General features: G+C 46.2%; 2 long non-coding RNA genes across 2 annotated transcripts; both read left to right on the top strand.

Annotated features, from left to right (window-relative positions):
- The first annotated feature begins 11,427 nt into the window (after nt 1-11,427).
- LOC138297207 (uncharacterized) lies at nt 11,428-32,974 on the top strand. Its single transcript, XR_011203933.1, has 3 exons — nt 11,428-11,568; nt 31,961-32,077; nt 32,904-32,974. It is a non-coding gene; the product is annotated as an uncharacterized lncRNA (long non-coding RNA).
- Nucleotides 32,975-63,337: 30,363 nt separating this feature from the next.
- On the top strand, nt 63,338-141,055 carry LOC138297206 (uncharacterized). The gene is made up of 2 exons (XR_011203932.1): nt 63,338-63,480; nt 140,529-141,055. It is a non-coding gene; the product is annotated as an uncharacterized lncRNA (long non-coding RNA).
- The last annotated feature ends 3,124 nt before the right edge of the window (nt 141,056-144,179 follow it).

Raw genomic sequence — 144,179 nt, 5'->3', positions numbered from 1 at the left:
AGTAAATTATTAACAATAAGAAAAAGGGAAACACACAAATCAAGTTACTGAGGTCATATTTACAAGATCAGAAAGACAATATAAAGCAGCATGAGCAGCTGTCTGAATCATATGCACTAAATAACACATGAACATGTTACGAGGTGGGCAAAACGCTCCCATCTCAAATAGAAATGCAGACTCTTCTTGGCAATCCAAAGACAGTATTCACTATCTGTTGCGACAGGGAGAAGATCACTACAGACTGCACCTCAGCACCCTCAAGCTACCTAAGCAGTTTATCTCAAATGCCTGTTCCTGCAGGCATACCTTTTTATACAATTCAATACAAGGCTTTATTCCACATAGTAAATAATAAGTAATTTGTAAGTGACAAATTCAAGGCAGAAAACACTTAAAGACATGTGACTGTATAACCCTGAATTCCTGAACTAAACCATTACACATTTCATTAACCATTTAACAATGCTTTTTGACAGGGCATGTTTTTTGTCTAAGAACACATGGGTGTTTCATAGTAGATGTGTACTCCTTAGATTGTGTGCTGGCAGCAGTGTGTGCCTGAGGGCTCCGTGTGCTCAGAATTTAGGCCCATATAAATAAAGAATAGCACACAACTGCGCTAATGCAGTTGTGTGTCATTTTTCTCAACACTGGCTAACACCATTCCTGAAAGCCATCCGTGTGTCATATTTATGGAATGACGCACAGTGGCGCTAAGGAATGGCTATCAGAAAAAAAAAAGACGATAGTCGGAGGTGGCTTTAGGGGGAATGGTGCTAGTGGGTCAGATATGATGTTAGGCTGGTTAGCGGGAAAACTTTTGCTGCTAGTCAGCCTAGCGAAAGTTACTGATGCACAAGAAGCCAAAAAATGACTCCTGCCTAGCGGGCTTAGCGCCATTATATAGGTCTGCTTCCCACCCACATGTCGTTTCTGCGCCGCGAGGTAAATATGGCTCTGGGGGGGGCTAGCATCATGTTTAGAATGGGAACGCCTACCTTGCATCTCAGTGACGAAAGATGGGTTTGCGCATCCTAAACTTAGTGCTAACTCCAACATTTTGACTCTTGATGGGCATAGATTCGAAATATAGAGTTAGGTTAGCACCATTTTAGTGCCAAAATAAGTGCAAAGGTGACGCTAACCATCCATAAATATGTCCCTTAGGGGCAGATTTAAGGAAAGTGGTGCTGCACCGAGTGCAGCGCCACTTTCCCTGCGCCCCTTAGTACCCCCCTACCGCCACCATGTGTGCGTCGTATTTATAATACGGTGCACCATGGCGCAGGGTAGGGGGATATAGTCTCATTTTTCTTGACGCTTTTCATGTACCCTGCAGGAGCAGCTCCAAAATGTTGGCGCTACTCCTTCAGAGTACATAGGGTCCCATTCTAAATAATGGAAGCCCCCTTTTAATGCCTGCTCTGAGCACCTTTCACCAATTTTCCAGCCCCACCTAACAGGGGAACGCCCACTTTGCATACAGTATGCCTGGCGCAGGTATAATGTAGCACAAAGGGTTACAGAGTGGCACAATGCATGCATTGCGCTACTCTGTAAATACGGTGCAGGGATTTCAGCCCTGTTGGGCCTCATTAATGTCAAAAATAATGGTGCTAGTGTGGTACAAGGTGGCACCAGGGGACTATAAATATGCCCTTTAGTTTCTTACCTGCATCCATTGTTTAATCAAACACCAATGTGTTCTAAGCTTCTTCAATTATGGACTTATTGTCTAATCAGGCCACAATCTGTTTGAAGGCATGGAGTGTGTGCCGGGTGATTTGTTTGCTGATGTTGTAAATGCTTTTAGATCAGTTAGGTATTAGTTAGCCTTTAAATAAAAACCCTTTCAAGTTTCCTATTTGACTCCATCCTTAAGAGAACTTTTCACCTTATTCCGCTAAGTGTGGGAGTTGGGCCTAAACCCTTTCTTAACTATAAACAGCTATGTGGTTTTGGCTTGGGCCTGATGTTGTGTGATATTTCTGTGTTTCGTATTTTTTACATCATGTTACTTGTTTATATACCATACAACATTTCCCTCTCTATTTGATATTTCATCTACTTCATTCAGACCTACCCTTGGCAGCAGGTAATACATGCTGTCCTACTAATCTACTACCTGTGTTGGAATTCTAACTGAAAACGTCCCTGCCACCTTAGCGGTTATTCTCCAAATGCATGCTAAAATTACTTGCATCATACAATCTATCACTTACAAGATCACAGTAATTGGTAACTAAGGGCCAGATGTAGGAAACACCAATTTTGCGACTTGCAAATTGGATGCAGAAAGGTGTCTCTGACACCTTCTGCGACTCGCTATGGGGTCGCAAAGACCCACCTCATCAATATTCATGAGGTGGGTCACAGTTTCCGACCCCATAGCGAGTCCGTGCACTCACAGGGATGGTGGCCTGCTGTAGTCAGCAGACCTCCATATCTGTGACTGCTTTGTAAATAAATTTATTTGGAAAACGAGCTGCAAAATGAAAACTTAACCGAAACCATTTGGTTTCGTTTTTTTCAGAGCAGGCAGTGGTCCATAGGACCACTGCCTGCTCTGAAAAAATATTTTTTTCGGCATTCACAAAGGGGAAGGGGTCCCATGGGGACCACTTCCCTTTTGCGAATGAGTTACCACCAGTGTGACACTGGTGGTAACTGCGAGTTGGTTTGCGACCGCATTCGCGGTCACAAAACAACTCTGAATTGCGATGCGGTCGCAAATAGGAAGGGAACACCCCTTCCTATTTGCGAGTCGCATTCCCAAATTGTGAGTCGGTACCGACTCGCAATTTGGGAATGAGCATCGTGTTCGGCCGTTTGCATGCCGCAAACTGCGATTTTTGCAGTTTGCGACATGCAAACGGCTTCGTACATCTGGCCCAAAGTCCCCAACATCCATGATGGTAGTGGTGCAAACCAACCACTGAACCACTATCTGGTGCACCTCCTTCCTCTATCATTTTAGTATCAAAATTATGCAGTGTCTGTATTGCTTCTGACGAAGTTCGATTTTCTCTATCATTTGCTGGGATGAACATGCAGAATGCAGATCTTATCTTGCTGCACCCCACCTTGCATGACTGTCATAAGGTCCAGAACGTAACGGTGTTGCAGCATCATCATTCTTAGGGTACACACTCCCTCTTCTATGGCTGAAGCCATCATTGGTGGTGTTGATGAATTTGAGGAGCTACCATCTTGTGATTTGGATTTAACGAGCTGTTGCTTTAGCTTGGACAAATGGCAGGATGCTCCCAAAGAAAAGTTCAGCATCGTTGAACAGCCTTTATTCTGGGGCAACTTCGTTCCAGGTAATTGTACCATAATATTCTGCAGTTCTTGTTCTTCTGTTGAGATGTAGCAAAGTCATTCGAAGGCTCATGGGGTGTTTATGTAAATCAGATATGTTTATTCCAGGGATCAACAAAACTTGAGCATGCAAAGTTACTGTGCATCAGATCCCACCCCAGTTGTGTGGTAACTGTGCATACACCAGTTCTCCACACTGCCAGAAGAAATCCATGACGGCTGAGGTGCCCCCCTGCATGTTAGTGTGGAAAACTGTGACCTTGCAACCAATATTTTGACCTACGTAAATGGTGCCATTTCCTCCCTGCACCCGTTCTCTGCCTACCTTTAAATGGCTGGCAGAGAACGAGGTCATAATTGTGCTTGCAGGGCTTTCCCTGGCAGATTATGACCGCCGCAACTACCAGACCTCCGAGATCTCTGATCCTGGCAGTGCTGGTGGTCCCATCATGGCACGACTGCCAGAGTTAAAATATGGCACTGGGACTACTGCATTGGCGTAGGTCCAACCACCATCCGCAAGGGGGGCCTAAGTGTGATAGCTGGCACAGCACAGGCCACTTCACACAGTGACAGATGGGACTCGCTAATGGAACAAAATCATGATACGAGTAGTAAGGAAAATATATCAGATGTTCATGCATTCCCCAGGTTGTTCAGGTCCCCTGGGTATACATGGATAAAAGAATCCTCTGTAGCTATTAAGAGGATCAATAAAAATATTACTGAGACATAATGTAGAGGGAAATACCCATGTGGCACTTTGAGTGCTCAGATTCACTTATTTGCCAATTTGTAATCTTTGCTGAATACCTACCCACATCCACAAACTCAAACATGGGTTGCAGCAGGGTGGTTTGCTTTTTCATGGAAACTGAGGCTGATCCACATAGCAGTGCGTTGTGTCACTGTGTCAGTGTATAACATAATGATACCTGGGAACGTGCCAGCAAATCTAGTATGTAACTCCATGAGCCAAGTAAAATAAATTATTTAAGTCTAAAATGCAATAGTTTGGTATATTAAAGTGCTATCTTTGAAAGTTTAAGGTGCATAGGAAAATGTATATCAGAGCTATGAAAGCTAATTCTCATCCATTTGGCGAAACTGGTTATGGCATTGCAGAAATTACTTCTGGTGGTGGTCTTTGCTGAGTAAGAGGATGAGTTGTCTGTTGCCTGAATAGGATATGATGTTGAATTTTTGGGATCTGACATGTTAGTGAGGGGAGTCATGTAGGTGTTGATGCTTGGGGTACGCTGCAGATGATGCTCTTAGGTTTGGAGGGGAAGGGTGGTAGGTGGGTTCTCTGCATTCATCCTGTATAGAATGAGGCAACCCATTTGAGGGCATTTTCCTGCACACCAATGCTGTTCGGTCTATTGAGGAGGGTGTTGTGGAATACAGTATTGAATGCTGTTGATAAGAAGAGGAGGGTCAGGGCTGCTCTGTGGTCAAGGAGAGATCTGATGTCACCTGTGGCTGTGATAAGGGCAGTTTCTGTGCTGTGGTTGGTGCAGAAGCTGGATTGGTAGGCCTCAAGGAAGTTGTTTTTCTCCAGGTGTTCTGTGAGCTGGTGGTTGATGGCCTTCTTGAGGACTTTTGTGGTGTATAGGAGCAGGAGGTGGCGCAGTAATTTTTCAGTTCACTGGGATCCGCAGAGATTTTCTTGAGAAGCGGTTTTACCTCTGCATGCTTCCATCTGTTAGCGAAGGCTACCATTGTAATGGCGGCATTGAGGATGTTGGTGAGTTCTGTACAGAATTCCTTAGTTCCTAGGTTGAATAAGTGGTGGGGACTGGGATTGGTGTGTGCTCCAGAGTGGATGGTGGACATGATGGCTACAGTGTCGTACGTGGTGATCTGGTTTCATGTGGTGATTACTTGGTTGGTGTGAGTGGTTGGGTTAAGGTTGTTGAAGTTAATATCGGTGAGTTGAGGCTAGATGTTGTTGTAGATGTTGGCTATCTTGCTGTGCAAATAGTCTGATAGAGTGTGGCAGAGTTCTTGGTAGGGGAATTGTTAGAAATGGGGTCTCTGGTTGGCAGTCAGTTTGCACTCTGTCTAATCAGGGACCCTCACTCTAGTCAGGGCATTGGAGGTACACACTTAAGGTAACCGTTGCTCACCCCCTTGGTAGCATGGCACACGCATTCAGGCTTATCTCAAAGGCAAAGTGTAAAGTATTTGTACCAAAACACACAGTAATACAGTGAAAACACTACCAAAATGGACGCCACACCAGTTCAGAAAAATAGCCAATATTTATCTAAATCAAAGAAGACCAAAATTACAAAAATCCAACATACACAAGTGAAGTTATGAATTATTAAAATATAGAATCTTAGTCCATAAAAAACAATGGATACATTGTTGTTACATAAAGTACCTGGTTTGCGTCAAAAATAAAGCTGCACGGGCGAACGTGCATCAGAAAAGTCAGAAATATGTCAATTCCATATTCTCAAGTGAGGCCGTGAATCGTTTCTTCTATGGTCGGGTAGGCAATGTACCGGTTTTCTCTCCCACAAGAAAGCAATGTGTCAATTTCTGGATGCGGTACCTCTGATCCGTGCAGGTTCACGTTGATTTTGATGCCTAGCGATGATGCGTGCAAAATCCAGCTGCACAGTGATGGAAAACTGTGCTGCGTGGGGTTTGCGCCATTTTCAGCAGCTGCAAGTGGATTTTGTGTCATTTCTTCAGCTACAATGCAGGTGATGCATCGATTTCTCAACCACAATGCAGGTGGGACATCAATTTTCAGCTGCGATGCAGGTGGCGCATCATTTTTAAAGTCGGGTTGCAGGTGGTGTGTCGATATTTTCCCCGCACAGCTCCTGTGCGTGGATTTCCAAGTGGGTTCCACCAGCTTCACCTTTCAAGGGACCAGGGACTGGGTAGGGCACCACTTGGCAGAGTAAGAGTTTCAGCAGAGAGTCCAGGTGCTGGCAGAGGAAATATTTGATGGCCCTGAGACTTCAAAACAAGAGGCAAACTAGTCCAAGCCCTTGGAGACACTTCACTAGCAGGAATATACCACAAAGTCCAGCCTTTGTCCTCTTTTAGGCAGAAGCAGCAACTGCAGACCAACGCAGCAAAGCACATTCACAGGCAAATGCGCAATACTCCTCCTCTAGCTCTTGAGCTTGTATCCTTTGGAGGGTTTCCTCTTGTATCCAGAAGCAATCTAAAAATCTGGGGTTTTGGGTCCAATACTTATACGCCTTTCTGCCTTTGAAGTAGGCAAACTTAAAAGTAACGTCTCTGTTGTTCACAAGATCCTGCCTTGCCCAGACTCACCCAGGGGGTTGGAGACTGCATTGTGTGAAGGCAGGCACAGCCCTTTCAGGTGTAAGTGACCACTCCTCCTTCTACGCTAGCCCAGATGGCCCATCAGGATATGCAGGCTACACCCTAGCTCTCTTTCTGTGACTGTCTAGTGTAGATTCACAAACAGCCTACTGCCAGTCTGACCCAGTGAGGGAATACACAAGCAGGCAGAGTCACAGAATGATTCAAGCAAGAAAATGCCCACTTTCTAAAACTGACAATCTGAAAAACAACTTTTCCAAAAGATGTATTTTTAAATTGTGAGTTTAGAGACCCCACATTATATATCTCGATCTACTTACAAAGGGAAACTGCACTTAAAAGTTATGTAAAGGGAACCCCAATGTCAACCTACGAGAGAGATAGGTCTTGCAACATTGAAAAACTAATTTGGCAGTATTTAACTGTTAGGAGATAAAAACACACTAGTACATGTCCTACCTTTAACATGCACTGTACCCTGCCCATGGGGCTACCTAGGGCCTACCTTAGGGGTGCCTTACATGTATAACAAGCATTTTCAATGCAATGGATCTCACATTTTTTTGAGTTAGAGCGACTAGCATTGTACATTCATAACTGGACTTTTCTTGCTACACAGATTGGTCAACCCTGCCACATAATTTCATCTTTTCCTGCCATGTCATTCCAGTGGTCCAGGACTGAACTAAAGCACCTCCATCTACCTTATTCCTCTATCTTAAAAAAATATACATTTATCATATAAACCTTTATCAGAAATAAACTTTTGGCATGAGAGTGTAATGCTCAAAGCACCATAACAAAAATATATTTTGGGATGGATTGGAGGGTGAAAGGAAATAGGGAGTCAGGAGTAAATATGGAGAGGACAAGTGGCGTAGTTACATTGTCATGGGCTCCGGAGTAAGAAGTGAAAATGGTTGACTGCAATTTCAGTAGGAAAATAGAGCAGTAATTAGAGTTGAGTGAAGCCCATAGGTTCCTGGGCCCGGTGCCAATGCATCTGTTGCTCTTTTGATAACTAGACCTCAGGAGAGAAAGTGGATGGGGCAGGAAAAGAGAAGCAAAATGAATACAACAAACAAAAGGAAGAAAGATGAATGGGTCACAAAGAAATGAAAGAAGTAAGGGAAATAAAGAACCCGAAAATGAAAACAAAACTAAGAGAATAGAGCAAACATGATACAAAGGAAAAAAAGGAAGGAAGCTACTGAATGAAAGATAAAGAGGAGAACAATAATGAAAAAAGTGTGAAAATTGTTTTACATCAGAGAAAAAAGAGAGATGGTGAGAGAAACACGCAATAAAAGAACCAGGGCATGTATGTATTATCACATTTCCCACAGACACAGAATTGGAAAACAACTTTGACACTTAGGGTCCCGACTAGTAACTTGTGGCTTCCACATAAAGAAAGGAAAAAGAGGGATTTATAGTAAAACATGAATTGACAGATAAAGATAAGAAAAACAGCAGAGGAAGGAAGGAAGAAAGATCCCAAAAAAAGTGAAAGGATGTTTACTGAGTCTAAGTAAAGAGCAAATAAAAAAGACAAAGAAAGAATGAAGGGACGAGAAAATAAAGTGTAAGAATGAACACCTGAAGAAAAAAGGAGGAATGAAACAAGGAAAGAAATATATAAGTTTTTATAAGTTTAAATGAGGAAGTAGCAAGAGGAAGAGGGAAATAAAAAAAAGGAGAGGAGTAGAAATAAACAGTTGAAAGAAAGAGGAAAACTGTTAATATGTGGATTTTAAGAGCTGGAAAGAGAAAAGTGAGGAAGAAAGAAAATATTGAGAGTAAAGGGAGTTAAGGAAAGAAAGGAGTGAGCTAAGTGAAACAGACCCTCCCAAATAAAGATGGCATCTAAGAATAGATGTAATTTGCTCCACTATATCCTCAAACAGAAGTCAGAGTGTGGAACAGCAGGAGGCACCGCAGAACAGCAGGAGGTTCATTAGGTGTATGTGAACCCTGATACAGCATTATTGGGGCACTTCAGATCAGGATTAGGGGTATAGACAGAGCTAAATCCTGGCCCTGTGCAGGAATAACAGAAAGGCAGTGGGTGAGGATTGAGAAACGGAGTGCTGTGTAACTTCTTGTATTGGAATAATGGGGCCCTGCAGGTTAGGGAGGATTGGAAGATTGCAGCAATTATTGGATAATTTTAACACATATTGTGAAAACAAGGGACTGGAGATTAATGCTACTAAGACCACATTTTGGCGGATCAGACCCCACAAGTCATTCAGAGGGGATTTATTTCTGCAGCAGAAGATGCTTGAACGTGTAGCAAAACTTTAGTGTCTGGCTATTATGCTTGATAGTAAATTATCCTGTACATCGCACATTCAAAGCAAAGGGCAGTACTTCAGCATAGAGCTATGGCAATCTTTAAAAATCATCATGCAACATTGCCCAGACCAGTCTTCCCGCTATTGACCTCTATAACTTAAATGCACAAGTAGTGGCCCTATATGGTGCCAAAATTTGGGGGACATTCAAATGTGAAAAGGCTGACCCAGAGTGAGAATACGTGTCCCAAAAGCACTCCCCTTATCCCCATGTTCTATGATGTTGTACTCAAGAGAGAAGAGCATGTAGCAGTGTTAAGGACTCTTCTCTTCTGGGTGACGATTTGGACAGTACAGGAGCTTGCGCCATATCAGAAGGGTATGAGAGAACTTTTGGAACTAGATGAGAACACCACTTTTCCCTGGTTCAGGTATATTGAATCTTGGCTCACCAAACTGTGGCTTTGGACTTTCTGAACTGACCCTTCCTTCCTAACATTGTCTTCCAAAACCTAATTAAAATTCATATTTTGGGATAATATTATCACTAGCTTACATCACAGCTCTCGTTTAGGTAGATTATCAACTCAATTTTTGAAATTTAAACCCTGACCCTATTTCGAGAGTGTCTGGATACCCCCCAATCCCAATTGGCCTAGACCCTGTACATAAAGTTCTATTATGACATATTATAAATATAGGGGCATATTTACAAGCTCCATGCGCCGACAGTGAGTCACCTTTGTGGTGCTCTGGCACTGCAGAGTGCACACCCTTATCTACAAAGCTATGCACAGCTTTTTATAGCCTCATAGATAAGGTGTAAGGCAATGCAGCACAAGTCACTGTGTATCCTTACACCACAATAGGGGGGAGCTCCATGGGCATTGTGGTGGGTTTTCCCATGCAAAATCCATGGATTTTGGCACATTCTGAGTTTTACAAAGATGTGTAAACTTGAGAAGGCATCAAAATCATACACCTTCTCAAGGGAGGAGGTTCGAGGAGAAATATATTTATTTCTCAATGTTTTTTCTCTTACTGCATGTGTTGCATTTTGCAGCACACATACAAAGAGGAAAAAAACCTCCATGGATTGTTTCTGTGCAGGTGCCTCTTCTTACATAAAACTGCCCTGCCAACAAGGCAGGCACCCTTGCACCATGGTACAGGGGTGCCTGCGTTGGTGCTAGTGGTATAGAAAAGAAAAGTAGAGAACAGTATGGGAGGCAGGAGTGTTATAGAGAAAAGCAGTAGAGTCAGGAGCTGTATAGAGAAGAGCAGTAGAGTCAGGAGTGGGATAGAGAAGAGCAGTAGAGTCAGGAGTAGTATAGAGCAGAGCAGGGGAGTCAGGAGTGATAAAGAGAGGAGCAGTAGAGTCAGGAGTGGTATAAATATGAGCAGTGGAATCGGGAGTGGTGTAGGGAAGAGCAGAAGAGTCAGGAGTGGTATAGGGAAGAACAGTAGAGTCAGGAGTGTGATAGAGAAGAGCAGTAGAGTCAGGAGTAGTATAGAGAAGAGCAGTAGAGTCAGGAGTGGTAAAGAGAGGAGCAGTAGAGTCAGGAGTGGTATAAATATGAGCAGTGGAATCAGGAGTGGAATAGGGAAGAGCAGTAGAGTCAGGAGTGGTATTGATAAGAGCAGTGGAGTCAGGAGTGGTATAGAAAAGAGACGTAGAGTGAAGCATGTGAAAGAGGAGCAGTTGAGAGAAGAATAAGAGAGCAAGGAGTAGAAGAAAGAACAGAAGAGGAAAGAACTGTAGAGAGAATAACAGTGGGCTGATGAACTGAACAGAGAAGATTGATGCTAGGAAACATGGTGAAAGAAGGAGAGATGGAGAAAAGAGCTGCAGAAAAAATTCTGGACAGCGAGGAGCACCAGAAAAGAGTGGTACAGAGAGGTCCAGTGGAGTCAGGAGTGGTACGGTGAAGTGCGGGGGTGAGGAGTGATAGAAAAAAGAGTGGCAAGAAATAAGAGATTAAGGGCCAGATGTAGCAAAGGGTTTTTCCCATTCTGTGTCAATGGGAAAATGTGTTCGTACATATGGCCTAAGGCACATTAGAGAGAACAGCAATAGAAAGAATAGGGTAGAGTGGAGATCAGTAGAGCTATCAGCAGTATGGAGATGAGTGTACGTAGGACAGAAGTAAAATGAGGAGTGCTAGAGAAGAGCTGTAGACTGAGGAGTCACAGAGAAATAGTGCGGAGAAGACAAATAGGAGCAGTAGAAGAGGGAGGAGGAGGATGATATGAGAGGGAGGAAAGGGGTTCTATATGAGGCACCTTAATGTAACCTACAAGAGATGGTAGTTTCAGCTGTGTGCAGTTTCTCTGAAGATATTGGAAGCTTTTTCCCCTTAGTTCCAAAGGAGTCAAACCATCTATAAGGATAATTCAGTGTGAGGATCTGTGAACAGCCTGTGGCAGTTGTGCTGTTAGCGCAGGATGGCTGTGTTTTTAGTTCAATCCTGTTGGTGTTTTACAGATGCACCACATCCGGGGACCTGCCCCAAAGAAATAGATGCGTGCAATCTGCACCTGCCTCCCCCAAAGTGCCAAAGCGACACAGACTGTCCGAAGACTCTGAAGTGCAGCAACCTCTGCGGGAAAAGATGTGTGCCTGCTGTGAGAGGTAAAGTATCTTCAAACAATCTACCATCTTGGGGGTTTGGAGTCAGTTACTAAGCTCTACTGCTTCCTTTCCACATACAGCACCCAAAAACCTTTGAGTGAGTTGTTGGGATTTAGAAGACCAACATTACAGAATACTACATGAGATAGCATAACACGACATGACATAGCATAACATAACATTGCATAAGATAAGATAAAATGACATGATATACCACAGCATAAAATTACATTAAATAGCATAACATGGCATGACATAGCATAATACAACATTACATAAGATAGCATGACATGACATGACATAGCATTACATAACACTACATAAGATAAATTACATGGCATAACATAACTTTATAATTCTATTGGCCTCACATAATATGATTTCTTTCTCCTGCTGTTCTCATCTTTTTCTTGCTTTGCACAATTTAAGGAGTATATAATTGAGTGCACTTGAATATGAATTAAAAACACAATTCAAAATTCTCGAGTATGAAGAACAAAAACGTTCTATTCTATATTATCTTCCATTATTACACAGTGACAGTCGCTACTGTGTAGTTATGATTCACACTACACTTTCCACAGATTTTGTTTTTTTTTATTTGCCCATCAATGTGGCCTTTTTGGATGAGCATGCGCCAAATTTGGCCCTTGCCTACTGTAGCGAGGTGAGGTCCAGGTAGTTAAACTTCATGCAAATCTGTGCACATTAAAAAGTTTAAGGTGATAGGGAGTCAAAAAATCAGCTTTCCCATTTTAGATCCCATTCTACATTTTGCTCTCAGTTACAACAACTGAACCTATTCACACTTTGAAATTGGACATTTTCTGGGAAAGCATGCTTCTGTAAATCCTTTGAGTAGTTTTTGAGAGATTGACATTTAAAAAACATGCCAGTGAAAGGGTTTGAAATTGTTTTGTATATATTAGCCGTTTGAAGTCACAATTTTGAAAAATAATTTCTGTCAACTAGATTGCCTGATAAAGGGAATAATTTTTCCCTGAAAGGTGATAATCACAATTGTGTTAAAAAAAACACAAAAAAACGAAGCTGTGGAAAAATAATTTCTACAGAAATGGGAGGGCACTGAGAGACGTGCCACACTCCATGTGGGTGCCCATGGCTCTCTGAACCAAGAAAAACGAGGACACATTCAGGAAAAACTAATGCCCAAATTTAGAGAAGGCCTAGCGCCACCTAGTTTCATGTTAGCATCATTTTTTTATGGTGTGTGGAGGTAGGTTAACAAAAACGCAGTGCCCAATTTACAAGGTGTTGCAATGCACGCATTGCACCACTTTGTAACTCTTTGCACCACATTATGCCTCTGCCAGGCATAATGAATGCAAGGGGAGCGTTCCTCCATTAGGAGGCCCAGAAAAGTAGGATTCCCCTGCGCCATTTTTCTCGTCATTTTTAAATTGAGGCACACAATTGTTTATAATGGGCCTCTATGAACTTTAGAGGATTAGTGCCATCATTTTTGGCGCTCATCCTGCAAAGTACCACAATAGCATCAGAAATTATGATGCAATTGATCCTAACGTGCACAATATCATTAATATGGTGCACACATGGTGGCATTAGTGGGAGCGCAATGTGGCACAAGAAAAGTGGCCCTTCATTTAATGAAGCAGCACTTTTCCTAAATCTGGGCCTAGGTGAACTAGTGTAAAAGTTTGATTTTCATACCCGGGCAGGTGCTGCAGGTCAGGCCAAAGATCATACCTTCTGGGCACCCCGTATTGTGCTCATCAAAACACAGTGATGAAGGGTTGGTGGCAGGTTAATGACATAAATAAAATGTTTTAAAAAAAATAGCAATTCACAGAAAGACACACAGTTAAAGGTTGCTTATGTTTCAGTGAACCATGAAACCACTGAAATTTGCTATTTATGCTAAGCGCTGCAGACACGCCATACCTCACACCATATTCCTTGCTGTGTTTTTGGAAAAAAGCTTTAAATCAAACTCCCTCAGCAAACGGGTACACTGGGTGTGGCACATGTTACGATGTGCATTGCCCACATTGCATGCAAAACTGGGAAATGTCAGGCATTCTAAAGGACTCTATATGGGAAGCCGTTCATGTCGAAATTACAGCTCCCCATATAAGACACCTCCTGAAATACACAGCGTGTTGCAAAATGAATATGACGCACGCCAGAATGAACACACTAAGGGGGTTATTCCAACTTTGGAGGAAGTGGTAATCCGTCCCAAAAGTGACGGTAAAGTGACGGATATACCACCAGCCGTATTACGAGTCCATTATATCCTATGGAACTCGTAATACGGCTGGTGGTAAATCCGTCACATTTGGGACGGATTACCACCTCCTCCAAAGTTGGAATAACCCCCTAAGTGTCAATATAAATATGATACCTGGCACAGTGAATCTGACTTGAACCAAAACAAATATGAAACCTGGCAGAGTGAATATGTTACTTAGTAATTAATATGAATAACTCACACTCCGAATTGATTAAGAGATATACTGAAATATATATCATTCATACTGAAATAAATATGGCCCACGCTGTAAACAATAAAGTGATCATTGAAATAAACAGAATATTCATTAAAAAGAATGGGACATTTCTTGACATGACTGACATATGCCAAGAGGAATATGACATACATTGGAATGAATATGACAAATTGAAATGAATATAAGGTACTGCAATGAAAATGTATTATTTTGAAAAGAATATATTGTGCAATGAACATTCCATTTATCAAAGTGAATACGGTTTGCATTGAAAGAAACATGATACACATTGACATGATTATGATATGTGTTGTAATGGATATGATTCATGTTAAAATTAATATGATGTGTTAATATGAATGAGACATCCATTGAAAGGAATATCACACATTCTAAGATGAATAGGACACACATTTAAATGAATATGAGCCCCTTCAAAATTAACTCAACATGCCCGAAACTGAATATGACCAATGCTGAAATTGAAATGAAACTTGTCAAAATGAATATGTTATGCTTTGAAATTAATATGATACACATCAAAATGGATATTACATATATTGAAATGTATAGGACCTATGTTGAAATGGATATGACTTGTGTTAAAATTATTATGACAGGTGTTAAGGTGAATATGACATCCACTGAAATGAATGGCATTAATTGAAAGGAATATGACACATGTTAAGATGAATATGAACCACTTTGACATGAATATGACATCTGGCGAAGTTAATATGACCCATATCAAAATGAATATGACATTCATTAAAATGAATTTGACATTTTTTCAAATGAATATTAAACTATTTGAGATAAATGTAGCATACTTTGAAATGAATAAAGTACATATCAAAGTGAACACATGCCATGTTTAAATTAATATTACCCTGTTTAAATAAATATGGCTTGTATTGAACTGATGTGGATTTGCTTTAAAATTAACATTACATATTGAAATTACATATTCTGAAAGGATATGATATGAACAAAAATGAATTAATTAAAATTAATATTTGTTTTTGACTATGTGCTGCATTTAGTTTTTGCCAGCTTTAGGACTCTGAGCACTTTACCACTTCTGACCAGTGCTAAAGTGCAAGTGCTCTCTGTCTAAATTGAATTGATGATTGGTTTATCCATGATTGGCATATTTTTTTTACCGGTCCCTACTATAGTGCAAGATGTGTGCCCAGGGCCTGTAATTCAAATGCTACTAGTGGGCCTGCAGCACTGATTGTGCCACCCATATGAGTAGACCTGTAAACATGTCCAGACATGCTACTGCGGTGTCTGTGTGGGCAGTTTTAAACTGCCATTTCAATCTGGCAAGTGCACCCACTTGCCAGGCCCAAACCTTCCCTTTTACTGCATGTAAGTCACCCCTAAGGTTGGCTCAAGGCAGTCCCATGGGCAAGGTGCAGTATATTTAAAAGGTAGGACATGTCCTGATAGTAAAATGCTGCTAAATTCAGTTTTCACTATTGCAAGGCATGTCTCACTCACAGGGTAACATGGGGATTGCCTTGAAATATCTTTTAAGTGTAATTTCCCATTAGTAGCAGATAGAGATAGGGGTTTGGGGTCACTGAACTCACAACTTAAAAATACATCTTTTGGTGAAGTTGGTTTTTAAACTGCCACTTTTATAAAGTGGGTATTTTATTGCTTCAACATTCTGTGTCTCTGCCTAGCTGTGACACATCTGGGTCAGGATGACAGTGGGGATGTTTGTGAGTTCACTCTAAACAGCCACCTAAAGGGATCTGAGGTGTGCCATGCATAGCCTGATGGGTCTTCCTGAGCTAGAGTGGTGGGCGGAGCTGACACTTGCACCTAAATAGTCTGTGCTTGTCCTTATACAAAGCAGCCTCCAACCCCCTGGAGTGTGTCTGGGGCCAGGCCAGGAATAGCAGAGTCTTGTGCACTAGAAAGACGTATCTTTTAGGTTTTCCTTCTTCCAAGGCAGAAATGGGTATAAGTACTAGATCTTTGACCCCACAAATGTATGCTGCTTGCTGCTTCTGTCCAGGGAGTGAAAGAACTGGACTTTGCTTTCTACATCCTGCTTCTATAGGTTCCCTAAGGGCTTGGACTGAACTTGCCGCCTGTTAAGAAGTCTCAGGTACATCAAAGACTTCATCTGCCAGCACCTGGGCTCTCTTGCTAAGAGTCCTGACTTGCCAGGTGGTGCCAAATCCAGTTCCTGTGCCCTTGGGAGTGAGTTCTGGTACAACCAAGAAGAAACCATGTACATCGACTCCAGAGCGACTTCGGAATAGGTGCCTCGGTCTGACTCCGTGCAGCTGTAAAGACCTGAGCCGTGGTCTCCACTGAGTACAAAAATCGAGACCAATGTTGCAGGTGCAACACCGCTAAAGCACCTGTGAAGTCCCACCACAGCTTGAGTCCCAAGTGCAGTGTCACTGACGCTCGTGACACCCAACTCTTACTTCACCACAGCACCTGTGACACGCCTTGTGTCTTGACCTGCTGGATTCATCGACCCCACCTTGTCAAAAGAAACTGATGCCTCGCCACTGATGCCCCATCACCTCCTCTGCAACTGTAAGGAACCGATGCCTCACCTCTCCCGCCTAGCAGGAAGGAACCAACACCTCTCCTGCCTAGCAGTAATGAACCAATGCCTCCCTTCCCCAGTAGCAGTAAGGAACCAACACCACACCGACTCCAGTGACGCCTCACTTCCCTGACTCCATGTAGTTTTTGTTTCCTCATTTTCCAGGGTACTGTACCTGGGGTCTGTGCGACTCCGTGACCAGCCCACACTCCCACCCGAGTGGCGTCGCACTATTGGGAATGACTCTGTCAAGACGTCGTGATAGCCTCAGTTGGAGCTATTGTGTTTCTAAGTGCTATACTAATATTTAGGGCCTGATTACGAGTTTGGTGGTCAGGCCGCCAGACTGCCATGTTGGCGGTCCCCAAACAAATGCCGCGCTGGCCGTCCCCAGAACACCATTTTATGATTCATACAGGAAGGACCATCATCCACCAAGCAAAAAAGGCAAACTGGCAAGCAAAAAAGGCAGACCGCCAGTGGCACAGGGGCTTCGATTTAGGGCGGTCTGACCTCCAGTGCCATCAGCACCTGGACCAAACACCAAGCCTACTTCAAACACACAGTTGCCGTGGCAGTCAACCACCTTGGTCCTCGTTCAGCAAAGTAACAGACAAGTGCACACTGGATGAATTCAAAACAACACAGCTGACACACATTGGCCAAGTGGACACACCTACAAAGGACACTATAAAACACACCCCTTCACAAACCACAATCCTTTGTATTGCCACTGTAGCACAGCAAGACAGACCACACATAATTTTGTCCATTTTTTGTGATAAGTCAGCGCTTTTTTCCCCCATCCCATTTTACACCTTTCACACACATCATCTATTTTTTCCCCATATTCACCTGTCTTGTTTAATTAGTCACTTTCATCCCCCTTTGATTTCTAGGCATGTCACGGCCCGAAACCCATAATTTTTAGAGGATGAGTTGAGAGTCATGGTGTATGAAATCATTAGAGTAGAGCCACAATTGTTTGGAGCCTAAGTCCATTACAATCCTCTCAGTAGGGAAATTAAAATGTGGGACAGGATAGCCGATAGAGTGATTGCTGTAGACACCATCCTGCGCACAAAGGAGGACATTAGGAAGAGGTGGAACAACCTCAGGGACAAGGTCATTTCCCTGATCACCAGGAAGCAGCTGGAGGCCAAGGAGACTGGCAGTGGCCCTCACAGTGCCCTGTTAAGACTCTTTTCCTGGGAGGAGAAGGTCTTGGCCATCCTGCATCCTCAGGGCTTGACAGGAATAACTGGGGGAGTAGAGTCTGGCAAGTCACAACACAATGTCACAAAACTGCAATGTCATGCATGCTCACAGCTTAGCTGTTGCCACTGTCTTGTTCATGTACCTCAACAAAATTCAATACCCAGAGTATCTGAGTTGTAACACTGTCAATCTGTATAACATTTCGAGGGCCTTCTATAAGTACTTGCAAATCCCTGGGCCTCTACATCATACAAAGGATTAATGGCATCTGCTGATGCAATCAGACTTTGTCATAGTAAGGGGTGCCATATAGCAGTGGAGATTTCTCTGGGGCCATTGTGTTGTGGATTTTAGAGACATATCTCACAGACAATTTGCACATTTTGTTTACAGTATACATTTCCATGCCAAATATGGAGTATATCTGAGCAACATTAGTACTACCTCCATGACTCCATTGGTACAATTTACACATGGTGAAGTGTGCATTGTTGATATGTTTCCAGTGTGACATGAGTATTTCCATGTCACCTTCTTCAGGATACTGTACTGTTGTCAGGAACATGGCAGGATTTTGGAACATCATTTCTTGTTGTGTTATTGTGTATGTGATGAATAGATGTCTGCATGACCTTGTGTGGGATCTGTTGGAATGAACTTGACATTGGCATACTATTGTATGACAACAGGTAACAGGTATGCTCCACAAGGCAAAACATTGAATGTGATATGGTCTCCTACTTGTTCAATGGTTACTGTGATTGCACAACTTCACCCATGCAATTGGAGTTGTCTGAGATCCTGTTTTTCCTGTGGGCAACTGTTGACAGTTCATGTGGCATGCATGCATATGGTATGGTACATGTAGGAGGCACCTGGATGTAGTTTGTTGCTATGGACTACTTGACATCATGGTAATGTTTGCTAATCACAGCTGATGCATTTGCAGCATCATCCCAGGCAAGTGAATGAGACAGGGTGCAACCAACTGGGGAAGCATCTGGCCACAGTGCCTCCAGTCATGACACCACCAACACGGAGGGATCCAGTAGCCCGGAGGGTGAGGGGAGTGCCACAGAGGACACAGGATTGACCTTCTCATCTTCATATTCTACCTCCAGTGCCACTCCCTAGTGGTGGGGGACCCATCAGGACCTGCTCCTGTACCATCCTTGTCCGCCACCCTCAGTTCTATCACCATCCTCCCTGTTGCTTCCCACCCAGTTGGCCATGCCCACTCACCCAAGAGGGTTGGTGTCTCCTTTGCCCCAGCCACCGCAGCACAAGTCCCTGTTACCCCTGCTGCCCTGAGTGAGAAGACGATTAACCTCCTGAGAAATATCTCTGTGGAGGAGATTGCCATTGTGAATGCCATCCATGGGTTAGCAAGCCAACCTCATCAGACAAATGCTTTCCTAGAAGGCTTTCTATTCTGGCCTAAAGAGATCTTTTCAGGCTCTGGCCTCCTCACTGATGACAGTAATCCACCCCCAATCCTCTCTCCCACCACCTCTCTCTTCCCAATCAAAACTCCCTATTGCCCTACCGGTCCTAAGCACACAGACACATCCGCATGAACCTACCTCAACACACACAAGCAGCAAACATCGACACAAACACCACAAGACACACCAGCATGCATGCACTCGGCATTTACCCACAGACACCACATCAGCCACCATTTCAACAGACACCCCCACCTACCCACACACCACATCCACATACCCACAGACACCACCACAACACCCAGTGACACATCCTCCACACCCACCATACACCCAGACAACAGCTCACAACCCACGGACCCTCACTCCTCAGGAACCATACCCCCAGAGACCACCACAACACCCACAGAGACATCCACCACATCCAGCATACCCACAGACACCACCCGAACAGACACACACACATCCACCATCCCTCATCACCCAGTACCTCCACCTGCCAGCCCCCCTAAAATGCACAAATGCCCACACCCACACACATAATAGACAGCACCCAAACACAGACATACCTCGCAGATGTACACACCCAAGGCATCTACACCCACAGACAAGCCCACCACTCCATCAACCTCCAACTCCCCAATCCCTTCTGATGACCCTACCTGTTTTCCCAAGGAGAATATTCTTTTCGACCTTGCCCTTTCCCCTGTTACCTCCAAACTCCCTCCCAAACTCAAAAGGCCCCCACCTACAGCCCAACCCATCCCTTTGACATCCAGGTCCTCCCCTGTCACGCCTTTTCCCCTGCAAGCACCCACACCCATCCCCCCACAAGGAGATGCCCACCCCTCTGAAGAAAAAGCCCCCCCTCCCAAATCCATCCATCCAAAATATGACCATACCACACATAAGGATGGACTCTGAGGTGCCTGTCTGCCACTTGATACCCCTTCCTGTAGAGGGTCCCTGGCAGTGACTGGAGTCTAGGTTGGGCACAGTAATGTGCATGGACTCACATAGAGTGGCCAATGGCCTTTGCTTTTCAGCATTTGAATTGAATAAACCCAAGCTGTTATTTTGTTGGGAGCACATTTGCCCTACCATTACTTTTCTACCTTTATGTTGTTCCTGAATCACTTGTGTATGTCTACAGTTGTGTGTGTTTCACCCGGATTGCTGATCCAGTTGCTGTTTTTTGCAATATCTGATTTAGTGGGCAGTGCTGGTCACCTAAGACAAGGGCAGGTGTTCAGTGTATGGATATATTGGTATTGATCCAATCGGGGTGTCATTGCATTGTGTTATGTTTGCTAGGGTAAGTATTTCATCTAGTGTTGGCCAATGTCAGCATGTATGGTGTTAGATTTGTCCCCCTGATATGGATTGTACTTTCATCTCATGTGTGGGAGGTAGAGTTTTGTTTGTCCACACATGTAGGGTGTTCAATAGTGGTAGCTTCCTTTGCATTTGATTGACCCTGTGTCCATTTTGATGTTTGTACCTTACAGCGACTTCATCTAGAAGTATGGCCTATGCTGTTGCTGTTGTGTGTGCTTTCTTGACTTGCACTTACACATTTGGCAGATAGGCATGTCACCCTGCTCAAATATTGTTTGTCCCTGAGATATATGAAGGGCCGGTTCCTGTGCAAAGGCAGTTTTAGGGGCATGTGCACCGTGAAATGTGTCCCAGAGCAGCCTCTTCCCATGAATGCTGATGCTGCCATTCCTATTCTGCAGGTATTGTTTGCATTGTGAGATTTGGATATTTGTTTCACAACCTATTGTGCATCCCATTGACCTTCCATTGTGTTCCAATGTGGGTGCTGTATTGGTCCATCAATGAGCAGCACCTGCTGCAGGACGTGTGTGATGGGCTCCATGGTGGCACAGGATGTCTAATACGGCCTGTAGGTGAGTTGCTTCCTTTATTCTCTCCATTTCCAACTCCTGGGTTGTGGTGGTTGGACTGCCACAGTCATGTTGGCAGTATGCAATATCATAACGTTCCCAACGGAAGCACTGGCTCCCTCGGCTTGTTTGGCCGGCCTCGCCACCGCGGTGGTCTGCACTGCCTGGTGGTGCCAGTGGGACATTGGTGGACTTTCCCCTATGGGACTGCCAGAATTGTAATACAGTGGTCCAACAGCCAAGCAGATGGTGGTTGAACCGCCAAACTCGTAATGAGGCCCTTAATCTTTGAAAATGTGTATCTTTGCTTGTGTATGTTGGATTTATTGTTGTTTCGGTCTTGTTTTATTCAGATAAATATTGGCTATTTTTCTAAACTGGTGTGGAGGACTTTTGTGGTGTTTTCACTGTGTTACTGTGTGTGCGTGTAAAAATACTTTGCACATTGTCTGTGAGATAAGCCTGACTGCTCATGCCAAGCTACCAAGGCTTTGAGCAGGGGTTATCCTAGCTGTGTGACTCCCTTGCCCTGACTAGAGTGAGGGTCCCTACTTGTACAGGGTGCAAACCACTGCCAACTAGAGACCGCATTTCTAACACCTCCCTTTACCTCTACCCGCAAAGTGTGTTATTTAGAAAAATACTTACCTGTGTGATAAAGTACTGTGTGCCAAATGTGGAAATACTTACCTGCGTTATAAATTGATGCATGTAATGGATTCGTTGTAAAGGCTGGTTCCTTGTTTTATATTCTGTTAAATGTGTGGTATATTAATTTCAGCTAATTCATTTTAGTACATATCAAACCCTTTGAGAATATGTAATATTACATTTAATATGTAATGTTAATTTTAAAGCAAATCAACATCAGTTCAATGCAAGCATATTCATTTAAACAGGGTAATATTCATTTAAACACGGCATGTGTTCACTTTGATATGTACTTTATTCATTTCAAAGTATGCTACATTTATCTCACATAGTTCAATATTCATGTCAAAAAGTGTCAAATTCATTTTAATGAATGTCATATTCATTTTGATATGGGTCATATTAACTTCACCAGATGTCATATTCATGTCAAAGTGGCTCATATTCATCTTAACATGTGTCATATTCCTTTCAATGAATGCCATTCATTTCAATGGATGTCATATTCACTTTAACACCTGTCATAATACTTTTAACACTAGTCATATCCATTTAATTATTTCATTTCAATACATGAAATATGTGTTTTGCTGTGTATCATATCACTTTCAAAGCATAACATATTCATTTTGACAAGTTTCATTTTAATTTCAGCATTAAACATATTCATTTTAAGACATGTTGACTTCATTTCAGTGAGCTCATATTCATTTCAATGCATGTCATATTCATCTTAGCATGTGTCATATTCCTTTCAATGGATGCTTTATTCATATTAACACATCTTAATTTTAACTTGAATCATATCCATTGCAACATATATCATAATCATATTCATTTGAGTATGACTGACATATATCTCAGTAGATTTCTTATTCAATTCGGTGTGTGTTATTCATATTAATCACTAAGTATCATATTCACTCTACCAGGTTTCATATTTGTTTTGGTTCAATTCAAATTCACTCTGCCAGGTATCATAATTATTTTGACACATAGTACATTCATTCTGGTGTGTGTCATTTTTATTTTGCAGCACGCTATGCATTTCAGAAGGTGTCCTATATGGGGAGCTGTAATTTTGACATGAACGGCTTCCCATAACTCTAATCACTGAAATGCAACTGACCTGTAACTGTGTTTTCTTCAGTGAGTAACTAATGGAAGCCTCCTTTTAACACCTGTTAAACAATCTCACTCACATGTATGCATGCCAAGTGCATAATGGGCACATCACACCACACACGTATTCATTACACTGCCAACAAAACAGTAATAGCACAAAACAGTGTTAAAAATTAAGGAATTCCATACATACAATGTTTTATTCTACTATCTTCCATACAACAGGGGTGTGTCTAACTGGGACTGTGATGAATGTCTGCTGTGATGTACACATATCTTGAGTTACGATGTTAGTAATTTCAACCAGGGCATAACACTGATAAGTCTTTCTCATTTTCTAAGCAATTCTGAGACTTATAGGATGCTTTTCCTACTGAAAAGCTGTGGGTGGGGGCATTGTGTAGTTCGCATGTGAAATCCACAGTTGATTACTTTGCATCATAAAGTCATGAACTATTTCTGCAAATGTTGTTTTATTAACAGAGAAGTCTGGTGTGTGCCCTACAGTTAAATATACCTGCACGATCATTCCTCTTCGCAGAACATGCAACAGTGACAGCAACTGTTTTGGGGTCAAAAAGTGCTGCCAGCATGGCTGTGGCTTTGGATGTATAGACCCTGTGACAGGTACAGTACTAGTACAAGCCTGTCTATGAACAGGGCACAGATTCACTGCTCTGATCCTATTACAGCTTGTTAGATAATGTGATGTTCACACCATAGAGATCTCTTTGGAAACTCCAAGCTGAATACCAGTGGTTCATAACCTAACCTTAAATTTACAAAAGTTATAACAAATGTACTAAGTGTATGCCTCATTAGAGCCTCATTTTGGAGATCGTATGGGCATCGTACATGCTGCATTGCTCATTCTTAAACAGTACTCTTTACCATCCCAAAACAGTTATCAGTAGAAGCCCTGCATTGTATGTGGGGCTCTTGTTAGATGGAATCACAAATGTTTCTTTATTTAACTACACGACTTGCATCTGGTGTAGGATCCTTCTACAGCAATGAAAAGATCTGAACCACAGCAAAGAGTTGTACTATGCAAGGCAGGGAGAAGGAAGAAACTGCCAAATTAAGCGACAGTGCCCAATTCTATATTACAGAATGAATCACATGGCAATCTACCCCACTCATAAAGCAGTGATTCCTTCTCATAAACATGCAACTACCGGCAGAACTCACCTGAGATAAGAGAAACTGCTGAGCAAAAAAGTGACAGCCTCAATCCAGCCCCAATCCAGCCAGCAACGCAGGGCCATTGCACTCAGTCAGCAGTAGAGTTGAATAGGCATCGATCATGTGATGCCCAACAGATAGAGCCATATTGACCTTTGAAGAAGAATCATCACTGATCCGTGCAACCTCATAAACTGGCAAGTGCCCATGCAATAAAAAGAACAAAATATCTTGGAGGGAAATAAGAGAGAATTTTGGTCCAGCACACGTCTTCCCAGTCAATACTGTGCTTTACAAAGAAGGAGGGCTGTTCTGTAAAGAAGCCAGATTAGCCAAACTATGGTAAAAAGGTCCCTTCAGTATCACAGGAGTAGCCTTTATAGGATGCACAGTACCTCACCCACCAAAGCTGTATGCTTCAGTATCAGTTCATCAACATTGTGGGGTCTATGGATCCCCAGACTACTCCTGGTCACAGGTTTATCCTCTTTGTCGGAGGGGAGCTCCAATAAGCAACACAGCCGCCAGGGGGCTCTTCTACAGAGATCTTTTCCTGTCTGTTTGTCTGATGGTGTTCAGTCTGAAAACAATCATTCTTTCGTGCTGTGAGTGCAGATCAGGGTGGTGCCAATAAATAAAATTAACATCCAAATCAATGTTATTCCGGGTGGATGTCCTTGTTAAGGTAAAAATAAGTCTAACATCTGCGATGTGGACTGTCCCAGTGTTCAGTATGTAGCCAAAATGTGTCCTAGAGGGTCAATGGCAATTCATCAGGACCATAGTCAAAAACATCTAATCTACTATGGGGGACAACCCAAGGGGCAGAAATGGTGCCCTCTGTAAGTAACTTAAATACAATGGTTTACTTATATATATATGACATAATCCCCCATTTTGAGGGGTTACGTTGTTTTATGCATTGTACCTGAAAGCTAAACATTACAACAAATAAACAATACATATTAAAAACCTGCAATATTGTTTTGTGCTTTAAAATGTGTACCGTGTCACCAAATTGCACGCACATGTGTGCATGCTGAGGTGGATATTTACAAGAAAGTGGTGCATCAGTCCTGATGTGCCACTCTTCTTGCTTCACCCTTGCCCCACCTAACGACACCATGGTTGTGCCATATTTAGAATGCGGCGCACCCTGGCGGTCGTTAGCACAACATCATCACAATTCTTGACACTGTAGCAGCGCTTTCCTGTACTAGCGTCAATAGCGACAATAGTGCAGCAAAGCAAAGGCAGACCCATGGGTGGGTCATTTGAATGCGTGCCTTGAGCAGGTATTAAAAATGACAGAAAAAATGGTGCAGTGAAATGATGTAAATTTCACTGCACCATTTTTCTGGGCCTTCCTGCACAGAAACACCCCCTTGCATACATTATGTCTGGCGCAGGCATAATGTGGCGCAAGGGGTTACAAAGTGGCGCAATGCGTGCATTTCACTACTTTGTAAATATGGCGCGGGGCAAAGGCAATGATGCTATGGCGGTGCTAAGGTAGCACAATGTGCCCCTTAGTGTCATAGTGGGCACAGAACAGCACACTTAACACAATGACGAATGTGAACTCCTAATGGTTCAGAGTCATGATACAAGTGGTAAGGAAAATATCAGTTGCGTACCCATTTCCCACGTTTTTTTTAGAGCCCCTGGGTACACATGGATGTAAACTCCCCTGTCGCTATAAGCGGATCAATACAAGGATTACTGAAGGGTAATATAGAGGGAAATACTCTTTTGGCAGTTTGAGTTCTCTGATTCACTTATTTGCTAATTTTTAAATCTTTGCTGAGTACCTGCCCACATCCACAAACATAAACATGGGTTGCAGCAGGGTGGTTGGCTTTTTTATGGAGACTGAGGCCAATGCAGATAGCAGTGCATTGAGTCACTGCATGAGTGTGTAACTTATTGATGCCTTTGAATGTTCCAGCGCATCTAGGGGCAGATTTATGGAAAGTGGTACTGCTCCTTAGCCCCTCCCTAACACTACCATGTGTGCACCATATTTAAAATACGTGGCACCATGGCACAGAGTAGGGGGCAATAGCGTAATTTTTTATGACGCTATTGATGTACTCTGCAGGAGTAGCACCAAAATATTGGCCCTACACCTGCAGAGTACATAGGGGACCATTATAAATAATAGAATCCCCCTTTTACCGCCTGCTTTGAGCAGGCGTTAAAAGTGCCGTACAAAATAATGCAAGGAAATCTCTTTGATTCTTAGGCCATTTTTCCGCCCCATCCTAACAGGGGAAGGACCCCTTTGCATACATTATGCCTGGCACAGGCATAATGGAGCACAAAGAGTTACAAATTGGCGCAATGCATGCATTGCACCACTTTGTATACAAGGAGCTAGGATTTTGACCTTGTTGGTCCACATTAGTGTAAACAGAAATTACGCTAATGTGGCACATGGTGGCGCTAGGGGATTATAAATATGACCCCAACTATGTAACTCCATGCACTGAGTTATAAAAACTTGTTCAGGTCTAAAAGGCAACAGGTTGGTATTTTTGAGTGCCATCTTTGAAATGACAAGGGCCGCATGAAAATGCATTTTGGCATATTTATGCTGCTGTGATGTGACTAGAGTGCATTACTTTTTGAAAGTCGGAGGGTATGTGAGTTTCAAGTGCGATTGGAGTAACATAACAAAAAAAAACTGCCCTCAGTATTATACATAAACATCAGTACATGTTGACGCCGTTTCAGCCTTGACCTGTAGCCACTCCATCACCACCCACAACCAAAAGCAATGCATGGCAAGGGGTTGGCTGCCACATGTGGTTGGGTGCAGGGCCTGCCCACAGACCAGGCTCTATGGCCAACCTCTGCCATGCATAGTCTTACACTGTGGTTGGCCATCTGTGTGGAGGGTTGGGTGCTAGACCTGGCCCAGGCCAAAAGGTAGAGATGGGTCATACATGACAAAGGTAGTTAGATTTTAACTTAACATTTAAAAAAACATAGAAATGCAGTGAAAAAACACTACCATTTATAAACAAAAAAACTATAAAATACACCAGATATACGTAACTGACATAAGTAAGACTTGCACCTCTGTGATGCGCTTCTTATGACCTCACAAATTACATCAATAATGGAATCTGAAATCTATGGCAGCAAAAGTTATATATATATATATATATATATATATATATATATATATATATATATATATATATATGTGTCAGTTACGTATAACAGGCCCATTTCAGTTTTTTAGTTTTCAAATTGAACTATCTCCCTCATTTGTTACTCCACATCGTGAAGTTCTCATGTGAAATAGAATTGGTGATATTTGTCTGCTGATAAATTTGCATCATCATCTCATTTGATTTGCCTGCAAATGTTTTACTTACTAATAAGCCTGCCTTATGTCCTGCAGTAGGACTCATGTGTGACATATTTCCTCTGCCCAAATTTGCAACAGTGACACTGGAGGAAAGTACCATCTTGCCTGGCATGTTACCCCCATATTTCACTGTATATATGTTGTTTTAGTGTATGTGTCACTGGGACCCTGCCAGCCAGGGCCCCAGTGCTCATAAGTGTACCCTGTATGTGTTCCCTGTGTGATGACTAACTGTCTCACTGAGGCTCTGCTAACCAGAACCTCAGTGGTTATGCTCTCTCTGTTTTCCAAATTGTCACTAACAGGCTAGTGACCAATTTCACCAATTCACATTGGCATACTGGAACACCCTTATAATTCTCTAGTATATGGTACTGAGGTACCCAGGGTAGTGGGGTTCCAGGAGATCCTTATGGGCTGCAGCATTTTTTTTGCCACCCATAGGGAGATCTGACAATTCTTACACAGGCCTGCCACTGCAGCCTGAGTGAAATAACGTCCAAGTTATTTCACAGCCATTTACCACTGTACTTAAGTAACTTATAAGTCACCTATATGTCTAACCTTCACCTGGTGAAGGTTGGGTGCAAAGTTACTTAGTGTGTGGACACCCTGGCACTAGCCAAGGTGCCCCAACATCGTTCAGGGCAAATTCCCTAAACTTTGTGAGTTAGGGGAAACCATTTCACGCGTGCACTATACATAGGTCACTACCTATGTATAGCGTCACAATGGTAACTCCGAACATGGCCATGTAACATGTCTAAGATCATGGAATTGTCACCCCAATGCCATTCTGGCATTGGGGAGACAATTCCATGATCCCACGAGTCTCTAGCACAGACCCGGGTACTGCCAAACTGCCTTTCCCAGGGTTTCACTGCAGCTGCTGCTGCTACCAACCCCTCAGACAGGTTTCTGCCCTCCTGGGGTCCAACCAGGCCTGGCCCAGGAAGGCAGAAAAAAGGACTTCCTCAGAGAGATGGTGTTACACCCTCTCCCTTTGGAAAAAAATGTCAGGGCTGGGGAGGAGTAGCCTCCCCCAGCCTTTGGACATGCTTTAATGGCACAGATGGTGCCCATCTCTGAATAAGCCAGTCTACACCGGTTCAGGGATCCCCCAGCCCTGCTCTGGCGCAAAACTGGACAAAGGAAAGGGGAGTGACCCCTCCCCTGACCTGCACCTCCCATGGGAGGTGCCCAGAGCTCCTCCAGCGTGCCCCAGACCTCTGCCATCTTGGATTCAGAGGTGTGCTGGCACACTGGACTGCTCTGAGTGGCCAGGGCCAGCATGTGACGTCAGAAACTCCTTCTGATAGGCTCATACCTGTGTTACTATGCTATCCTCCTTCCTAGAAAGCCAAACCTCCTTTTCTGGCTATTCAGGGTCTCTGCTTTGGGGAATTCTTCAGATACCGAATGCAAGAGCTCACCAGAGTTCCTCTGCACTTCTCTCTTCACCTTCTGCCAAAGGATCGACCGCTGACTGCTCAGGACGCCTGCAAAACCGCAACAAAGTAGAAAGACGACTACTGCAATCTTGTATCGCTTCATCCTGCCGGCCTTCTCAACTGTTTCCTGGTGGTGCATGCTCTGGGGGTAGCCTGCCTCCTTCTTGCACCAGGAGCTCTGAAGAAATCTCCCGTGGGTCGACGGAATCTTCCCCCTGCAACCGCAGGCAACAAACAACTGCATCACCGGTCCTCTGGGTCCCCTCTCAGCATGACGAGCGTGGTCACTGGAACTCAGCAACTCTGTCCAAGTGACTCTCACAGTCCAGTGACTCTTCAGTCCAAGTTTGGTGGAGGTAAGTCCTTGCCTCCCCACGCTAGACTGCATTGCTGGGTACCACGTGATTTGCAGCTGCTCCGGCTCCTGTGCACTCTTCCAGGATTTCCTTTGTGCACAGCCAAGCCTGGGTCGCCGACACTCTAACCTGCAGTGCACAACCTTCTGAGTTGTCCTCCGGTGTTGTGGGACTCCCTTTTCTGACTTCGGGTGGACACCGGTTCACTCCTCTTCTAAGTGCCTGATATGGTACTTCTGTGGGTGCTGCTTGCTTCTGTGAGGGCTCCCTGACTTGCTGGGTGCCCCCTCTGTCTCCTCATCCAAGTGGCGACATCCTGGTCTCTCCTGGGCCACAGCAGCATCCAAAAACCCTAACCGCGACCCTTGCAGGTAGCAAGGCTTGTTTGCGGTCTTTCTGCGTAGGAACACCTCTGCAAGCTTTTTCACAACGTGGGACATTTATCCTCCAAAGGGGAAGTTCCTAGTCCTCTTCGTTCTTGCAGAAACCAAAGCTTCTTCCATCCGGTGGCAGCTTCTTTGCACCCTCAGCTGGCATTTCCTGGGCATCTGCCCACTCTCAACATTGTCGCGACTCTTGGACTTGGTCCCCTTGTTTCACAGGTACTCAGGTCTGGAAATCCACTGTTGTTGCTTTGCTGGTGTTTGGTCTTCCTTGCAGAAACCCCCTATCACGACTTCTGTGCTCTCTGGATGTTATAGGTGCACTTTACACCTACTTTTCAGGGTCTTGGGGTGGGCTATTTTTCTAACCCTCACTGTTTTCTTACAGCCCCAGCGACCCTCTACAAGCTCACATAAGTTTGGGGTCTATTCGTGGTTCGCATTCCACTTTTGGAGTATATGGTTTGTGTTTCCCCTATACCTATGTGCCCCTATTGCAATCTTCTCTAACTTTACATTGCTTGCACTACTTCCTTTTGCTATTACTGCATATTTTTGGTATTGTGTACATATATCTTGTGTATATTTGGCATCCTCATACTGAGGGTACTCACTGAGATACTTTTGGCATATTGTCATAAAAATAAAGTACCTTTATTTTTAGTATATCTGTGTATTGTGTTTTCTTATGATATTGTGCATATGAAACCAGTGGTATAGTAGGAGCTTTGCATGTCTCATAGTTCAGCCTAAGCTGCTTTGCTATAGCTACCTTCTATCAGCCTAAGCTGCTAGAAACACCTCTTCTATACTAATATGGGATAACTGGACCTGGTACAGAGTGTAAGTACCCCTTGGTACCCACTACAAGCCAGGCCAGCCTCCTACATTGGCTGTGCAGCGGTGGGATAAGTACTTGTAACTACTTACCACTTTGTCATATTGTACTTTTCATAAGAGAATAATATACAAAACAAGTTCAGTGTATCTACACCTAACCAAAAACTTTTGCTTTTCTTCTCTTACACTATCTGCTAAGTGCTGAAAAGTACCTCTAAAACTTTCTAAAAGTTTCAAAAAGTTGAAAAAGGTTTTTTTTCTGTTCTTTAAAAAGTCCTGAAAGTATTTCTCTCTTTTATCTGTCTCTAAACTTTCTTCTATCATGTCTGGTGTAGGAACTCCTCTTAATTTAGTCAATACAACTTATTAGCACCTTAACTTTAAGAGCCTAAGGAGTCTCTGCATTGAGAGAGGTTTAGTGGTAGGAAAGAACCCTTCTAGAGAATTGCTGTCTAATATGCTTGTTGAGAATGATAAGGCCCCGGGTGGCACCTCATCGGAAAAGTTAGTAGACAGCTCACACTCTGACTCAGGGGAGCCCCTTGAGGTAGTGGTACAGGGTTCTCTTCCTAATCTGCCCCTTAGCAGAACACCTAGCATAGCTGGTAGTAATAGAAGCTCCCATCACAGTAGGGATGTTTTTGTTCCTGGAGGCCAGGTTGTTAGGGTGCCAACTGTTAGGGACAGGTCTCCCTCTGCTCATTCAAAATATTCTTCTGTGTCAAAACATTCCCAACCCACCCACCCTGATGACAAAATGTTAGAAAGGGAACTCAATAAGTTGAGAGTGGAAGAGACCAGGCTGAAGCTTAAACAGCAACAGCTGGCTCTAGACAGGGAATCCCTAGACTTAGAAAAAGAGAGACAGAGGTTGGGGTTTGGACCCCATGGTGGCAGCAGCAGTATTCCTGATAGCAATCCTGTGAGAGATCATGATTCTAGGAATCTGCATACGATAGTTCCCCCTTACAAGGAGGGAGATGACATTAACAAGTGGTTTGCTGCACTTGAGAGGGCCTGTATGGTATAGGGGGTCCCTCAAAGGCAGTGGGCTGCTATCCTATGGCTATCTTTCAGTGGAAAGGGTAGGGATAGGCTCCTTACTGTTAAAGAAAGTGATGCCAATAATTTTACAGTTTTGAAGAATGCACTCTTAGATGGATTTGGCTTAACCACTGAACAATACAGGATTAAGTTCAGAGAAACCAGAAAGGAGTCCTCACAAGACTGGGTAGACTTTGTTGACTATTCAGTGAAGGCCTTGGAGGGGTGGTTACATGGCAGTAAAGTTTCTGACTATGAAAGCCTGTACAATCTAATCCTGAGAGAGCATATTCTGAATAACTGTGTGTCTGATTTGTTACACCAATATCTAGTGGACTCAGATCTGACCTTTTCTGAAGAATTGGGAAACAAGGCAGACAAATGGGTCAGAACAAGAGTGAACAGAAAAGTTCATACAGGGGGTGACAAGGATTGCAAGAAGAAAGATGGTAAGTCTTCAGACAAGGGGGGGGACAAATCTAAAAATGAGTCTTCATCAGGCCCACAAAAACACTCTGGTGGGGATGGTGGGTCCAAACCCTCTTCTAATCAATTAAAAAAACCATGGTGCTATTTATGTAAAGTTAAAGGTCATTGGACAACTGATGCCAATTGTCCAAAGAAAAGCACCAAGCCTCCCACTACCACAATCCCTACTGCAACCTCTAGTGCCCCTAGTAATAGCAGTGGTGGTGGGAGCAAACCTACTAATAGCCGATCCAAGGGAGTAGCTGGGCTCACTTTTGGTAATTTAGTTGGGGTTTGTCTTGTTAGGGAGACCACAGAGGCTGTGTTAGTCTCTGAAGGTGCCATTGATTTGGCCACCTTGGTTGCTTGTCCCCTTAATATGGATAAGTACAAGCAACTGCCCGTAATCAATGGTGTTGAGGTTCAGGCCTACAGGGACACAGGTGCCAGTGTTACCATGGTAATAGAGAAACTGGTACACCCTGAAAAACAACTACTTGGTCACCAGTACCAACTGGCAGACGCTCATAAAAACACTCTTAGCCACCCCATGGCTGTTGTGAATCTCAACTGGGGGGGGGGGGGTTACTGGTCTGTGGGGGATTGGGGTTGTGATCTGGGATACAGAGAACACAGATGCAGATTTTTAACCCTTAACAGGGGTTTTTCTTTCTTTATTTTAAGTTCTAGGAGAGGTGGAACACAGTGATAGGATGGTAGCCTTTTTTTCCTCTCATTTGTTGCTCTTCCTCCAATCTGTAGGACTTTGCAGGTCTTTAATGGTTTCCTTAAATTTTTATTTTCCAGGTGGCGAGTTTCAGGTGTCCTCCCCTGGGTCCACGATTTCCCTCGGAAGAACAAAAGATGATACAGCAGGTAAGTGGGACGGTATTTTCTTGGTCTACTGATTTCTGTGATTAGTGAGGGGAGGGGTGGAGCTGTGAGGGAAGTAGTGAGGGACTAACTAAACAAACACTAATAGGTCTTGTGGAATTTTTACTTTAGTGGGATGGTTAGGATTTTGTGAGGAGGAGGGGGTTTTTGCTCTCTCTATTAGTCGAGTGGCAGGGTGCCCTGGGAGTTTCCCCCGTCTTTCACCTCCTGTCTTTTCCCACCCTCTCTCTCTCTCTCTCTCTCCCCCTCCCCTTCTTTCCCCTTATTGTTGCTGCCCTTAAAAAGGGTCCGTACCTTGTGCAGCCACGACCCTCCTGGGCCGTGGCAGGCTGCTTCGTGTCCTCTTTGTCTTTCTGCTCCGGCCGTCTTTTCTGTGTCGGGATCTGCTCTCCGCTCCTGGTCTCCTCGTTCGGGTGCTCGATGGAAATCCTTCGGCTCCGGTTTCTCCTCTCTCCTCTCGTTCGCGGCGTCTTCATTATTTAAAGTTCCGGCAACCCGGAAGTCTGGGGCCGATTGCCATCTCCACCTCCACGCGTCTCCATGACGACGTGGGCGGAAGTCGGGGAAGGCGTCGGGCGAACGCCAATTCTGGATGTTCGTAGGTGAGGCGAGCGACGCCCGCCTACATGGTCCAAAGAAAGTTATGGTTGCCTCAGATTTACCTGTAGACTGTCTACTAGGGAATGATTTAGAGACATCAGCTTGGGCAGAAGTGGAGTAGGAGGCTCACGCAGCAATGCTGGGCATTCCTGGGCATATTTATTTTTGCTTTGACAAGGACTCAGGCCAAAAAGCAAAAAGGACAGGGTGACTTGGATCCTGGAACAATGGACCAAGTGCTCCCTAAAGCTAGGGTTAGTAAGGGTAAATCCCTACCCACTATCCCTCCCTCTACAGAGGATTCTACTTCTGAGGAAGAAGAATTTCCCCCCTGTGCAGAACCTTCACCAGAGGAGCTGGAAGCAGACACTGCTGAGCTTTTGGGTGGAGGGGGACCTGCCAGGGAGGAGCTGAGTGTGGCACAGCAATCCTGTCCCACATTAGAGGGTCTCAGACAGCAAGCTGCAAACAACAAAATGGGGATGTCAGTGACTCACATAGAGTTTACTGAGAGGACAACCTCTTGTACACAGAGGCAAGAGATCCAAAACCTGGAGCAGCCAGGAGATTGGTCATTCCCCTACAGTACAGAGAGTTCCTCCTAACTCTGGCACACAACATTACCTTGGCTGGACATTTGGGTCAGATTAAAACATGGGAAAGGCTTGTCCCCCTGTTTCACTGGCCTAGGATGTCAGAGGACACAAAAGATTTTTGTAAGTCTTGCGTGATCTGCCAAGCCAGTGACAAGACTGGTGGCGCTCCAAAGGCTCCCCTTATTCCACTGCCTGTGGTTGGGGTTCCCTTTGAACCTTTGGCCCTCCTACTGCTTCAGGTAATAGGTTTATCTTGGTGGTAGTGGACCATGCCACAAGATATCCTGAAGCTATTCCTCTAAGGACCACTACAGCTCCTGCAGTGGCAAAAACCCTCCTGGGAATCTTTTCCAGGGTGGGTTTCCCAAAAGAGGTTGTATCAGACAGGGGTAGCAACTTTATGTCTGCATACTTGAATGCCATGTGGAAGGAATGTGGTGTAACATACAAATTCACCACAGCTTATCATCCACAAACAAATGGACTGGTAAAGAGGTTTAATAAAACTCCCAAAGGAATGATAATGGGACTCCCTGAAAAACTCAGGAGGAGATGGGATGTCCTGTTACCTTGCCTCCTTTTTGCTTACAGGGAGGTATCCCAGAAAGGAGTGGGCTTCAGCCCCTTTGAACTCCTATTTGGGCACCCTGTAAGAGGTCCTCTAACACTTGTGAAGGAGGTTTGGGAACAACCTTCAAAAGCTCCTAAGCAAGATATAGTGGACTATGTACTTGGCCTAAGATCCAGAATGGCAGAGAACATGAAAAAGGCCAGTAAAACCTTCAGGCCAGCCAAGAGCTCCAAAAGCAATGGCATGACCAGAAGGCTGTTCTGATTCAGTACCAACCAGGACAGAAGGTGTGGGTACTGGAGCCTGTGGCCCCAAGAGCACTCCAAGACAAATGGAGTGGACGCCATCTCATTGTTGAAAAGAAGGGCGAGGTCACCTACTTGGTTGACCTGGGCACTGCCAGGAGTCCCCTTAGGGTGCTCCATGTCAATCGCCTAAAACCCTACTATGACAGGGCTGATCTCACCCTGATTATGGAAACAGATGAAGGACAGGAAGAAGAGAGTGACCCTCTCCCTGATCTCTTCTCTTCCACAGAACAGGATGCTCTAGTGGAAGTTGTAGTTTTGGCAGACTGTCTCACTGCTGAGCAGAAAGACAACTGCATAAATCTCCTAGGTCAGTTTTCTGAACTCTTTTCTACTGTGCCAGGCACCACTTCTTGGTGTGAGCACACTATAGATACTGGAGACAGCATGCCTGTCAAAAGTAAGATCTATAGGCAGCCTGACCATGTCAGGGACTGCATAAAACAAGAAGTTCAGAAAATGTTTGAACTAGGAGTGGTTGAACATTCTGAAAGCCCATGGGCCTCCCCTGTGGTGCTTGTACCGAAGCCTCACTCAAAAGATGGGAAAAGGGAGATGAGGTTTTGTGTAGATTACAGAGGTCTCAACCAGGTAACAAAAAATGATGCTCACCCTATACCCAAGGCAGTTGAGCTCATAGATACGCTGGCATCTGCCAAGTATCTAAGCACCTTTGATTTGACTGCAGGGTATTGGCAGATCAAGTTATCAGAGGATGCTAAAGCAAAAACAGCATTTTCAACTATTGGAGGGCACTACCAATTCACAGTAATGCCCTTTGGTTTGAAAAATGCACTTGCCATGTTTCAGAGGTTGGTGAACACAGTCCTGCAAGGGTTGGAGGCTTTTAGTGCAGCATATTTGGACGATATAGCTGTCTTTAGCTCCACCTGGGATGATCACCTGGTCCACCTGTGGAAAGTTTTAGAGGCCTTGCAAAAGGCAGGCCTCACTATCAAGGCTTCAAAGTGCCAGATAGGGCAGGGGAAAGTGGTTTATCTGGGACACCTGGTAGTTGGAGAACAGATTGCACCACTTCAGGGGAAAATCCAGACAATCATGGATTGGGTTCCCCCTACAACTCAGACCCAGGTAAGAGCCTTCCTAGGCCTCACTGGGTATTACAGGAGATTCATTAAAAACTATGGCTCCATTGCAGCCCCATTTAATGATCTCACTTCCAAGAAAATGCCTAAAAAGGTATTGTGGACAGCTAGCTGTCAGAAAGCTTTTGAGGAGCTCAAACAGGCCATGTGCACTGCACCTGTCCTAAAAAGCCCATGTTACTCCAAGAAATTAATTGTTCAAACTGATGCATCTGAATTAGGGTGAGGGGCAGTCTTATCACAATTCAATTCTGAGGGCCAGGATCAACCCATTGCTTTTATCAGCAGGAGGTCGACTCCTAGAGAAAAGCGTTGGTCTGCTATAGAGAGGGAGGCCTTTGCTGTGGTATGGGCACTGAAGAAGTTGAGGCCATACCTATTTGGCACTCACTTCATTGTTCAGACAGACCACAAACCTGTACTTTGGCTAAAACAAATGAAAGGTGAACACCCTAAATTGTTGAGGTGGTCCATATCTCTACAGGGATTGGACTATACAGTGGAACATAGACCTGGGAGTACCCACTCCAATGCAGATGGACTCTCCAGATATTTCCACTTAGACAATGAAGACTCATCCGGTCATGGCTAGTCTTATTGTCCTTCGTTTGGGGGGGGGGTTGTGTAGGAAAGTACCATCTTGCCTGGCATGTTACCCCCATATTTCACTGTATATATGTTGTTTTAGTGTATGTGTCACTGGGACCCTGCCAGCCAGGGCCCCAGTGCTCATAGGTGTGCCCTGTATGTGTTCCCTGTGTGATGACTAACTCTCACTGAGGCTCTGCTAACCAGAACCTCAGGGGTTATGCTCTCTCTGCTTTCCAAATTGTCACTAACAGGCTAGTGACCAATTTCACCAATTCACATTGGTATACTGGAACACCATTATAATTCCCTAGTATATGGTACTGAGGTACCCAGGGTATTGGTGTTCCAGGAGATCCATATGGGCTGCAGTATTTCTTTTGCCACCCATAGGGAGCTCTGACAATTCTTACACAGGCCTGCCACAGCAGCCTGAGTGAAATAACGTCCACGTTATTTCACAGCCATTTACCACTGTACTTAAGTAACTTATAAGTCACCTATATGTCTAACTTTCACCTGGTGAAGGTTGGGTGCAAAATTACTTAGTGTGTGGGCACCCTGGCACTACCCAAGGTGCCCCACATCGTTCAGGGCAAATTCCCCGGACTTTGTGAATGCGGGGACAGCATTTCACGCGTGCCCTATACATAGGTCACTACTATGTATAGCCTCACAAAGGTAACTCCGAACATGGCCATGTAACATGTCTAAGATCATGGAATTGTCACCCCAATGCCATTCTGGCATTGGGGAGACAATTCCATGATCCCCCGAGTCTCTAGCACAGACCCGGGTACTGCCAAACTGCCTTTCCCGGGGTTTAACTGTAGCTGCTGCCAACCCCTCAGACAGGTTTCTGCCCTCCTGGGGTCCAGCCAGGCCTGGCCCAGGAAGGTAGAACAAAAGACTTCCTCAGAGAGAGGGTGTTACACCCTCTCCCTTTGGAAAAAAGTGTCAGGGCTGGGGAGGAGTAGCCTCCCCCAGCCTCTGGAAATGCTTTGATGGGCACAGATGGTGCCCATCTCTGCATAAGCCAGTCTGCACCGGTTCAGGGATCCCCCAGCCCTGCTCTGGCGGGAAACCGGACAAAGGAAAGGGGAGTGACCACTCCACTGACCTGCACCTCCCAGGGGAGGTGCCCAGAGCTCCTCCAGCGTGCCCCTGACCTCTGCCATGTTGGATTCAGAGGTGTGCTGGCACACTGGACTGCTCTGAGTGGCCAGGGCCAGCAGGTGATGTCAGAGACTCCTTCTGATAGGCTCTTACCTGTGTTACTAGCCTATCCTCCTTCCTAGGTAGCAAAACCTCCTTTTCTGGCTATTTAGGGTCTCTGCTTTGGGGAATTCTTCAGATACCGAATGCAAGAGCTCACCAGAGTTCCTCTGTACTTCTCTCTTCACCTTCTGCCAAAGGATTGACCGCTGACTGCTCAGGACGCCTGCAAAACCGCAACAAAGTAGCAAAGACGACTACTGCAACCTTGTATCGCTTCATCCTGCCGGCCTTCTCTGCTGTTTCCTGGTGGTGCATGCTCTGGGGGTAGCCTGCCTCCTTCTTGCACCAGGAGCTCTGAAGAAATCTCCTGTGGGTCAACGGAATCTTCCCCCTGCAACCGCAGGCAACAAACGACTGCATCACCGGTCCTCTGGGTCCCCTCTCAGCATGACGAGCGTGGTCCCTGGAACTCAGCAACTCTGTCCAAGTGACTCCCACAGTCCAGTGACTCTTCAGTCCAAGTTTGGCGGAGGTAAGTCTTTGCCTCTCCATGCTAGACTGCATTGCTGGGTACCAAGTGATTTGCAGCTGCTCCGGCTCCTGTGCACTCTTCCAGGATTTCCTTTGTGCACATCCAAGCCTGGGTCCCCGACACTCTAACCTGCAGTGCACAACCTTCTGAGTTGTCCTCCGGCGTCGTGGGACTCACTTTTCTGACTTCGGGTGGACTCCGGTTCACTCCTCTTCTAAGTGCCTGATCCAGTACTTCTGTGGGTGCTGCCTACTTCTGTGAGGGCTCCCTGACTTGCTGGGCACCCCCTCTGTCTCCTCATCCAAGTGGCAACATCCTGGTCCGTCCTGGGCCATAGCAGCATCCAAAAACCCTCACCGCAAACCTTGAAGCTAGCAAGGCTTGTTTGTGGTCTTTCTGCATGGGAACACCTCTGCAAGCTTCTTCACGGCGTGGGACATCCATCTGCCAAAGGGGTAGTTCCTAGTCCTTTTCGTTCTTGCAGAAACCAAAGCTTCTTCTATCCAGTGGCAGCTTCTTTGCACCCTCAACTGGCATTTCCTGGGCATCTGCCCACTTTCGAAATTGTCGCGACTCTTGGACTTGGTCCTCTTGTTTCACAGGTACTCAGGTCCGGAAATCCACTGTTGTTGCTTTGCTGGTGTTGGTCTTCCTTGTAGAAACCCCCTATCACGACTTCTGTACTCTCTGGGGGTTATAGGTGCACTTTACACCTACTTTTCAGGGTCTCTGGGTGGGCTATTTTTCTAACCCTCACTGTTTTCTTACAGCCCCAGCGACCCTCTACAAGCTCACATAGGTTTGGGGTCCATTCGTGGATCGCATTCCACTTTTGGAGTATATGGTTTGTGTTGCCCCTATACCTATGTGCTCCTATTGCAATCTACTGTAACTTTACATTGCTTGCATTGCTTCCTTTTGCTATTACTGCATATTTTTGGTATTGTGTACATATATCTTGTGTATATTTGGCATCCTCATACTGAGGGTACTCACTGAGATACTTTTGGCATATTGTCATAGAAATAAAGTACCTTTATTTTTAGTATATCTGTGTATTGTGTTTTCTTATGATATTGTGCATATGACACCAGTGGTATAGTAGGAGCTTTGCATGTCTCCTAGTTCAGCCTAAGCTGCTCTGCTATAGCTACCTTCTATCAGCCTAAGCTTCTAGAAACACCTTGTCTACACTAATAAGTGATAACTGGACCTGGTACAGAGTGTAAGTACCCCTTGGTACCCACCACAAGCCAGGCCAGCCTCCTACAGACACCTACTGCAAAGGGATACAGAAGTGCTGCCAGCAATCACGTGGGTATGGGTGTACAAACCCTGTGAGCAAAGGTACAGTACCAATCCAACCCTGTCTATAAATAAGGGCATGGATTAAGGCACATATTTATACTTGTTTTGCGCTGAATTTGGGTCTTTTTTTAATACAAATTTGGTGCAAAACTGACTCGACATTTATACGTTGGCGCTAGACCCATCTAGCACCAAGGTTATGGAGTTAAAGTCATTTTTTGGACCTGGAAACCTACCTTGCGTCAATGAGATGCAAGGTAGGCATTCCCGCGCAAAAAATGACTCTATGGCCTTAGCGCCATGTTTATTCCCTGTATTAAAATCACGCATGGGGGGAGGAGGGGTCAAATAATGGTGCAAAGCTTGCTTTGCACCATTATTTAATGCCTGGGTCAGGGCAGGGGTTAGGGGCCCTGTGGGCTTATTTTCATGGTAGAACACCAGGAAATAAGCCCACAGGTGCCCTCCCCAGGCTCCAGGGACACCCCCACCCACACCAAAGGGACAGCAGAGGATGAGGATCCCATCCCAGGTAAGTATAGGTAAGTACAGGTAAGTTTTCTTTTTTAAAGTGCCATTGGTGGCCCTGAAATGGGCCCCCTACATGGCATTGGGTGCCATGGCCATGACCAGTGGACCCTGGCCCACTGTGCTCGCCATTGGGGTGGTGGGCATGACTCCTGTCTTTTCTAAGACAGGAGTCATGTGGTATGGATGGTTCTGTGTCAAAAAATGATGCTAGGCTGGTTAGAGTCATTTTTTTTTTAAACTCTAACCTGCCTAATGTCAATATTTGGTGCCAAACCCCCTTCTCCCATACCACCACCCCAACACCATTTTTTTGATGTTAGCCTACCCTTTGCACCATTCCATAAATATGGTGCCCTGCTAGCGCACAAGAATGGTGCAAGCCGGTGCAAAACTTTTTGATGCTAAACTGCCTTAGTGCAGTTTTGCACCATAAAGTATAAATATGCCCCTAAGTGATCAGACACTATTATGGTTTCTTAGATAATGTAATGTGTTGATGTGCACTTGTCTGCAAGATGCAGATCATGTTAGAATCCCAATGGTCCCTAATCCGGCCATTAAACTTACAAAGTTGTGACAGAATTACCATGTGTATTCCTAATTGTACCCCTGCTGCAAAATTTGGAAAAAACCTAGACATTATAGAGTATTTCTCATTATTAAAATGCACACTTGATCATTCCAAATGAGTTATAAGTAGATACCTGGCTTCATCAGGTGTTGGGCTGTTGTTAGATCAAAACATGTAGCTTTTTGTACCATATTTCCTGTCACTGGAAGTCTTGCTTTTGGTGTGGGACCAGTCCAATAGCTATGAAAATATCTGTATTGCAGCAAAGTGCACCAGTATACATAGCAGGAGTGTAGGTGATGGGATCTCCCTCTTTAATCCCCTTGGATTATTTTGCTTTTAGACTACGACCTTTACTGTGTGTGAGTCTCACTACACAAGTTTCACTTACTGTAAATTCTGTTTAAACAGACAAAGAGTATTAACCACCAGTGTTTAAGATAAATCTGCTGCACAGCTAGGGCAAGAGACTCCGGGCTAGTCACATGTGAAAAAAAGGGCACATGAATATGTGCACTTGTGTGGACTATGTGAGTGGCATTTGAACCATGTAAAGCCCCATCTCTGCGCAAAGGTAGACTGAGGGAAGATGGGGTGACCTTCTATTGGCCAAGAGTCCTGGCTTCTAGAACGTTCCACCCCCAACTTGAAAACTCCTACACAAGGGAGAGACTGATGAACAGACATTAGACCTGGGGGTTACAACAGTAGAAGAATGTCCAGCTGGAAGAAGCCACCTGATGAAACTGCAAGGATGGTATGAAGGACTAGAGTGGTTTTCTCCAGGACCAGTGGTGCTGGCCCATTTATGACCTCTAAGGAACAATAAGAGGAATGGACCTACTATGGGACTCGGAAGGGTTTGCCTGAGAATTCTGTGGATTAGTTCTGCAGCTGGCTGATCCCTATCAGGCCAATTGCTACTGACTCCACAGACATCTAGGTGCCTTGCAAAATGGCTAAAGCAAGGTTGCCTGTAGAGTGTGGCAGAGGGTATTCAATTTGTTGGTTTCTGAGGAGGCTATGCAAGATGCTCACACAAGCAGGAAAAAGCACCAGGAGTCAGGCAGTGGACAGGTCTTATGCAGGGAGCTAGGAAATACAGTTCTTAACCAAAAGTGTCCGTTGCATGCTGGAAGGCTTGAAAAACATGCTAGTGGTGATCATAGCTGGCTACCAGGAACACACGGAGCCAAAATAAATAGAAATTGACTGTATGGGTGGGACATATCTGCAATTAAAGCTCAGTTTCTGGTAGACACTCAGCATGAAATGGAGCATTCACACTCTACTGCAAAACCTTGAAAACCCAATGCCCTAAAGGTCACTGCAACTTTCCTCTTCCAGTAAGTGAATGGGGAGGTAGCCTGTGTAGAGCTTTATCCCCTGAGCATAATTATGCCTCCCTTCCTATGTCTCCACCCCTAAAGACATCATCTGCTGCATCCCCCAGGGCTTCTCCATCAGCCCTATCCTCTTCAACATCTACACGACCTCCTTAGCCAACATTGCATGTACCCACTGACTCAACATAATCTTCTATGCTGGTGGCACCAAGCACGTTCTCTCCCTCACTGACAATGCAACCTCCACATACACCAACTTCTAAAGCACCATGACCAACATTGCCACCTAGATGAAGACCAACTGCCTCAAGCTGAACTCAGGCGAAACATGGATCCTCACATTCAGAAACAAGCCATCCCCCTGGGATGACTTGTGGTGGTCCACCAACCTCGGCCCCTCTCCCACACTCTCCAACCACGCATGCAACCTCAGAATGATCCTGGTTACCCGACTCTCCTTGAAAAAACAAATCAACGCTGTCTCCTCCGCCTGCTTCCACACATTCCGGATGCTCCGCAAGATGTTCCACTGGATTCCCCTCTTCACTGACAAAACAGTCATCCAGGATCTCAAATACATCCGCCTCGACAATGGTAACACACTCCATGCCAGCTCACTACCCACCTCCAGACCATCCAAAGCACTGCAGCAAGTTCTCAACCTCATCAGAAGAACCAGCATCTCTCCACACCTCAGTGCCCTCAATTGGCTCCCCGAACAGCACAGATGTCTTCAAGCTCCTCACCCACGCCTACAAGGCCCTCTTCAACGCCAAACCCACCTATCTCAACAACCGCCTCACCTTTCACCAACCTAACAGAGCATTCAATCATCAATCTGTGCCCAGGCCCATGTACCCAAATCCATAGTGAACTACTCTGAAAGGTGATCTTTTTTCCTCGCCCCCAGACTGGAACAACCTCCCCCTTCACCTATGCACATCCCCCTTACTGGAGAACTTCAGAAAGCAGCTCAAGACCTGGATTTTTGACTGCCATGTCCCACTGGGCCTGACCCACAGCACCACCACAGTGCCTGGAGACTCCCCCTGGGTGATAATCCTGCGCTCAAAAGGAACCACCTGATTGATTGATGCCCCAGGGACAACCGTCTCCACTCAGATCTATGCATAAACAAACCATCTGGGGACCCTTATCCAGAGGCAAAACCACTGGGGAGGGCACATTGTCCGCCCCCATGCCTATCTGGGGAGGTTGGGTGCCATAGCTTTTTTATGTATGCCAGTAGCCAGTGAAGGCAGGGGACTTATTGCTTCTGTCTGTGGGCTAGAGCCAAGGAACAGTTGTGGCTCCCACTACAGGAAGGGTGCTCTTAACTGCCCCAATTGGAAAAAGAGGTTGTGGGTGTCAAAACCCTACTGAACAAGTCCATAATATTAAAAGAAATACAAGTAACGTGGAAGCCACTTATTAAATATTCATCACCTGGTGGCAGAAGTGCCACAAAAGCATTAGTGATGACACTTTCAATGGAAAACCTGCTTCCTTGTAGACATCAGCAGAATGCAGAAACACCACCAACATTTTGGAAATGTGTTGTGGGTGGGGAACTGCATGGATTGCAGCCTCCCTCCAGAAGAGGCCCCAACAAAAGTCACCTTAACTCTCCCATATAGTTTTAATTATGCCACTGGTAAGAGGTTTTGCTACTTTTCAAAGCTTTCGAGCAGCTTTGGCCCATAGGCTCTAGAATGTGAAGACCTCTATTGAGGGGTCCTATAGCTGCAGAAGCACTTTAATAAAAGTAAAACAAACTCCATGTCATATTTTTTTTTAATGTAATGTTTTGTTGACAATATTAATAATTAACAATGCACAGCTGTATATTGCTATGAAAAGTACTTAATATTGGCACTGTTCCAAATTGATTTCAACGGTGTTGCAGTGGTGAACTATAACATGTTAACATGTTTTCTGCATTTGCTAGTAGGATGATAATATGACACAGCCGAAAGGCATGTCTTCTTGATACTGATAGTCAGAGAAAGCTAATAGGTCTGCCTTACTGAAACTGACACCCTCTTGTATGACATTTTGTGTAGTATAGGCAAAGAAAATTATAATTATATGATTTAGGACTTGCTAGGCCTGTACAGTATTATGAGGGTAAGGCTAAAGGTATTTCCATCTACCTTACTGCACTTTTTTCTGTAATTCATTATACTAGGTATAACCTCCACCATCAGTGATGGAATAAGTGTGGTCATAGCACCATAGCAGTGTACATTTTACTTAGGACAGCTATGTATAACTGGTGAATTTCAGTGTTTTTTCTGTTTTTAAGTTGTTTGTTTTTTCTATTTAGAAGACCTGTGTATAAGACCACTTTAACCTAGGTTGCTTACAGTGAATTCCAAGATTTTGTACTGAAAGTTAAAATAATACTACCTTACTTACATATAACTTCACTTTAAAATCAGTTTCTTTTCAGTGAATTTCTGCTTTTTTAAAGTAGTCACCCCCTTGCGCAGCCTTAGGCTGTACCCAGCAGGAGGTAGACTGTATGGTCTGGCAGAGCACCACCACACGTTGGTGCCAAACTCCCCACACATGTAACTTTCAATCATGTATGTCATGGGTTGGATGCAGGGGCTGGCATGTGGTCATGCTGTGTGCCAACCCCCATGGGTGGGAAAATCCCTGTCACACATAACCTTTACACCTGTGTGTTAGAAATTGTTTTTTTTGGTTGGCAGTCAGGTTACCCCCTGTCCAAGAAATGACCCTCACTCTAGTCAGGGTAAAAGAGAATCACCCTCAGTTAACCCCTGCTCACCCCCTTGGTAGCTTGCACGAGCAGGCAGGCTTAACTTTAAAAGCAATGTGTAAAGTATTTGTACCAACACACACAGTAATACAATGAAAACACTACAAAATAACACAACACAGATTTAGAAAAATAGTTAATATTTATCTGAACAAAACAAGACCAAATAGGATAAAATCCACAACATACAATTAAAAAATATGAATTTAACACTTAAAAGCATGAAAACAGTGCATTGAGGCACAAATACTGCAAGTTGGTATTATGCGATGTCGTGATGGAGCTGTTTCCTACAATGCACCGCCAATGGCGTTGTTTACGGAGTTGTTCGAACTCCAAGTACAGTACCTTAAGAAACAAATAGAAAACAGGCTGATGCACGGAGTTGGGGAGAGCGGTGTTGCTGGGTCCAATGCTACATCAGTTATGGTGCCACGGGACAGAAGGACAGAGGCGTCACGCAGCGGGGTCGGGCCCTCACTACAGGTCAGTTTAGGTGAAGCGGTATCAGATGCAAAGTCGGTCCCTTCGTTCTGACAGATGCAAAGTCCGGCGGAGTCACGATGTTGCAGGGCAACCTCACCGGGTTGTGATGATGTCACAGGGCTGCAGGCGCTGCAATGCCATGGGGCCGTCATGGATGTTGGACTTACGACACGCCAGTGTCAGCGAAGTCGGGAGGGATCAGCAGCTGCAGCGATGTGAGGCCTACAGGGTTGTCAGACTTCTACAAGGTCAATAGCCTTGGGGCAGGTGGCGTTGTAGTTCCGGGGTAGTGCCGTCAGCTTACTGGGTCATCAGCATCGCACTCAGTGAGGTCCACGGCCTCGGAGCAAGCAGCGTCATGGTTCCAGTCAGCAGCATCTTTTGCGAAGTCGCACAGCATCGTCCAACGTCGTTAGACTGGTTTCTGTCCAGGAATTCACTTCCAGGGGTCCAGGAACTGGAATGGCACCCTCTTGCAAGCTAGAGTCCACAGCAAGTAGACTCAGGTCTGGCTGGTGAAGCCTTTGCTGTCCCTGAGGTTTCAAAACAGGAGGCAATCTCTAATCCAAGCCATTAGAGTTACTTCTCAAGCAGGAATATACCACAAGGTCCAGTCTCCGTCCCCTTACACAGGCAGAAGCAGCAACTGCAGGATAGCCGAACACAGCATAGTCACAGGCCAGGGCAGTACTTCTCCTCAGCTCTTCTCCAGGCAGAGGTTCCTCTTGAATCCTTGAAGTAATCTAATTTTCAGGGGTTTTGGGTCCACTACTTATACTCCTTTCTGCCTTTGAAGTAGGTACATTTCTAAGAAAAGTCTCTCTTGTTTGAAAGCTCCTGCCTTGCCCAGGCTAGGCCCCAGACACACACTAGGGGGTTGGAGACTCCATTGTGTGAGGGCAGGCACAGCTCTTTCAGGTGTAAGTGACCACTCCTCCCCTGAGCACAGATGGCCCATCAGGATATGCAGGCTACACCCCAGCTCCCTTTGTGTCACTGTCTAGAGAGAAGTGCCAACAGTTCAACTGTCAAACTGACCCAGACAGGGAATCCACAAACAAGCAGAGTCACAGAACGGTTTAAACAAGAAAATGCCTACTTTCTAAAAGTGGCATTTTCAAACACACAATCTAAAAACCAACTTTACTAAAATATGTATTTTTAAATTGTGAGTTCAGAGACCCCAAACTCCACATTTCTATCTGCTCCTAAAGGGAATTTGAGCTTTAATAACATTTAAAGCTAGCCCCTATGTTAACCTATGAGAGAGATAGGCCTTGCAACAGTGAAAAACGAATTTGACAGTATTTCACTGTCAGGACATGTAAAACACATAAGTACATTCCCACCTTTAACATACACTGCACCCTGCCCATGGGGCTACCTAGAGCCTACCTTAGGGGTGCCTTGCATATATAAATAGGGATGGTTTAGGCTTGGCAAGTGGGTACACTTGCCAAATCGAATTGGCAGTTGAAAACTGCAAAGTCGCTGCAGTGCAGGTCTGAGCCATGTTTATAGGGCTACTAATGTGGGTGGCACAACCAGTGCTACATGCCCACTAGTAGCATTTAATTTACAGGCCCTGGACACCTCTAGTGCACTGTACTAGGGACTTACTAGTAAATCAAATATGCCAATCATGGAAAGCCAATTACACATACATTTCACATAGGAGCACTTGCACTTTAGCACTGGATAGCAGTGGTAAAGTGCCCAGAGTATCAAAGATAGCAAAAACAGAGTCCAGCACACATCAACAACTTGGGGAACAGAGACAAAAAGTTAGGGGGGACCACACCAAGGATGCCAAGTCTAACAATGTGCAACATGGATTTGGCCACAGGGCCCAGCCTGATGTAAACCTCATGGCCAGCCCCTATTGTTAAACAACCCTACCTGAATGCTCAACCTCCCACAGACTCTAAAACCACACTTTACTTTTTTAATGTTTTTTATTAGTACTGTTGCACTCCCATTGTAGCTCAGAGTCGTCTGGGCTGTCTGCTGCAGGCGTCCCACATGACCACAAGGGGTTCTTGTGGACTTCTGCAGGAGCTTTTGACTGCTCCTTCAAAGCTCTTCAGTGCATCAGGACCACTGACTCCATAATACCAAGTAGGCTAATGAGGAAAAAAGCCTTCACAGATTTCTATGTTTTGGTCCCACCGGACTCCTATGGGACCAACCATACTGATATCTTTATATTTTGAACTTTCATGTCTCAAAAACATCGCAGCACATTTTCTCAAAATCATGAAAATATCATACTTTCTGGGTTAAGATCTTTATATAGTCGCCACTAGGTAGTTATAGTTAGGACCATGTCTCCATAGAACTAGAGCTATTTAAGGAAACAAAAACTATAGATATCTAGGGATGCAGCTCCTCCACAAATCTACTGCAGGTCAATCCACAGATCCACCCACCACAGGAAGAATCTAAATGGCTGGCCACAATCTGGTAGGGAGATTGTGGCCACCATTTTGCTTTATTGGGAAATGGTCCCCGGGGTTGAAATGAGGGGGACAATGTACAAGATGGGGTCAAGGAAGAGGTCCCTGACCCCAGGGGGATCATATAAAGGTGCCTTAGATATACATAACTTTTAAAAAATGCATAAATAATATTTTTTAAGTTTTCTGAGATCTGATGATCCCCAGCAGGTCTTAGAGTGGATTTCGGTGTAAATCCACTGGTGTATCTACAGATCTTGTAAAACTTCAACAAATATGTACAAATGCTTATACAGACTTTTGGCATCCCTCTACACACTCTCACACTCAGTCAGAGACACTGTCACACCCAGTGTCTCAGCCAGACACTCACTCTCACATGCAGCTTCACAGCCAGACACACTATTTCATACCCAGCCTCACATCCAGACATAACCCTTTCACACCCAGTCTGACATTCTAATACACCCTCTCACAACCAGACAGACACTATCACAACTGCTCTCATAACAATACAGACACTCTCACACCCACTCTCACACCCAGATGGGCACTCTCTGTAGGAAAGTACCCTCTTTCTCTGCATTGTTACCCTCTTTTCTGCCTGATGCCAGCGTGTTTAATTGTGTTCACTGGGATCCTGCTAACCAGGACCCCAGTGATTATGCTCTCACTCCCAAAACTCTGTATTTAATCCCACAATTGGCATACTGGCCTTCCATCCATCCTAGTTTATGGTACCTAGGTACTCAGGGCATTGGAGTTGCAGGGGATCCCTATAGGCTGCAGCAATTATTCTGTCACCTATAGAGAGCCCATGCAAAGGGTTCTGCAGGCCTGCCATTGCAGTCTGCGTGAACAGGGTGCATGCACCCTTTTTCACTATAGATCAATGCACCAGGTCACTATAAGTCACCCCTATGGTAGGCCCTCTCAGCCCAGGGAACAGGATGCATCTACCTGTGTATGAAGGCACCCCTGCACTAGCAGAGGTGCCCTCACAAACTTCAGAAAACTTTCCTGGACTTTGTGAGTGCAGGAACGCCATTTTACGTGTGTACTGGACATAGGTCACTACCTATGTCCAGCTACATAATGGTAACTCTGGATCTAGGCATGTTTTGTATCAAACATGTTGGACTCATCCCCCAATATTTTTGTAAGTATTGGTTGCATGATTCCAGGCACTCTGGGAGTTTCTTAGAGGACCCCTAGCATTGCTTCCACATCCTTCTGAGGTTTTCTAGGCAGCCTGAGCTGCTGCCACCCCTCAGACAGGTTTCTGCCCTCCTGTTGCTTGACCAGATCAAGGCCAGGAAGGCAGAGCAAAGGATTTCCTTTGGGACAGGGGTGCTACACCCTATCCCTTAGGAAATAGGTGCTAAATGGCTTAAGAGGGGTAGCTTCCCCAAGCCAGTGGTATGCTTTCGAGGGCAACTTTTGGTGCCCTTCATGAATAAACCAGCCTACACCAGTTCAGGGACCTCCAGTCCCTGCTCAGGCACAAAACAGGACAATGGAAAGGGGAGTGACCACTCCCCTGTCCATCAGCACCCCAGCGGTGGTACCCAGAGCTCCTCCAGAGGGTCCCTGGGTTTTGCCATCTTGAATCCAAGGTTGACAGGGAACTCTGGGAGCATCTGAGTGGCCAGGCCAGGCAGGTGACATCAGAGCCCCCTCCTGATAGGTGGTCCCCCAGCTAGGTGACCAATCCCCCTTTCAGGTCTCTCTTTTGGGTGATTCCTCAGATTCGACTTGCAAGATTCCAGCAAGATCCCTCTGCATCACTTACTTCTACCTCTGACCAAAGAAACTGCTCCTGGACTCTCTAGGACCCGACAATCTGCAACAAAGACAAAGACTTTGCCTACAACATTGTTTCTCTGGCCCCTTCCAGCTTTTGCAACATTTCCCCGGTTGTGCATCCTCTGCAGAGAGCCCGTCTTCAGTCTGCACAGGAAAGAAGAAGGAATCTCCCTTGAAGTGAAGGAGTCACTCCCCAACATCTGCAGGCAGCAACAGCAACAACAACTGGCTGCTTGAATCCCCTCTCCTGCTGAGCTGCGTGGATCCTGCAACAAAGGAAGTGGTCAGAAGTGGGTCAGACAGTCCTCTCTACCAGCTGTCCAGCTTGGGTGGAGGTAAGCCCTTGCCTTCCCACGAAGGACAGTACCCCTGTGCACTGCAGCCTTTGCAGCTGCCAAGGCTTGTTGACACTTCTTCCAAGGGGTCTTCAGTCTTCCTGTAGCTCTAGCTACTAGCACTCCTTCCTGTGATGCACAGCAACCTGAGTGGCTCTCCTGCATCTTGGGACTTCTTTTTGTAGTGCTGCATGGGCTCCATTTGCACCTTCTGTGTTCCCATCCTGTGGGACGTCTGTGCATGTTGCCTATGCTTCTCTGGGCTCCCTGCGATGCTGAGGCCCCCTCTGACTCCACCTCCCAGGTTGAGTCCTCCTGGACCTTGCTGGTCCCCGGCAGCTCCACTTTCCACGAACCGCGAGTCTTGCCTGTGCCAAGGCTTGTTGGTGGAATCCAGACAAGCAAACCTGACTGCAATCTTCCTTCCGGCCTGGAATATCACCTGCATCCTCTAAGAACTCAACTCTATCTCCAACTCCAGGGCTGCAGTGCTGACTTTTCTTCCTCACCGTCGACCAACTCCTGCTAACTTCAGATTGGTGGGTAGGGGCTCCTGCCCCCACTGGACTCTGCTGTGTCTTCTGGGCTCAGTCCCCTCTTTCCACAGGTCTTCCTCCTCAGGAATCCACCGTTGGTTTCTTGCAGTCATCTCTGGGTTTTGCAAGTCTCTTCTTTTCTTCTAAGTTGGTGTTCTGGGGAAATTCTAGTAATTTACTTCTGCTCTCCTGGCTGTTGTGGTACTTACCTTTGTGAGTTCCTGGTACCCCTATCAACCCTCTACACACTCCATTTACCTGGGTGGGGGTGACACTCTTGCATTCCATCTTTTTAGAGTATGGTTTGTGCTCCCCTTAGGTCCCCTATTCTCTATTATGTTTTATACTATTTTGACTGTTTTCTAAATATTCTTATGCCTATTTCTGATAACTAGTGTATATAACTTGTGTATTACTTCACCCCAAGGGAGTATTGCCTCTATAGTGATTTTGGTGTTGTATTACCATAATAAAGTACCTTTATTTTTGTAACACTGAGGGTATTCTTTCATGTGTATAAGTGAGGTGTGACTACAGTGGTATTGCATGAGCTTTGCATGTCTCCTAGATAAGCCTTGACTGATCACCCACAGCTACCTCCAGCAAACCTGGCTTCTAGACACTACCTACGTATTACTAATAGGGGATACCTGGACCTGGTATAAGTGTAAATACCTTAGGTACCCACCACACACCAAGCCAGATTTTTACACTCTCACACCCACTGGTGCACCCGGACAGACACTCTCACACCCACTGTCACACCAAAACAGACACTCTCACACCCAGATAGGCATTCTGACACCCACTCTCACACCCACTGTTATACCAACGCAGACACTCTCACAACCATTGTCACACCCAAACTGTCTGCTACTGCGGCGATTTGGCAGTAATAGTGCCAAGATCTAAATCAGGCCCCATGTGGCAAATGTAATGTTGAGTCACCTATATTCATTACATCGTCAACAAACGTGATAACACAAAACACTGTTGAAAGATAAGGCATTCTATTCATACAATACTTTATTATACTATCTTCCATACAACAGGGGTGTGTCTAACTGAGACTGTGATGAATGGTGGCTGATGTGATGGATACATATCTTTAGTTACTATCTTTATAATTTCAACCAAGGCTTCACACTGATAAGTCCTTCTTCTTTTCTAAGAAATTCTGAGACTTATAGGATGCTCTTCCTACTGAAAATCCATGGGTGAGGGCATCACGCAATTCTCGTTGGTGATATTTTTCCCCTGGTGATATTTTTGCATCATAAAGTCATGTAATATTTCTGCAAATGTTGTTTTATTTATAGAGAAGTCTGGTGTGTGCCCTACAGTAAACTTTACCTGCATGATGAGTCCTCTGCCCAGAACATGCGACCATGATACTGACTGTGTTGGGGTCCAGAAGTGCTGCCAGCATGGCTGTGGCTTTGCGTGTACAGACCCTGTGACAGCCACAGTACTAATGCAAGCCTGTCTATGAACAGGGCACAGATTCACTGCTCTGATCCTATTACAGCTTGTTAGATAATGTGATGTGTTGATGTGCACACCATAGAGCTCTCCTTGGAAACTGCAAGCTGAATCCCAGTGGTCCGTAATCTAACTTTAAATTTACAAAATTACCAAGTGTATGCCTAATTATAGCCTCATTGCAAGTTTTGGGAAGCTCATAGACATTCCATATGGAGTATTGCTCATTATTCAAATGTACTCGTTACCATTCCAAAATAGTTATCAGTAGAAGCCCTGCTTTAAATGTGGGGCTCTTGTTAGATGGAATCAAAATTGTTTCTTAATTGATGTGGTAGTCTTGCATCTGGTGTGGGATCTTTCTACTAGCTGTGAAAAGATTTGAACTGGAGCAAAGCACTGAAAGTACACAAAGTGGAAAGAAGGAATAAACTGCCATCTGAAGATACAATGCCCAATCCTATCACAATAGCATACAATAATGTCTCAACTGTATCAACCAAAATAGCTTTGCAAAGTAAATTATTAACAATAAGAAAAAGGGAAACACACAAATCAAGTTACTGAGGTCATATTTACAAGATCAGAAAGACAATATAAAGCAGCATAAGCAGCTGTCTGAATCATATGCAGTAAATAACACATGAACACGTTACGAGGTGGGCAAAACGCTCCCAACTCAAATAGAAATGCAGACTCTTCTTGGCAATCCAAAGACAGTATGTACTAACTGTTGTGACAGGGAGAAGATCACTACAGACTGCACCTCAGCACCCTCAAGCTACCTAAGCAGTTTATCTCAAATGCCTGTTCCCGCAGGCAGACCTTTTTATACAATTCAATACAAGGCTTTATTCCACATAGTAAATAATAGTAATTTGTAAGTTACAAATTCAAGGCAGAAAACACTTAAAGACATGTGACTGTATAACCCTGAATTCCTGAACTAAACCATTAGACATTTCATTAACCATTTAACAATGCTTTTTGACAGGGCATGTTTTTTGTCTAAGAACGCATGGGTGTTTCATAGTAGATGTGCACTCCTTAGATTGTGTGCTGGCAGCACTGTGTGCCTGAGGGCTCCGTGTGCTCAGAATGTAGGCCTATATAAATGAAGATTAGCGCACAATTGCGCTAATGCAGTTGTGTCATTTTTCTCAACGCTGGCTAACACCATTCCTTAAAGCCATCCGTGTGTCATATTTATGGAATGACGCACAGTGGCACTAAGGAATGGCTAGCAAAAAAAAAAAGACGCTAGTCGGGGTGGCTTCAGGGGGAATGGCGCTAGTGGGTCAGAAATTATGTTAGGCTGGTTAGCGGGAAAACTTTTGCTGCTAGTCAGCCGAGCAACAGTTACTGATGCACAAGCAGCCAAAAAATGGCTCCTGCCTAGCGGGCTTAGTGCCATTATATAGGTCCTCTTCCCACCCGCATGTAGTTTCTGCACCGGGAGGTAAATATGGCCCTGGGGGGGGCTAGCATCATGTTTAGAATGGGAACGCCTACCTTGCATCTCAGTGACGAAAGATGGGTTTGCGCATCCTAAACTTAGTGCTAACTCCAACATTTTGACTCTTGATGGGCATAGAATTGAAATAAAAGTATAGAGTTAGGTTAGCACCATTTTAGTGCCAAAATAAGTGCTAAGTTGACGCTAACCATCCATAAATATGGCCCTTAGGGGCAGATTTAAGGAAAGTGGTGCTGCACCGAGTGCAGCGCCACTTTCCCTGCGCCCCTTAATACCCCCTACCGCCACCATGTGTGCGTCGTATTTATAATACGGTGCACCATGGTGCAGGGTAGGGGGCTATAGTGTCATTTTTCTTGACGCTATTCATGTACTCTGCAGGAGCAGCTCCAAAATGTTGGCGCTACTCTTGCAGAGTACATAGGGGCCCATTCTAAATAATGGAAGCCCCCTTTTAATGCCTGCTCTGAGCACCTTGCACCAATTTTCCAGCCCCCCCTAACAGGGGAACGCCCACTTTGCATACAGTATGCCTGGCGCAGGTATAATGTAGCACAAAGGGTTACAGAGTGGCACAATGCATGCATTGCGCTACTCAGTAAATATAGCGCAGGGATTTCAGCCCTGTTGGGCCTCATTAATGTAAAAAATAATGGTGCTAGTGTGGTGCAAGGTGGCACCAGGGGACTATAAATATGCCCTTTAGTGTTTCTTACCTGCATCCATTGTTTAATCAAGCACCAGTGTGTTCTAAGCTTCTTCAATTATGGACTTATTGTCTAATCAGGCCACAATCTGTTTGAAGGCATGGAGTGTGTGCCGGGTGAGTTGTGTGCTGATGTTGTAAATGCTTTTAGATCAGTTAGGCATTAGTTGGCCTTTAAATAAAAACCCTTTCAAGTTTCCTATTTGACTCCATTCTTAGGAGAACTTTTCACCTTATTCCGGTAAGTGTGGGAGTTGGGCCTAAACCTTTTCTTAACTTAAAACAGCTATGTGGTTTTGGCTTGGTCCTGATGTTGTGTGATATTTTTGTGTTTCGTATTTTTTACATCATGTTACTTGTTTATATACCATACATACAACATTCCCCTCTCTATTTGATATTTCATCTACTTCATTCAGACCTGCCTTTGGCAGCAGGTAATACATGTTGTCCTACTAATCTACTACCTGTGTTGGAATTCTAACTGAAAACGCCCCTGCCAGCTTAGCAGTTATTCTCCAAATGCATGCTAAAATTACTTGTATCATACAATCTATCAGTAACAAGATCACAGTATGCTAAAATTACTTGTATCATACAATCTATCAGTAACAAGATCACAGTAATTGGTAACAAAGTCCCCAACAGTCCCGACATCCATGATGGTAGTGGTGCAAACCAACCACTGAACCACTATCTGGTGCATCTCCTTCCTCTATCATTTTAGTATCAAAATTATGCAGTGTCTGTATTGCTTCTGATGAAGTTCGATTTTCTCTATCATTTGCTGAGATGAATGTGAAGCATGCAGATCTTATCTTGCTGCACTCCACCTTGCATGACTGTCATAAGGTCCAGTACGTAACGGTGTTGCAGCATCATCATTCTTAGGGTATACATTTCCTCTTCTATGGCTGAAGCCATCATTGGTGGTGTTGATGAGTTTGAGGAGCTACCACCTTGAGATTTGGATTCAACGAGCTGTTGCTTTAGCTTGGACAAATGGCAGGATGCTCCCAAAGAAAAGTTCAGCATCGTTGAACAGCCTCTATTCTTGGGCAACTTCGTTCCAGGTAATTGTACCATAATATTCTGCAGTTCTTGTTCTTCTGTTGAGATGTAGCAAAGTCATTCGAAGGCTCATGGGGTGTTTATGTAAAGCAGATATGTTTATTCCAGGGATCAACAAAACTGGAGCATGCAAAGTTACTGTGCATCAGATCCCACCCCAGTTGTGTGGTAACTGTGCATACACCAGTTCTCCACACTGTCAGAAGAAATCCATGACGCCTGAGGTGCCTCCCTGCATGTTAGTGTGGAAAACTGTGACCTTGCAACCAATATTTTGACCTACGTAAATGGTGCCATTTCCTCCCTGCACCCGTTCTCTGCCTGCCTTTTTATGACAGAGCTACCGCCATTAAATGGCAGGCAGAGAACAAGGTCATAATTGTGCTTGCAGGGCTTTCCCTGGCAGATTATGACCGCCGCAACTACCAGACCTCCGAGATCTCTGATCCTGGCAGTGCTGGTGGTCCCATCATGGCACGACTGCCAGAGTTAAAATAATGCACTCGAACTACTGCATTGGCGTAGGTCCAACCGCCATCCACAAGGGGGCCTAAGTGTCATAGCTGGCACAGCACAGGCCACTTCACACAGTGACAGATGGGACTCGCTAATGGAACAAAATCATGATACGAGTAGTAAGGAAAATATATCAGATGTTCATGCATTCCCCAGGTTGTTCAGGTCCCCTGGGTATACATGGATAAAAGAATCCTCTGTAGCTATTAGGAGGATCAATAAAAATATTACTGAGATATAATGTAGAGGGAAATACCCATGTGGCACTTTGAGGGCTCTGATTCACTTATTTGCCAATTTGTAATCTTTGCTGAATACCTACCCACATCCACAAACTCAAACATGGGTTGCAGCAGGGTGGTTTGCTTTTTCATGGAAACTGAGGCTGATCCCCTAACAGTGCGTTGCATCACTGTGTCAGTGTATAACATAATGATACCTGGGAACGTGCCAGCAAATCTAGTATGTAACTCCATGAGACAAGTAAAATAAATTATTTAAGTCTAAAATGCAATAGGTTGGTATATTAAAGTGCTATCTTTGAAAGTTCAAGGTGCATAGGAAAATGCATATCAGAGCTATGTAAGCTAGTTCTCATCCGTTTGGCGAAACTGGTTATGGCATTGCAGAAATTACTTCTGGTGGTGGTCTTTGCTGAGTAAGAGGATGAGTTGTCTGTTGCCTGAATAGGATATGATGTTGAATTTTTGGGATCTGACATGTTAGTGAGGGGAGCCATGTAGGTGTTGGTGCTTGGGGTACGCTGCAGATGATGCTCTTAGGTTTGGAGGGGAAGGGTGGTAGGTGGATTCTCTGCAGTCATCCTGTGAAGAATGAGGCAACCCATTTGAGGGCATTTTCCTGCACACCAATGCTGTTCGGTCTATTGAATTGAATGCCGTTGATAAGATGAGGAGGGTCAGGGCTGCTCTGTGGTCAAGGAGAGATCTGATGTCACCTGTGGCTGTGATATGGGCAGTTTCTGTGCTGTGGTTGGTGCAGAAGCTGGATTGGTAGGCCTTGAGGAAGTTGTTTTTCTCCAGGTGTTCTGTGAGCTGGTGGTTGATGGCCTTCTTGAGTACTTTTGTGGTGTATAGGAGCAGTGAGGTGGTGCAGTAATTTTTCAGTTCACTGGGATCCGCAGAGATTTTCTTGAGAAGCGGTTTTACCTCTGCATGCTTCCATCTGTTAGCGAAGGCTACCATTGTAATGGCTGCATTGAGGATGTTGGTGAGTTCTGTACAGAATTCCTTAGTTCCTAGGTTGAATAAGTGATGGGGACTGGGATTGGTGTGTGCTCCAGAGTGGATGGTGGACATGATGGCTACAGTGTTGTACGTTGCGATCTGGTTTCATGTGGTGATTACTTGGTTGGTGTGAGTGGTTGGGTTGAGGTTGTTGAAGTTAATATCTGTGAGTTGGGGCTAGATGTTGTTGTAGATGTTGGCTATCTTGCTGTGCAAATAGTCTGATAGAGTGTGGCAGAGTTCTTGGAAGGGGAATTGTTAGAAATGGGGTTTCTGGTTGGCAGTCAGTTTGCACTCTGTCTAATCAGGGACCCTCACTCTAGTCAGGGCATTGGAGGTACACGCTTAAGGTAACCGTTGCTCACCCCCTTGGTAGCATGGCACACGCATTCAGGCTTATCTCAAAGGCAAAGTGTAAAGTATTTGCACCAAAACACACAGTAATACAGTGAAAACACTACCAAAATGGACACCACACCAGTTCAGAGAAATAGCCAATATTTATCTAAATCAAACAAGACCAAAATTACAAAAATCCAACATACACAAGTGAAGCTATGAATTATTAAAATGTAGAATCTTAGTCCATAAAAAACTATGGATACATTGTTGTTAGATAAAGTACCTGGTTTGCGTCAAAAATAAAGCTGCACAGGCGAACTTGCGGCAGAAAAGTTAGAAATATGTCAATTCCATATTCTCAAGTCAGGCTGTGCATCGTTTCTTCTATGGTCGGGTAGGCAATGCACCGGTATTCTCTCCCACAAGAGAGCGATGTGTCAATTTCTGGATGCAGTACCTCCGATCCGTGCAGGTTCACAATGATTTTGACACCTAGCGATGATGCGTGCAAAATCCAGCTGCACAGTGATGAAAAACTGTGCTGCGTGGGGATTGCGCCATTTTCAGCAGCCGCAAGTGGATATTGTGTCATTTCTTTAGCTGCAATGCAGGTGATGCATCGATTTCTCAACCACAATGCAGGTGGTACATCCATTTTCAGCTGTGATGCAGGTGGCCCATCATTTTTAAAGTCGGGTTGCAGGTGGTGTGTCGATATTTTCCCCGCACAGCTCCTGTGCGTGGATTTCCACGTGGGTTCCACCAGCTTCACCTTTCAAGGGACCAGGGACTGGGGAGGGCACTACTTGGCAGTGTAAGAGTTTCAGCAGAGAGTCCAGGTGCTGGTAGAGGAAATCTTTGATGGCCCTGAGACTTCAAAACTAGAGGCAAACTCAATCCAAGCCCTTGGAGACACTTCACTAGCAGGAATATACCACAAAGTCCAGCCTTTGTCCTCTTTTAGGCAGAAGCAGCAACTGCAGACCAACGCAGCAAAGCACAGTCACTGGCAAATGGGCAATACTCCTCCTCTAGCTCTTGAGCTTGTCTCCTTTGGAGAGGTTCCTCTTGTATCCAGAAGCAATCTAAAAATCTGGGGTTTTGGGTCCAATACTTATACCCCTTTCTGCCTTTGAAGTAGGCAAACTTAAAAGGAACGTCTCTGTTGTTCACAAGATCCTGCCTTGCCCAGACTCACCCCAGGAGATTGGAGACTGCATTGTGTGAAGGCAGACACAGCCCTTTCAGGTGTAAGTGACCACTCCTCCTTCTACCCTAGCCCAGATGGCCCATCAGGATATGCAGGCTACACCCTAGCTCTCTTTCTGTGACTGTCTAGTGTAGATTCACAAACAGCCTACTGTCAGTCTGACCCAGTGAGGGAATACACAAGCAGGCAGAGTCACAGAATGATTCAAGCAAGAAAATGCCTACTTTCTAAAAGTGGCATTTTCAAACTGATAATCTAAAAAACAACTTTTCCAAAAGATGTATTTTTAAATTGTGAGTTTAGAGACCCCACACTATACATCTCGATCTGCCTCCAAAGGGAAACTGCACTTAAAAGTTATTTAAATGCAGCCCCAATGTTAACCTATGAGAGAGATAGGCCTTGCAACATTGAAAAACTAATTTGGCAGTATTTCACTGTTAGGAGATAAAAACACACTAGTAAATGTCCTACCTTTAACATGCACTGTTCCCTGCCCATGGGGCTACCTAGGGCCTACCTTAGGGGTGCCTTATATGTATAACAAGCATTTTCAATGCAATGGATCTCCCATTTTTTTGAGTTATAGCGACTGGCATTGTACATTCATAACTGGACTTTTCTTGCTACACAGATTGGTCAACCCTGCCACATAATTTCATCTTTTCCTGCCATGTCATTCCAGTGGTCCAGGATTTAACTAAAGCACCTCCATTTACCTTATTCCTCTATCTTAGAAAAATATACATTTCTCATATAAACCTTTATCAGAAATAAACTTTTGGCATGAGAGTGTAATGCTCAAAGCACCATAAGAAAAATATATTTTGGGATGGATTGGAGGGTGAAAGGAAAGAGGGAGTCAGGAGTAAATATGGAGAGGACAAGTGGCGTAGTTACATTGTCATGGGCTCTGGAGTAAGAAAGGAAAATGGTTGACTGCAATTTCAGTAGGAAAATAGAGCAGTAATTAGAGTTGAGTGAAGCCCATAGGTTCCTGGGCCCGGTGCCACTGCACCTGTTGCTCTTTTGATAACTAGACCTCAGGAGAGAAAGCGAATGGGGCAGAAAAAGAGAAGCAAAATGAATACAACAAACAAAAGGAAGAAAGAGAAAGGGGTCACAAAGAAATAAAAGAAGTAAGGGAAATAAAGAAACAGAAAATTAAACCAAAACTAAGAGAATAGAGCAAACATGATACAAAGGAAAAAAAGAAAGGAAGCTACTGAATGAAAGATAAAGAGGAAAAAAATAATGAAAGAAGTGTGAAAAAAAATTAACATCAGAGAAAAAAGAGAGATGGTGAGAGAAACACGCAATAAAAGAACCAGGGCATGTATGTACTAACATATTTCCCACAGACACAGAATTGGAAAACAACTTTAACACTTAGGGTCCCGACTAGTAACTTGTGGCTTCCACATACAGATAGGAAAAAGAGGGATTTATAGTAATACATGAATTGACAGATAAAGATAAGAAAAACAGCAGAGGAAGGAAGAAAGATCAAAAAAAAAGTGAAAGGATGTTTACTGAGTCAAAGGAAAGAGCAAATAAAAAAGACAAAGAAAGAATGAAGGGAAGAGAAAATAGAGTGAAAGAATGAACAACTAATGAAAAAAGAGAGGAATGAAACAAGGAAAGAAATATAAAAGTTTTTATAAGTTTGAATAAGGAAGTAGCAAGAGGAAGAGGGAAATTTAAAAAAAGGAGAGGAGTAGAAATAAACAGTTGAAAGAAAGAGCAAAACTGTTAATATGTGGATTTTAAGAGCTGGAAAGAGAAAAGTGAGGAAGAAAGAAAATATTGAGAGTAAAGGGAGTTAAGGAAAGAAAGGAGTGAGCTAAGTGAAACAAGCCCTCCCAAATAAAGATTGTATCTAAGAATAGATTTAATTTGTACCACTACATCCTCAAACAGAAGTCAGAGTGTGGAACAGCAGTAGGCACCGCAGAACAGCAGGAGGTTCATTAGGTGTATGTGAACCCTGATACAGCATTATTGGGGCACTTCAGATCAGGATTAGGGGTATAGACAGAGCGTAATCCTGGCCCTGTGCTGGAATAACAGAAAGGCAGTGGGTGAGGATTGAGAAACGGAGTGCTGTGTAACTTCTTGTATTGGAATAATGGGGCCCTGAGGATTGGAAGATTGCAGCAATTATTGGATAATTTTAACACATATTGTGAAAACAAGGGACTGGAGATTAATGCTACTAAGACCAAATTTAGGGGGATCAGACCCCACAAGTCATTCAGAGGGGATTTATTTCTGTAGCAGAAGATGCTTAAACGTGTACCAAAACTTTAGTGTGTGGCTATTATGTTTGATAGTAAATTATCCTGTACATCGCACATTCAAAACAAAGGGCAGTACTTCTGCATAGAGCTATGGCAATCTTCAAAAATCATCAGGCAACATTGCCCAGACCAGTCTTCCCGCTATTGACCTCTATAGCTTAAAAGCACAAGTAGTGGCCCTATATGGTGCCAAAATTTGGGGGACATTCAAATGTGAAAAGGCTGACCAAGAGTGAGAATACGTGTCCCACAAGCACTCCCCTTATCCCCATGTTCTATGATGTTGCACTCAAGAGAGAAGAGCATGTAGCAGTGTTAAGGCCTCTTCTCTTCTGGGTGAGGATTTGGACAGTACAGGAGCTTGCGCCATATCAGAATGGTATGAGAGAACTTTTGGAACTAGATGAGAACACCACTTTTCCCTGGATTAGGTATATTGAATGTTGGCTCACCAAACTGTGGCTTTGGACTTTCTGAACTGACCCTTCCTTCCTAACATTGTCTTCCAAAACCCAATTAAAATTCATATTTTGGGATAATATTATCACTAGCTTACATCACAGCTCTCGTTTAGGTAGATTATCAACTCAATTTTTGAAATGTAAACTCTGACTCTATTTCGAGAGTGTCTGGATACCCCCCAATCCCAAATGGCCTAGACCCTGTACATAAAGGTCTGTTATGACATATTATAAATATAGGGGCATATTTACAAGCTCCATGCGCCAACAGTGAGTCACCTTTGTGGTGCTCTGGCACTGCAGAGTGCAGACCCTTATCTACGAAGCCATGCACAGCTTTTCATAGCCTCATAGATAAGGTGTAAGGAAATGCATCACAAGTCACTGTGTTTCCTTACACCACAATAGGGGAGAGTTCCATGGGCATTGTGGTGGGATTTCCCATGAAACATCCATGGGTTTTGGCACATTCTGAGTTTTACAAAGATGTGTAAACTTGAGAAAATCATACACCTCCTCAAGGGAGAAGGTTCGAGGAGAAATACATTTATTTCTCCATGTTTTTTCTCCTACTGCATGTGCTGCATTCTGGAAAAAAACCTTCATGGATTGTTTCTGTGCAGGTGCCTCTTCCTACATAAAACAGCCCTGCCAACAAGGCAGACACCCTTGCATCATGGTACAAGGGTGCCTGCGTTGGTGCTAGTGGTATAGAAAAGAAAAGTAGAGAACAGTATGGGAGGCAGGAGTGTTATAGAGAAAAGCAGTAGAGTCAGGAGTTGAGTGGAGCAGAGCAATAGAGTCAGGAGTAGTATAGAGAAGAACAGTAGAGTCAGGAGTGGGATAGAGAAGAGCAGTAGAGTCAGGAGTAGTATAGAGCAGAGCAGTGGAGTCAGGAGTGGTAAAGAGAGGAGCAGTAGAGTCAGGAGTGGTATAAATATGAGAAGTGGAATCAGGAGTGGTATAGGGAAGAGCAGTAGAGTCTGGAGTAGTATTGAGAAGAGCAGTGGAGTCAGGAGTGGTATAGAAAAGAGACGTGGAGTGAAGCATGTGAAAGAGGAGCAGTTGAGAGAAGAATAAGAGAGCAAGGAGTAGAAGAAAGAACAGAAGAGGAAAGAACAGTAGAGAGAATAACAGTGGGCTGATGAACTGTACAGAGAAGATTGATGCTAGGAAACATGGTGAAAGAAGGAGAGATGGAGAAAAGAGCTGCAGAAAAAATTGTGGACAGCGAGGAGCGCTAGAAAAGAGTGGTAAAGAGAGGTCCAGTGGAGTCAGGAGTGGTACGGTGAAGTGCGGGGGTGAGGAGTGATAGAAAAAAGAGTGGCAATAAATAAGACATTAAGGGCCAGATGTAGCAAAGGGTTTTTCCCATTCTGTGTCAATGGGGAAATGTATTCGTACATATGGCCTAAGGCACATTAGAGAGAACAGCAATAGAAAGAATAGGGTAGAGTGTAGATCAGTAGAGCTATCAGCAGTATGGAGATGAGTGTACGTAGGACAGAAGTAAAAGGAGGAGTGCTAGAGAAGAGCTGTAGACTGAGGAGTCACAGAGAAAATAGTGCGGGGGAAGACAAATAGGAGAGTAGAAGAGGGAGAAGGAGGATGATATGAGAGGGAGGAAAGGGGTTCTATATGAGGCACCTTAATGTAACCTACAAGAGATGGTAGTTTCAGCTGTGTGCAGTTTCTCTGAAGATATTGGAAGCTTTTTCCCTTTAGTTCCAAAGGAGTCAACCCATCAATAAGGATAATTCAGTGTGAGGATCTGTGAACAGCCTGTGGCAGTTGTGCTGTTAGCTCAGGATGGCTGTGTTTTTAGTTCAAATCTGTTGGTGTTTTACAGATGCACCACATCCGGGGACCTGCCCCAAAGAAATAGATGCGTGCAATCTGCCCGTGCCTTCCCCACAGTGCCAAAGCGACACAGACTGTCCGAAGACTCAGAAGTGCTGCAACCTCTGTGGGTTACAATGTGTGTCTGTTGTGAGAGGTAAAGTATCTTCAAACAATCTACCATCTTGGGGGTTTGGAGTCAGTTACTAAGCTCTACTGCTTCCTCTCCACATACAGCACCCAAAAACCTTTGAGAGAGTTGTTGGGATTTAGAAGACCAACATTACAGAATACTACATGAGATAGCATAACACGACATGACATAGCATAACATAACATTGCATAAGATAAGATAAAATGACATGATATACCATAGAATAAAATTACATTAAATAGAATAACATGGCATGACATAGCATAATACAACATTACATAAGATAGCATGACATGACATGACATAGCATTACATAACATTACATAAGATAAATTACATGGCATAACATAACTTTATAATTCTATTGGCCTCACATAATATTATTTCTTTCTCCTGCTGTTCTCATCTTTTTCTTGCTTTGCACAATTTAAGGAGAATATAATTGAGTGCACTTGAATATGAATTGAAAACACAATTCAAAATTCTAAAGTAGAAAGAACAAAAACGTTCTATTCCATATTATCTTCCATTATCACACAGTGACAGTCACTACTGTGGCGTTATGATTCACACTACACTTTCCACAGAAAAAATATTTTTTTATTTGCCCATCAATGTGGCCTTTTTGGATGAGCGTGCGCCAAATTTGGCCTTTGTCTACTGCAGCGAGGTGAGGTCCAGGTTGTTACACTTCATGCAAACCTGTGCACATTAAAAAGGTTAAGGTGATAGGGAGTCAAAAAAATAGCTTTCCCATTTTAGATCCCATTATACATTTTGCTCTCAGTTACAACAACTGAACCTATTCACACTTTGAAACTGGACATTTTCTGGGAAAGCCTGCTTCTGTAAATTTTTTCAGTAGTTTTTGAGAGATTGACATTTAAAAAACATGCCAGTGAAAGGGTTTGAAATTGTTTTGTATACATTAGCCATGTGAAGTCACAATTTTGAAAAATGAATTCTGTCAACTAGATTGCCTGATAAAGGGTATCATTTTTCCCTGAAAGCATGATAATCACAATTTTGTTAAAAAAAAAAAAAAAAAGGAAGCTGAGGAAAAATAATTTCTACAGAAATGGGAGGGCACTGTGAGACGTGCCACACTATACTCCAGGTGGGTGCTCAGGGCTCTATGAAACAAGCATTTGCAATGCAACAGGGTCTCGCATTCCTCCGAGTGAGAGTTATTAGCAGTTGTTAACTCCTAACCGGATTTTTCTTGCCGCACTAAATGGAAAAAAAACGCACAATCAAGTTGCTTACAGTTCACTCGTAGTGAAACCTATCGGCAAAAGTGCAATTATCTACGTAACCATCAAAAGTGTAATTAACTATGTAACAGGGTCGTTGTCATGCAAAGTGCTCGACTCCTGCCAAGAGAGATCGCGCTGCGAAAAAAAGATAAAAACTAGTCCATAAACCTGACGGGAAACAGCGAAACTCGCACGTTTTCAGTACTTGGTCGCTGCGCTCTAGGAGGGCTAGCCACCAGAAAAGGCATGACGTATGCGTGCCTTCCACTAATGAAAGCAAGCAGATTTTAATAGGCAAGCCCACGAACCAATGAAAGACACTGATGTGACATGGACGGGGCTCCAAGTCCTTTTCTAACTCCTAAATCGTCTCACAAGCGAAACGCATGAGCAAGCGCATGCGATGCAGGCTCGACCCTAACAAGAAAAACGAGGACACATTCAGGAAAAACTAATGGCCAAATTTAGGAAGGGCTTAGCGCCACCTAATGTCACATTAGCATCATTTTTTATGGTATGTGGAGGTAGATTGGCAAAAACGCTGTGCCCAATTTACAAGGTGGTGCAATGCATGTATTGCACCACTTTGTAAATCTTTGCGCCACATTATGCCTCTGTCAGGCATAATGAATGCGTGGGGGGGGTTCCTCCATTAGGAGGCCCAGAAAAGTGGGATTCCACTGCGCCATTTTTCTCGTAATTTTAATGACTGCTCAGTGAAGGCATTAAATTGAGGCACACAATTGTTTTATAATGGGCCTCTATGAACTTTAGAGGATTAGTGCCAATCAGAAATTATGATGCTATTGATCCTAACGTGCGCTCTATCATTAATATGGCGCACACATGGTGGCATTAGGGGGGGCGTAATTGGCACAAGATAAGTGGCCCTTCATTTAATGAAGCACCACTTTTCCTAAATCTGGGCCTAGGTGCACTAGTGTAACATTTTGATTTTCATACCCGGGCAGGTGCTGCAGGTCCAGAAGTGCTGCCAGCATAGCTGTGGCTTTGGGTGTACAGACCCTGTGACAGCCACAGTACTAATGCAAGCCTGTCTATGAACAGGGCACAGATTCACTGCTCTGATCCTATTACAGCTTGTTAGATAATGTGATGTTCACACCATAGAGATCTCTTTGGAAACTCCAAGCTGAATACCAGTGGTCCATCTAACCTTAAATTTACAAAAGTTATAACAAATGTACTAAGTGTATGCCTCATTATAGCCCCATTTTGGAGATCGTATGGACATCGTACATGCTGCATTGCTCTTTCTTAAACAGTACTCGTTACTATTCCAAAACAGTTATCAGTAGAAGCCCTGCATTGTATGTGGGGCTCTTGTTAGATGGAATCACAAATGTTTCTTTATTTAACTACACGACTTGCATCTGGTGTAGGATCCTTCTACAGCAATGAAAAGATCTGAACCACAGCAAAGAGTTGTACTAAGCAAGGCAGGGAGAAGGAAGAAACTGCCAAATTAAGCGACAGTGCCCAATCCTATATTACAGAATGAATCACATGGCAATCTACCCCACTCATAAAGCAGTGATTCCTTCTCAGAAACACACAACTACCAGCAGAACTCACCTGAGATAAGAGAAACTGCTGAGCAAAAAAGTGACAGCCTCAATCCAGCCCCAATCTAGCCCGCAACGCAGGGCCATTGCACTCAGTCAGCAGTAGAGTTGAACAGGCATCGATCATGTGATGCCCAACAGATAGAGCCATATGTACCTGTAAAGAAGCATCATCACTGATCCGTGCAACCTCATAAACTGGCAAGTGCCCATGCAATAAAAAGAACAAAATATCTTGGAGGGAAATAAGAGAGAATTTCGGTCCAGCACCCGTCTTCCAAGTCAATACTGTGCTTAGCAAACAAGGAGGGCTGTTCTGTAAAGAAGCCAGATTAGCCAAACTATGGTAAAAAGTTCCCTTCAGTTTCACAGGAGTAGCCTTTATAGGATGCACAGTACGTCACCCACCAAAGCTGTATGCTTCAGTATCAGGTCATCAGCATTGTGGGGTCTATGGATCCCCAGACTACTCCTGGTCACAGGTTTATCCTCTTTGTCGGAGGGGAGCTCCAATAATCAACACAGCCGCCAGGGGGCTCTTCTACAGAGATCTTTTCCTGTCTGTTTGTCTGATGGTGTTCAGTCTGAAAACAATCGTTCTTTCGTGCTGTGAGTGCAGATCAGGGTGGTGGCAATAAATAAAATTAACACCCAAATCAATGTTATTCCGGGTGGATGTCCTTGTTAAGGCAAAAGAAAGTCTAACATCTGGGATGAGGACTGTCCCAGTGTTCAGTATGTAGACAAAATGTGTCCTAGAGGGTCAATGGCAATTCATCAGGACCATAGTCAAAAACATCTAATCTACTATGGGGGACAACCCAAGGGGCAGAAATGGTGCCCTCTGTAAGTAACTTAAATACAATTGTTTACTTATATATATATGACATAATCCCCCATTTTGAGGGGTTACGGTGTTTTATGCATTTTACCTGAAAGCTAAACATTACAACAAATAAACAACACACATTAAAAACCTGCAATATTGTTTTGTGCTTTACAATGTGTACTGTGTCACCAAATTGCATGCACATGTGTGCATGCGAAGGTGGATATTTACAAGAAAGTGGAGCTTCAGTCCTGATGTGCCACTCTTCTTGCTTCACCCTTGCCCCACCTAACGACACCATGGTTGTGCCATATTTAGAATGCGGTGCACCCTGGCGGTCGTTAGCACAACATCGTCACAATTCTTGACACTGTAGCGGCGCTTTCCTGCACTAGCGTCAATAGCGACAATAGTGCAGCAAAGCAAAGGCAGACCCATGGGTGGATCATTTGAATGCGTGCCTTGAGCAGGCATTAATAATGACAGAAAAAATGGTGCAGTGAAATGATGTAAATTTCACTGCACCATTTTTTTGGGCCTTCCTGCACAGAAACACCCCCTTGCATACATTATGTCTGGCGCAGGCATAATGTGGCGCAAGGGGTTACAAAGTGGCGCAATGCGTGCATTTCACTACTTTGTAAATATGGCGCGGGGCAAAGGCAATCATGCTATGGCGGTGCTAAGGTAGCACAATGTGCCCCTTAGTGTCATAGTGGGCACAGAACAGCACACTTAACACAATGACGAATGTGAACTCCTAATGGTACAGAGTCATGATACAAGTGGTAAGGAAAATATATCAGTTGCGTACCCATTTCCCAAGTTTTTTTAGAGCCCCTGGGTACACATGGATGTAAACTCCCCTGTCGCTATAAGCGGATCGATACAAGGATTACTGAAGGGTAATATAGAGGGAAATACTCTTTTGGCAGTTTGAGTTCTCTGATTCACTTATTTGCTAATTGTTAAGTCTTTGCTGAGTACCTGCCCACATCCACAAACATAAACATGGGTTGCAGCAGGGTGGTTGGCTTTTTTATGGAGACTGAGGCCAATCCACGTAGCAGTGCATTGAGTCACCGCATGAGTGTGTAACTTATTAATGCCTGGGAATATTCCAGCGCATCTAGGGGCAGATTTATGGAAAGTGGTGCTGCTCCTTAGCATCCCCCCTACCGCTACCATGTGTGCACCATATTTAAAATACGTGGCACCATGGCGCAGAGTAGGGGGCAATAGCGTACTTTTTCATGACGCTATTGATGTACTCTGCAGGAGTAGCGCCAAAATATTGGCCCTACACCTGCAGAGTACATAGGGGACCATTATAAATAATAGAAGCCCCCTTTTACCGCCTGCTTTGAGCAGGCATTAAAAGTGCCGTACAAAATAACGCAAGGAAATCTCTTCGATTCTTAGGCCATTTTTCTGCCCCCTCCTAACAGGGGAAGGACCCTGTTGCGTACATTATGCCTGGCACTGGCATAATGTAGCACAAAGAGTTACATATTGGTGCAATTCATGCATTGCAACACTTTGTAAACAAGGAGCTAGGATTTTGACCTTGTTGGGCCACATTAGTGTAAATTAAAATTACGCTACTGTGGTGCATGGTGGCGCTAGGGGATTATAAATATGCCCCCTACTATGTAACTCCATGCACTGAGTTATAAAAACCTGTTCAGGTCTAAAAGGCAACAGGTTGGTATTTTTGAGTGCCATCTTCGAAATGACAAGGGCTGTATGAAAATGCATTTTGGCATATTTATGCTGCTGTGATGTGACTAGAGTGCATTACTTTTCGAAAGTCGGAGGGTATGTGGGTTTCAAGTGCGATTGGAGTAACATAACAAATAAAAACTGCCCTCAGTATTATACATAAACATCAGTACATGTTGATGGCGTTTCATCCTTGACCTGTAGCCACTCCACCATCACCCACAGCCAAAGGCCATCCATGGCAAGGGGTTGGCTGCCACATGTGGTTGGGTGCAGGGCCTGCCCACAGGCCAGGCCCTATGGCCAACCTCTGCCATGCATAGTCTAATACTGTGGTTGGCCATCTGTGGGGAGGGTTGGGTGCTAGACCTGGCCCAGGCCAAAAGGTAGAGCTGGGTCATACAAGACAAAGGTAGTTAGATTTTAACTTAACATTTAAAAAAAACATAGAAATGCAGTGAAAAAACACTACCATTTATAAACAATAAAACTCAAAAATACACCAGATATACGTAACTGACATAAGTAAGACTTGCACCTCTGTGATGCGCTTCTTATGACCTCACAAATTACATCAATAATGGAATCTGAAATCTATGGCAGCAAAAGTTATATATATATATATATATATATATATATATATATATATATTTATGTCAGTTACGTATAACAGGCATATTTCAGTTTCTTTAGTTTTTAAATTGAACTATCTCCCTCATTTGTTACTCCACATCGTGAAGTTCGCATGTGAAATAGAATTGGTGATATTTGTCTGCTGATAAATTTGCATCACCATCTCATTTCATTTGCCTGCAAATGTTTTACTTACTAATAAGCCTGCCATATGTCCTGCAGTAGGACTCATGTGTGACATATTTCCTCTACCCAAATTTGCAACTGAGACACCTACTGCAAAGGGATACAGAAGTGCTGCCAGCAATCATGTGGTTATGGGTGTACAAACCCTGTGAGCAAAGGTACAGTACCAATCCAACCCTGTCTATAAACAAGGGCATGGATTAAGGGACATATTTATACTTGTTTTGTGCCGAATTTGGGTCATTTGTTTAATGCAAATTTGGTGCAAAACTGACTCAATATTTATACGTTGGCGCTAGACGCATCTAGCACCAAGGTTATGGAGTTAAAGTCATTTTTTGGACATGGAAACCTACCTTGCATCAATGAGATGCAAAATGGCGTTCCTGTGCAAAAAATGACTCTATGGCCTTAGTGCCATATTTATCCCCTGTATTAAAATCATGCATGGGGGGAGGAGGGTTCAAATAATGTTGCAAAGATTGCTTTGCACCATTATTTAATGCCTGGGTCAGGGCAGGGGTTAGGGGCCCTGTGGGCCTATTTCCATGGTGGAACACCAGGAAATAAGCCCACAGGTGCCCTCCCCAGGCTCCAGGGACACCCCCACCCACACCAAAGGGACAGCAGAGGATGAGGACCCCATCCCAGGTAAGTATAGGTAAGTACAGGTAAGTTTCCTTTTTTAAAGTGCCATTGGTGGCCCTGAAATGGGCTACCCTACATGGCACTGGGTGCCATGGCCATGACTGGGGGACCCTGGCCCACTGTGCTCGCCATTGGGGTGGTGGGCATGACTCCTGTCTTTTCTAAGACATTACCGCAAACATTTAGACACCCACACAAGTCCGCCACACCAAAGGTCAGTGATAAACTGATGAAAACAAAACTGACACCGTCACGCCAACAGAAATACGCCCACACTATCACGACCCACGAATCCACGCGGCGGTCTTCCAGACGCGGTATTCCATTGGCGGTACACATCGCCGCGCTCAAAATACACACACATCTACAAAACACAGCCAGATTGGACAATTCAAAATACACACACCTGATACACATACATACACCACTCCCATACACCCAATACAATATAAAACACACACCCACATCCCCCACAAACCCCTAAGCCCAAAATTTCTGAAAGAAGGCCAGAGAGAGACACTACAAACTACAACCAAGCATCCACAGGCACACAATACCATCACCCACATTACTTCCGCGCACCTCACACAACACACCACTAAATATCACCCCACACATCACAACACACACCACCACACACATTACCCACACCACCCCATGGCACCGCAAAGACACCCAGGTTCTCTGAGAAGGAGCTCAGGGTCATGGTGGAGGAAATCGTCCGGGTAGAGCCAGAGCTATTCGGATCACAGGTGCAGCACACCTCCATTGTTAGGAAGATGGAGCTATGGCACAGAAGAGTGGACACGGTCAATGCAGTGGGACAGCACCCAAGAACAAGGGATGACATCAGGAAGAGGTGGAACGACCTACGGGGGAAGGTGCGTTCCGTCGTATCAAGACACCACCTGGCGGTTCAGAGGACTGGCGGCGGACCCTCACCTCCTCCCCCACAACTAACAACATGGGAGGAGCAAGTCTTGGCTAATCTGCATCCTGAGGGCCTCGCAGGAGTAGATGGAGGAATGGACCCTTGTAAGGCAATTCTTCACTACTATATCCCCCACCCTACCTGCATGCCATCACATACCCCCACCTTCGCCCTCACCCCCATCATTCCAACTCCTCACAAATGTCCCAATATCACAAACCACACATCCCAACACCAAGCCTTGCATGCAACAACAAAGCATGGACACCCATCACCAAAGCATGGCCACTGCATTTACCCATACACACCCCTAAACCATCATCACACAAGCTCCCACACAGGAATGCAAGCACTGCGGTACACAGGCACCCACCCATTGCACACCATGCCACACACAGATGCAATAATCATGCTTTTATACCCCTGCAGGACCCCTACCCAACGTCACCGCTCAGGAGGGTCCAGACATGTCCACACCACCAACAGAAGAGGACCACAGTGATGACAGCAGCTCTGTACAACTGGATATAGATGACCAGCCCGGCCCATCTGGGACCTCGGGACAGTCGGCTCCCCTCACACTGGCACAGGCCACCACAGAGCTTCCCCCCTCTGGAAACACCAGCACAGCACCCACCCAGCAGGCCCATACCTCTGTCCCAAGGACACGTCAAGCAGCAGTGTGTCCACCACTACAGGGAACCCAGGCTAACCCACCACCCCAACAACAACAGGGCCCTGGGGGCAGTGGCATTGGGCACACGGTCCAGGGGACAGAGGCCCAGGGAAACAGGGGAAATGGGAGGGCTGCTGTGCGACAGGGGGAAGACAGGCCCAGGGAACCGACTCTCCGCAAGGCCCTCTCCAACATCCTGGGAGCCAATGGCAACGGTACTGGCCAAGTTCCAGGAGACCCAGCGGCTGCAGGAGGAACAGTATTTGGGCTGCAGGGAGGAACTCAGATCCATCAATTCCACCCTGGGCACCATCGTAGGGGTGCTGAGGGAAGTCCTCAACACCAGGAGGGACACTGTGGCACAACAAGGGGCCCATGACACTAGCCAGGACGATGAACTGCCCACCACCTCGGCCGGCGCTAGTGGACAGGAGGCACCGACACAGGACCACCACACCAGCACCCCACCCCCTGCAGAGGAAGAACCACCCCGCAAACCGTCCCTAAGATCCAGGACAAAGACAGAGAACGATTCCAAGACCCCCACCAAGAAATGAGACCACCCTGAATGTCATCCCCCTGTCCCACTTGTAACCCTGTCCATCCATCAACTGCCCCAGCTCCACTTCCTATGCCCCTTTGGACAATGCACCTGTGAGACCAATAGACTAGACTCTGCCATGGACATTCCTCCACCATCACCCCTCACCATTTTACAACACCCTCCAATATTTAGCACTTAAATAAACACCCTTTAAGCACAAAACAATCTGGAGTCTGTCTGTGATTTCAAAATGTTGTATTAGCAATTACAGTGACAAAATGCTCTTTCAATAGTAATGTCAACATGTCACACAACTCTAGTCCATGAGGAAACAAAGCAGATGTCACACAGTGGGACCCACATCTCTGAAATCGTAAGGGAAAGTGACAACTCAGTGAGCATACACTGGGTGAAAAGGAATAGACAGTAGAGAGGTAGTAGTGATAAAGTATATGTAGTAGGCAGGTTTGTATTCTTACCTGTGTCTCACTGGAAGTATTGCAGGATCACAGAGTCCCTGTTGTTGACGTCATCTCTTCTGCTTCTTCATCTTCGCTGTCCACAGGCTCCACAGCTGCCACAACACCTCCATCTGGACCATCCTCCTGCAGAAAAGGCACCTGTCGTCGCAAAGCTAAGTTGTGAAGCATACAGCAGGCCACGATGATCTGGCACACCTTCTTTGGTGAGTAGAATAGGGAAACACCTGTCATATGGAGGCAGCGGAACCTGGCCTTCAGGAGGCCAAAAGTCATCTCTATAACCCTCCTAGTTCACCCATGTGCCTCATTGTAGCGTTCCTCTGCCCTTGTCCTGGGATTCCTCACTGGGGTCAGTAGCCATGACAGGTTGGGGTGGCCAGAGTCACCTGCAAATGTCGAGGGACAACTGTTAGACACACACTAACCTGTAGGGATATCCCCAGACCCAGACAAATATTCCCAACAATTTTGTTCCAGGTGCTCACCTAATAGCCACACACGGTGCCTCTGGAATTGCCCCATCACATAAGGGATGCTGCTATTCCGCAGGATGTAAGCGTCATGCACTGAGCCAGGGAATTTGGCATTAACATGGGAGATGTACTGGTCGCCCAGCGGATGGTGCCTATGAAGAACAACATCGAGCACAGAGTCAACCAACTTAGAGGTACGTAAACACAGCTTACTCAGAAAACCATTCATAACCCGATTTATGCCTGTATGAGTGTTGAGCCAAGGCCTAGGTATGTGTGACGCAGTTATAATTCAAGCCATTTGGGCCCCTGAAATGGCGGCTGCCTGACCTGTAAAGTGGGACAATGGGATGTGATGTAACTGCGCTGGCGTTGTACACCGTCGCGGTAGGCGGTCGAAGACCGCAGCACAATTCTGCATTGGTTAACATTGGACCCTATGGGTCCCAGGAGCCAATGATGATGTACGCCAGCGGTGACGGTACGCACCGCCACAGACGTGACCACTATTTTCTATCTGTTCAATCACTCGATACTTGATCTTTGACAGGAGAGGACCTACACTGCAAGTGCTGCTGTGACCTCAGTCTGGAAGAGACAATGGCTAGTGCGTCTGGGGAAAGGGCCCCTGCCTTCACCACAGAGGAGTTGGAGAAACTCGTGGATGGGGTCCTCCCCCAGTACACGCTACTCTACGGTCCTCCAGACAAAAAGGTAAGTAAACTGGGAGCATGCTGTATGGGTAATGCCTGTATGGAGTGTGGTGGATGAAAGAGAGGGGGGTGAGAATGAGGCATGCATGAAACGACGGTGAGTGCATGTGCCACAAGGCAAGGGTAGGGATGCGGGCCAATGACTGTGATGGTGCAGTTGGTAATAACATCTCTTTTTCCCCTGTACAATTCCTGTAGGTCAGCGCCCACCAGAAGAAGGACATTTGGCGTGCCATCGCCAAGGATGTCCGGACCCTGGGGGTCTATCACAGACGGAGCACCCACTGCCGTAAAAGATGGAAGGACATTCGCCACTGGAGCAAGAAGCTGGGGATGGCCTCCCAACGTGGGAGAGGTGCCCGTCGCACCATGACCCCCCTGATGTTTAGGATCCTGGCGGTGGCGGACCCAGAGTTGGATGGGCGCTTGAGGGCATCACAGCAGCAACAAGCAAGGGGGTGAGTACACTCTCATTCTGCTGATTCAGTGCGCAGTGGAGATGTCTGGGTGGGGGAGGTGGGCTGTGTGTTTAGGCCAGGGCGAGTGTGCTAGTAAGTCCCCTTTTTCATGCAGACCCTGTGGCACCTTCCCACCTGGGTACAGTGCCAACTACACCTAGTCCGGCTCCTGTGACATCCATGTGTGCAGATATCGGCCATAGCCTTGTAGTCCATTTACCAGGTATTGAATAGTGGACCCCAAATGCGCGGTGTAGTGAAGGGGGCTTCTGTGTCTGTCGTGTCCGCCAGCGTTAGCGGTAATGCATGCACTCAACTTGTCTTTCTTCTGTCTTCCCCCCCCTTTTTGTGGTCTCCCTGTACATGTGTGCATTAGCATCATCAGGCGGAGGAGCAGTGGCATTGGAGCAGGAGGGAGCTGCATCCCCCATGGCCCTGCAGGGTGACACTACGAACTCTCGAGTTCACCAGTGGGACGGAGGGCGAAGGGAGCTCCACGGCGGGGACAGGAGCTGACACCAGCGAAACGGACTCGTCCTCTGATGGGAGTTCCCTTGTGGTGGCGGCCCCATCTGTGCCCCCCGCATCTACATGTACAGCCGCCATCCCACCTCCAGCACCGCCCTCCCAGCAGCCCCTCAGCCTTTGCCCCGTGGCCGCTCTCCCAGGAGGGTGGGCATCTCCTTCGCCCCATCCACCTCAGCCCCTGCCCCAGTCACCCCTGCTGCCCTCAGTGAGGAGGCCATTGACCTCCTCAGGTCCCTCACTGTTGGGCAGTCTACCATTTTGAATGCCATCCAGGGTGTAGAGAGACAGTTGCAACAAAGCAATGCATTCCTGGAGGGCATTCATTCTGGTCAGGCAGCCCTTCAGCAAGCTTTTCAGACTCTGGCCACAGCACTGATGGCAGCCATTGTCCCCGTCTCTAGCCTCCCCCCTCCAACTTCCTCCACCCAGACCCAATCCCCTGTACCTCAGCCTACTCCAAGCACACCATCAGACCCGCATGCGCACAAATCAACACACAAGGGAAGCTCTGGCAAACATAAGCACCACACATCCCACAGGCTCTCACGCAAGCATCACACACATGCAGAAATACCAACATCCACTGCCTCCACTGTGTCCCCCTCCTCCACGTCTCCCTCCTCCCTCCCAGTCTCGTCTCTACTCACACCTGCATGCACTACATCTACATCCACTACGTCCATCACCAGCACACCCACCACCACACCCCACTCATGTGCAGTCACCACCCCCACCATTCACACATCCCCTGTGTCCTCTCCCAGTGTGTCTGTGACGCCACCTCCTGAGGTACACAAACTCAGGCACACACCCACCCAACAGCCATCTACCTCACGACAGCCTCCAGAGCATGCACCTTCACCCAAAGTCACCAAACATACACCTCCTACAACCACAACCTCTTCCTCCACTCCCAAACCCCCTCCAGCTACCCGTCCCAGTGTTCCTTAGAAACTTTTCATGTCCACCCTTGACCTCTTTCCCTCACCTCCCCCACCCCGTCAGTCTCCTAGGGCCTCACTCTCCAGGTCCCAACCCAGCACCTCAGCCGCAACATCTCCCGGACCAGTGGTGCCAGTAGTCACCGGATTCTGGTGTGCACCGGACAGCAGGGCACCCAGTGTGGCAAGGAGCCACAGCACGGACAGTCCACCACCTGTCAAGCATCAAAAGGTGGCCAGTGCCCGGCGGGAGAGGGGGAACAAAACAGCCAGCAAAGCCGCTCCCAGGGGCACAGGTGGGAGTGCGGAGTCAGCAACGACACCTTCCAAGGTGGGGAAGGGGCCCAAGAAAGCCGGAAGGTCTGGGAGGATCACCACGGTGGAGAAGACCGCCAGCAGCCCCGCTGGGACAGACAGAACCGCCAGCAGCCCCGCTGGGCCAGAGAGGACCGCCAGAAGCAACCCCGCTGGGCCAGAGAGGACTGCCAGCAGCAGCCCTGCTGGGCCAGAGAGGACTGCCAGCAGCAGCCCCGCTGGGCCAGACAGAACCGCCAGCAGCTGAACCACGGGGCCAGACAGAACCGCCAGCAGCTCAACCGCTGGGCAAGACAGAACCGCCAGCAGCTGAACCGCTGCCCAAGACAGGACCGCCACATATACCGCTGCCAAAGACAGGACCGTCACAAGCACTGCTGCCAAAGACAGGACCGCCACATGCACCGCTGCCAAAGACAGGACCGCCACAAGCACTGCTGCCAAAGACAGGACCGCCACATGCACCACTGCCAAAGACAGGACTGCCACATGCAGGATGAAGCACTCTGGGCACCAAGCCCCCTCCAGAACCAGTGGAGTATCACATCCACTACCTCTGTCCTTGGCAGGATGAAGCACTGTGGACACCAAGACCCCTCCAGAACCAGTGGAGAAAGGCATCCACTACCTCTGTCCTTGGCAGGATGAAGCACTCTGGGCACCAAGCCCCCTCCAGAACCAGTGGAGAAAGGCATCCACTACCATTGTCCTTGGCAGGATGAAGCACTCTGTGCACCAAGCTCCCTCCATAACCAATGGAGAAAGGCATCCACTACCTCTGTCCTTGGCAGGATGAAGCACTCTGGGCACCAAGCCCCCTCCAGAACCAGTAGAGACTGTTATCCACTTGAGAGACTGTGGCTTTGCAATCCCCAGGATATAGCAGTGTGCACTCACCCACTGTAGTGACTTGAGAGACTGTGGCTTTGCACTCCCCAGGATGTAGCAGTGGGCAAACCACCCACTGTAGAGACTTGAGAGACTCTGGCTTTGCACTCCCCAGGATGTAGCAGTGGGCAACCCACCCACTGTAGAGACTTGAGAGACTGTGGCTTTGCACTCCCCAGGATATAACAGTGGGCAACCCACCCACTGTAGAGACTTGAGAGACTGTGGCTTTGCACTCCCCAGGATTGCACACTGGGCAAACCACCCACTGTAGAGACTTGAGAGACTGTGGCTTTGCAATCCCCAGGATATAGCAGTGTGCACCCACCCACTGTAGTGACCTGAGAGACTGTGGCTTTGCACTCCCCAGGATGTAGCAGTGGGCAAACCACCCACTGTAGAGACTTGAGAGACTCTGGCTTTGCACTCCCCAGGATATAACAGTGGGCAACCCACCCACTGTAGAGACTTGAGAGACTGTGGCTTTGTACTCCCCAGGATATAACAGTGGGCAACCCACCCACTGTAGAGACTTGAGCGACTGTGGCTTTGCACTCCCCAGGATTGCACAGTGGGCAAACCACCCACTGTAGAGACTTGAGAGACTGTGGCTTTGCACTCCCCAGGATATAACAGTGGGCAAACCACCCACTATAGAGACTTGAGAGACCGTGGCGTTGCACTCCCCAGGATATAGCAGTGGGCAACCCACCCACTGTAGAGACTTGAGAGACTGTGGCTTTGCACTCTCCAGGATTGAACAGTGGGCATGGGGCCCCCTCGTGGATTTGGCGTCGTGCACTCAACCAGCTGAGGTACCCCCCTTTCCCTTCCCCCTGAGGTGCCTGTTTTATTTCAATCTGATGCCCCTGCAGTGTTCTCTCTGTCACGTTTGGATATCTTATGTGGGCCTTGCCCATGCAGTGTGGGCCCAGTGGTCCACAGACTTTAATGGTGGAATACCCTGGACAAATATTCTTGGTGTACATATTTGTAAATAGTGTATGTATATTATTTGACTACAAAATGTTAATATATTGCAATCGTTCATCTCATTTCCTTTTGTCTTTGCATTCTTCCGGGGGATTGGGGGGTGTAACTGTAATGTATCATGATGTATTTGTGTGTGTGTTGTAGTGGGCGAAAGTGGGGGTGTTGCATGTTGCGTGTGTGTGTTCTGTTTTTTCCCTCCCCCCTCCCCTGTGTCGGACGTGCAGTACTCACTGTGGTCTTCTGCGCTGGCGTTCGTGCTCCTGGTAGAGGAGCAAGAAGATAAAGGCCGGGAATATGTGAAGGTCTGGTTCCATGGCGTCCTGGTTCCTCGTGGGGTGTGCAGAGGTGAGCGTTTTCCCTTCGGAGTCCTGTTTCCGCCGTGTTTTTGTTCACTGTGAATCCACCCCGGAAAAGGTGGCGGATTGGCCTGATGTAATACTGTGGGCGGTACATTGTCTCCCGCCTGTCTGTTGGCGGTGACCGTCGTGCTGTTTGTTTGTACCACCATGGCGGTCGGATTATTAAAGTGGCTGTCTTTGTTGGCAGTTTCCGCCACGGTCGTAATTCCATTTTTTTATAACGCCGGCCTTTTGGCGGTCTTACCGCCTCTTTAACACCAACCGCCAGGGTTGTAATGACCACCATAACCTTTCCACATGTGTGTTAGAAATTGTTTTTTTTGGTTGGCAGTCAGGTTACCTCCTGTCCAAGAAATGACCCTCACTCTAGTCAGGGTAAAAGAGAATCACCCTCAGTTAACCCCTGCTCACCCCCTTGGTAGCTTGCACAAGCAGGCAGGCTTAACTTCCTAAGCAATGTGTAAAGTATTTGTACCAACACACACAGTAATACAATGAAAACACTACAAAATAACACAACACAGGTTTAGAAAAATAGTTAATATTTATCTGTACAAAACAAGACCAAATAGGATAAAATCCACAACATACAGTTAAAAAATATGAATTTAACACTTAAAAGCATGAAAACAGTGCATTGAGGCACAAATACTGCAAGTTGGTATTATGCGATGTCATGATGGAGTCGTTTCCTACAATGCAACGCCAATAGTGTCATTTACGGAGTCGTTCGACCTCCAAGTACAGTACCTTAAGAAACAAGTAGAAAACAGGCTGATGCATGGCGTTAGGGAGAGCAGCGTCGCTGGGTCCGATGCTGCATCAGTTATGGTGCCACGGGACAGAAGGACAGAGGCGTCACGCAGAGGCGTCGGACCCTCACTACAGGGCAGTTTATGTGAAGCGGTATCAGATGCGAAGTCGGTCCCTTCGTTCTGACGGATGCAAAGTCCGGCGGAGTCACGATGCTGCGGGGCAACCTCACCGGGTTGTGATGATGTCACAGGGCTGCAGGCGCTGCGATGGCATCGGGCCGTCATGGATGTTGGACTTACGACACCTCAGTGTCAGCGAAGTCGGGGGGGATCAGCAGCTGCAGCGGTGTGAGGCCTACAGGGTTGTCGGACTTCTACAAGGTCAATAGCCTTGGGGCAGGTGGCGTTGTAGTTCCGGGGTAGTGGCGTCAGCTTACTGGGTCATCAGCATCGCACTCAGTGAGGTCCACGGCCTCGGACAAGCAGCGTCATGGTTCCAGGCAGCAGCATCCTTTGCAAAGTCGCACAGCATCGTCCAACGTCGTTAGACTGGTTTCTGTCCAGGAATTCACTTCCAGGGGTCCAGGAACTGGAATGGCACCCTCTTGCAAGCTAGAGTCCACAGCAAGTAGACTCAGGTCTGGCTGGTGAAGCCTTTGCTGTCCCTGAGGCTTCAAAACAGGAGACAAGCTCTAATCCAAACCATTAGAGTTACTTCTCAAGCGGGAATATACCACAAGGTCCAGTCTCCGTCCCCTTGCACAGGCAGGAGAAGCAACTGCAGGATAGCCCAACACAGCATAGTCACAGTCCAGGGCAGCACTTCTCCTCATCTCTTCAGCTCTTCTCCAGGCAGAGGTTCCTCTTGAATCCTTGAAGTAATCTAATTTTCAGGGTTTTTGGGTCCACTACTTATACTCCTTTCTGCCTTTAAAGTAGGTAAACTTCAAAGAAAAGTCTCTTTTGTTTGAAAGCTCCTGCCTTGCCCAGGCTAGGCCCCAGACACACACTAGGGGGCTGGAGACTGCATTGTGTGAGGGCAGGCACAGCCTTTTCAGGTGTAAGTGACCACTCCTCCCCTCCCCTGAACAACAGATGGCCCATCAGGATATGCAGGCTACACCCCAGCTCTCTTTGTGTCACTGTCTAGAGAGAAGTGCCAACAGCCCAACTGTCAAACTGACCCAGACAGGGAATCCACAAACAAGCAGAGTCACAGAACGGTTTAAATAAGAAAATGCCTACTTTCTAAAAGTGGCATTTTCAAACACACAATCTAAAAACCAACTTTACTAAAATATGTATTTTTAAGTTGTGAGTTCAGAGACCCCAAACTCCACATTTCTATCTGTTCCTAAAGGGAATTTGAGCTTTAATAACTTTTAAAGCTAGCCCCTATGTTAACCTATGAGAGAGATAGACCTTGCAACAGTGAAAACCGAATTTGGCAGTATTTCACAATCAGGACATGTAAAACACATAAGTACATTCCCACCTTTAACATATACTGCACCCTGCCCATGGGGCTACCTAGAGCCTCCCTTAGAGGTGCCTTGCATATATAAATAGGGACGGTTTAGACTTGGCAAGTGGGTACACTTGCCAAATCAAATTTGCAGTTGAAAACTGCAAACAAAAACACTGCAGTGCAGGTCTGAGCCATGTTTACACGGCTTCTAATGTGGGTGGCACAACCAGTGCTACATGCCCACTAGTAACATTTGATTAACAGGCCCTGGGCACCTCTATTGCACTGTACTAGGGACTTACTAGTAAATCAAATATGCCAATCATGGAAAGCCAATTACACATACATTTCACATAGGAGCACTTGTACTTTAGCACTGGATAGCAGTGATAAAGTGCCCAGAGTATCAAAGACAGCAAAAACAGAGTCCAGTACACAGCAACAACTTGGGAAACAGAGGCAAAAAGTTAGGGGGACCACACCAAGGATGCCAAGTCTAACAATGTGCAATATGGAGTTGTCCCCAGTGCCCAGCCTGATGTAGACCTCATGGCCAGCCCCTCATTGTTAAACAACCCTATCTGAATGCTCAACCTCCCACAGACTCTAAAACCACACTTTACTTTTTTTTACGTTTTTTTATTAGTACTGTTGCACTCCCATTGTAGCTCAGAGTCGTCTGGGCTGTCTGCTGCAGGAGTCCCACATGACCACAAGGGGTTCTTGTGGACTTCTGCAGGAGCTTTTGACTGCTCCTTCAAAGCTCTTCAGTGCATCAGGACCACTGAGTCCATAGTACCAAGTAGGCTAATGAGGAAAAAGGCCTTCACAGATTTCTATGTTGTGGTCCCACCGGACTCCTATGGGACCAACCGTACTGATATCTTTATATTTTGAACTTTCATGTCTTAAAAACATCTGAGCAAATTTTCTGAAAATCATGAAAATATCATACTTTCTGGGTTAAGATCTTTTTATAGTCGCCACTAGGTAGTTATAGTTAGGACCATGTTTCCATAGAACTAGAGCTATTTAAGGAAAACAAAAAATATAGCTATCTAGGGATGCAGCTCCTCCACAAATCTACTGCAGGTCAGTCCACAGATCCACCCACCACAGGAAGAATCTGATTGGCTGGCCACAATCTGGCAGGGAGATTGTGGCCACCATTTTGCTTTATTGGGAAATGGTCCCCGGGGCTGAAATGAGGGGGACAATGTACAAGATGGGGTCAGGGAAGAGGTCCCTGACCCCAGGGGATCATATAAAGGTGCCTTAGATATACATAACTTGTAAAAAATGCATAAATAATATTTTGTATGTTTTCTGAGATCTGATGATCCCCAGCAGTGCTCAGAGCGGATCTCGGTGTAAATCCACTGGTGTATCTACAAATCTTGTAAAACTTCAAAAAATATGTACAAATGCTTGTACACACTTTTGGCATCCCTCTACACACTCTCACACTCAGTCACAGACACTGTCACACCCAGTGTCTCGGCCAGACACTCACTCGCACATGCAGCCTCATAGCCAGACACACTATTTCATACCCAGTCTCACATCCAGACATAACCCTTTCACACCCAGTCTGACGTTCTAATACACCCTCTCACAACCAGACAGACACTATCACAACTGCTCTCATAACAATACAGACACTCTCACACCCACTCTCACACACAGATAGGCAATCTCTGTAGGAAAGTACCCTCTTTCTTGGCATTGTTACCCTCTTTTCTTCCTGATGCCAGCGTGTTTAATTGTGTTCAGTGGGATCCTGCTAACCAGGGCCCCAGTGATTATGCTCTCACTCCCAAAACTCTGTATTTCATCCCACAATTAGCATACTGGCCTTCCATGTAAGCCCCTAGTTTATGGTACCTAGGAACCCAGGGCATTGGAGTTGCAGGGGATCCCTATAGGCTGCAGCAATTATTCTGTCACCTATAGGGAGCCCATGCAAAGGGTTCTGCAGGCCTGCCATTGCAGTCTGTGTGAACCGGGTGTATGCACCCATTTTCACTCTAGATCAATGCACCAGGTCACTATAAGACACCCCTATGGTAGGCCCTCTCAGCCCAGGGAACAGGATGCATGTACCTGTGTGTGAGGGCACCCCTGCACTAGCAGAGGTGCCCTCACAAACTTCAGACCTACTTTCCTGGAATTTGTGAGCGCAGGAATGCCATTTTGCGTGTGTACTGGACATAGGTCAGTACCTATGTCCAGCTACATAATGGCAACTCTAGATCTAGGCATGTTTTGTATCAAACATGTTGGAATCATCCCCCAATATTTTTGCAAGTATTGGTTGCATGATTCCATGCACTCTGTGGGCTTCTTAGAGGACCCCCAGCATTGCTTCCACATCCTTCTGAGGTTTTCCAGGCAGCCTCAGCTTCTGCCACTCCTCAGACAGGTTTCTGCCCTCCTGTTGCTTGACCAGATCAAGGCCAGGAAGACAGAGCAAAGGATTTCCTTTGGGAGAGGGGTGTTACACCGTATCCCTTAGGAAATAGGTGCTAAATGGCTTGAGAGGGGTAGCTTCCCCAAACCAGTGGTATGCTTTGAAGGGCACATTTGGTGCCCTTCATGAATAAACCAGCCTACACTAGTTCAGAGACCTCCAGTCCCTGCTCAGACACACAACAGGACAATGGAAAGGGGAGTGACCACTCCCCTGTCCATCACCACCCCAGGGTTGGTACCCAGAGCTCCTCCAGAGGGTCCCTGGGTTTTGCCATCTTGAATCCAAGGTTGACAGGGAGCTCTGGGACCATAGGAGTAGCCAGGCCAGGCAGGTGACATCAGAGCCCCCTCCTGATAGGTGGTCCCATAGCTAGGTGACCAATCCCCCTTTCAGGTCTCTCTTTTGGGTGATTCCTCAGATTCGGCTTGCAAGATTCCAGCAAGATCCCTCTGCATCACTTACTTTTACCTCTGACCAAAGAAACTGCTCCTGGACTCTCTAGGACCCGAAGATAAAGACTTTGCCTGCAACATTGTTTCTCTGGCCCCTTCCAGCTTTTGCAACATTTCCCCGGTTGTGCATCCTCTGTGGACAGCCCATCTTCAGTCTGCACAGGAAAGAAGAAGGAATCTCCCTTGAAGTGAAGGAGTCACTCCCCTGCATCTGCAGGCACCAACAGCAACGGCAACTGGCTGCTTGAATCCCCTCTCCTGCTGAGCTGCGTGGATCCTGCAACAAAGGAAGTGGTCAGAAGTGGGTCAGACAGTCCTCTCTACCAGCTGTCCAACTTGGGTGGAGGTAAGCATTTGCTTTCCCACGAAGGACAGTACCCCTGTGCACTGCATCCTTTGCAGCTGCCAAGGCTTGTTGACACTTCTTCCAAGGGGTCTTCACTCTTCCTGTAGCTCTAGCTACTAGCACTCCTTCCTTTGATGCACAGCAACCTGAGTGGCTCTCCTGCAGCGTGGGACTTCTTTTTGTAGTGCTGCATGGGCTCCATTTGCACCTTCTGTGTTCCCATCCTGTGGGACGTCTGTGCATGTTGCCTGTGCTTCTCTGGGCTCTCTGCGATGCTGAGGCCCCCTCTGACTCCACCTCCCAGGTTTAGTCCTCCTGGACCTCGCTGGTCCCCGGCAGCTCCACTTTCCACCAACCGTGAGTCTTGCCTGTGCCAAGGCTTGTTGGTGGAATCCAGACAAGCAAACCTGACTGCAGTCCTCTCTGGGTTTTGCAATTCTCTTCTTTTCTTCTAAGTTGGTGTTCTGGGGAAATTCTAGTAATTTACTTCTGCTCTCCTCGTTGCTGGGGGGTGTTGTGGTGCTTACCTGTGTGTTTCTGGTACCCCTATCAACCCTCTACACACTCCACTTACCTGGGTGGGGTGACACTCTTTCATGGGAACTGGGAGGGCTGCTGTGCGACAGGGGGAGGACAGGCCCAGTGAACCAACTCTCCACGAGGCCCTCTCCAACATCCTGGGAGCCTACTATCACTCCCAGGAGACAATGGCAACGGTACTGGCCAAGTTCTAGGAGACCCTGCGGCTGCAGGAGGAACAGTATTTGGGCTTCAGGGAGGAACTGAGATCTATCAATTCCACCATGGGCACCATCGTAGGGGTGCTGAGGGAAGTCCTCAACACCAGGAGGGACACTGTGGCACAACAAGGGGCCCCTGACACTAGCCAGGACGATGAACTGCCCACCACCTCCGCCGGTGCTAGTGGACAGGAGGCACCGACCCAGAACTACCACACCAGCACCCCACTCCCTGCAGAGGAAGAACCACCCCGCAAACGGTCCCTGAGATCCAGGACAAAGACAGAGAACGATGCCAAGACCCCCGCCAAGAAATGAGACCACCCTGAATGTCATCCCCCTGTCCCACTTTGTAACCCTGTCCATCCATCAAATGCCTCTTTGGACAATGCACCTGCGAGACCAATAGACTAGACTCTGCCATGGATATTCCTCCACCATCACCCCTCACCATTTTACAACACCCTCCAATTTTAGCACTCAAATAAACACCCTTAAAGCACAAAACAATCTGGAGTCTGTCTGTGATTTCGAAATCTTGTTTTAGCAATTACAGTGACAAAATGCTCTTTCAATAGTAATGTCAACATACCTATGTCACACAGCTCTAGTCCATGAGGAAACAAAGCAGATGTCACACAGTGGGACCCACATCTCTGAAATTGTAAGGGAAAGTGACAACTCAGTGACCATACACTGAGTGAAAAGGACAGACAGTAGAGAGGTAGTAGTGTTAAAGTACATGTCGTAGGCAGGTTTGTATTCTTACCTGTGTCTCACTGGAAGTATTGCAGGATCACAGAGTCCCTTTTGTCGAAGTCCTCTTCTTCTGCCTCCTCGTCTTCGCTGTCCACAGACTCCACAGCTGCCACAACACCTCCATCTGGACCATCCTCCTGCAGAAAAGGCACCTGTCGTCGCATAGCTAAGTTGTGAAGCATACATCAGGCCACGATGATCTGGCACACCTTCTTTGGTGAGTAGAATAGGGAACCACCTGTCATATGGAGGCAGCGGAACCTGGCCTTCAGGAGGCCAAAGGTCCTCTCTATAACCCTCCTAGTTCGCCCATGTGCCTCATTGCAGCGTTCCTCTGCCCTTGTCCTGGGATTCCTCACTGGGATCAGTAGCCATGACAGGTTGGGGTAGCCAGTCACCTGCAAATGTCGAGGGACAACTGATAGACACACACTAACTTGTAGGGATATCCCCAGACCCAGACAACCACTCCCAACAATTTTGTTCCAGGTGCTCCCCTAATATCCACAAACGGTGCCTCTGGAGTTGCACCATCACATAAGGGATGTTGCTATTCTGCAGGATGTAAACGTCATGCACTGAGCCAGGGAATTTGGCATTAACATGGGATAAAGGACTGGTCGGCCAAACACACCATCTACACATTCATCGAATGGTAACTCTTCCGGTTTCTGTACACCTGTTCACTCCTGTGGGGGCGGACCAAGGCCACATGTGTCCCATCAATGGCACCTTGGGGATATGTCTCACGGCATAGAAATCAGCTTTCACTGTAGGCAAATCCTCCACCTGAGGGAAAACGATGTAGCTCCGCATGTGTTTCAGCAGGGCAACACTCTGGACAACACGTTGGAAAACATAGGCTGGGACAGCCCTGATGCTAAGGCCACTGTTGATTGAAATGACCCACTTGCAAGGAAATGGAGTACTGACAGCACCTGCACTTGAGAGGGGATTCCTGTAGGATGGCGGATAGCTGACATCAGGTCTGGCTCCAACTGGGCACACAATACCAGGATTGTGGCACGATCAAGCCTGTAGGTGATGATTACATGTCTTTCCTCCATTGTCGACAGGTCCACCAGTGGTCTGTACACCGGAGGATGCCGCCATCTCCTCACATGTCCAAGTGAACGGTGCCTATGAAGAACAGCAGCGAGCACAGAGTCAACCAGCTGAGAGGTACGTAAACACAGCTTACTCAGAAAACCATTCATAACCCGCTTTATGCCTCTATGAGTGTTGAGCCAAGGCCTAGATATGTGTGACGCAGTTATAATTCAAGCCATGTGGGCCCCTGAAATGGCGGCTGCCTGACCTGTAAAGTGGGACAATGGGATGTGAGGTAACTGCGCTGGCGTTGTACACTGTCGTGGTAGGCGGTTGAAGACCGCGGCACAATTCTGCATTGGTTAACATTGGACCCTATGGGTCCCAGGAGCCAATGACAATGTACGCCGGCGGTGACGGTACGCACCGCCGCGGACGTGACCACCATTTTCTATCTGTTCAATCACTCGATACCTGATCTTCGACAGGAGAGGACCTACACTGCAAGTGCTGCTGTGACCTCAGTGTGGAAGAGACAATGGCTCGTGCATCTGGGGAAAGGGCCCCTGCCTTCACCACGGAAGAGTTGGAGAAACTCGTGGATGGGGTCCTCCCCCAGTATACTCTACTCTACGGTCCTCCAGACAAACAGGTAAGTAAACCTGGAGAATGCTATATGGGGAATGCCTGTGTGGAGTGTGGTGGATGAAAGAAGAGGGGGTGAGAATGAGGCGTGCATGAAACGACGGTGAGTGCATGTGCCACATGGCAAGGGTAGGGATGCGGGCCAATGACTGTGACAGTGCAGTTGTTAATAACTTCTCTTTTTCCCCTGTACAATTCCTGTAGGTGAGCGTCCACCAGAAGAAGGATATTTAGCGTGCCATCGCCAAGGACGTACGGACCCTGGGGGTCTATCACAGACGGAGCACCCACTGCCGTAAAAGATGGGAGGACATTCGCCGCTGGAGCAAGAAGACGGCGGAGGCCCAGCTGGGGATGGCCTCCCAACGTGGGAGGGGTGCCCGTCACACAATGAGCCCCCTGATGTTCAGGTTCCTGGCAGTGGCATACACAGAGTTGGATGGGCAATTGAGGACATCACAGCAGCAACAAGGGGGTGAGTACACTCTCATTCTGCTGATTCAGCACGTAGTGGAGATGTCTGGGTGGGGGAGGTGGGCTGTGGGTTTCCCTAGGCCAGGGCGAGTGTGCTAGTAAGTCCCCTTTTTCATGCAGACCCTGTGGCACCTTCCCCACCTAGGTTCAGTGCCAACTGCACCTAGTCCGGCTCCTGTGACATCCATGTGTGCAGATATCAGCCATAGCCTTGTAGGCCATTTACCAGGCATTGAATAGTGGACCCCAAATGTGCGGCGTAGTGAAGGGGGCTTCTGTGTCTGTCGTGTCCGCCAACGGAAGCGGTAATGCATGGACTCACCTTGTCTTTCTTCTGTCCCCCCCCCCCTTTTTTGGTCTCCCTGTACATGTGTGCATTAGCATCATCAGGCGGAGGAGCAGTGGAACCAGAGCAGGAGGGAGCTGCATCCCACATGGCCCTGCAGGGTGACACTACGGACTCTGAGTTCACCAGTGGGACGGAGGGCGAGGGGAGCTCCACAGCGGGGACAGGAGCTGACACCAGCAAAATGGACACGTCCTCTGATGGGAGCTCCCTTGTGGTGGCAGCCCCATCTGTGCCCCCCTGCATCTACAGGTACAGCCGCAACCCCCCTCCAGTACTGCCTTTCCAGCAGCCCCTCAGCCTTTGCCCCGTGGCCGCTCACCCAGGAGGGTGGGCCTCTCCTTTGCCCCAGGTACCTCAGCCCCTGCCCCAGTCACCCCTGCTGCCCTCAGTGAGGAGGCCATTGACCTCCTCAGGTCCCTCACTGTTGGGCAGTCTACCATTTTGAATGCCATCCAGGGTGTAGAGAGGCAGTTGCAACAAACCAATGCATTCCTGGAGGGCATTCATTCTGGTCAGGCAGCCCTTCAGCGAGCTTTTCAGACTCTGGCCTCAGCACTGATGGCAGCCATTGTCGCTGTCTCTAGCCTCCCCCCCAAACTTCCTCCACCCAGACCCAATCCCCTGTACCTGAGCCTACCCCAAGCACACCATCAGACCAGCATGCACACACCTAAACACACAAGGGAAGCTCTGGCAAACATAAGCACCACACATCCCACACACTCACGCAAGCATCACACACATGCAGACATACCAACATCCACTGCCTCCACTGTGTCCCCCTCCTCCTCGTTTCCCTCCTCCCTCCCTGTCTTGTCTCTTCTCACATCTGCATGCACTACATCTACAGCCACTACGTCCATCACCAGCACACCCACCACCACAACCTGCTCATGTGCAGTCACCACCCCCACTACGATTCACACATCCCCTGTGTCCTCTCCCAGTGTGTCTGTGACGCCACCTCCTGAGGTACACAAACGCAGACACACACCCACCCAACAGCCATCCACCTCACGACAGCCTCCAGCGCATGCACCTTCACCCAAAGTCCCCAAACATACACCTCCTACAACCACAACCTCTTCCTCCACTCCCAAACCCCCTCCAGCTACCCGTCCCAGTGTTCCTAAGAAACTTTTCATGTCCACCCTTGACCTCTTTCCCTCACCTCCCGCACTCCGTCAGTCTCCCAGGGCCCAACTCTCCAGGTCCCAACCTAGCACCTCAGCCACAACATCTCCGGGACCAGTGGTGCCAGTAGTCACCGGATTCTGGAGTGCACCAGACAGCAGGGCACCCAGTGTGTCAAGGAGCCACAGCACGGACAGTCCCCCACCTGTCAAGCATCAAAAGGTGGCCAGTGCCCAGCGGGAGACGGAGAACACAACAGCCAGTAAAGCCGCTCCCAGGGGCACAGGTGGGAGTGTGGAGTCAGCAGCGACACCTTCCAAGGTGGGGAAGGGGCCCAAGAAAGCCGGAAATTCTGGGAGGATCACAACGGCGGAGAAGACCGCCAGCAGCCCCGCTGGGCCAGAGAGGACCGCCAGCAGCAACCCCGCTGGGCCAGAGAGGACCCCCAGCAGCAGCCCCGTTGGGCCAGAGATGACCGCCAGCAGCCCCGCTGGGCCAGAGAGGACCGCCAGCAGCTGCCCCGCTGGGCCAGAGAGAACCGCCAGCAGGAGCCCCGCTAGGCCAGACAGAACCGCCAGTAGCTGAACCGCTGGGCCAGACAGGACCGCCACATGCACCGTTGCCAAAGACAGGACCGCCACATGCACCGCTGTCAAAGACAGGACCGCCACAAGCACCGCTGCCAAAGACAGGACCGCCACAAGCACCGCTGCTAAAGACAGGACCGCCACATGCACCGCTGCACCACTACCAAAGACAGGACCACCACAAGCACCGCACCGCTGGCAAAGACAGGACCGCCACATGCACCGCTGCCAAAAACAGGACCACCACAAGCACCGCTGCCAAAGACAGGACCGCCACATGCACCGTTGCCAAAGACAGGACCTCCACATGCAGGATGAAGCACTCTGGGAACCAAGCCCCCTCCAGAACCAGTGGAGACTGTTATCCACTTGAGAGACTGTGGCTTTGCACTCCCCAGGATATAGCAGTGTGCAACCCACCCACTGTAGTGACTTGAGAGACTGTGGCTTTGCACTCCCCAGGATGTAGCAGTGGGCAAATCACCCACTGTAGAGACTTGAGAGACTGTGGCTTTGTACTCCCCAGGATATAGCAGTGTGCAACCCACCCACTGTAGAGACTTGAGAGACTGTGGCTTTGCACTCCCCAGGATAGAGCAGTGGGCAGCTCACCCACTGTAGACACTTGAGAGACTGTGGCTTTGCACTCCCCAGGATTGCACAGTGGGCAACCCACCCACTGTAGAGACTTGAGAGACTGTGGCTTTGCACTCCCCAGGATTGAACAGTGGGCATGGGGCCCCCTCGTGGATTTGGCATTGTGCACTCAACCGGCTGAGGTGCCCCCCCTTTCCCTTCCCCCTGAGGTGCCTGTTTTATTTCAATCTGATGCCCCTGCAGTGTTCTGTCCGTCACGTTCGGATATCTTGTGTGGGCCTCCCCCATGCAGTGTTGAACCAGTGGTCCACGGACTTTAATGGTGTAATACCCTGGACTAATATTCTTGATGTATATATTTGTAAATAGTGTATGTATATTATTTGACTACTGAATTTTAATATATTGCAATCGTTCATCTCATTTCCTTTTGTCTTTGCATTCTTCCGGGGGATTAGGGGGTGTAACTGTAATGTATCATGATGTTTCTGATGGATACAACTACCTGTGGATTCCTCACCTAATGAATACTCCCATGGCGCCAGCATTCGACGGAAATCTTCTTCCTAGTCTCTGCACGTCGAAGAGGACGTCACTCCAGCCCACGCAACGCCGTCTGACGTCATACAGGCAATAAGAGGTCCTCGACGACGTGCTGACGTCAGTTCCCTTTTTTCAGTGCATTCGAAACGGTTTTCTTCGAGGGAGCAACTGTTACTTTTGTGGTTACAGTGTATTTTTTGCTGCGTAGTCCTTCTCTGCAGTAATAATGTCGCAGAGAAAGTCAGGTTTTAAGCCTTGTCGTGAGTGTGGGGGCAAGATGTCAGTTACGGATCCTCACTCCGACTGCCTTTGGTGTTTGAGCTCCGACCACGACGTCTCGACTTGCGATTCATGCCAGCACATGAATCCAAAGGCCCTCAAGGAACGTGAGGCTAAGTTTTTTATGGCGAAGTCGAAGAAAGAAAAACATCACAAGAAGTCTTCTTCGCCAAGGCATCGGCGTCATCGAGACTCCCGGCGCCGTAGAGATTCATGGCGCCATTCAAGCAAGGAGACTCGTTCCAGGTCTTCGGATCGGCGCCGGAGTACTTGGGAGGTCAGTCCCACGGTCACGCCGCATCCATCGACGCCGTTGCCCTCTCCGGGGTCACCGACTTCACCTGGACAGGCGTCGGTGATTGAAGTGGTGCAGCCTCTGGTGTTGTCTCCGACGTCGCAGACCTCGAGGCCGGCGTCGGGGTCGCCTTCGATACAGGCACCCCAGTATCCGGCTTTTCCCACCCCTGGAGCCGATAGTACCGCATTCCTAAATGCGATGTATACCATCTTCCAACAGATGGCTCCAGGGGGTGCTCTGGCTAGCCCTTTGGCCTTTTCATTGGGTGATCCTGCGCCTCTACGGCCGGCACCCTTTATGCCCTTTCTCCCTTTTGGGAACGTGGGCTCGGCGCTGGTGTCGGTGCCGGTGGCCGCTCCGGTGGCTTCAGAGGGATTGGCCCCGGAGATTTCCATCCCGTCGACGTCGGGATTTCGTCCTGTGACTCCGGTGGGTCCATCCACTCCGAGTTCTCTACGCCCTGCTCTTTCATCGGCGCCGAAGTTACCTGTGGCGCCGGATGCGGCGTCGGTTGCTTCTGGGGATCGGCGCCGATCTTCGACTTCGGCGGAGGCCATGTCGACTCTGCGTATCGAGCAGAGGCTTCATTCGAGGAGACGTGCTCTCCGTTTATTAGAGGAGCAGGAGTACCAACGAGTCCTGGAGGAAGGAGAACTAGAGGACTCGGGTGATGGACTGCATGGTCTGGATACAGCCAGTGGGCTGGACACTTCCCCTGAGTGGGATCTTTCGTCTCCAGAGGAATATACGGAGGAGGCTGCTTCCTTTCACGCTGTGGTACGGAAGGCAGCTAACTTTCTGGACCTACCTTTGCCGGTGGCAGAGGCAAAGCAGAATCTTCTGACAGAGGTGCTACATCCGGCCTCAGCTGCGGCGGAGCCTCTCTTGCCGTTTAATGACGCTTTGCTGGATCCGGTGCTAGAGGTGTGGAAGAGACCAGTATCTTCCCCAGCGGTTCATAGGGCCGTGGCCAGGAGGTATCGAGCTACACCATCTGACCCTGGCTTTCTTTCTAGACACCCTACACCGGAGAGCTTGGTGGTGCAGGCCTCCTGTTCATCTAAATCAGTGCCTGGTTCTTTCCCGACGGTGCCTGGGGACAGGGACTCGAAGAAACTGGATGCGCAGTCCAAGAAAATGTTTTCGTCCTGCAGTCTGGCGTTGAAGGCCACCAACGCAACTTGTATTCTGGGGAGATATATCCATGCTCTTATGGATGACATTTCCTCATCATTTACGGAGCTTCCCCAGGGTCTTTTGGATGTTGTTTTGGACGCCCAGGCTGCCGCGACCCAGATTATTCAGTCTGGTCTGGACACGACCGACTCGGTGGCCAGAGCAATGGGCACGGCTGTGGTGGCAAGGAGACAGGCCTGGCTCCGTAATTCGGGGTTTTCTGCGGATGTGCAGTGAACCCTATTGGATCTCCCTTTTGATGGGGACAAACTGTTTGGGGCCAAGGCTGATTCGGCCTTGGAGCGATTTAAGGAGAGCAGGGCCACAGCCAAATCGTTAGGACTCCAAGCTCCTTCTTCCTCTGCCTCTTACAGATTTTTCAGGAGGTTTCGTGGATTTGGGCGTGGCTCTTCCTCCTCCTCCTTTCGGGGGAAATTCCAGCAACCTGCCTCTTCCCATCCCTATAGATCTTTTAGAGGGAGAGGTAGGGCCCACACCAGAGGAGCCTCTCAGCAGCACTCTGCCGCTTCCTCGTCCTCTGGAGGGGTGCAGCAGGGAAAGCAGCCTTAGGCTTCCACCATTTCCCACTCACTCCTCTCCTGTAGGGGGAAGATTACAGCATTTTCTCCGCAAGTGGAAGACTATTACAACGGACACTTGGGTTCTCAGTATTGTGGGAAAAGGCTACACCCTTCCCTTTCGGGAGTTCCCGCCCCCCATCCCGCCTCGCCCATCTTATTGTTCAGAAGAACACCTCCTGTTGCTAGAACAGGAGGTACAAGTCCTCCTTTCAAAGGGCGCGGTGGAGTTGGTCCCAGAGTAGGAAAGGGGTCGAGGTTGTTACTCAAGGTATTTCCTGATTCCCAAGAAGGATGGTCGGTTGAGACCAATCCTGGACCTGAGGATCTTGAATTGGTTCCTCAAACAGGAAAAGTTCAAGATGCTGACCCTAGCTCAGGTGCTTTTGGCGTTGAACAAGGAAGATTGGATGGTGTCTGTCGACTTGCAGGATGCTTACTTTCATATCCCGATACTCAAGTCACACAGGAAGTATCTCCGGCTTGTGGTAGGATCACAGCACTATCAGTTTGCGGTCCTTCCGTTTGGTCTTACTTCAGCACCTCGAGTCTTCACTAAGGTGATGTCGGTGGTTGCGGCAGAGCTCAGAAGGAAGGGGATAGCAGTATTCCCTTACTTGGACGACTGGTTGATCACAGCCAAGTCTCCGGAGCTTGTGTCGCATCATCTGCAGTCAACGACTCAGTTGTTGTTCGACCTGGGTTTTTCGGTGAACGAGCCCAAATCTCACCTGGAGCCCTCTCAGCGCCTCCTGTTCATAGGGGCAGTACTGGATACTACATTGGGTCGAGCCTTTCCTCCGCCTCAGCGGATTCAAGATATTCAGGAATTGGTTCCAATGTTTCGAAATGGAGCGGTAGTTCCAGTCCTCAAGGTCCTTCGTCTGCTCGGTCTGTTTGCCTCCTGCATTCTGTTGGTCACGCATGCTCGCTGGCACATGAGGGCTCTTCAGTGGTGCCTCCGAAGGCAGTGGTCTCAACACAAAGGGGATCTAGAAGGTGCTGTCAAGATCTCCAGAGATGCTGCTGTGGACTTGAAGTGGTGGATTGCGAGCAACAATCTTTCACAAGGAAAGCCGTTCGAGCAGTCGCCACCAGTGGCCACGGTCATAACGGATGCTTCCACTCTAGGGTGGGGAGCTCATCTGGGGGATCTGGAGATCAAAGGCCTTTGGTCTCCAGAGGAACAGATGTTTCATATCAATCTGTTAGAGTTACGGGCTGTACGTCTGGCTCTCAAGGCCTTCCTCCCTTCCCTTCGTGGTCAGTCGGTACAGGTCCTAACGGACAATACTACCACGATGTGGTACATAAACAAACAGGGAGGAGTAGGGTCGTACCTTCTCTGCAAAGAAGCTCTTCGACTATGGTCCTGGGCAAAGGACCATCAGATTTGCTTGGTAGCAAATCATCTGGCCGGGGTCTTGAATGTACGTGCGGACAGTCTCAGTCGCCAATTCTCGGCAGACCACGAGTGGCGTCTCCATCCAGATCAAGTCCGTTTAATCTTCCAAAGGTGGGGGTTTCCTCGGGTAGATCTGTTTGCCACTCTGGAGAACGCGCATTGTCCGTTATTCTGCAGCCTCCAGTATCCGATGCAGGGAGCGTTGGGGGGCGCGTTTCAAATAACCTGGTGCGGCCAGTTGCTTTACGCGTTTCCTCCCATACCCTTGATTCCTCGAGTATTGAGGAAGATTCACCAAGACCGGGCTCTAGTCATCTTAATAGCTCCGGATTGGCCAAGGAGGGTGTGGTACTCCGACCTTCTCCAACTCTCAATGTGCCCTCCGCTCCGTCTCCCTATCAGGGCAGACCTCCTCTCGCAGTCGCAGGGGCAGGTTTTACACCCCAACCTCCAGAGTCTGCACCTACATGCCTGGAGATTGAACGGGGCAACCTGAGTTCCTTCTCTCTCCCGCCTGATGTAGTGGATGTTATATTAGTGGCCAGGCGACACTCCACTAAATCTATCTACGCTAATAGGTGGTCTAAATTTGTGGCGTGGTGTGGAGAGAGGCAGATTAATCCCTTACAAGCTCATCTATCGGACGTTTTGTCTTTTGCTCTGTATCTAGCGCAGAAAGGTTGTGCAGTGGCTACTATTAAGGGTTATTTATCGGCCTTGTCAGCCTTCATATGTCTTCCAGATCAACCATCGTTATTTAAATCCCCTATTGTTGTCAGATTCTTGAAAGGTCTTCTAAATAAATATCCTCCAAAACCTTTCGTTATGCCGCAATGGGATTTGTCCCTGGTCCTGACTTTCCTTATGGGGTCCCCTTTTGAACCTATGCATTCTTGCCCCTTAAGGTATTTGGTTATAAAAACAGTCTTCCTGGTAGCTATAACATCTGCAAGGAGAGTGAGTGAGTTGCAGGCCTTATCGGTAAAGCCCCCTTATACAACTTTTTATGGGGATAAGGTGGTGTTGAGGACCAAGGCTGCTTTCCTCCCGAAGGTTGTTTCACCTTTCCATTTGGCTCAGACAATTACTTTGTCCACGTTCTATCCTCCGCCTCATCCTTCTAAAGAGGAAGAAAGATTGCACCGGCTGGACCCAAAGAGGGCGTTAAGCTTCTTTATTGATAGAACAAAGAATTTCAGGCTGGAGGATCAGCTGTTCATTGGATACGTGGTCAAGAGGAGAGGAAAGGCAGTCCACAAGAGAACACTATCCAGGTGGGTTGTTCTTTGCATTAAAATCTGTTACTCTTTGGCAAAGAAGGATCCTCCTGAGGGCATTAGAGCTCATTCCACCAGAGCTAAGTCGGCCACTTCGGCCTTGGCCAGAGGTGTTCCTGTGGTCGACATCTGCAAGGCCGCAACTTGGTCGTCCCTTCACACTTTTGCGAAACATTACTGTTTGGATTCTGAGGTTAGAAGGGACGGCCATTTTGCACGGTCAGTGCTGCAGGATTTTTTGGTTTGACCATTTAGGCACCCGCCACCGGGCGTGGTACTGCTTTGGGACTCTATTCATTAGGTGAGGAATCCACAGGTAGTTGTATCCATCAGAAGAACGAGTTACTTACCTTCGGTAACGACTTTTCTGGTGGATACATTAGCTACCTGTGGATTCCTCACGGTCCCACCCGCTTCCCCGTTGCCTTTCTGGTCTTACCAAGTAATCCTTGAGTGCGCTCCTCTGGGTCTTCAAGGTTGCAATAGATGTTGTATATATGGATATTTGTGTATATTTATCTGTATATATATATATGTATATATCTTTGTGTATATACATGATTTGCATATATTTGTTGGTTTAAAAAAAAAAAAAAAAAAAAAAGAGAGAGTTATATTAAATTTACAACTATTCATTGCAATGTTGGGTATTTTACAATGTTATGGGATGTTACCTTGCTCTTTCATTGCATTGGGTTGTTGTTCTCATGCACGTAAAAAATGTTGGTACTGACGTCGGCACGTCGTCGAGGACCTCTTATTGCCTGTATGACATCAGACGGCGTCGCGTGGGCTGGAGTGACGTCCTCGTCGACGTGCAGAGACTAGGAAGAAGATTTCCGTCGAATGCTGGCGCCATGGGAGTATTCATTAGGTGAGGAATCCACAGGTAGCTAATGTATCCACCAGAAAAGTTGTTACCGAAGGTAAGTAACTCGTTCATTTGTGTGTGTTGTAGTGGGTGAGGGTGGGGGTGTTTCGTGTTGCGTGTGTGTGTTCTGTTTCTTCCCTCCCCTCCCCTGTGTCGTAGGTGCAGTACTCACTGTGGTCTTCTGCGCCTGCATTCGTGCTCCTGGTAGAGGAGCAAGAAGATGAAGGCTGGGAATATGTAAAGGTCTGGTTCCATGGCGTCCTGGTTCCTCGTGGAGTGTGCAGAGGTGAGCTTTTTCTCTTCGGAGTCCTGTTTCCTCAGTGTTTTTGTTCACGGTGAATCCGCCCCGGGAAAAGTGACGGATTAGCCTGATGTAATACTCTGGGTGGTACATTGCCTTCCGCCTGTCTGTTGGCGGTGTCCGCCGTGCTGTTTGTTTGTACCGCCGTGGTGGTCGGAGTGTTAAAGTGGCTGTCTTTGTTGGCGGTTTCCGCCACGGTTGTAATTCCATTTTTTTATAACGCCGGCCTGTTGGCGGTCTTAACGCCGCTTTAACACCGACCGCCAGGGTTGTAATGACCACCATAACCTTTCCACATGTGTTAGAAATTGTTTTTTTTGGCTGGCAGTCAGGTTATCCCCTGTCCAAGAAATTATCCTCATTCTAGTCAGGGTAAAAGAGAATCACCCTCAGTTAACCCCTGCTCACCCCCTTGGTAGCTTTCACGAGCAGGCAGGCTTAACTTCAGAAGCAATGTGTAATTATTTGTACCAACACACACAGTAATACAATGAAAACACTACAAAATACCACAACACAGGTTTAGAAAAATAGTTAATATTTATCTGAACAAAACAAGACCAAATAGGATAAAATCCACAACATACAGTTAAAAAATATGAATTTACCACTTAATGGTATAAAAACAGTGCCTTGAGGCACAAATACTGCAAGTTGGTATTATGCGATGTCATGATGGAGTCGTTTCCTAGAATGCAACGCCAATGGCGTCGTTTACGGAGTTGTTCGACCTCCAAGTACAGTACCTTAAGAAACAAGTAGAAAACAGGCTGATGCACGGAGTTGGGGAGAGCGGCGTCGCTGGGTCCGATGCTGCATCAGTTATGGTGCCACAGGACAGAAGGACAGAGGCGTCACGCAGTGGAGTTGGCCCTCACTTCAGGGCAGTTTAGGTGAAGCGGTATCCGATGCGAAGTCGGTCCCTTTGTTCTGACAGAAGCAAAGTCCGGCAGAGTCACGATGCTACGGGGCAACCTCACCGGGTTGTGATGATGTCACAGGGCTGCAGGTGCTGCAATGGCATCGGGCCGTCATGGATGTTGGACTTACGACACACCAGTGTCAGCGAAGTCGGGAAGGATCAGCAGCTGCAGCGATGTGAAGCCTACAGTGTTGTCAGACTTCTACAAGGTCAATAGCCTTGGGGTAGGTGGCGTTGTAGTTCCGGGGTAGTGGCGTTAGCTAACTGGGTCATCAGCATCGCACTCAGTGAGGTCCACGGCCTCGGGGCAAGCAGCACCATGGTTCCAGGCAGCAGCATCCTTTGCGAAGTCGCATAGCATCGTCCAACGTCGTTAGACTGGTTTCTGTCCAGGAATTCACTTCCAGGGGTCCAGGAACTGGAATGGCACCCTCTTGCAAGCTAGAGTCCACAGCAAGTAGACTCAGGTCTGGCTGGTGAAGCCTTTGCTGTCCCTGAGGCTTCAAAACAGGAGGCAAGCTCTAATCCAAGCCATTAGAGTTACTTCTCAAGCAGGAATATACCAGAAGATCCAGTCTCCGTACCCTTGCACAGGCAGAAGCAGCAACTGCAGGATAGCCCAACACAGCATAGTCACAGGCCAGGGCAGCACTTCTCCTCAGCTCTTCAGCTCTTCTCCAGGCAGAGGTTCCTCTTGAATCCTTGAAGTAATCTAAATAAGAAAATGCCTACTTTCTAAAAGTGGCATTTTCAAACACACAATCTAAAAACCAACTTTACTAAAATATGTATTTTTAAATTGTGAGTTCAGAGACCGCAAACTACACATTTCTGTCTGCTCCTAAAGGGAATTTGAGCTTTAATAACATTTAAAGCTAGCCCCTATGTTAACCTATGAGAGAGATAGGCCTTGCAATAGTGAAAACCGAATTTGGCAGTATTTCACTGTCAAGACATGTAAAACACATAAGTACATTCCCACCTATAATATACACTGCACCCTGCCCATGGGGTTACCTAGAGCCTCCCTTAGGGGTGTCTCGCATATATAAATAGGGACGGTTTAGGCTTGGCAAGTGGGTACATTTGCCAAATCGAATTGGCAGTTGAAAACTGCAAACAAAGACACTGCAGTGCAGGTCTGAGCCATGTTTACAGGGCTACTAATGTGGGTGGCACAACCAGTGCTACATGCCCACTAGTAGCATTTGATTTAAAGGCCCTGGACACCTCTAGTGCACTGTACTAGGGACTTACTAGTAAATCAAATATGCCAATCATGGAAAGCCAATTACACATACATTTCACATAGGAGCACTTGTACTTTAGCACTGGATAGCAGTGGTAAAGTGCCCAGAGTATCAAAGACAGCAACAACAGAGTCCAGCACACATCAACAACTTGGGAAACAGAGGCAAAAAGATAGGGGGGACCACACCAAGGATGCCAAGTCTAACAATGTGCAACATGGAGTTGGCCACAGGGCCCAGCCTGATGTAGACCTCATGGCCAGCCCCTCATTGTTAAACAACCCTACCTGAATGCTCAACCTCCCACAGACTCTAAAACCACACTTTACTTTTTTAAACGTTTTTTTATTAGTACTGTTGCACTCCCATTGTAGCTCAGAGTCGTCTGGGCTGTCTGCTGCAGGCGTCCCACATGACCACAAGGGGTTCTTGTGGACTTCTGCAGGAGCTTTTGACTGCTTCTTCAAAGCTCTTCAGTGCACCAGGACCACTGAGTCCATAGTACCAAGTAGGCTAATGAGGAAAAAGGCCTTCACAGATTTCTATGTTGTGGTCCCACCGGACTCCTATGGGACCAACCGTACTGATATCTTTATATTTTGAACTTTCATGTCTCAAAAACATCTGAGCAGATTTTCTGAAAATCATGAAAATATCATACTTTCTGGGTTAAGATCTTTATATAGAGCCACTAGGTAGTTATAGTTAGGACCATGTTTCCATAGAACTAGAGCTATTTAAGGAAAAAAAAACTATAGATATCTAGGGATGCAGTCCCTCCACAAATCTACTGCAGGTCAATCCACAGATCCACCCACCACAGGAAGAATCTGATTGGCTGGCCACAATCTGGCAGGGAGATTGTGGCTACCATTTAGCTTTATTGGGAAATGGTCCCCGGGGCTAAAATGAGGGGGACAATGTACAAGATGGGGTCAGGGAAGAGGTCCCTGACCCCAGGGGGATCATATAAAGGTGCCTTAGATATACATAACTTGAAAAAATGCAAAAATATTTTGTATGTTTTCTGTGATGATCCCCAGCAGTGCTCAGAGCGGATCTCGGTGTAAATCCACTGGTGTATCTACAGATCTTGTAAAACTTCAAAAAATATGTACAAATGCTTGTACACACTTTTGGCATCCCTCTACACACTCTCACACTCAGTCACAGACACTGTCACACCCAGTGTCTCAGCCAGACACTCACTCTCACAGCCAGACACACTATTTCATACCCAGTCTCACATCCAGACATAACCCTTTCACACCCAGTCTGACATTCTAATACACCCTTTCACAACCAGACAGACACTATCACAACTGCTCTCATAACAATACAGACACTCTCACACCCACTCTCACACCCAGATAGGCACACTCTTAGGAAAATACCCTCTTTCTTAGTATTGTTACCCTCTTTTCTGCCTGATGCTAGCGTGTTTAATTGTGTTCACTGGGATCCTGCTAATCAGGGCCCCAGTGATTATGCTCTCACTCCCAAAACTCTATATTTCATCCCACAATTGGCATACTGGCCTTCCATGTAAGCCCCTAGTTTATGGTACCTAGGTACCCAGGGCATTGGAGTTGCAGGGGATCCCTAAAGGCTGCAGCAATTATTCTGTCACCTATAGGGAGCCCATGCAAAGGGTTCTGCAGGCCTGCCATTGCAGTCTGTGTGAACCGGGTGCATGCACCCATCTTCACTATAGATCAATGCACCAGGTCACTATAAGACACCCCTATGGTAGGCCCTCTCAGCCCAGGGAACAGGATGCATGTACCTGTGTGTGAGGGCACCCCTGCACTAGCAGAGGTGCCCTCACAAACTTCAGACCCACTTTCCTGGACTTTGTGAGTGCAGGAACGCCATTTTACGTGTGTACTGGACATAGGTCAGTACCTATGTCCAGCTACATAATGGTAAGTCTGGATCTAGGCATGTTTTGTATCAAACATGTTGGAATCATCCCCAAATATTTTTGCAAGTATTGGTTGCATGATTCCATGCACTCTGGGGGCTTCTTAGAGGACCCCCAGCTTTGCTTCCACATCCTTCTGAGGTTTTCCAGGCAGCCTCAGCTTCTGCCACCCCTCAGATAGGTTTCTGCCCTCCTGTTGCTTGACCAGATCAAGGCCAGGAAGGCAGAGCAAAGGATTTCCTTTGGGAGAGGGGTGTTACAGTCTATCCCTTAGGAAATAGCTGCTAAATGGCTTTGGAGGGGTAGCTTCCCCAAGCCACTGGTATGCTTTGAAGGGCACATTTGGTGCCCTTCATTAATAAACCAGCCTACACCAGTTCAGGGACCTCCAGTCCCAGCTCAGGCACAAAACAGGACAATGGAAAGGGGAGTGACCACTCCCCTGTCCATCACCACCCCAGGGTTGGTACCCAGAACTCCTCCAGAGGGTCCCTGGGTTTTGCCATCTTGAATCTAAGGTTGACAGAGAGCTCAACTCTGGGAGCATCTGAGTGGCCAGGCCAGGCAGGTGACATCAGAGCCCCCTCCTGATAGGTGGTCCCCCAGCTAGGTGACCAATCCCCCTTTCGGGTCTCTCTTTTGGGTGATTCCTCAGATTCGGCTTGCAAGATTCCAGCAAGATCCCACTGCATCACTTACTTCTACCTCTGACCAAAGAAACTGCTCCTGGACTCTCTAGGACCTGACAATCTGCAATAAGATTTTGCGTGCAACATTGTTTCTCTGGCCCCTTCCAGCTTTTGCAACATTTCCCCGGTTGTGAATCCTCTGCGGACAGCCCGTCTTCAGTCTGCACAGGAAAGAAGAAGGAATATCCCTTGAAGTGAAGGAGTCACTCCCCTGCATCTGCAGGCACCAACAGCAATGACAACTGGCTGCTTGAATCCCCTCTCCTGCTGAGCTGCGTGGATCCTGCAACAAAGGAAGTGGTCAGAAGTGGGTCAGACAGTCCTTTCTACCAGTTGTCCAACTTGGGTGGCGGTAAGCCCTTGCCTTCCCACGAAGGACAGTACCCCTGTGCACTGCATCCTTTGCAGTTGTCAAGGCTTGTTGACACTTCTTCCAAGGAGTCTTCAGTCTTCCTGTAGCTCTAGCTACTAGCACTCCTTCCTGTGATGCACAGCAACCTGAGTGGCTCTCCTGCATCGTGGGACTTCTTTTTGTAGTGCTGCATGGGCTCCATTTGCACCATCTGTGTTCCCGTTCCTGTGGGAGGTCTGTGCATGTTGCCTGTGCTTCTCTGGGCTCTCTGCGATGCTGAGGCCCCTTCTGACTCCACCTCCCAGGTTTAGCCCTCCTGGAGCCTAATTATAGCCTCATTGCAAGTTTTGGGAAGCTCATAGACATTCCATATGGAGTATTGCTCATTATTCAAATGTACTCTTTACCTTTCCAAAATAGTTATCAGTAGAAGCCCTGCTTCATATGTGGGGCTCTTGTTAGATGGAATCAAAATTGTTTCTTAATTGATGTGGTAGTCTTGCATCTGGTGTGGGATCTTTCTACTAGCTGTGAAAAGATTTGAACTGGAGCAAAGCACTGAAAGTACACAAAGTGAAAAGAAGGAATAAACTGCCATCTGAAGATACAGTGCCCAATCCTATATCACAATAGCATACAATAATGTCTCAACTGTATCAATCAAAATAGCTTTGCAAAGTAAATTATTAATAATAAGAAAAAGGGAAACACACAAATCAAGTTACTGAGGTAATATTTACAAGATCAGAAAGACAATATAAAGCAGCATAAGCAGTTGTCTGAATCATATACACTAAATAACACATGAACATGTTACGAGGTGGGCAAAACGCTCCCAACTCAAATAAAAATGCAGACTCTTCTTGGCATTTCAAAGACAGTATGTACTAACTGTTGTGACAGGGAGAAGATCACTACAGACTGCACCTCAGCACCCTCAAGCTACCTAAGCAGTTTATCTCAAATGCCTGTTCCCGCAGGCGGACCTTTTTATACAATTCAATACAAGGCTTTATTCCACATAGTAAATAATAAGTAATTTGTAAGTTACAAATTCAAGGCAGAAAACACTTAAAGACATGTGATCGTATAACCATAAATTCCTGAACTAAACCATTACACGTTTCATTAACCATTTAACAATGCTTTTTGACAGGGCATGTTTTTTGTCTAAGAATGCATGGGTGTTTCATAGTAGATGTGTACTCCTTAGATTGTGTGCTGGCAGCACTGAGTGCCTGAGGGATCCTTGTGCTCAGAATTTAGGCCCATATAAATGAAGAATAGCGCACAACTGCGCTAATGAAGTTGTGTGTCATTTTTCTCAATGCTCGCTAACACCATTCCTTAAAGCCATCCGTGTGTCATATTTATGGAATGACGCACAGTGGCGCTAAGGAATGGCTAGCAAAAAAAAAAAGATGCTAGCGGGGGTGGCTTTAGGGGGAATGGCGCAAGTGGGTCAGAAATGATGTTAGGCTGATTAGCGGGAAAACTTTTGCTGCTAGTCAGCCTAGCGCCAGTTACTGATGCACAAGCAGCCAAAAAATGACTCCTGCCTAGCGGGCTTAGCGCCATGTTATAGGTCTGCTTCCCACCCGCATGTCGTTTCTGCGCCAGGAGGTAAATATGGCTCTGGGGGGGCTAGCATCATGTTTAGAATGGGAACGCCTACCTTGCATCTCAGTGACGAAAGATTGGTTTGCGCATCCTAAACTTAGTGCTAACTCCAATATATTGACTCTTGATGGGCATAGCATCAAAATAAAAATATAGAGTTAGGTTAGCACCAATTTAGTGCCAAAAGAAGTGCTAAGGTGACGCTAACCATCCATAAATATGGCTCTTAGGGGCAGATTTAAGGAAAGTGGTTCTGCACCGAGTGCAGCGCCACTTTCCCTGCGCCCCTTAGTACCCCCCTACCGCCACCATGTGTGCGTTGTATTTATAATACGGTGCACCATAGCGCAGGGTAGGGGGCTATAGTGTCATTTTTCATGACGCTATTCATGTACTCTGCAGGAGCAGCTCCAAAATGTTGGCGCTACTCCTGCAGAGTACATAGGGGCCCATTCTAAATAATGGAAGCCCCCTTTTAATGCCTGCTCTGAAGACCTTGCACCAATTTTCCAGCCCCCCCTAACAGGGGAACGCCCCCTTTGCATACAGTATGCCTGGCACAGGTATAATGTAGCACAAAGGGTTACAGAGAGGCACAATGCATGCATTGTGCCACTCTGTAAATACGGCACAGGTATTTCAGCCCTGTTGGGCCTCAATAATGTAAAAAATAATGGTGCTAGTGTGGTGCAAGGTGGCACCAGGGGACTATAAATATGCCCTTTAGTTTCTTACCTACATCCATTGTTTAATCAAGCACCAATGTTTTCTAAGCTTCTTCAATTATGAACTTATTGTCTAATCAGGCCACAATCTGAACCACTGAACCACTATCTGGTGCACCTCCTTCGCCTATCATTTTAGTATCAAAATTATGCGGTGTCTGTATTGCTTCTGACAAAGTTTGATTTTCTCTATCATTTGCTGGGATCAACGTGCAGCATGCAGATCTTATCTTGCTGCACCCACCTTGCATGACTGTCATAAGGTCCAGTACGTAACGGTGTTGCAGCATCATCATTCTTAGGATACACACTTCTATGGCTGAAGCCATTATTGGTGGTGTTGATGAGTTTGAGGAGCTACCACTTTGTGAAGGCATGGAGTGTGTGCCGGGTGAGTTGTGTGCTGATGTTGTAAATGCTTTTAGATCAGTTAGGCATTAGATTAAATAGAAACCCTTTCAAGTTTCCTATTTGACTCCATCCTTAAGTGAACTTTTCACCTAAGTGTGGGAGTTGGGCCTAAACCTTTTCTTAACTATAAACAGCTATGTGGTTTTGGCTTGGGCCTGTTGTTGTGTGATATTTTTGTGTTTCGTATTTTTTACATCATGTTACTTGTTTATATACCATGCAACATTTCCCTCTCTATTTGATATTTCATATACTTCATTCAGACCTGCCCTTGGCAGCAGGTAATACATGTTGTCCTACTAATCTACTACCTGTGTTGGCATTCTAAATGAAAACGTCCCTGCCACCTTAGCGGTTATTCTTCAAATGCATGCTAAAATTACTTGTATCATACAATCTATCAGTAACAAGATCACAGTTATTGGTAATAAAGTCCCCAACAGTCCCGACATCCATGATGGTAGTGGTGCAAACCAACCACTGAACCACTATCTGGTGCACCTCCTTCGCCTATCATTTTAGTATCAAAATTATGCAGTGTCTGTATTGCTTCTGACAAAGTTTGATTTTCTCTATCATTTGCTGGGATCAACGTGCAGCATGCAGATCTTATCTTGCTGCACCCACCTTGCATGACTGTCATAAGGTCCAGTACGTAACGGTGTTGCAGCATCATCATTCTTAGGATACACACTTCTATGGCTGAAGCCATTATTGGTGGTGTTGATGAGTTTGAGGAGCTACCACTTTGTGATTTGGATCCAACAAGCTGTTGCTTTAGCTTGGATAAATGGCAGGATGCTCCCAAAGAAAAGTTCAGCATCGTTGAACAGCCTCTACTCTTGGGCAACTTCGTTCTGCAGGAGCAGCTCCAAAATGTTGGCGCTACTCCTTCAGAGTACATAGGGGCCCATTCTAAATAATGGAAGCCCCCTTTTAAGGCCTGCTCTGAGCACCTTGCACCAATTTTCCAGCCCCCGCTAACAGGGGAATGCCCACTTTGCATACAGTATGCCTGGCGCAGGTATAATGTAGCACAAAGGGTTACAGAGTGGCACAATGCATGCATTGCGCTACTCTGTAAATACGGCACAGGGATTTCAGCCCTGTTGGGCCTCATTAATGTAAAAAATAATGGTGCTAGTGTGGTGCAAGGTGGCACCAGGGGACTATAAATATGCCCTTTAGTTTCTTACCTGCATCCATTGTTTAATCAAGCACCAATGTTTTCTAAGCTTCTTCAATTATGGACTTATTGTCTAATCAGGCCACAATATGTTTGAAGGCATGGAGTGTGTGCCGGGTGAGTTGTGTGCTGATGTTGTAAATGCTTTTAGATCAGTTAGGCATTAGATGGCCTTTAAATAAAAACCCTTTCAAGTTTCCTATTTGACTCCATCCTTAAGTGAACTTTTCACCTTATTCCAGTAAGTGTGGGAGTTGGGCCTAAACCTTTTCTTAACTATAAAGAGCTATGTGATTTTGGCTTGGGCCTGATGTTGTGTGATATTTTTGTGTTTCGTATTTTTTACATCATGTTACTTGTTTATATACCATACAACATTTACCTCTCTTTTTGATATTTCATCTACTTCATTCGGACCTGCCCTTGGCAGCAGGTAATACATGTTGTCCTACTAATCTACTACCTGTGTTGGCATTCTAAATGAAAACGTCCCTCTCACCTTAGCGGTTATTCTTCAAATGCATGGTAAAATTACTTGTATCATACAATCTATCAGTAACAAGATCACAGTTATTGGTAACAAAGTCCCCAACAGTCCCGACATCCATGATGGTAGTGGTGCAAACCAACCACTATCTGGTGCACCTCCTTCGTCTATCATTTTAGTATCAAAATTATGCAGTGTCTGTATTGCTTCTGACGAAGTTCGATTTTCTCTATCATTTGCTGGGATGAACGTGCAGCATGCAGATCTTATCTTGCTGCACCCCACCTTGCATGACTGTCATAAGGTCCAGTACGTAACGGTGTTGCAGCATCATCATTCTTAGGGTACACACTTCTATGGCTGAAGCCATCATTGGTGGTGTAGATGAGTTTGAGGAGCTACCACCTTGTGATTTGGATTTAACAAGCTGTTGCTTTTGCTTGGACAAATGGCAGGATGCTCCCAACATAAAGTTCAGCATCGTTGAACAGCCTCTACTCTTGGGCAACTTCGTTCCAGGTAATTGTACCATAATATTCTGCAGTTCTCGTTCTTCTGTTGAGATGTAGCAAAGTCATTCGAAGGCTCATGGGGTGTTTATGTAAAGCAGATCCGTTTATTCCAGGGATCAACAAAACTGGAGCATGCAAAGTTACTGTGCATCAGATCCCACCCCAGTTGTGTGGTAAATGTGCATACACCAGTTCTCCACACTGCCAGAAGAAATCCATGACGCTGGAGGTGCCCCCCTGCATGTTAGTGTGAAAAACTGTGACCTTGCAACCAATATTTTGACCTACGTAAATGGTGCCATTTCCCCCCTCACCCGTTCTCTGCCTGCCTTTTTATGGCAGAGCTACTGCCATTAAATGGTTGGCAGAGAACGAGGTCATAATTGTGCTTGCAGGGTTTTCCCTGGCAGATTATGACCGCCGCAACTACCAGACCTCCGAGATCTCTGATCCTGGCAGTGCTGGTGGTCCCATCATGGCACGACTGCCAGAGTTAAAATATGTCACTCGGACCACTGCATTGGCGTAGGTCCAACCACCATCCGCAAGGGGGCCTAAGTGTCATAGCCGGCATAGCACAGGCCACTTCACACAGTGACAAATGTGACTCGCTAATGGAACAAAGTCATGATATGAGTAGTAAGGAAAATATATCAGGTGTTCATGCATTCCCCAGGTTGTTCAGGTCCCCTGGGTATACATGGATAATAGAATCCCCTATAGCTATTAGGAGGATCAATAAAAATATTACTGAGATATAATGTAGAGGGAAATACCCATGTGGCACTTTGAGTGCTCTGGTTCACTTATTTGCCAATTTGTAATCTTTGCTGAATACCTACCCACATCCACAAACTCAAACATGGGTTGCAGCAGGGTGGTTTGCTTTTTCATGGAAACTGAGGCTGATCCACATAGCAGTGCGTTGCGTCAATGTGTCAGTGTATAACATAATGATACCTGGGAACCTGGGGCCTGGGAACGTGCCAGCAAATCTAGTATGTAACTCCATGAGCCAAGTAAAATAAATTATTTAAGTCTAAAACGCAATAGTTTGGTATATTAAAGTGCTATCTTTTAAAGTTCAAGGTGCATAGGAAATGCATATCAGAGCTATGTAAGCTAGTTCTCATCCATTCGGCGAAACTGGTTATGGCATTGCAGAAATTACTTCTGGTGGTGGTCTTGGCTTAGTAAGAGGATGAGTTGTCTGTTGCTCGAATAGGATATGATGTTGAATTATTGGGATCTGACATGTTAGTGAGGGGAGTCATGTAGGTGTTGATCCCTGGACTACTCTGCAGATGATGCTCTTAGGTTTAGAGGGCAAGGGTGGTAGGTGGATTCTCTGCATTCACCCTGTGAAGAATGAGGCAACCCATTTGAGGGCGTTTTCCTGCACACCAATGCTGTTCCATCTATTGAGGAGGGTGTTGTAGAATACAGTATTGAATGTCGTTGATAAGATGAGGAGGGTCAGGGCTGCTCTGTGGTCAAGGAGAGATCTGATGTCACCTGTGGCTGTGATAAGGGCAGTTTCTGTGCTGTGGTTGGTGCAGAAGCTGGATTGGTAGGCCTCAAGGAAGTTGTTTTTCTCCAGGTGTTCTGTGAGCTGGTGGTTGATGGCCTTCTTGAGGACTTTTGTGGTGTATAGGAGCAGTGAGGTGGCACAGTAATTTTTCAGTTCACTGGGATCCGCAGAGATTTTCTTGAGAAGCGGTTTTACCTCTGCATTCTTCCATCTGTTAGCGAAGGCTACCATTGCAATGGCGGCATTGAGGATGTTGGTGAGTTCTGTACAGAATTCCTTAGTTCCTAGGTTGTATAAGTGGTGGGGACTGGGATTGGTGTGTGCTCCAGAGTGGATGGTGGACATGATGGCTACATTGTCGTACGTGGTGATCTGGTTTCATGTGGTGATTACTTGGTTGGTGTGAGTGGTTGGGTTGAGGTTGTTGAAGTTAATATCGGTGAGTTGGGGCTAGATGTTGTTGTAGATGTTGGCTATCTTGCTGTGCAAATAGTCTGATAGAGTGTGGCAGAGTTCTTGGGAGGGGAATTGTTAGAAATGGGGTCGCTGGTTGGCAGTCAGTTTGCACTCTGTCCAATCAGGGACCCTCACTCTAGTCAGGGCATTATAGGTACACACAGTAACCGTTGCTCACCCCCTTAGTAGCATGGCACACGCATTCAGGCTTATCTCAAAGGCAAAGTGTAAAGTATTTGTACCAAAACACCCAGTAATACAGTGAAAACACTACCAACATGGACACCACACCAGTTCAGAAAAATAGCCAATATTTATCTAAATCAAACAAGACCAAAATGACAAAAATCCAACATACACAAGTGAAATTATGAATTATTAAAATATAGAATCTTAGTCCATAAAAAACAATGGAAACACTGTTGTTACATAAAGTACCTGGTTTGCCTCAAAAATAAAGCTGCACGGGTGAACGTGCGTCAGAAAAGTCAGAAATATGTCAATTCCATATTCTCAAGTGAGGCTGTGCATCGTTTCTTCTATGGTCGGGTAGGCAATGCACCAGTTTTCTCTCCCACAAGAGAGCGATGTGTCAGTTTCTGGATGTGGTACCTCCGATCCGTGCAGTTTCACGTTGATTTTGACGCTTAGCAATGATGCCTGCAAAATCCAGCTGCACGGTGATGGAAAACTGTGCTGCGTGGGGTTTGCGCCATTTTCAGCAGCCGCCAGTGGATATTGTGTCATTTCTTCAGCTGCAATGCAGGTAATGCATCGATTTCTCAACCACAATGCATGTGGTACATCCATTTTCAGCCGCGATGCAGGTGGAGCATCATTTTTAAAGTCGGGTCACTAGCAGGAATATACCACAAAGTCCAGCCTTTGTCCTCTTTTAGGCAGAAGCAGCAACTGCAGACCAACGCAGCAAAGCACAGTCACAGGCAAATGGGCAATAATCCTCCTCTAGCTCTTCAGCTCCTCTCCTTTGGAGAGGTTCCTCTTGTATCCAGAAGCAATCTAAAAATCTAGGGTTTTGGGTCCAATACTTATACTCCTTTGTGCCTTTGAAGTAGACAAACTTAAAAGGAACGTCTCTGTTGTTCACAAGATCCTGCCTTGCCCAGACTCACCCCAGAGGGTTGGAGACTGCATTGTGCGAAGGCAGGCACAGCCCTTTCAGGTGTAAGTGACCACTCCTGCTTCTACGCTATCCCAGATGGCCCATCAGGATATGTAGGCTACACCCTAGCTCTCTTTCTGTGACTGTCTAGTGTAGATTCACAAACAGCCTACTGCCAGTCTGACCCAGAGAGGGAATACACAAGCAGGCAGAGTCACAGAATGATTCAAACAAGAAAATGCCCACTTTCTAAAAGTGGCATTTTCAAACTGACAATCTAAAAAACAACTTTTCCAAAAGATGTATTTTTAAATTGTTTAGAGACCCCACACTATAATCTCTATTTGCCTCCAAAGGGAAACTGCACTTAAAAGTTATTTAAAGGCAGCCCCCATGTTAACCTATGAGAGAGATAGGCCTTGCAACATTGAACAACTAATTTGGCAGTATTTCACTGTTAGGAGATATAAAACACACTAGTACATGTCCTACCTTTAACATGCACTGTACCCTGCCCATGGGGCTACCTAGGGCCTACCTTAGGGGGGCCTTACATGTATAACAAGCATTTTCAATGCAATGGATCTCACATTTTTTTGAGTTAGAGCGACTGGCATTTTACATTCATAACTGGACTTTTCTTGCTACATAGATTGCTCAACCCTGCCGCATAATTCCATCTTTTCCTGCCATGTCATTCCAGTGGTCCAGGATTTAACTAAAGCACCTTGATTTACATTATTCCTCCAGCTTAAAAAAATATACATTTATCATATAAACCTTTATCAGAAATAAACTTTTGGCATGAGAGTGTAATGCTCAAAGCACCTTAACAAAAATATATTTTGGGATGGATTGGAGGGTGAACGGAAAGAGGGAGTCAGGAGTAAATATGGAGAGGACAAGTGGCATAGGTATATTGTCATGGGCTCTGGAGTAAGAAGGGAAAATGGTTGACTGCAATTTCAGTAGGAAAATAGAGCAATAATAAGAGTTGAGTGAAGCCCATAGGTTTCTGGGCTCAGTGCCACTGCACCTGTTGCTCTTTTAATAACTAGACCTCAGGATAGAAAGCGGATGGGGCAGAAAACGAGAAGCAAAATGAATACAACAAACAAAAGGAAGAAAGAGAAAGGGGTCACAAAGAAATAAAAGAAGTAAGGGAAATAAAGAACCAGAAAATGAAAACAAAAATAAGAGAATAGAACAAACATGATACAAAGGGAAAAAAGGAAGGAAGCTACTGAATGAAAGATAAAGAGGAAAAAATAATGAAAGAAGTGTGAAAAGAAAAATTAACATCAGAGAAAAAAGAGAGATGGTGAGAGAAACACACAATAAAATAACCAGGGCATCTATGTACTAACACATTTCCCACAGACACAGATTTGGAAAACAACTTTGACACTTAGAGTCCCGACTAGTAACTTGTGGCTTCCACATACAGTTAGGAAAAAGAGGGATTTATAGTAAAACATGAATTGACAGATAAAGGTAAAAAAAACAGCAGAGGAAGGAAGGAAGAAAGATCTAAAAAAAAGTGAAAGGACGTTTACTGAGTCAAAGGAAAGAGCAAATAAAAAAAACAAAGAAAGAATGAGGAGAAGAGAAAATAGAGTGAAAGAATGAACACCTGATGAAAAAAGAGAGGAATGAAACAAGGAAAGAAATAACTACGTTTTTATAAGTTTGAATGCCGAAGTAGCAAGAGGAAGAGGGAAATAAAAAAAAAGGAGAGGAGTAGAAATAAACAGTTGAAAGAAAGAGCAAGACTGTTAATGTGTGGATTTTAAGAGCTGGAAAGAGAAAAGTGAGGGAGAAAGAAAATATTTAGAGTAAAGGAGTTAAGGAAAGAAAGGAGTGAGCTAAGTGAAACAGACCCTCCCAAATAAAGATGGCATCTAAGAATAGATTTAATTTGCTCCACTACATCCTCAAACAGAAGTCAGAGTGTGGAACAGCAGGAGGCACCGCAGAACAGCAGGAGGTTTATTAGGTGTATGTGAACCCTGATACAGCATTATTGGGGCACTTCAGATCAGGATTAGGGGCATGGACAGAGCTAAATCCTGGCCCTGTGGTGGAATAACAGAAAGGCAGTGGGTGAGGATTGAGAAACGGAGTGCTGTGTAATTTCTTGTACTGGAATAATCGGGCCCTGCAGGTTAGGGTTGAGGTGCACTGACAGAGTTGTATGTGGGATGCAGTACTGGAATAGTAACGGGCACACAAGGTCAGAAGTGAGGTATGTTAATGGAGCTGCGTGTGGAACCTAGTATTGGCGTTCCAGTGTTGCTGAATGTTAGCCTGGAGGTGTTGTGGTGAAGCTGAGAGTGGGGCCCAATATGGGAGTGGCATTGCCTCTGAACCACAAAAACGAGTAATCCTGAAGGGCGTGTGTGTGTGTGTGAGCCTTAGTACTGAGAAGAAATGTGCACTGAAAGCTAGAATTGAGGGATTCTGGTGGAGTTGTGGTGGTTCCCATCAACAGTGGCGTTGGATGTTAGACTTGAGGTGCACTGGCTGAGCTGTGTTTTGCTCTTCTGGGTCGAGTATTGACTTGGCAATGGGACTCAATATTAGAATTTAGCTGTTGTAATGGAACTGTATGTAAGAGGGTCCCAGTACAGGAAAGGACGTGACCTCGCAAGGGTAGAACTGAGGAGCACTGATGGTGCGGCACCCGAGGTCCTTTTACTGGAACAGCAGAGTGCACTGACTGCAAGAAATGAGCTGCTCTGACAGGCACAGTGTATGGGTTTCCTGGCACGGGTACAGCTGAGGGCTTGGTGTATGTGAACTGAGGTGCACTGATGGAGCTACGCTCGAGGTTCCAGTACTGGAGCAGCAGAGTGTACTGACTACAGGAACTGAGGTGCGGTGGCAGACACCGTGTGGTGTTCCTGGCACTGGCACAGCTGAGGGCATGGAGTGTGTGAACTACTGTACACTGATAGAGCTGCGCCCGATGTCCCAGTACCGGAGCAGCAGAGTGCACATACTGCAAGAACTAAGGTGCTCTAACAGACAGCATGTGGGTTTCCTGGCACTGGCACGGCTGAGGGCTTGGAGTGTGTGAACTGAGGTGCGCTTGAGGTCCCAGTACTGGCGCAGCAGAGTGTACTGACTGCAAGAACTGAGGTGCGGTGGCAGACAGCGTGTGGTGTTCTTAGCACTGGCACGGCTGAGGGTTTGGAGTGTGTGAACTGCTGTGCACTAATGGAACTGCGAAGGATGGGACAAAGAGGCATGACTGACCACTAGCAAGCAAGGATTTTTAAATGACCCAAAGTAGCAAATGAAACAGTTGGAAATCCACTGTAGAGGTATACTTAAAAGTATACTAGAGGTCGTACGCTTACGCTCAACCTAAAAAGGGGAGTTTTGGGCCTAATTGGCAGTTAAAAAATGCACACACAGACACTACAGTGGCAGGTCTGAGCCATGTTTACAGGGCTACTCCTATGGGTGACATAATCAGTGAAGTAGGCTCACAAGTAGCATTTGATTTACAGGCCCTGGGCAACTCTAGTGCACTTTAGTGCACTTTACTAGGGACTTACTAGTAAATCAAATATGCCAATCATGGAAAAGTCAAATACACATACAATTTACACAGAGAGAGCTTGCACTTTAGCACTGATCTGCAGTGGTAAAGTACCCAGAAAATCAAAACCAACAAACACAAAGTCCAGCACACAGTCAAAACATGGAAAGCAGAGGCAAAAAAGGTAGGAGACAACGCCAAGGATACCAGGCCTAACACATGTCCCCCCAGCTAAAAGTGGGTCAAACTACCCACCCTCATGGAAGTTCTCATCACTAAGGCTGAAGAATCTGGACAAACCATCAGCAATGGCATGTTCTGTTCCTGGGCGGTGTTCCTGTAGGGAGATGAACCACCTCAAGAGTTTTGGATTCTCACCCCTCATCCTCTTTAACCATCTGAGGGGACTGTGGTCTGTCTGAACCCAGAGGCGAGTCCCAAGCAAGTAGGGCCTTGTTTTCTTCAGCGCCCAGACCACAGCAAAACGTTCACACTCAATTGTACTGCACCTACATTCCCGGGGAAGTAACCTCCTTCTGATGAAGGCTACAGGCTGGTCTAGGCCCTCTTCATTTATCTGTGCTAGTACCATTCCCACACCTACTCTGAAGCATCAATCTGCACAACAAATTCTTTAGAGAAGTAAGGTGCCTTCAGCATGGGTGCCATGCACATGGTGGCCTTCAGGGCATCAAAAGCTCTCTGGCAAGCCTCAGTCCAGATCATTTTTTTGGGTTGCTTTTTGGGGGTAACTCAGTCAAGGGCTCAACAATAGTGATATACCCCTTGACAAACCTCCTATAGTATTCTCTGAGACCTAAAAAGGCTCTCACCTCTGTCTGGGTCTTTGGAGGCTCCCAAGACAGAATGGTGTCAATCTCTGGCTGCAGGGGTGCCACCTGGCCACTCCCCAACTGGTGTCCTGAGTACACCACAGAACTCAGCCCTATTTGCCACTTACTTGCCTTAAAAGAGAGGCCTGCCTTATGCAGAGCCTCCAATACTTGGCAGAGGTGTTGCAAGTGTTCCTCCCAGCTGGAGCTGAACATAGCCATGTCATCCATCTAGGTGGCACTGAAGTCCTCCAACCCAGTCAAAACCTGGTTAACCAACTTCTGAAAGGTGGCAGGGGCATTTTTCATTCCAAAAGGCATCACCTTGAACTGGTAGTACCCTTCCTAAGTAGAAAATGCAGAACTATTCTTGGTCCCCTCAATTAGAGCAATCTGCCAGTACCCAGATATTAGATCAAACATGCTGAGAAACTTGTCAGCTCCCAACCGTTCAGTGAGCTCATCAGCTTAGGAAATGGGGTGCACATCAGTCTTTATGATGGCATTGAGTCGATGGTAGTTCATGCAAAACCTAAGTTCTGGAGTGGCACCGGGGGCAGCAGCATTTGGGGCCAAGACCACTGGACTGGCCCAAGGGCTACTGGAGAACTCAATAACCTGTACTGCTAACATCTTGGACACCTCATCCTTGATGCTAGCCCTGACCTTGTCAGTCACCCTGTAAATTGTGTGTTTTACAGGCATACTGTCCCCAGTGTCCATATCATGTGTACACAGATGATTGACCCCTGGGACCAAATATAACAATGAGGTAAACTGTCCCAACACCGGGCGACCGAGATTCACACCCTCCACAGACCCATCTTTCTTATGAGCAGACAGGAGGCCCAGGAAGAGACTTACTCTCTTCCTCCACCCCATCATCGGTTGCTAGGAGCATTGTCACTTCAGACTTATCAAAGTGCGGCTTCAGGCAGCTCACATGGAACCCTTCAAAGGGTTCCTTGGAGTCTGCAGGTTTACCAGATAGGTGACATCACTCTTGCGCACTACCACCTCAAAAGGACCAGTCTACTTATATTGGAGAGCACGAGGCTCCACTGGGGCCATGACCCACACTGGCCAGGCTAAAACTCAACCAGGGTGGCATTCTGGTCATACCAGTGTTTTATGTCCTCCTGGCTTCCTTTCAGGTTCATGTGAGTGAGCTTCCTGAAGTGGGCTTTCTGGCAGGCAACTGGGCCACTCTTTCAGGCTCCAGGGCCTCCTGATTCCCCTGACGGGCTGCCATTGATTGGGTGGAAACACACAGCCACCCAGGCAGACCCAACATCATTAAGGAAGACATGTGTTCTACCTCCTTCCAAGGAGAATCCTCCAGGTCATTGCCAAGCAGACAATCAACAGGCATGGTTGGACTCACAGCTACTCTTGAGGAACCTCAGACCCCCCACTCAAACTGAACTTTTGCCACTTTACACAGGCAGATTGATGGTCACCCACTGCCTTTATTTCTTAGTGTGCTCAGGCCCAAGGGTCCTCTGGACCATCTCACTATCCCCTGGTGAGACAAGGGTCATCTCAGACGGCTCCAACCCACCTGGAACCAACTCCTCCCCAAGAGCAACAATGGCCAAACCCTGTGACTGAGCACCAGTGGGTGCCTGTGTCCCCTTGGGACATTTGGTATATGTAGGAGGCTGGCCTGGTTTGTAGTGGGTACCAATGGTATTCACACCTTATGCCAGGTCCAGTTATCCCTTATTAGTAGAGTGTAGTAGTGTTCTAGCAGCTTAGGCTGATAGAGGTAGCTATAGCAGAGCAGCCAACGGTGAACTAGGAGACATGCAAAGCTTATGCAATACCACTTATATCATATAGGTACTATATAATAAGAAAGACAATACTCATAGTTACTAAAAATAAAGGTACTTTATTTTAGTAACAATGTGCCAAAAATACCTCAGAGGATATACTCCCTTAGGAGGTAAGTAACATACACAAAATATACACAACTAACCAAATCAGGCAAGTAAAACAGTCAGAAAGTAGTGCAAACACTGTAAAACACAATAAGATGCAATAGGCCTAGGGGCAACACAAACCATATACTAAGAAAGTGGAATGCGAACCAGGAATGCACCCCTAGGCAAGTGTAGTGTGTAGAGGATCACTGGGAGTCTGAGAAAATACTAAGGGTGTAAAGGAGTCCCCACCCCAAGACCCTGGAAAGTAGGAGTAAAGTACTACTATTTCCCCAAAAACATGTGATAAAGGATCTTGCAAGGACCACAACAGACTGCAAAGCACTGAAGATGGATTCCTGGACCTTAATACCTTCAAAGGAAGGGAACAAAGTTCAAGAGTCGCTAGAGTGTCTAGAGGGGGTAGGAGCCCACTAAACCCCGGATGAAGGTGCAAAAACGCTGCCTACAATTGGAAGAAGCTGCAGGTTTTGCAACACCAAAAGGAGATAGGAAGTTCTTCTTCATGCAGAAGATGTCCCACGGTGTGCTGGAGGATGGAGAGTTGTTTCCTTGGCAGGATACTGCAAACAAGCCTTGCTACCTGCAAGAGTCAAGGTTGGAGAAAAAGGGCTGCCCTGGCCCAGATAGGACCAGGATGTCACTACTTGGGAGAGGAGACGGAGGGGGCCCTCAGCAACATAGAGAATCCATGGACAGGAAGGAAGCCCCTGCAGAAGTCCTTGAACACAGGTTCAAGAAGACTGGACACAGTGGTCATCTCAACACTGCAAAGAGAGGTCCCACGACACTGGAGATCAACTCAGGGAGCTGAGCATCGCAGGACGAAGTGCTGGGGACCTAGGCTCGGCTGTGCATGCAGAAATTCTTGGAAATGTGCACAGAAGCCCTTGTAGCTGCAGATCACACAGTGCACAGGATTACTATCTGGGGAGGGGAGGCAAGGACTTACCTCCTCCAAATTCGGACAGTTGGACCACTGAACAGGCTGGGTTAATTGGGTCCACCACCTGTGTTCCAGAGCCACGCTCATCAGGATGAGAGGGGACCCAGAGTACCAGTGAAGCTGAAGTTTGGTGCCTGCTGGAGCAGGGGGAAGATTCCGTCGACCCACGGGAGATTTCTTCGTGGCTTCCAGTGCAAGGTGAAGGCAGTTAGCCCCCTGAGCATGCACCACCAGGAAACAGTCAAGAAAGCCGGCAGGATTAGGCGCTACAATGTCATTGGTACTCTTCTGGCTACATTATTGCAGTTTTGCAGGCGTCCTGGAGCAGTCACCCGTCGATCCTTGGCAGAAGTCGAAGAGAGAAGTAGAGAGAAACCCTGATGAATTCTTGCAAGTCGTGATCCGAGGAAAAGCCCACTGGAGAGACCCTAAGAGGCCTTCAGAGGAGGATTGGCTACCTAGTCAGGTATGCACCTATCAGGAGGGGTCTCTTACGTCACCTGCTGGCAGGCACTGGCCACTCAGAGGCCTCCAGAGTGCCCCCACACCTCTGGAAACAAGATGGCAGAGGTCTGAGACACACTGGAGGAGCTCTGGGCACCACCCCTGGGGTGGTGATGGACAGGGGAGTGGTCACTCCCCTTTCCTTTGTCCAGTTTCACGCCAGAGCAGGGACTGGGGGTTCCCTAAACTGGTGTAGACTGGTTTATGGAAGGAGGGCACCATCTGTGCCCTTCAAAGCATTTCCAGAGGCTAGGAGAGTCTACCCCTCCCCAGCCTTTAACACCTATTTCTAAAGAGAGAGGGTGTAACACCCTGCTCTCAGAAGAAATGCTTTGTTCTTTTTTTCTGGGACTGGGCTGCCCAGACCCCAGGAGGGCAGAACCCTGTTTGTGGGGTGGCAGCAACTGTAGCTGCAGAGAAAACCCCAGAGAGCTGGTTTGGCAGTACTGGGGGTCCATAGTGGAGTCCCCAGGATGCATGGAATTGGCTCCCCAATGCCATATTTGGAATGGGGGTCAATTCCATGATCTTGGACATGTTACATGGCCATATTCGGAGTTACCATTGTGAAGCTACATATAGGCTAACGGGCTGACGAGCCTTGGTGAGGCACCTGCGCACCAGAGTGGTACATAAACCTGAGAAGACATTTGGTGGCATTTCAAGCAACCCCACAAAATATGCTGCTCTCTGCTGATGACGGGCGAAACCCAGAAACACGTGTCCAGAGATACACAGCACTTGCTGCACCTACTAAGGTGAAAGACTTTGATTACTTTTGTTAATGTGAAACAAATCTGACTGCATTTACCAAGATGCATTGGGCCAAATTTTTGCTGGAGTGTGAGGCAGTGTGCTCCCTTTTTTTTGCACATATAGGTATTGACCTATATGTAGTACATGCGTGTAATGGTGTCCCCGCACTCTCAAAGTCCGAGGAAATGGCCCTGAACTATGTGGGGGAACCTTTGCTAGTGCAAGGGTGCCCTAACACTTAGTAACTTTGCATCTAACTTTCAGCAAGTGAAGGTTAGACACATAGATGACTTATAAGTCAGTTAAGTGCAATGAAAATGCTGTGAAATAACGTGTAGGTTATTTCACTCAGGCTGCAATGGCAGTCCTGTGTAAAGGTTTGTCTGAGCTCCTTATGGGTGGCAAAAGAAATGCTGCAGCCCATATAGATCTACTGGAAACCCAATACCCTGGGTACCTAGGTACCATATACTAGGGAATTATAATGGTGTTCCAGTATGCCAATTAAAATTGGTAAATGCAGTCACTAGCCTATAGTGACAAATTTAAAGGCAGAGAGAGCATGAGCACTGAGGTTATGATTAGCAGAGCCTCAGTGACGCAGTTAGGCACCACTCAGACATACACATTTAGGCCACAAACTATGAGCACTGGGGTCCTGGCTACCAGTGAGACAGGCAAAAACATACTGACATACATGTACAATTGGGGGTAACATGCCAAGAAAGATGGTATTTTCCTACAGTATACCCCTCATGTGACCCACCTGATCGCATGCATAGCACTTGCAGGGACCACTTTCTGCAGGTTTCCCTATAGAGACACATGGTTTCTTTTCAGCTGGGGGCTGGGAATCCTTACCCTGGGAACTAGGATGGGGCCCTTTAGAGAACTTCTCCTGTTTACCCTTACCCCACACTTCTTCTGATGGGGACCCTGCCCACCCTTGGGGGAGTCTCCCCATTCCTCTTCTGGATCCTGGTGCTTTGCCACCTGTCCACTTCCTAAGCAAGCTTCCTGGGGTCAGTCGGCTTGCTGTCAATTAGTTGCTGGTGCAGCTCTGGAAAACAAAAACTATACAAACATCCAGTGACCTGCAAAAAGAGTCAACACGTTCTAATCAGGTTTGGGATTCTTTCTTCTTATAGGACCTAAACTTTTCCTTATACTACTAAGGAGTAAGACCATATCTGGTGTGTAGGGCGTCCTTCATGATAGAGTAGGTGAGTCCCTGAAGATCCCCTAAGAATGTCAGAGTGTCCCTCCCCTCTACCTCAAAATGCTTCCACAGACCTGTCTTGCAATGTGCTTCAGGGATCATGTTCATGTGTAGAGCAGACTCTTTCTCTTTGAAATACAGATAGATGTTGCCCCCCGTAATCCTTCGCTAGGTCTTTAGGAATGTGTACCCTCCTCTCAGGCTGCACTGAGGTACTGCTGCCACCATCTCTTCTAGACTGGCTCCTCTGATCCAGGTCTCTCAAACTGAGCTCATGAGCCAGAAGCATCTTTTTCTGTCCTATAGCCAGTCTTCACTCCTCGATCTCCATTTTAAGTTTCTCTAACTCCACTGGTGTACCATCTCTGTTTTTTTGTCCTGCAACTCTTCAGGGGTCAGACCTTTGGATGAAACACTACTGTCTGCCCTGGAGACCTTCTCCCCAGGCAGAACAGGTATACTCAATACCACATTATAGACACTCTGCCACTCCTCACCCTCCTCCTCCTCCTCTGTGTGCTCCCCAGCCTCCTAGGCTGCCACCTAGGCCCTCAATGCCGTTTGAAGCTCCCCCTTCCTGGCAGAGTTCTTGATTGAGCAGGCAGGAACCTTACAAAACTGCTTCAGTTGACCAACTATGTACTCCTCCAGTTTCTCAAATTCAGCCACAGCCTTTGTAGCCACAGCTGGTGCATCCCCAGATTGAGACATGTTAATGTTGAGGTACTCAAAAATGCAAAGTTCCAAAAACAGTTCAGAGCGTTCCCAACAGAAGTATAAAAATCACAAAAATTGGAAGGAGGAAAAATCCAAAAAGAAAAAATGCAAAAACAAGTAGTATGTGGTCACATAATGGTCTGCACTGAAACAGTAGTGTACACTTAATCACTGTATCTCAAGTACAAATAAAAGTTCAGTCCCAACAACTGGTCACCAATGTTAGAAATGGGGTCCCTGGTTGGCAGTCAGTTTGCACTCTGTCCAAGCAGGGACTCTCACTTTAGCCAGGGCAATGGTGACACACACTTAGGATAACCCCTGCTCACCCCCTTGGTAGCTTGGCACAAGTAGTCAGGCTTATCCCAAAGACAATGTGTAAAGTATTTGTACCAAAACACACAGAAATACAGTGAAAGACCAAAACGACACAAATCCAACATACACAATGAAGTTATGAATTTTTAAAATAATAGAAGCTTACTCCATGGAAAACAATGGAAACATTGTTGTTACACTAAGTATCTAGTCTGCATAAAAAAAAGCCGCATGGCGAGGGTGCTTCAGAAAAGTCAGCAATGCATCAATTTCTTACTCGCAAATGAGGCCAAGTGTTGTTTCTTCTCAGGGCAAGTAGGCAATGCTTCGTTTTTCTCTCCAGTAAGAGAGCGATGCATCAATTTGCGGATGAGGCACCACGGATCCACGGAGGCCTAGTGATGATGCAAGAGAATTCTGGCTGCATAATGATGGAAAACTGCACTGTGTGAGGTATGCTCCGTTTTCAGCACCCACAAGCTGGTGTTGCATCATTTCTCCAACCGCGATGCAGGTGATGCCTCGATTTCCCAGCCACAATGCAGGTGGTGCATCGATTTCAGCCACGAGGTGGGTGGCACATCATTTTTACAGCCACATTGCAGATGGTGCATCAAAGGTTTCCCTACGTGACTCCTGTGCGTGGATTTCCACCTTGGTTCCATCAGCTTTACCTTTCAAGGGCCCTGGGTCTGGATAGGGCACCACTTGGCAGGTTTGGAGTCTCAGCAGCGAGTCCAGGTGCTGGCAGAGGAAGACTTTGATGGCCCTGAGACTTCAAAACAGGAGGCAAGCTCAGTCCAACCCCTTGGAGACACTTCACAAGCAGGTACATACCACAAAGTCCAGTCTTTGTCCCTTTTCACAGGCAGAAGAAGCAACTGCAGGATAGCTCAACAAAGCACAGTCGCAGGCAGGGGAAGCACTTCTCCTCAGCTCTTCAGCTATTCTCCTGGGCAGAGGTTCCTCTTGAATCCAGAAGTAGTCTACAAATCTGGGGTTTTGGGTTCACTACTTATACCCCTTTCTGCCTTTAAAGTAGACAAACTTCAAAGTAAAGTCTCTTGTTTACAAGATCCTGTCTTGCCCTGGCCTGGCTCCAGACTCACTCCAGGGAGTTGGAGACTGCATTTGTGTGAGTGCAAGCACAGCCCTTTTAGGTGTAAGTGACCAATCCTCCATCTACTCAAGCCCAGATGGCCCATTTCACTGTTTGGGCACTTAAAAACACATCCTTACCATTAACATACACTGCATCCTGCCCATTGGGCTACATAGGGCCTACCTTAGGGGTGCCTTACATGTATAAAAAGATACGTTTTGAGCCTAGCAAGTGGGTACACTTGCCAGGTTGAATTGGCAGTTTAAAACTACATGCACAGACACTACAGTGGCAGGTCTAAGCCATGTTTACAGGACTACTCATGTGGGTGACACAACCAGTGCTGCAGGTCCACTAGTGGCATTTGATTTACAGGCCCTAGGTACCTTCAGTGCACTTTACTAGGGACTTACTAGTAAATCAAATATACCAATCATGAAAAGCCAATTACACATACAATTTACGCAGAGAGAACTTGTACTTTAGCACTGAGTAGCAGTGGTAAAGTGCCCAGAGTTCCAAAACCAGCAAAAACAAAGTCCAGCACACAGTCAAACCATGGGAAGCAGAGGCAAAAAAGACAGGGGAGACCACACCAAGGATGCCAGGTCTTACAGGCGTATAGTGTTCTCTGTGGCTGATGGGCTGAAAAATTCTCCAACTTTGGTGAGAGAGCTCGGGGGCTTGGCGGTACTGTCCTGGGCACCTGAAATGGTGAAGTTGATGATGGGGTGGTCGGTCTGTGGCGTGGCTATATTTGACGCTGTCCCTAGATATGAAGATCGGGTCCCGTGAGTGTCCTGTTTTGTGTGTGGGGTCAGTGACCAGTTGGATGAGCCTGATGTTGTTTATACTCTCCAGGAGAATGGTGATGTTGTTGTCTTTGGGGTCATCAAGGTGGAAGTTGAGGTTACGGAATAGGATGTAGCATTTGGAGTCGATGGTGAGAGGGGTGTTGAAGTTGGAGCTGGTGTTACAGAAGGTGGGTCAAGGTCCAGCGGATTGATAGGCAAGGGAAGGAGGTCCAGGGAATAGATCCTCAAGCGAGCCTCTAATGGCATTAATTAAAAGTGGGGATTTGAGGTGTTCATGATAGGTGTGTGGTAGTCCTCAGTGGCAATGCAACAGATACTTTCCTTGTGGATGATGGCTATGCCTCGCCCAAGATGGTTTCTGCGGTCTTGGAGTATCATCTTGTAGCTGACTAGCACTGCCATGGTGATATTGGTGTTTGAGGAGGAGTTGAGTGAAGTCTCGTGATGAAGACCACGTTGGGGGTGAGGGTGGTGGTGGGGTCCCACATTTCTGTGGAGTGTTTCCAGAGGGATCAAGCATTGAGTAGAGGGCACTGAAGCAGTTCTGGGGCATTTAAGTTCCTCAGGTTGGGTGAGGTGAGAATTCCTGTGGGTGCAAGGGGTCCTATGTTGAAGGAAAAGTAGCAATCTTGACAGTTGAAATGTTCTTCAGTTGATCTGGAGGATGTGGTGCAACAGTTGTCGTGGCATCTAGGATCCAGGGCTTGCAGCTCAGTGGTGGAGTACCGGTAGAGAGTAGGAGGGCCAGGATTCCTGGAGATGGATGGGGTCCTGGCAGGGACTGGTGCAGACAAACTTTGATTTGGCGAGCCTTTGGCATGTCAGCAGCTTGCCTGCTGCATGCAGCTGTAGTGTTGCCTTCATTAAGCAGGTCCTGGGGGAGGGTCACGGAAGGCATTGGGTGGGCCAGCGGGTGGTAGAAAATGGGCAGAAAGGGAGCAGCAGGAAAATTCAAAAGGACAGACAGGGAAAGACAATGAACAATACAATGACAATACAATGAAAATACAATTGCAAGCATCAATAATGAAATCTGGTCTCTATGTGGCGCAAGATATAGATATGTCAGATAGGTATAATGGGCAAATGTCAGTGTTTTTTTTTTTTAACATTGCTTAGATTTTAACTATCTTCCTCATGTGCTGCTCAGCACATGAATAGACAATGAACAATACAATGACAATACAATGAAAATACAATAAAATACAATTGTAAGCATCAATAATGAAATCTGGTCTCTATGTGGCACAAGATATACAAATGTTAGATAGGTATAGCAGGCAAATGTCAGTGTTTTGTTTTTTAACATTGCTTAGATTTTAACTATCTTCTTCATGTGCTACTCCACATTGTAAAGTTCTTGTGTGAAGTTCACAGTTGGTGATATTTTTTCTGCTGGTTATTAATTTAATAGATGTATATATTTTTTTCACTTACAGAGAAGCCTGGGGCATGATTAACAAAGGTGGACTTACAGCAATAGTGTAGTCTAAGTTTAGACCAAAAGTCGAAGGGGCTGATGTAAAAGCCTCTAGTGCCTCATTGAGCCACATTAACGTCATTTTCTTAATGCTAATGTGGCCCAATGCGGTCAAAATCTCTGCACCAAATTTACAAAGTGGTGCAATGGATGCATTGAGCCACTTTGTAACCCTTTGCACTACATCATGCCTGTGCAAGGCATAATGTATGCAAAGGTGTCGTTCCCACATTACAGAGGCCAAAAAGTGGTACAAAGAAAACTAGGATATTTCTTTGCATCATATTTATTGGCAAAAGGGGCACACTGTTGTTTTTAATGGGCATCAATGGGCTTTGCAGGATTAGCCACAACATTTTTTATGCTAATCTTGCGAAGCTCCGAACTAGCGTAAAAAATGTTGACACTAGTACCCCTAATTACCGCCATGGTGCGCCATATCTTAGATATGGGGCACACATGGTGGTGTTCGGGAGGTGTTAAGGGGCACAAGAAAAGTGCCACTGCACTGGGTGCAGCTCCACTTTTCCTAAATCAGGCCCTAAGTTTAGACCTAAAGTCTAACTTTACTCATAGTAAAGTTAGACTTTCAGTTTAAGTTTAGACTTGTGGTCTAAATCTAGACAAAAGGTAAATAGAGAGTGCTAACAGCGTTTAAGATAAATCTGCTGCTGACCATCTAGGGTAAGAGGCTCTGAGCTACCTGCATTCGAAAACAAGAGATCATGCATGTGCACGCTTGTGCAGGCTGTGTGAGTGAGACTACTCTCATATATCTGCAAGGATAATATGGTATCCAGGGACTAGCCAGTCTAGAATGCTCCACCCCACTCAAAAACTCATACACAACAGATAGTGATTAGAAGGCATTGGACCTGGGAGTTAAGGTGGTAAAAGAATGCCCAGCTGAAAGGAGATGACACTTGATGAAACTGCAAGGATGGGGTGAAAGACTGGAGTGGGTCTCTCCAGGGCCAGTGATGCTGGCCCCTTTGTGACCCCTAAGAAACAGTTGGAGGTTTGACCTGCTGTGGAATCATGTACAATTTGCTGGAGACTTCTGTGGACTAGGTCTGCAGCTGAGTGACCTCTATCAGGCCAATTGTCACTGACTCTACAGACATCTAGGGACCCTGCAGGATGGGTAAACCCAAAGGGCCTGTGGAGTGTGTCAGAGAGAGTCTTCTATTTGTTGATTATGAGCATGCTGTACAAGATGCTCATACAAGCAGGAGAGAACACCAGGAGTCAGGGAGAGAACAGGTCTGAAGGTAGTACAGAAATCTATCTCTCAAGCAAAAGTGCTTTTGTATGCCTAAACATGCCACTGGTGGCTAGAGCTGGCTCCCCGGAGCAAACTGAGCGAAAATTGATAAAAATCGACTGTATCGGTAAGACAAATCTACAATTAAAGTTCAGTTTCCTAGGGGGCACCAAGCATGAAATGGAGCATATAGCTCTACTGGAAAATCTTTGATACCCAAAACCCTGAATGGTCCTACAACTTTTCTCCCCTGGTATATGAATGGGGAATGAACCTGGGAAGAGCCTCACCTCCTGAGCATATTTATGTCATGGGGGCAACAATCTCCCCTGTGGCCTGCACATCTACAAACCATCCTGGGGACTTATATCCGGGGGTGATAGCCACAGGGCCATGGCACATTATAGGCCTGCCATGCCCATGTCAGGAGAGGTTGGGTGCACCAGCTCTTTTATCACTGCCAGTAGCCAGTGCAGTCAGGAGACTGTATTGCTTCTGTCTGCAGGCTGGAAAAGTTGTGGCTCTCACCGCAAATTGGGTTCTCCTAACTGCCCTCAACTCAAAAAAACGAGGCTGTGGGTACCAAAATGATTCTGCACAAGGCCACAAAATTAATAGAAATAGGACCGACATGGAGGCAACTTATCAAATATTCATCAGCAGGTCCTAGGAGGTCTCCAACAGCCCTAGTGATGGTTCTATCAACAGAAAGATTGCTTCCTTGTAGACATACATGGAATTCATGAGCACCAATCACATTTTGAAATGAGGTGGGGGGGACTGCATGCCACATTTTCCGAGAAGAGGCCCCGACAAAAGTTGACCTAACTTTTCCATGGAGGTATAATTATGCTACCTTTCAAAGCTGTCCAGGAGCTTTGTCTTATATGCTCTAGAGTGCTCAACCTCTTTTGGAGGGACCTAGGGTTGAGGCAGCACCTTACTGAAAATAAAGCAATATTAATATATTGCTTTGTTGACAATATTGATGTTTAACAATGAAAATGTTTTATATTACTATGAACAGTATTGAGTGAAATTAGGTTGGCCGCAGGACCTACCACAGGCCAGGCAATTTTAAGCAACACCACATGATCGGTCAACCTCCCAACAACACAGCAATCAAAGTTTTATTTTTATTAAATATTTTTGTAGTCCTACATTTCTGTGGAAACACAGTATGGTCTATGCTATCTGCTGCAGGCTTCCCGCATGCCCACCTGGGGTACTTCTGGACTTCTGCAAGAGATTTTGGTTTTGAGAGCTTCTGCCAAACTCCCTGGTACCTCAGGGTTGCTGAGTCTCATTGTATCAAGTAGGCCGATAGGGGACAAAAGCCCTCATGACCAATCAGATTGCTATTTTGTGGACCTGTGGATTCCCAAGGAACAGACCCCACAGATATGTATGTTTTGAACTTTCATTTCTCAAAAACATCTGATCACATTTTCACTAAATCAAACAAAAATCATGCTTTCTGGGTTAAGATCTAAAAAAAGAGAAGGGGACAGGGTAGGAACATCCTGATCCCCCAGAGCCAAAAAGCATTTTTAAAACATTTTTCTAGTGAAAATAGCTGAGGATCTGTGGATCTCATGAAAAACTACAAAAAAGCACCATCTACCACACTTGTTTATAGTTGAGTGCCTGGGTGGGCCAGGTCATAGGCGCATATATAAATATAGATTTTGAGGAGGGAGTTCACATGGAATCCCTTCCCCTGGCTGATATTGGCCCCAGGGACCGTCACCTGCTTGGGGGCGGACCAACATTAAAAGGAGCAAAGGGGGGCTGTGCTGCTCCCCTCCCAGACTGTTTACAGCCCCACTGACCACCACCTCCCCGGAGCAAGGGCAAAGTAATGCAGAGGAGGCAGACTCTCCTCCTGGTCCTATAACAGCCCCAAGGACCACAACCTCCTGGGACCAGCTCAAATTAGAAAAAGGGAGAGAAGGGCTGAGTGGTGCCTCCTCTTGGTCCATTTTCTGTACTGGGGACCACCACCTCCCCAGGGCAAGACCTGCAGAAACAAAGGAGGGGGATGCATGGCCCTCCTCCTGGAGTCATTAATGGTCCTGGGGACTGCTACCCCCAAGGGCCAGCTCCCTAGGTCCTGAGGTGCCCCCCTGAGAGACATAATTGTATGCTGACTCTTGTTGGGAAAATTGACAGTACCCACCAAGGTAGAGCAAAGAAGAGAGAACAAACATTGACTCCCAGAGTCAGGAGCAGGAAAACTGCAACCGCTTGCTGGGAGTAGACTTTTCATCTATTTTCCTGCATGCCTGAAAAAAAAAGTGGGAAGACCCTGGGGCTAAAATCAGCATGCACCCTCTGCCCCTGAACTAATCGGCTGGACCCAGGGAATGGGGTCCCTGGAGCCAAAAATTGGGAAATTTTCTAGGAAGCAAATATAAAAATGAATAACATTACTGAAAAATGGACAGAAGAAAGACATATTTTAGGTAGTTTCTTAACCCCTTCGCTGCCAGGCCTTTTCCCCCTCCTGTGCCAGGCCTTTTTTTGGCTATTCGGGGCAGTTCGCGCTTAGGCCCTCATAACTTTTGGTCCACATAAGCTAGCCAAGCCAAATTTGTGTCCTTTTTTTCCAACATCCTAGGGATTCTAGAGGTACCCAGACATTGTGGGTTCCCCTGAAGGAGGCCAAGAAATTAGCCAAAATACAGTGAAAATGTCATTTTTTTCAAAACAATGGGAAAAAGTGGCTGCAGAAGAAGGCTTTTTCCCTGAAAATGGCATCAACAAAGTGTTTGCGGTGCTAACATCACCAGCTTCCCAGCTTTCAGGAACAGGCAGACTTGAATCAGAAAACCCAATTTTTGAACACAAATTTGGCATTTTACTGGGACATACCCCATGTTTACAATTGTTTGTTCTTTCAGCCTCCTTCCAGTCAGTGACAGAAATGGGTGTGAAACCAATGCCGGATCCCAGACACCTAAACATTTCTGAAAAGTAGATACAATTCTGAATTTAGCAAGGGGTCATTTGTGTAGATCCTATAAGGGTTTCCTACAGAAAATTACAACTGAAAAAGAAAAATATTGAAATTGAGGTGAAAAAAACATCAATTTTTCACTATGTTTTACTCTGTAACTTTTTCCTGCAATGTCAGATTTTCGAAAGCAATATACCGTTACGTCTGCTGGACTCCTCTGGTTGCGGGGATATATAGGGCTTGTAGGTTCATCAAGAACCCTAGGTACCCAGAGCCAATAAATGAGCTGCACCCTGCAGTGCGCTTTCATTCTATACCGGGTATACAGCAATTCATTTGCTGAAATATAAAGAGTGAAAAATAGCTATCAAGAAAACCTTTGTATTTCCAAAATGGGCACAAAATAAGGTGTTGAGGTGCAGTGGTTATTTGCACATTTCTGAATTCCTGGGTGACCATACTAGCATGTGAATTACAGGGCATTTCTAAAATAGATGTCTTTTTTACACACTCTCTTATATTTGGAAGGAAAAAATGTAGAGCAAGACAAGGGGCAATAACACTAATCTATGTTCCCCCAAGTCTCCCGATAAAAATGATACCTCACTTGTATGGGTAGGCCTAGCGCCCGCGACAAGAAACGCCCTAAAACTCAACATGGACACATCATATTTTTTTAAAGAAAACAGAGGTGTTTTTTGCAAAGTGCCTACCTGTAGATTTTGGCCTCTAGCTCAGCCGGCCCCTAGGGAAACCTACCAAACCTGTGCATTTTTGAAGACTAGAGACCTAGGGGAATCCAAGATTGGCTGACTTGTGGGGCTCTGACCAGGTTCTGTTACCCAGAATCCTTTGCAAACCTCAAAATTTGGCTAATAAAACACATTTTCCTCACATTTTGGTGACAGAAAGTTCTGGAATCAGAGAGGAGCTACAAATTTCCTTCCAACCAGCGTTCCCCCAAGTCTCCCAATAAAAATGATACCTCACTTGTGCGGGTAGGCCCAGCGCCCGCGACACGAAATGCCCCATACCGCAACGTGGACACATCACACATTTTTTGAAAGAAAACACAGGTGTTTTTTGCAAAGTGCCTACCTGTAGATTTTGGCCTCTAGCTCAGCCGGCACCTAGGGAAACCTACCAAACCTGTGCATTTTTTAAAACTAGAGACCTAGGGGAATCCAAGATGGGGTGTCTTGTGGGGCTCTGACCAGTTCTGTTACCCAGAATCCTTTGCAAACCTCATAATTTGGCTAAAAAAACACATTTTCCTCACATTTTGGTGACAGAAAGTTCTGGAATCAGAGAGGAGCCACAAATTTCCTTCCACCCAGTGTACCCCCAAGTCTCCCGATAAAAATTATACCTCACTTGTGTGGGTAGGCCTAGCGCCCGCAACAGGAAATGCCCCAAAACGCAACGTGGACACATCACATTTTTTGAAAGAAAACAGAGGTGTTTTTTTGCAAAGTGCCTACCTGTAGATTTTGGCCTCTAGCTCAGCCGGCACCTAGGGAAACCTACCAAACCTGTGCATTTTTGAAAACTAAGTCCTAGAGGAATCCAAGATGGGGTGACTTGTGGGGCTCTGACCAGGTTCTGTTACCCAGAATCCTTTGCAAACTCAGAATTTGGCTAAAAAAACAAGTTTGATCTACTCTATCAACACCACCCATGTGCCTATTGTAGTCCAAAATGCACGCAGGTTTGCGCACTTCCGCAACATGACCCCAAACAGTCACAGGGGAAGTACTCTCATCATGGATGGTAGACAGCATGTACACATCCCTCCTGTCTGAAAATTTCAGAGCTAGCAGCTCATTACTCCGCAAGGCACTGCACAGTCCCCTCTCAAGTTTTTTACAGACAAGCTCCATTGGATAGCCTTTCCGGTTAGAACGGATTGTGCCACAAGCAACAGTGTCCTCTCTAAACAACTCCTTGAACAACTGCACTCCAGTGTAGAAATTATCTACGTACAAATGGTGACCTTTGTTAAACAGCCCTCTACCAAGTTCCCACACAATTTTTTCGCTAACTCCAAAAGTGGCCGGACAACCAGGAGGGTCAATACTGGAATCCCTACCAGTGTAGACCCGTAAATTATACACATATCCTGTACTGCTTTCTGACAGCATATACAATTTAATCTCATACTGTGCCCTCTTACTAGGAATGTACTGCTTAAAAACTAAACGCTCCTTGAAAAGGATCAAAGACTCGTCCACACTTATCTCTTTGCCTGGAACATAAACCTCTGAAAACCGATCTACAAAATGATCAAGGACAGGCCTAATCTTAAAAAGACGGTCACAATCAGGGTGATCTTGTGGCAAGGCTAAAGCATTGTCTACAAAATGCAGCATACGAAGAAGAAGCAAATACCGATTACGTGTCATAGTTGCAGGAAATATAGCCGTTGCCATCAAGGGACTACCCCATCAAAAAAGTCAAACCTAAAAACCTTTACATCTCTTTCAGATATGTGGGAACCCACTGAGTAGGTCCAGACTGAGGCTTAAGTCTGACAGCGTTGTCCCTCAAATATTGCTCTGCATACAAATTAGTCTGCTCCACAATCTCTTCCAAAAATACATCGTCCATAAAGAAGTGAAAGAAATGGACAGGCAAAAAGTTTTCCGTATTAACTCTACACCCTGGGAGACCAGTAAATGCAGGTAACTGTGGCTACTCCATGTTTGGGGCAATCCAGGTGTCAGGTCTTCTAATGGGAAACCCTTCAGCCCCAGGCTGCTGCATTCTTGGCACATCAATGTCCTCCTCCACAACAGGCCCTTCATCTGCACTGAGAGTAGCTTCCTCATCAGAAGAATACTCTCGGACAGAAAACTCACTTCCAGAATCTCCCACTTCCTCCTCTGCCTCAGATGCAGAGTCAGTCTCGTAATCATGGTCTGAAGACGACTCAAAGAGCATGCCAACAACCTGCTGAGCGGTCACTCTGCGGCTAGCCATGATCCTCACTAACAACAAATGGATTGCCAACAACAAGTAGCACTAAAATAAGTAATAAACAAAGTGTAGCTTTATCACAAAGAGTTATGTACTAAAAAACTATACCACTCACTTGCCTGAAAAGGCTACTCACCAAGCAACTACTCTGCACAGACACAGCAATCACCAATGATATCCCACTAAAAAGAAAAAAGAAAAAAGCAAATTAGACATATGACAACACAAATATCATTGTGCTCAAATCTAAGGACAATTTCACACACAATACTGCATTTAGTACACCACCTACAAACATGTCATTCATGCATGTCAACAATACTCCTTTGGAGTAAATTGCTTTCACTTACCTAAAACATGCAACTATGCAAACCACAGGACAACTATTGCCAAAACCACAAGGATCCACAGCAAAGGAAGCAAAAGCGTTGAACTAGAAGAAAAAGAAGAAATAAATTGTTATAATCACAAATACAAATACTTCGCCAGTTGACAAACACCCCACCACCAAGAACTTAGAAATTGTCCCTGGTACCTAAGTGGATTCTGCCCCCCTTGGGGGCAGATGGGCGTAAAAAAAATTGGCCGATCTGCCCCCAAGGGGGGCAGAAATGGGCAACAGCTCTGTGCCCCCTTTAGGGGGCAACCCTTCCCAAAGGGGGCACCCCCAGCACAAAACAAAAAAAAGGAAAAAAATAAAATAAAAATCCCTGGCGTATTGGTGGTTTCTGCCCTCCTTGGGGGCAGATGGGCCTACAAAAATAGGCTCGGGGCAGAGATGGCCAATACGAACTTTCCCCACTTTGGGGGGGCGACCCTTGCCCAAGGGGTGTCCCCAAACTTACACCACACACACCACACAATCCCTGGTGCCTAGTGTGCTTCGACCCTCACCGGGGGCCAGATCGTCCAAAAACATGGCTGATCTGCCCTCGGGGGGGCCGAAACAGAAAAATAAAATAGCCCCTCAGGGGAGCGACCCTTGCCCAAGGGGTTGCGCCCAAAACAAACTTTTAATAAAGAAATCCCTGGTGTCTAGTGGATTTCGCCCCTGCCCCCGGGGGGGGGCAAATACTAAATAAAATAGCCCCCCCGGGGGGTTGACCCTTGCCCAAGGGGTCGCCCCCAAAATAAACATACCCAAAAAAATCCCTGGTGTCTAGTGGAGATTCCTGCTCCACGATCGCGGGCCCTGCCCGCGATCGTGGAGCAGGAATCTGGTGAAAACAGGCACAGGGGGAAAGGAAGAACCCGTTCCTTTCCCTGTGTCTGTTTTCCCCCCAAAACCCTCAAAAAGGGAAGGACTTACCTTGGGAAGTCCTCTCCCCTCGACGTGCTGGAAGCAAATGGCTTCCAGCGCCTCCCGGCAACACTTGATGACGTCGGCGCGCTGTGCGCGCGCTGACATCATCAGATTGCCGGAGGGGGGTCGGGGTGGAAGGGGAAGGGCTTCCCCTTCCATCCCCGCCTTGGGGGCGTGGGTGGGGTACACGGGGGGGAGCACTAGCGCTCCCCCCAGTTCCCGTGCCATGGACGAGGTCACCTCGTCCAAGGCACACGGGAACCGATGCCTTGGACGAGGTCACCTCGTCCAAGGCACTGGAGTGGTTAACACCAAGGAGTGTCAGAAAAACCCCTAAATACCAAGAAGTACCGCCTCGAAAATATGTGTCAAAGTATAGGATTTCATGGTAAGATTATAGAGATTGAGTTTGCATGAGCGTTCTAAAAATGTTTGTAACTGCTTCACGTCAGTGACAGATTCTTACTGTACCAAAACATCTGTGAGAGCTCTACGCTAACCCGATATTGCCAATTTACTATAAGTTCATCTCAAAGTTCTTATGTGGAACTTTATTCAGGTTTCAAAAATATCCAATGTTTCAATCCTCAGCTGGAGCGCACATCCACTTTTAATTCAGTTATGGCTACCTAGGGTCGACTTTTAGGTACTTCAAATCACCATAACTATAACTTATGAATTTCTATGGCTTTGTGCTAGTAAAATCTGAAACTAGCTATAACTTTCCTGTACCCTGTGGTTTCTTAAGAGGATTACTACATTTTTTTTTCAATTTCTATTTCCTAACTATAACGTCCTTGTAACCTTTGTTTTTTTTCAGAGAATTTCCATGTTTTTTAACGTTAAGAAATATTTAATAATTTTAAATTTAACCAAACATTGTTGCGCACGGCCTTCGGAAAACCCTTCATAAGCCCCCAATCCAGCGCCACACACAACCTTTGGATTTGAGTTGGGGGACGGCCAGGCTCCTGCGGCCTACCCCTTATAAGCACCAAAACCAGCTCTGCATGGAAGCGGTTGCCAAACCAGGCGCTGTGGCCACGCCCCAATGCGCAACCAACCGTGCGCCAAGAATGGCCTTTAGAGGTGGAAGGTGGTGGGGTTAGCTGAGGGTGTAGTCTGCAGTTATGCCCAGATGCCAAACCCATCATAAGCATCCAACCCTGTACCACTCACAGCTTTCGGTGGGTGCAGCAGTGGTTGCCACAAGGGCGGGTCTGTGGCCAACTCCCAAAGAGCCCCTCGCCCTGCCAGATTTGGACCCCAGACACCCCATCCCAAGGCCAGGCCAATTTTTGAAAAAGGGAGGGGGCTGCGAGGCCTGGAACGATTTTGGTCTCAGGGACCACAATCTCTGGGGCTTAGCCCATTATTAAAGTAGTTGGAGCCACGTGGTCTCCCTTCCCAAGCTGAATTTGGCCCTGGGGACACTATCACCCAGGCCCAGAAAATTAACTTGTGCCCTAAGACAACTATAACTCGCACCCTTGCCTTGCACATCATCAATATTTTTTACTGCGAATGTTAAAGTGATAATATCAAAGATATCGTAGAAGATGTCATGAGTGATGTAATATCTGGGGTAATTAGCAGTAATTGAGGAGTGCACAAGGTAGAGTTACCTTATGTCACAAATTATAATTATTTGAAATAACTTTAAATATAACAGCTGGATAGTTTTGTGTGGGTAAAATCTAAACCTAATTAAAACATCCCTGTAACATTTGTTTTTTAGAGACTTTCTTAGATTTTTTTGTATTCTATTTCCTAACTATAATGTCCTTGTAGCCTATGTTTTTTTCGGTGAATTTTTAGGGTTATTTTAACATTATGTAAGATGCCTGTCGCAATGCACGGTGAGGGAGGTGGGGTTGGACACAGGGCCTGTCCTTGCATTGTGCTGCTCCCACCCAATCTTGCTGCTCCTGAGTGTAGGAAGGTAGCCTCTTTCTAGCCTTGTTACCCCCACTTTTGGCCTGTTTGTGAGTATATGTCCGGGTGTTTTTACTGTCTCACTGGGATCCTGCTAGCCAGGGACTAGTGCTCATAGTGGGAAACCCTATGTTGTCAGTGTGTTTGATATGTGTCACTGGGATCCTGCTAGCCAGGACCCCAGTGCTCATACGTTTGTGGCCTATATGTGTTCCCTGTGTAGTGCCTAACTGTATCACTGAGGCTCTGCTAAACAGAACCTCAGTGTTTATGCTCTCTCTGCTTTTACAATTGTCACTGCAGGCTAGTGACTATTTTTACCAATTCTCATTGGCCCACTGGAACACCCTTATCATTTCCTTGTATATGGTACTTAGGTACCCAGGGTATTGGGGTTCCAGGGGATCCCTATGGGCTGCATCATTTCTTTTGCCACCCATAGGGAGCAGACAATTCTTACACAGGACTGCCACTGCAGCCTGAGTGAAATAACGTCCACGTTATTTCACAGACATTTTCACTGCACATAAGTAACTTATAAGTCACCTATATGTCTAACCCTCACTTGGTGAAGGTTAGGTGCCAAGTTACTTAGTGTGTGGGCTCACCGGCACTAGCCAATGTGCCCCCACATTGTTCAGGGCAAATTCCCCAAACGTTGTGAGTGCGGGACACCATTAACCACGTGCACTACACATAGGTCACTACCTATGTGTAGCGTCACAATGGTAACTCTGAACATGGCCATGTAACATGTCTAAGATCATGGAATTGTCACCCCAATACCATTCTGGGGGGGGCAATTCCATGATCCCAAACCTGGGTACTGTCAAACTGCCTTTCCGGGGTTTCCACTGCAGCTGCTGCTGCTGCCAACCCCTCAGACAGGTTTCTGCCCCCCTGGGGTCAGGGCAGCCCAGTCCCAGGAAGGCAGAACAAAGGATTTCCTATGAGAGAGGGTGTTACACCCTCTCCCTTTGGAAATAGGTGTGAAGGGCTGGGGAGGAGTAGCCTCCCCCAGCCTCTGGAAATGCTTTGATGGGCACAGATGGTGCCCATCTCTGCATAAGCCAGTCTACACCGGTTCAGGGATCCCCCAGCCCTGCTCTGGCACGAAACTGGACAAAGGAAAGGGGAGTGACCACTCCCCTGACCTGCACCTCCCAGGGGAGGTGCCCAGAGCTCCTCCAGTGTGTCCCAGACCTCTGCCATCTTGGATTCAGAGGTGTTGGTGCACAATGGACTGCTCTGAGTGGCCAGTGCCAGGAGGTGATGTCAGAGACCCCTCCTGATAGGTGCTTACCTCTCTTAGTAGCCAAACCTCCTTTCCCAGTAGCCAAACCTCCTTTTTGGGCTATTTAGGGTCTCTCCTCTGAGCTATTCCTCAATGAATGCAAGAGCTCATCAGAGTTCCTCTGCACTTCCCTCTTTGACTTCTGCCAAGGATCGACCGCTGACTGCTCCAGGACGCCTGCAAAACCGCAACAAAGTAGCAAGAAGACTACCAGCAACCTTGTAGCGCGTCATCCTGCCGGCTTTCTCTACTGTTTCCTGGTGGTGCATGCTCTGAGGGCTACCTGCCTTCACCCTGCACTGGAAGCCAAGAAGAAATCTCCTGTGGGTCAACAGAATCTTTCCCCTGCCAACGCAGGCACCAAAATTCTGCATCACTGGTCCTCTGGGTCCCCTCTCATCCTGACAAGTGTGGTCCCTGGAACACAGGACCTGGATCCAAGTGTCCCTAACAGTACAGTGTCCCTTCTGTCCAAATTTGATGGAGGTAAGTCCTTGCCTCCCCATGCCAGACAGTAATCCTGTGAATTGCGTGAATTGCAGCTGCTAGGGCTTCTGTGCACTTTTGCAAGACTTCCTTTGTGCACAGTCTAGCCCAGGTACCCAGCACTCCGTCCTGCATTGCCCAATTCGCTGAGTTGGACTCCGACTTCATGGGACCCTCTTTTGTTGTGGTGAGTTGACCGTCATGCTCAGATCTTCTGAACACCTGTTTAGGTACTTCTGCGGGTTCTTCCTGCTTCTGCATGTGGTTTCTGTGTTACTGATTACGCCCTCTGTCTCCTCCTCCAAGGGGCGACCTCCTGGTCCTTCCTGGGCCCTGGCAGCACCAAAAATCCTCAACCGCAACTCTTGCAGCTAGCAAGGCTTGTTTGTTGTCTTTCTGCATGGAAACAACTCTGCATCCTCCAGCACGCCGTGCGACATCTTCTGACCAAAGGAGACATTCCTGGCACCTTCCGTTGTTGCATAATCTTTGGCTTCTTCCACCCGGAGGCAGCCCTTTTGCACGTTCATCCGGGGTTTAGTGGGCTCCTGCCCCCCCGGACACTTATGTGACTCTTGGACTTGGCCCCCTTCCTTTACAGGTCCTCAGGTCCAGAAATCCGTCTTCAGTGCTTTGCAGTCAGTTGTTGTCTTTGCAGAATCCCCTATCTCGACTTTACTGTCTTTCTGGGGTAGTAGGTTAACTTTACTCCTACTTTTCAGGGTCTTGGGGTGGGGCATCTTGGACACCCTTAGTGTTTTCTTACACTCCCAGCAACCCTCTACACACTACACTAGGCCTGGGGTCCATTTGTGGTTCACATTCTAATTTTGGAGTATATGGTTTGTGTTGCCCCTAGGCCTATTGTCTCGTATTGCATTCTATTGTGTTCTACAGTATGTGCACTACTTTTCTAACTGCTTACTTACCTGATTTTGGTTTGTGTGTATATTTTGTGTATATTACTTACCTCCTAAGGGAGTATATCCTCTGAGATACTTTTGGCATATTGCCACTAAAATAAAGTACCTTTATTTTTAGTAACTCTGAATATTGTGTTTGCTTATGATATAGTGCTAAGTGATATAAGTGGTATAGTAGGAGCTTTGCATGTCTCCTAGTTCAGCCTAAGCTGCTCTGATATAGCTACCTCTAGCTAGAACACTTCTAATCTACTAATAAGGGATAACTGGACGTGGCACAAGGTTTAAGTACCGCAAGGTACCCACAATAAGCCAGGCCAGCCTCCTACAGTCTTCAATTCCTTGATTGTATTCAGATAAATCCATTGTTAGTCACCACTTTAGCAACTATGTTTATTTACTATGTTTCATTGTTCTTTATCATTAAACAATAAGACATCAGCCACACAGTTCATATTACTTGTATTCACCTCTGCGACTGCCTAACAATGTCCTTTGATAGCTCCATCCTTCATAGGAGTTCCATATACAACTCTTGTCAAACTCACATCTCAATGGACAAAATAATACATCCAGGAACCTCATATTTTATTACACTTGTGGAGGCAGCCTCAATACACCATATGCCACCTGTTTGCATTGTTCATTGTTTTTTCAACAGTGAGCTTCCTCCAGATGCAGTGTATTGTTCCATGCTCCTTCCTGCTTCCACATTTTCCCTCAATGCTCACATCCCACAGCAGACTATTACTTCTTCTTTTCATTTTGTACCCTCCTGCAATCTTTTCCTACTACCTTGAAGCTAACCTGCTATCCAAAAACGTCATTACGCCAACTTGCACATGTAAAGAATGGACCCTTTTGAGGACAAAAATAACAAAGCATTGGTGGATATTTACATCCCTGTTTAAATACACTATAATGTTTTTTCCATTTCACAAACCTTTGCAGTAGTGCACCTAGAAAGCTGCGCCAAGCACAGATTTACCTCATATAACTACACATGTCTTGTGACATCTCCAAGGTGATCCTGTCCTATGTGGAGTATTCTACACAGCATAGCTTTCTGCTCAGGGAAATAGAGCCCCCTGCATAATCCCACTCTTCTGCCTGTGGAGAAGGCCCTTTCCCTACACCTGCATCAAATGTGAGGATGGTCCATCCCCCTTCCCATCAAGGAAGGAGAGTTACTGCAGCTGTTGGGTGGAGTACATTTTCCAACCATTTCCAAGATTGGAAAGGGTCAGATTATAATTTACGTTTATGGATGTTTACACATTCTTAGCCAGGCATTGTAGATTTCACTGTTCTTGAAACTGCAGAGGTGAATCCATTCAATCCAGTCTGGAATCTAGAAAGGTGTAAATGAATGTATTCTCTAAACCATAAACATGTTTGCATCTCAACCTTCCTTTGTAACCCAATATGTTCTTCACACAGAGGGCCAGATTTACAAGGTCTTAGCGCTACCGGAGCATCAGTTTCCATGACGCGTGGTTCTTTTCACTGCACCATATCTAGATGGAGGCGTTAAGCCACTTTTTGTAATGCCTTCTTCTAAACATGGGCCCCTTCAACACAATTTTCTGCGTCAGAGGGGCGTGCAATGGTGGTTGCTGTGGGTGTTCCACCCCAACACCCATTGCTTTTGACGCTGCCCCAGATTAACAAGAAGACATGAATCTGAGGTAGTGCCAAAATCTAACGCCACCCTATGGGTGGAATTAGCATGACACAACAAGGAGGAATACTTTTAATCCTCCTCGTGTTTTGCTCTTTGTATGAGTGCTGCATTCTGCTGCACACATAGAAAGAGCAAAAGGCCATGAATGATTGTGTATGTGCAGGAAGGTGTACTTTCTTGCACATAAACAATCATTCCATTCATTCCAAAATGACATTTTGGTACTTCTACGTGTGCTGCATTTTGCAGCACATATAGAAGTGAAAAACCACCAGTGTAGATAGTTTACGTGCAGGAAGGGAATAAAAAACAATCTATTCCCTCAATGCAGACACCTTTGCACTATGGTGCAAGGATGCCTACATTGACGCAGGGAGTTTAATTCAGCACCGGCCTGGGGGCAAACACAGGGGTGCTCCGTATTCCTGTAAATATGGTGCATCCCTGCGTTTTAAAAGCGGTGCGGTGCAGCGCAGCACTGCTATTTTTGGCGCAGCAGCACACTGCCCTGCTCCACTTTGTTGTAAATCTGGCCCATAGTGTTTATAAAATCTCTTGACACTCTTCAAATTGCTTTCCAAAATATCCAAAACAAGCTGAATGGGGAAATGCAGGATGATCTGAAGAGTTTGGGCTTGAATGTGGTAAATGCAGTGATGCTGATATTTCACAGTGAGCAGAATGAATGGGGATAGACTTTGTGTAAAGAGATCTAGGAGAGCTCCATGATACCTGAGTCTTTGCTTTCATGGTCTTCTGGCGTTTATCAACATGTCAGTGAAGAATTATACACATTATACAGGTGAAGGGCCTGCACCAGCTCTTTCCCTGCTGAAACTGATGTTGAACCCTATCATTTGTTTCATATATGATAACATTACAATAAATATGATTTTGTTTTTCTTTTGTTAACTTAAAAGCCAATAGAAATAACCAACTAGTGCATACTGTTTAATTGTACAAAGACTTGATCCCTCTGCATGAGACCTGCCACAAGTGTTTTGCACCCACTAACCAATAACAAGCATCTGTGTATGAAGGATGTTACACTGGGATTCCTTGTATGTGTAGTCAGTGCATGTATCATAGTGCACATATAGTGATTTGTGTCTCATGCACTGTGCTTGTATGTTTACAGATTCCTCCACACCAGCCTGAATCCACCCTCATATGAAGAAACTCCTGGGAGCAGAAGGATTGTGGTCCACGCTTCCACCGCGGAGACAGGAAACTCACCATGTTTAGTTTGTTTTTGTAGCAATGGCCTCTTTGGTATTGAGGGAAGCTCTTCATTGCTGACCTCTTTCACAGCTTAATTGCTTGGATCACCTAATTGATAATGCTTCATTTAGTGTCAAATATTATTCGTTGGCTCATGGAATCAAAAATATGTGGCACACCTTCAAGGCTAATAATTCTCTTTTATGCAACCATCCCCTTGTCTATTAAAATCCATTCAGTTGTTATTCTAAATAATTCTTAACATCAAGAAAGTTTGACTTTTCTTGTGAATTTCCTATCCAATAATCGACCAAGCCTCGATCTTGTTTTTCTCGGACTGTATTACTTAATTTAGGAGCTACGCCAATATGCAGGTGTTCACACTGTAAAATAAAAGGATGATTGTTGTGATGCATCTCAAATAAAGTTCATTAAAGATTGCAATATTTATTGTCCTTAGTTCCTGAAATCCATTACACTTTGATTCACTTTAAGTTCCATCTTCCTTAGTTTATGTAAAACATAACTTTTGTATGTATTGTAATCCTTATTTTCAAACTACCTTGGGCCTGCTGCAGTAAAGCATTCTTATCTATCCAGAGCCTGTGCTGTGTAAACTAGGAGGCTTCAAAACAGGAACCCTTAAAGAGCAAAAGCACCAGAAACCCCACCCATATTATCAGCACAAACACGCTAACACTGTGAAGCACAGCCAGGCAGCTGGCAGGAGAACTGATCTTTTGGCATATCAAAAAACATTTAACTCTATGAACAACTCTTAGAGAAAACATCAAGGATGATATTTACTGGCTGCCCAGCGGAGTGTTTGTGCCGATTACACGGCTACCATTTTTTAGGGTCGAGCCTGGGTCGAATGCGAGTGCGCATGCGTTTCACTTGTGAGACGCTTTAGTAGTAAGAAAAGGGCTCAGAGCCCCGTCCATGTCACGTCATTGTCTTTCATTGGTTCGTGGGCTTGCCTTTTAAAATCTGCTTGCTTTTATTAGTGGAAGGCATGCATACGTCATGCCTTTTCCGGTGGTTATCCCTCCTCAAGCACAGCGACCAAGTACTGAAACTTGGTCTTGAATAATTCCAATGGTATGTACCTCAGCTGGGGTTGAAAATTCATCAGGCATGTGACAGCTAATCTGATTTGTCTAAATTCTTTAAGCTATGGCGGCGCCCGGATGCCTATGGGCATTTGAGTGCAATATATTATATAATTACTATTTTTATTGTAATTATTATTATTATTGCAAGCATTCTCCTCCTTGGTCAAGAGGAACGTTTAGATGGAACAATGTAGAGTGATTTGCATCCCACTTTTAATTACCCAGACAAGGGTATGGATCTTCTGACAAAGGTTTCAGAACTAGTTTGGATTTGCTATCATTTAAATGTAATTTCAGGCTACTCCTCAGATATAGCCTTGTGCAAAGTGATGACTCTCACAGAAGGTAGAAACGGGTCTGGCTCCAAGAAGGACTAGCAAAAACACAAGAACAATGTAGTGTGAGATCTCTGCACCTGGCTTTTATCTGCCTTCCGGAAGCAGTTATTAAGACAGACAAATGTCCTGCCTATAAATGTGCTCATCTTGAACAAGCCCTGTCTCCATCCTCCTTTGTTTCAGTGTTTGGTCTCCATCCTCCAACTATAAGATTGCAGGCAATATACTTCCACTCTCCAAGGAAGATGTCATCATCCCCGTCTTGTGCCTTGTTAAACCAGGGACATCCAAAATGGTTCCCACTGCCCCTATTACCCAGATTCCTATATCACACGGTCATGTTATCATACATGTTCATTACTCTTACTGGCTACATAAACACACTCAGCATGCACATGGGATACCAGCAGAAGGTTCTGGAACTATACTAAAAAAAAGTCAGTATATTGCACTTACACAGAGAAAAGCATGTGGTCACAGTACAGAGACATAAAAAATAGTACTCTGTAACTACCACTGTATGTGTTACACAAAAGGCATGGACTGTAGTGCAATGTCCACCATGAGATCAAGCTTTGTGAGAACCTCTGGGTCAGTCAACAGGGTTTGGACCCACGTTTTGAGGGACACGACAACACCTCTTTGCACATACTAGTTAATAAAAGTAATGATACTAGTTTCACATCAGTTAGGGCCATCAGGTCAGGAATAAACACCAGACAGTGCATGTGACTTTTCGTCCAATCAGTAACATTTGATGTTTTTTCTTTTATTTGTTAATTCACATTTCTTTAATCATTTAGCAAATACTACTATATTAAAATTTCTGGTCAGCATGAAAATAAACCACCAGAAGAAATTGTCAGATTACCTTATCTCCTTCCCACAGAGATTATTGTCTGGCAAATAAATGTACCCAACAACTGTCCAAAGAATACTTTTTATTTTATTTATTCATCCGGAGTTTACAGTTTTTTCTTAGTTCACTCTTTTTATACCACATTATTGTCCATTGTACTATATAATTTTTAATTTTTTTGGATTACAATTTCAATTGAAGCTGATGCCTGCCACTCATATTAAGAATTCAAAGTGAGGGAAATTAAAAAGAGTGTTCTCTACAGTTAAACCATATTATTTATGTGGAACAAAGATAAAGGAGATGTCTGCTCCTTATGCTTTCAAATAAATTATTTTCAGTCATTGCAAGATGAGTCATATCTGGCATGTTGCAGTTAAAAGAGAGTTTTCAAGGTCTGGGAAAGAAGAGCCAGGATGCCAGAATGCTCTGGTAGTCTATGTCCAAGGTAGAAAATCTGCAGGAAAGTGTCAGGGAAACTGCTTTGCCCTCTACTCAAAGGGATACTATCTCCTACATCAACAGGTGTGTCTATCTGTTTAATCCAGCAGAAGGAAGAGTTAATGGCCTACCTGTACATTTTACAGCAATAACATTAAGCATATTTTCTTGTAAGCCCAGAGGTGGTTTCATAACTGAAGAGTTTCAGCACTGTTTGATCTTGGAATAAAGATAGCAGATAGGAGCCACCATACAATCCGCTACTCAGAGGGAGGAGCCTCCCTACTGTAGACAGATAAGGCAGAGAAAGTAGACATGGAAAAATTCAACCTGCTGAGAAGTGAATAGGATGAAGTAGAGACAGGGCCAGAAGAGACTTTAGAACAGATACAACTCTTGGAGCATCAGCAGGACCACCACGGTTTCTAGGAGGCCCAACTCATTTCCAGTGACTAGGCTTCAAAATTTAACAGCAGTCTTCGTGATGAACAAGATCGAAAAAGGTCAGTGACAACAGAACCAGAATACAGTCTTCTTCCAGTACATGCTGACATACCCCATTGTCAGCTGGAGAGAAGGACAGGCCTCACTCAGAAACTCTGCTAAGGTATCTTGTACCTGAGAAAGGAAAATGTAGAATCACTGTATAAGATATCTGCAATTAAATAAGCCAGTATCATCTTTAATCTTTGGATCTTGCTTTGCAAGAGTTGAAGGGAACATCACGGATTGGCTCTTGACTATTCCTTATGGGCTCAATTTAGTCTTTTGGGAATAGATCACATTCAAAGAATCTGAGGCTAGTTTAAAAAGCA

The sequence above is a fragment of the Pleurodeles waltl genome, chromosome 5, assembly GCF_031143425.1.
Source record: "Pleurodeles waltl isolate 20211129_DDA chromosome 5, aPleWal1.hap1.20221129, whole genome shotgun sequence".
NCBI lineage: Eukaryota > Metazoa > Chordata > Amphibia > Caudata > Salamandridae > Pleurodeles > Pleurodeles waltl.
This window is presented reverse-complemented; position numbering and strand designations above follow the sequence as displayed.